General features: G+C 41.7%; 5 protein-coding genes and 4 non-coding genes across 11 annotated transcripts in view; 2 read left to right on the top strand and 7 right to left on the bottom strand.

The window, feature by feature from the left end:
• Positions 1-15,318: 15,318 nt before the first annotated feature.
• trnaa-ugc (transfer RNA alanine (anticodon UGC)) lies at positions 15,319-15,390 on the bottom strand. Its single transcript has one exon. It is a non-coding gene; the product is annotated as a tRNA-Ala (tRNA).
• Positions 15,391-17,474: 2,084 nt separating this feature from the next.
• trnaa-ugc (transfer RNA alanine (anticodon UGC)) lies at positions 17,475-17,546 on the bottom strand. Its single transcript has one exon. It is a non-coding gene; the product is annotated as a tRNA-Ala (tRNA).
• Positions 17,547-17,715: 169 nt separating this feature from the next.
• On the bottom strand, positions 17,716-17,787 carry trnaa-ugc (transfer RNA alanine (anticodon UGC)). Its single transcript has one exon. It is a non-coding gene; the product is annotated as a tRNA-Ala (tRNA).
• Positions 17,788-18,605: 818 nt separating this feature from the next.
• trnaa-cgc (transfer RNA alanine (anticodon CGC)) lies at positions 18,606-18,677 on the bottom strand. Its single transcript has one exon. It is a non-coding gene; the product is annotated as a tRNA-Ala (tRNA).
• A 5,271-nt stretch (positions 18,678-23,948) lies between these two features.
• sema4f (sema domain, immunoglobulin domain (Ig), transmembrane domain (TM) and short cytoplasmic domain, (semaphorin) 4F) lies at positions 23,949-91,959 on the top strand. Its single transcript, XM_084711873.1, has 15 exons — positions 23,949-24,696; positions 79,333-79,481; positions 80,181-80,240; positions 85,408-85,506; positions 86,291-86,402; positions 86,799-86,918; positions 87,097-87,251; positions 87,350-87,531; positions 88,120-88,261; positions 88,375-88,588; positions 88,721-88,830; positions 88,928-89,073; positions 89,394-89,449; positions 89,564-89,754; positions 90,253-91,959. The coding sequence occupies exons 1-15, from the start codon at positions 24,600-24,602 to the stop codon at positions 90,958-90,960; spliced, it is 2,541 nt and encodes an 846-aa protein (XP_084567999.1). The 5' UTR covers positions 23,949-24,599; the 3' UTR covers positions 90,961-91,959.
• A 479-nt stretch (positions 91,960-92,438) lies between these two features.
• LOC146305471 (carbohydrate sulfotransferase 12-like) lies at positions 92,439-95,047 on the bottom strand. Its single transcript, XM_084711874.1, has 5 exons — positions 94,932-95,047; positions 94,153-94,322; positions 93,736-93,879; positions 93,281-93,579; positions 92,439-92,885 (listed from the first exon to the last, which is right to left on the bottom strand). The coding sequence occupies exons 1-5, from the start codon at positions 95,032-95,034 to the stop codon at positions 92,645-92,647; spliced, it is 957 nt and encodes a 318-aa protein (XP_084568000.1). The 5' UTR covers positions 95,035-95,047; the 3' UTR covers positions 92,439-92,644.
• A 14,636-nt stretch (positions 95,048-109,683) lies between these two features.
• Positions 109,684-116,338, bottom strand: LOC146305470 (carbohydrate sulfotransferase 12-like). The gene is made up of 5 exons (XM_084712979.1): positions 115,516-116,338; positions 114,156-114,322; positions 113,401-113,544; positions 112,936-113,234; positions 109,684-110,235 (listed from the first exon to the last, which is right to left on the bottom strand). The coding sequence occupies exons 1-5, from the start codon at positions 115,613-115,615 to the stop codon at positions 109,995-109,997; spliced, it is 951 nt and encodes a 316-aa protein (XP_084569105.1). The 5' UTR covers positions 115,616-116,338; the 3' UTR covers positions 109,684-109,994.
• Positions 116,339-116,581: 243 nt separating this feature from the next.
• On the top strand, positions 116,582-121,625 carry LOC146305469 (calcium-binding protein 2-like). Of its 2 annotated transcripts, XM_084711754.1 has the most exons (8): positions 116,582-118,380; positions 118,528-118,587; positions 118,724-118,850; positions 119,622-119,652; positions 120,500-120,643; positions 120,803-120,912; positions 121,159-121,306; positions 121,403-121,625. In XM_084711754.1, exons 2-8 carry the CDS (start codon positions 118,529-118,531, stop codon positions 121,429-121,431), a joined length of 648 nt encoding a protein of 215 aa, XP_084567880.1. In that variant the 5' UTR covers positions 116,582-118,380; position 118,528; the 3' UTR covers positions 121,432-121,625. The 2 variants fall into 2 exon arrangements, with proteins under 2 accessions (XP_084567880.1, XP_084567879.1); XM_084711753.1 differs by having other exon boundaries at positions 116,582-118,587.
• Positions 121,626-124,786: 3,161 nt separating this feature from the next.
• tdrd7b (tudor domain containing 7 b) overlaps positions 124,787-134,249 on the bottom strand; it is a 22,952-nt gene continuing 13,489 nt past the window's right edge. For both annotated transcript variants that reach the window (XM_084711750.1, XM_084711752.1), the window contains exons 5-20: positions 132,899-132,981; positions 131,901-132,109; positions 131,052-131,402; positions 130,664-130,968; positions 130,377-130,569; positions 130,041-130,152; positions 129,660-129,862; positions 129,451-129,585; positions 128,108-128,191; positions 127,676-127,810; positions 127,434-127,544; positions 127,071-127,219; positions 126,741-126,973; positions 126,469-126,652; positions 126,093-126,253; positions 124,787-125,788 (exon numbers count right to left, since the gene is read on the bottom strand). In XM_084711750.1, the coding sequence (XP_084567876.1) occupies positions 125,568-125,788; positions 126,093-126,253; positions 126,469-126,652; positions 126,741-126,973; positions 127,071-127,219; positions 127,434-127,544; positions 127,676-127,810; positions 128,108-128,191; positions 129,451-129,585; positions 129,660-129,862; positions 130,041-130,152; positions 130,377-130,569; positions 130,664-130,968; positions 131,052-131,402; positions 131,901-132,109; positions 132,899-132,981 (2,869 nt within the window). In that variant the 3' untranslated portion in view covers positions 124,787-125,567. The remainder of the gene's footprint in view (positions 125,789-126,092; positions 126,254-126,468; positions 126,653-126,740; positions 126,974-127,070; positions 127,220-127,433; positions 127,545-127,675; positions 127,811-128,107; positions 128,192-129,450; positions 129,586-129,659; positions 129,863-130,040; positions 130,153-130,376; positions 130,570-130,663; positions 130,969-131,051; positions 131,403-131,900; positions 132,110-132,898; positions 132,982-134,249) is intronic.

The raw sequence follows: 134,249 nt of genomic DNA, 5'->3' as shown, positions 1-134,249 counted from the left end.
GGTAATTTTGAAGGCAATTTGTGTTAAAAAAAATAAAAAATAAAAAAGAGAATGTCTTTAAGGTGTTTCACTGCATGTAATTTACAATAATGGAAACTTTACAGCTTCTGCACCACTGGCTCCATTAAACTCATATGTAAAGCAAGTAATACATCAGCAGTGTGTACAGTGTGTAATGCAGGCCAACAGTGACGTGAGAGAGAGGAAATAATACTGTCTGTAAGCGAGGGTATAGAAATGGTCAAGGACCATCCCTAATAATAGCAATAATTCTGATTAAAAAAAGAAACTGAGCATCATCACTGTTGTCTGTTGGTGACAAATCACCTGTGGTAATTATAGACACAAAACGATGCCTTTTCAAGTTTTGAAAGATTTGTCCTCCCCCTTATTATGCCTCACCTTGGTTTGGTTCACTGCTTACCTATAGCTCTAATTTTTAAAATATGAATTAAATGACTAGCGACAAATCTTACGAGTTATTCAGACCTTCAGGGGAAAGACAGAAATATACACAAAGCTATTACTTTGTAATTTATTCCCATACATGCTATACTCTCAGTCAGCACTCCTCTGGCAGCAGCACAGCGTCTCTCAGTCTCCTCTCACTCCGTGCATCTCATCCAGGGTTGGACTTTCACGAGTAGATTAACAAGTCTGTACTTTTACTCATACTTAAGTAATCTACTTAGTTACTTTTAAACCCATAGTTGAGTACTGACTACAATTTGAATTAATGTCCAAACCTTTCGTCTGTGTTTAGTAACCAAAAAGGTTCTCTGATCACAAACGGGCCAATGAAAACCAGGATATACAACTGAAAAATGAAATAAAATGCTGTGGCAGCACACATTTACAGTAAGGATGTTAATGTTCAATCATTAATTGATTAATTGTCATTAAGAATTTAACCAATTAAAAAATACTCATGGATATTTATATTATAGTTTGACAGTTTTATTTAGCAGAACCATTTGTTGAATAAGAAAAATTAAACTTGGACTAAAAATTGGGAAAAAAGAAAAAGTTTTTGAGACGAATACTTTGTACTTTTACTGAAGTATATTCCTATCACCAGTGCTTTCACTTGTAATTGAGTAATTTTTGAGCAATGTAACAGTACTTGTACTTGAGTACAGATCTTCAGTACACTTTCCACCACTGGAAATATCCACCCTTGTCTATATAAGCTGAAGCCACAATGTTGCCATGAGCATGTTTTACACTTGGAGAGCCAACTAGAGCAGGAGTACCCAAACTGAGGGCTGGAACATGCATGCATTAAGTCTATGTAGGACCAGTATTATTATTAATTATTAAGATAAGTGAAAATATGCAAATACTACTGGTCCATTTTTGGTGAAATATCCACGAGTAGTCCTACATCTCACTGTTGACCTCCGGCAACACCAAAGATATTTGGGAGACAGTTAAAAATGTTACAGGTGCCAAAAGCAGGAGCACCCCCATCATGTGTGAGGCCACATTACCAGATGAGCTAAACACATTTTATACTCTCTTTGATCTCCTCAACAAAGAGTCAGCTGTAAAGTCTACTGCGCCTCCAGAGGACCTGCCACTGTCAGTATCCACAGCGGATGTGAGAAGAATCCCGCTGAGAGTGAATGTGAGTGAAGCTGCTGGGCTTGATAAGATCCCAGGCTGCGTGCTAAAAACATGTGCCAACCAGCTAATAGATGACATTACTGACATCTTAAACTTATCACTGTAACAGGCGAGCGTTTCCCAAAGCCATCATCGTCCCTAAACTGAAAATGTCTGCAGTGTCTGGTCTAAATGACCACCGCTCTGTGACACTCATGGACACTCATGTGGCAGAGGATGCCATCTCTACTGCCTTCCACTCTGTCCTTGCTCACCACGAGGAAAACAACGCCTACATCAGAATGCTGCTCGTTGATTTCAGCTCAACTCAATCTTCCTCATGAAACTGACGGGTGAACTGAACACTCTGGGCTTCAGTACCACACTCTGCAACTGAATATTGGACTACAGTCAGTTAGGATTGGCAAACCCACCTCCTCTACTCTAGTGCTCAACACTGGAGTTCCCCAGGGCTGTGCGCTCAGCCCCCTCCTGTTCAAGCTGTACACGCGTGACTGCAGCCCGCAACAGCTGGGAAGTGTGCAGATGACACTACAATCATCCGCCGGATTTAAAACAACGATGACAGCCTACTGCTCGACGTCAGCAAAACCAAGGAGCTGGAGAAAGGAGGCAAAGATGCACACGGCAGGTGAACAGCTTTCAGTTCCAGAGAACCTGTCATGGACATCTCACACCTCCACCTTCGTAAAGAAGACTCAGAAACAGCTGTATTTCTTAAGGAAACTTAAAAGAGGGCAAAAGTCCTGTGCCACACTTTTGTTAAAGTCTACAGAGGAGCAATAGAAAGCATCCTGACTGCAAACATCACAAACTGGCGTGTGGACGGCCGAGGACAGGAAGGATCTGCCCTGAATGTCATTGGTACCCATCTAATGAACATCAGTAATATCAGGGAGGTGAGGTTCCTGTGCAGAACCCAGAGGACACTAAAAGTCAACACCCACACCAGCCAAAGTCTGCCCACCTTGCTGCCATCTGGCAAGAGATACAGAAGTGTCCGCTGCTGTACCATTAAACTGAAGAGCAGCTTCTTCCTTCAGGCTGTGAGAAATTCATCCTCAGCACTTCTCCATGTAAAACAGTTTATTCAAAACTATTCCAGTCTCTTCAGCAAATCTAATTAATCTCCAGTAAATCTCTTGTATCTTTTATCTTTCAGCACAGAGGACATATCCTTTGCTGGACGGGCTGCTTTACGTAAACTTTGGGTCATAAACTAGGAGTATACCCGCCACTGAGTTTTACCAGTTCAGTTTAAACATATTATCAAACGAAACAATATGAGAACTTTGGTTGAAGCGCTCAAGCCTTTGATTTCCTCCTCCATATTTTAACGCCATTTCCAGTTTCTCAGACTCACTCCGTTTTGCCCTGCTTGTCTGTTTTTCATTTTTTATCTCTGGATTATAAATGAGATGTTCTAGTGGAAAACAGACAAAATATGGATCAGACAGAATAATACACGGTGGGATATGTACTTACAAAGTCATGGGTTTTAATCCGTCTTGTCATCTCTCGCCTATACTGTTCTGTACACAGTTTCATAGAGCTCAAAAGCCTCTAATAAAATTTCAAACCCACTTTTCTTCAAAGTATTACAAAACTTTTAACTTTTGCTTTGAAAACTCATGCAATTATATCAAATTCTGATAGAGGTTTAATTTTTAGTGGCTCTGGATGTTTTCTAAGACTTGGAGTGGAGACACTTTTAGGGCTTTCGGGACAAATTTGAGGTGTCACAAGATAATTCACAAGTAAGGAGGGAGGATTTTTACTTTTTTTTTTTTGTCTGTGAAATGAAGTGAAATGGTTGAAGTGCTTACTGACAGATCAATGAAACTAATCAAAGCTGATCATCATTGCTCTGAAAGTGGGTGTTGCAAAAGTCATGGTGGGGAATTCTCACGCTGTGACATTTTATTTTGATCTTTCAAGTGATGACTCTTTTCCACTCATTAATGCCAGGAACTTCCACTGCTGACAGTATGTCCATAGTCACACACTAATATTTCGGCGGGCCGCCTTTAGCTTTGATTATGGCACATGTTCACCATGGCATCATTTCAATAAGCCTAAAAGTGTATTATCTATCTATTATTGTCTTTTCAACACCAATTGAGTAGCGGCCACTTCTTTGTTTCATGAATTCCATCACATGGCATCAACATAACACCTTCAAACAAATGCTTATTCAGTCATACACAGCTGTTTCCTCCAGACTGCTGTGGGAAACATTTGAAATAGAACTTTATTAAAAAAAAAAAAAATCAGTAGGTTTGCAACTTGATTCCTTGAAAAATGATCAAATGTATTGGGGGGGAATTAGGTTTCTGTCATATGAAACCCTTTCTAAACCAATTGGACCATGAAAATGCTGACGGTTTTGACTGAATGAAGAAAAGGCTTTTCTGAATCATGCATAAGCCTCTCTTGCTGCTGCTTCAGTCCCGAAAGTGAACTAGATCACACAAGATAAGAACCCATTATCTCATAATTATCGACGCTGCTCCCAGAAACTCAAGGATTATAGGAAAGGTCGCTCAAGTCTTACCGGATTTAAGAGGCGAGCGCAAGTTTGGATGTGGACCGGCGCACTCTGCCGACCCATCGTGAAGCTGGTCGAGGCTGAAATGGACTGTAACCATTTTTTTGCATGTGACCTTAAAATTAGATACAGCAACCATCCGTGTGTTGGCAGAACTGATTCAGAGGTTTGATATGTTAATATAAAAGTATTACAAGGAGTTTTTAACTGGTTATGAATCTGCCTCTGTATGACCTACATGAGCAAATGAGAACATCAGCCAGAAGACTGGCTATTTCTATACAGTTCATTTTAATGCCTGCCACTGGCTTGGCATGCAAACTGGAAGAGTCCGTGTTTACATATCCCAAGGCAAAGTTATGTCAGCCGATTAAAAAGAAGCAGGGTGAGGTTTTTTAATTAGATCGTTTTATTTTTGATGTTATATTTTGCGGAAATACTACTGCTTTTGTCCACAGGGGCCTCCAAAATCAACATGATAAGAAAGTTCCTTGTAGTTGCTTTAAGTAATACAAGGTCACTGGATTTGTAATAAAAGGCAAATATGCTGTATGATATGATATATAATTATCCATAGAATAAAACCTTCCTTTAATGAGCCACCTCAAGGCTTCCTCCAATTACAGCAGCTGTAAAGAAAACAACTCATAGTCTCTTGTAACTACTCTAATCAGCATCTTCAGTCACGTTGCTTAGCTGGTAATTATGTTGTTGCTGCTCAGTCTGAACAAGGAGCAGACATTCATTCAGTCTCACATATTAAGCTGTAACCTAGTAATAATTAGGTGAAAAAAACTACACTTGGGAAAATGTCAAGTTGATTTCCATTTCAAGCATCCCCCTCATTATTTTTGCACTTTTTCATTAGTATTTTTTTTTTTCTCATTAGGATTCTTACATGCAAACGGTAAAGAAACAACTTTGTTACATGGGCTAGGGAGGATTTTCAGTTTTGTTTTTTTCATATAACACAAATATAATACATGATATATGTAAAATAATGTCCCCATATGCTCCCATCAAGTCTATTAACCTTTGAAGTCTATGATTAACAGCTTAAATTTGCCCCTATTTGTCTAAGTAAACGTATGGAGGCAGATTATCTGCAGAGAATACAGATAGACCCTTCAGGGCACTAGTGAGGGAACCATATTCAATTATCCTGCCTATTAAAACTTGTCAGGAGTGTGTGTGTGTGTGTGTGTGTGTGCGTGTGTGTGTGTGTTAGCTGAAACAGGACAGCCTTATGCAAATATAATTACACCAATTAAACCACAGAGGGGCCTCAGAGGGGGGGGTAGAAAAACTGGCAGCAGTTGGTGAGTGTGCCAGTGGGTGAGGTGGTTGTAGAGCTGGTTCTCCAGCGCGTGTGTGTGTGTGTGCGTGTGGATGTGCACATGTGTGGGTGTTGACATTCTGGGAACACTGTTCTTCACACCCTCTCCTCTTCCACCCCCACCATCAGCACCACCACCGTCACCCCATCCCCCAAAGTCTGCCTCCCTGTCTGCCTGTCTTCAGGGAGCTGAAGGAGCTCAAAGGGGAAGCTTGGGAGAGATGGAGGAGAGATGGAGGGAGGAAGATGGGAGCTGGGATACAGGAGAACGTGCAGATGAAAAGGAGGCTGAGTGAGTGAACCCACGAGCAAGTCAGCTGACACTTCACATGTAGTTAAAAGAATCAAAAAGATGACTAATATGAATTTAAGGTCTTAAGTACCAAAACAGCAGCGCTAGAGTTTGTGCCAGGTAAGAATAAATTATCCTTGACTCTTATAACCCATTAAATCTGTGCTGCAGGTGCTGACAAGTTACAGAGAGATTTTAGAGCTTTGTGACAAATGAAAAACTGCTTTTACCTCAGATTAATATTTTCATGGCACGACGGATATCGACCCTGTTGATGTTTCCCTTGACTCTGCTTAGGGTGCCCTTTTGAAGAGGACATCTGAGGTCTGAGATCTAACTTGAGGTGTTCACAGGTTGGAGGAAGATTATGCAGTGAAGAAAAATAAAAATAGCGAGTGCCGTACTGGGTCAAAAAAAGTGGTGTATTAATATAAAAGTAAAAGGATCGAGAGTGAGTTCAACAGTGGGAGCAGTGGTTGCGTAATAAATGAAAAAAAAAACAACATCCAGCGTACTAATAATGGCATTTTTTAAAATTCACCACGTGTTCCCATTGCACTTTAGACCCTGATGATGACACTGAGCCCCTGAGTCCATGCTAACCAACAGCAGTCTTCAGAAAGTCTGCACACAGAGGAACCCAGGAGACTGGGGTTCTTATCTCGTGTAAAACCAAAACGCAACTTTTAAGGTACATCACTTTCTGTGCGTCACGTTAGCTAGTAACGAGCCTTGATAGCGCCGTCCTGGGCAGGGAGCTCATTCACCTCCTGTTGGACAGTTTAAACGCTAGCGAGGGTTCTGCTGAGATCAGGTCAAGCTAGGTGAAGTGCAAAAAGATTGAAGAGATGAGACTGTGCAGGGGGTTTTATAGTCCCAAGGGACGCTGGGACTTTCCCTGCCTGCAACAGTCTCATCAGCCTTGACGGGTTTTGAAAAAGTTTCTTCACGATGGTCCCATGAGGACGCAATCTTCATACTTACATGCTGGACCGAGTGCACCATCCTGTATGCACTGTATTGTACTTCACACCATCACTCTGTTATCATTAATGCTAAATGCTGCTTGTGTGAAAGCACCTACAATATGACTCCATTCCTGAATGTTTTCGTGACGACTTTTGCCCTCAGGACAAAGTTCCTATGTGAGACCAAGAGAGTGAATGTCTGGCTAGACTGATGAAATATTTCTTGACATCTACTGGTGATTTTCTTGCACGTTTCCCCCCCTCTCCTCCTGAACAGATCGGTATTCACTAGTTTTTGCCCAAAGGGGTAACACCAGGAACCATGTCTGTCAAGATAAATTCACCCTTGAGAAACTACCTGTTCATACGAGGAAAAAAAACCCACCAGAATTGTTTCTGACATTGTCTAAAAAAATCATTTCTAGTCTTGTTCTCATGAGAGATGAGCTGTCATCACAATGCAGCAGAGGCGATTGTATCACAAACATCAGCGGCTACTGGAAGTTGCTGTCAAGCTCTCATCTCTGTTTGTTTCCAGAATACAGTGACAACATCACACACTCGACTGCACTTTATAGAGCTGACAGCATCGAAAGCAACTAAATAAATGCAGGCTGCACCGAAACCAAGAAAATTAAATGCTTTTGTGATCACTGTGAGAGCAGCTAACTGAGACACAACAGGCAGGAGGACTTCTTTTAAAGGCTTGTACCTCATTTGTGAAGGCAGTAAGTTATTTGAGAGCAAAAACTGCTGCCAGATGTCAGTATGATATGTTTACGTAGGTAGTTGAATACAGTCTCGGGTTCTGTGTCAATGCATGATGGTTTTAGGGAAAAGTCAAGTGTGTGTTCAACTCTTCACGTGCTACAGAATTGTGCTCATGTATATCAGACACATGATTATATGCCGGTATGTGTAATGTAATTTACATACGCACAGAGGGGGCAACTCACAGCTAAATTTTAAGGTGAACATCCTTATTTGCATTGTAAATTGATGGCATAAACCCTTTTAAATTCATTAATAATAGAGACACAATGATTTTTGAGAGACACATCAGATTATTTTCGCTTCCTCTCATGCAGATTTGGTAGGCGGAGAGGTGTTAGCCAGAGTGAGACTTGGGCTCCGAATCCCTCTCCTCATGACGGATGAACCCTTTTTTCTTAAAAGAGACTCACAGTTCGATAATATACCCTCCAATCTCATACAGTATTTAAAGAACGTATGATTTATGTGCGCTATCCACTTTGCCACGTCTATTTTAAGCTCTGAGACAAACTTTAGGTCCTCTCCTCTCCTCTCCTCTCCTGCTAATCAGTCAGCAGATGTTTGGGAGGCACAAACGCCACTCTCTTCCTCCTCCCTCCTGTCCTCCTGTCACTCCTTCTCTCCCTTTTTAATTACCTCTGAATTTCTTCTTTCTGTGCCCGGTCGCAAAAGCTTAGAATGAAGGAGCTGTTGTCATGTGAGCAGACGCCCAGCTGGATTCCACAAACCTGCTCTCCCTGCTGATGAAATTATTAATCCATATTCATGTGCTGATTATTGAACCATATCTTTTATTAATAGATGTGATGTTACTGTGTTCTCAGCCTAACGTTGCATTTTTCATCCATCCAGCCGAGGACCGATTTGCCCTCTTCTCTGTGTTTCTGCTCCTCGTTCCAACCCCCCGCTCCTTCTACCTCTTCCTTCCCCCAGTCTCAAACCCCCGTCTCTTCACCGCCTTCATTTCATCATGGCCGCTCTCTTCTCTGTTTGCTTAAGGAGAGGTCTCGCAGGGACAAAAGAGAGGAGCGGGAATGACAGACAAAAAGATGATATAACCTAAGAACACAATGAAACGGCGATGAATGATTACATAAAACCCATGTTTCGTATTACTGTATACACATTGATCACTCCAGAGTGTATCTGCTGAATGAAAAATTAAAGTTGGAGGACATCTGGGGTCAGCTAACCCTGATCAAGGCTATTACAGCCCAGAATTCATGCGGATTTTCATTTTTGTTGCAAGAGCATCATTCATTCCCTTAGCAGAAAGTGCAAGGATTTTGGATGAATGATTTTATGTAAAGCACCCTTGAGCATTGTGCATCCTAGTAGTATTGTGTGAGGGCATGAACGAACTGACAATAGAATTAGAGTTTTGCTCTACTGGAGACAAGAAGTGGAGATGCAGAGGATTTAACCCAGGACTTTATGAGCTACAACCCCAATGCTTCTGAATTAACTTTGATCAAATTAAACAGTTCAGTGGTATCAAAGTCATGCACTTTCTGAGCAGCTGGAATCGATTGTTTTGGTTCTTTCAAATGTATTCAGTGTGGAGGAAGCACAAGGTTTTTTTTTTTAGTGAAAGATGTTTAAAAAGCATCCTTCGAGATCATGTATCTCATTGAGCAACCTGACATTTCAGAAATGACATTACTTTCCAAGCAGGAGGATTTGTTCTTTGCACCACACCTTGAGATGAGATGTGGAGATGCTGGTGATTGAAACTAGAACTTCACACATGCAAAGCATGCACCAGTTAAAAGTATAATATTAAAGAATTGCTCTATATTTTCCTCCTCCTCCTTCTTGGTTTTAGGTACTGCAGTAATAATGAACTTAACTTGCAAAGCAGCTGGTTTTGCGCAGCAACACCCTGTCTAGGTTTTCTGAATACATCTATGTGCTTACTTGCCATTATAGCCATCTTCATTGCCTTTGACTGTGCATTGCTATGCGACACATAAAAATATTGCTCCATAGTGCTACTAGTGGCCAAAAACTGCACAGGGTACCTTTAAATTTCTGGAAGTGTCCATGTGTCTTATCAGAAATAATTCTATTACTCTACTGTGCATTACAACCTTCAGTCTTTTCATGTTTAAATTAGTACATACAGAAGATAATAAAAGCCTATTCTTCAGTGAAATATACTGCAAAATCTTAATTTAACAGATCCGTGCAGAATATATTGCATATCTACTCCAGTTGGATCCCAACATAAAAACTTTTAAATCACTTTCAATGATTTTTTTATGTCACAGTAAATACGATGAGGAACAATCCCACTCAAACAGCATAAAAGAGCCGTCTGACGCTCCATGTATTTGGTCTCTAGTGCACTTATGTCCTGTGTTAATCACTTAATGATATTCATGTTTATGTTAAACAAGAGAAACTCATTTATTTTTTCCCGCAAACCGTCTGTGGGTATAAATAATTTGTACAGTACTGGACAGCTTTCTAACATTTAGTCTTTAAAATGTGAGAGTGAGTATTATTAGAGCTGCACACAGCCACACATACACACAGCGAATCATTTAATCAGTGATCTATAGAGCGGTATAATCTGTGTAATCAACCACTGAATCAGCTGAATGAAATAATCAGGTTCTTCCATATAATCAAACTGTAATCTCGTATCCTTTCAACACTGGCTGCTGTGTAATTATTCCAATGTGATCTTGCGCAGTCTGGCTGGGATGTAATTTTTTGCTGTAAATGAGTGTGAAAGGCTGAAAATGCAGTCGTCTTTTTTCCCCTCACTATAGTGCTGATTTAAAACTGACAGTGTATTTGAAAGGAAAGGTTTGAGCTTACTGACTATTTTTTAAGCAGATAAGTTTAATGGAAAAAGTCAAGTCGGCTCCAAAAGGGAATCGGGTGGAACTCAGTTTAGAAATTTAAGTTATCAAATTTAGAGTAAGAGAGCAAAATAGGCAGTGAGCAGTCCCACGCCACATTGTCTGTGTGTACCTGTGCGTGACGGCGACCTTGGTGACCACACAGGCAGTGTTTCTGTGGCTGCGCCGCTCTTGCTGGCCCTGTTTTTCTACGCTGAGTTTGGAGAATGGGAGGGAGAGAAAGGAGAAAAGAGAGGAAAAAGTCCTGCTTTGCACCCAATTTTTTCATGTCTGTGAGATACTCTACAGACATAAACACTGAAACTGTAGTGAAAGGTGTCATGTTGCTGCTGTGATGTCGAAACAACTGTCAACAGATCATTTTTACTGTATATTTTTACCGACAACTGTGTGCATCACACGGAAAAATAGTTGAAATGACTGCCAGTGGATGCTCTAACTGCTCTAACAGCTCTAAAATAAAAATCAGCACTTCTGGCGATGCAGGCACCAGTTTGGCCCAGCCATGTCTGCTTGGCTCCACTGGGCACGGCCGTGTCACGTTCTGGCTGTGTTGTATCCCGCTACGATGCAGCAGCTGCACCTGATCGCGGCCATTCTAGACAATGCTTGTGATTCCACCGAAAGCGCCACAGTGCGTCCCAGAAGTGGCTCTCTGCTCTGCTCCGCGGAGAATACGCTCCGAGTCTGTTTTTGACAGACGCTGCCTCAAGTTGCACGGAGCAGACTGAGCAGGCAGGAAGTCGGACACAGACACAGCATAAGAGAGTCAATTTTCAAAATGCACGCTCCAGATCATAAAAACAAACAAAAAAAGGAATCACTTTAATTATGTAGCCTTCTTACTCATAGGAGAGGCACATAAATCAATGAAAAATTACCAAATCAACAAAATGTGGCTGGCAAAATGCTTTCAGCATAATGCAATTCAAGCGGTGTGAGGCTCTGTGTTAGGCTTTATTAAAATCTAGCCAATGACAGGAGACTTGGACCAATCATATGTTGCTAAGATTGTTGATTGTTGAGCCTCATTCCCAGCATGTCAGTATTTCATGAACCTGCAAATGAGACTCAACAATCAGCTATTTTTCCCCAGAGTCAGTTACTGCACTGTTAAGCACTTTCCTTTCAAGTAAATGCGAATGTCAGCATGCAAACATGCTCAAAGTAACAAAACTAGCACGTTCATGGCTGTGACGTTTAGCATTTTTACCCATTTAGCATGCTAACACTATCTAATGAGCACGAAACATAAGATGCAGCCTGCCCAAAAACTTAGGTGTATCTTTAGGATGAATATTGTACTGTGGGTCTAAATAAAATGTTTTCAGCTCTGGGGAGAATATGAACACTTTGGAGAAAACTGGTCACGGTATCAGACTCAGTGCTAAAGCTGGACTCCGCGCAGCTTTACAGCTCTGACTCCAGTACAGTACAGCCAAAGCTTTCTTCTCCCTCAAACAATAAATGCTTTCACACTGAAAGACCTTGAACATTTTCAGCAGAGCAACTCTTGCCTCTGAAATGGGAATATTCCACATCTGCTCAGGCCCACATTGCAGCACAGTGATAAAGCAAACAGAGGCAACCCCAGCCAGAGTCAAAAGCTCGTGTGTACTGTAAAGGGTTTAAATCTCTCTGCTATCAGCCACCCACAGCAGTTTATCTCCCAGCACTGGGGGACTGTACTGACAGCATGTTTCTGCAGTATAAAAAAAATCTACCATGAAATCTACCATAGTGGTGTAACGTGAATGTCTTCCTCCCTGAAATGTACATTTATTCTTAGTGTAAAACATGCAGACTGTCTAACCTCCGCTAATGATGCCCAGTGCATCTACCCGCCTCACCCCTTTTCAATTACTAAGACCCCTTTTTCTCCAGCTGGATGATGGGGGTCAAAACATGTTGTCAGGAGGAGCTTAGCACACAGCGGACCTGTCTTATCCTTCCAGAGGTCAGATGCTATTGTTAAGAAACAACAACCCCAATCGCCTATAAGTAAACAGCTTGACACCTAAGACCCTCCACTTATCCAGATAATAACACACAGACATACACACATTTTATAATGATTATTACTATACAGTTTTACATGGGTGGATGAATGGAAGATCAGTGATTGTTTTTCAAAGAATGAAAAGAAGACACGTAGACTGGAGGAGCTGTGGGATCAAACCACCGACCTGAAAAAACGAAAATGAAACTAAGACTCTACAGCCATGCTCTGTGACGCTGCACAAAGCTTCTGCAGCTCAATGCTAATATCAGTATCAGCGGTATGATGTTTACCATTTGAACCATCTAATTTCACACTATTTGCTAATTAGAGCTAAACACAGAGTACAGCTGAGGCTGATGGGAATGTCCTTGTGTGGTGCCCCTTTGGCACAGGCCCATCGCTGCTTGCAGCGTTCTCGAGAACCGCTCATCCGAATGACTTCACACTCCACACTGCGCTCCCCTGGGTCCTCAACGTCACACCTGTCAAGTGTGAAGTTGATCGGATGAACGGTTCTCGAGATATGTGAGGGACAGTCATACATACAGACAGAGATCCCTTCCTTTACAGTTAGATGCTGCTGCTGCTGCTGCTACAGCGCCACCTACTGGCCAAGTGGCACCAAATTTGTTATGGTCACTCAAACATCATTTATACATGTCTACCAAAAACATGGTTGCAATAGCACAAAGTTTTCAGGAGATTTTACATTGTTTGTAGTATAAGCACTAACCATATTTGAGCTAACTTTGAGGGCCAGCTATGGCTGAACTACATGGAATAACAAAATTCTGAAAAGCTAACTTTTTCCGGCTTGGTCCGAAGTGGGAATGGCTTATATGGATTGATTCATCTGGACCCACAAAATCCAGGCAAAAAAATGTTTCTGAGATTTAAGGCTCAAAAGCTGCAGGAATATAAAGTTCATGCCTGATGAAACTGCAACAAACTCTTTGGATTAAAGTTCCTACCAAAAATGGACAACTTAAAATGTGGACCAGTCTGGTAAAAAAAAAAAAAAAAAAGTCAGCTGATTACTAAGTTATCACAAGTCATCCTGATGGGGATACGACTGACAATATTAGATACGCTGCAAATTTTACCTGCCATATTTCACCATCCGACCAATGTTTGCTGAGATGTAAGCTAGCTTTAGCCTCAGTCTGTTAGCATTAAAGTTATGTTGGCTAACTTAACAAAGTCACTTACACAGGGTTCTTGTTTTAAAACATGTCAGATAGAAACAGTAACTAAAGAGGGCGGGGCTTAGCGAAGGGTCAGTTGCCTACCCCACCTTTAATCTGGTTTTGTTTCCACTAATTCAGGTGGAGTGCTGACTAACTTTTCTCTCCTCAGGACTTCATAGAACAAACCAATCTGGTTTACTAATTTTTCTGGGTCTTGGACTGCACATAAAGAACTTCTGGATTAGATGAACCATTATGTAGCTGTAAACCTCAACTTCAGCATAGTGTAAGCTGATGTTTAAATTTCTCTGCACCCCCACATTTACAATCCTGTTTTTCAGATTGCTACGCTGCAGATCACAGAGTTTTCCTTTTTTTTTTTCTTTTTTTTTTTAACACTAGTCATGTATTAATGTCACAGCGAGCCGAGGAGCTCTCACTTTGTACTGAGCACTTGTTTCTTCAATTAGATCTCAGCGGGGTGGAGGGGTACAATGTCATACTTGCCCCGGGCTCTCTCCTACTCTCTCCGCTTCTCCACGCAGCAAGAGTGGGTTAACAGGATTAAGGGGACATTTGCATTGGGTTGGGTGGAACGCCGAGTACGTTGGCAACGTCTCCATCATGGTATGTAGACAGATAACGTTCAGAGAGCTCAACGTGTAGCGTATTTAGGTCAGATTTGAGAAATGCATACATTAAGTCGCACACAAATACACCCAGAGGATTTTACCGACTTGACACCAGTAGGAAGAGCGTCTTTAAGGATAGATAGATAGATAGATAGATAGATAGATAGATAGATAGATAGATAGATAGATTCTGAGAGAAAAAGACTGAGGCTGTTAAAAGAGGACCAAGGAGGCGTGTTAGGGGGTGTGCATCTTGATGCTGCATGTTGATCTAAGACACCAAGTCTGGATCATAAGGGAGTTGATGTTGGCATAATCTACTTAATCTGATTGAGGGCAGCATCGTCTTCACAGGCTCAATAATTGATAGCACCATCTGCTGTGGAATCAATCTACCAGAATGTCACATATGGAATTAGGTTAGAGGAACGCTGGGTAATTACATTTTACCTTTCTTTGCCATAAGGAGACTGATACCGGATAATTGTATTTAACACTTTTCTTTAATTACAGTCACAGCAGGAAGAATGTGCATGTAGTTCTTGGGGTTTTGTGGGTGTGTCTGCTGCAAGTCCGCCCTCCCGAAAAATAGTGATTCATCTGGAAACACTCCCTCAGTCAAATACACTCATATGAAACCCAGCGCATCAGCATGCGTTAAACTGGTTCTCTTTTGTCAGACGTACCTCCACAGCCCCGTCAGATCAACTCATCCACCACCTCAACTGAACTGATTTTAAACTCAACTATTATTTCACTATTCATGATACGGAGATGGATATGTTAGAGGGAGTTTTCAGTCTTCAGGTTGGTTTGAATCTGTGCTGCTAACGTTAGCATTCGGAGTGAGAGAAGCTGGACGTTTTAACAATTTTTTCATCACTTTTTTCCTCATCCATTTAGCCAACTGTACAGCAGTTTTACATCACTTTTAGCTGGCAATTTTAATCACAGGCTGGACCTAAATGTTACTTTTATTTCAACTGTTTGCTCGTTACTTTTAGCTAATTGTTTTGACAGTTTAATGTAGATTGTGGTAAACTCAGATGTGTGCAACATGGGAGTTCATCCTGAGGTAAGAAGTGGAGATGCTGGGGATTGAACCCAGGACCTCATACATGCAAAGCATGCGCTCTACCACTGAGCTACATCCCCTCTATTGAGTGCTTTTTTTATGATAAATTATATGTTATTTATATGACGTCACCATTTTGAAGCCTGAAATTAATTGTAAGAAACTGTATACTGAGGTAAGAAATCAAATTAGAAGTAAGGTCATTTTCTCATATGCTTACATACAATCTGACTTCTTTTTGCAACCTGTGGAGTTTCCCCCTGCTGGTCATTAGAGGGAATGCAAGTTTAGGTATTTTAACAACAATTAAAGATTTCTCTGCATGTGAACATTTTTGGAAACGTCTGGGATGACGTAAACACACAACTCAACAAGATATATATGTCTAGTGTTTAATGTGGTAATGTTACCAAACAATAAAATTATAATTTCTATTTTTATAAAAATGACTTGAGATTCTCCCCAGCTTCTACACACCCTGTGGCAATTGCTCAATTACCCCCTGGGGTATGAGAAAACTGGTTGGGAATCATTAGCATTAGATGATTAGATTTAACTGTTTTCCATTGAAGTGACCAGTCATTGTAGAATAGCAGTGTGTGTCTTACGCAGCACTTCTCATTTGCTCTTTGAGGGATGAGACTAATGATTATATTTCAGCTCACTATAAAGAATTGCTACACCACAGACGTACTGTCGAGGCTAATTATAGCTGAAATGATCCCTTTAATTAGACAGGGCTGTTTATTAGGATATGGTGTGTGTGTGAGAGTTCTGTGCGCATAGTGTGTGTGTTTGCTGTCTAGGTTGTGCTTGTGTATGTGTGTGTGACATGTAAATAATTGATTGGTTAGCATTGTTTGAACATCTTTAATTCACATCACAGGGGTGGATAGCACACACGGTTCTCCCCCATGGCTGCACGAAAGAAACGCCTGCAAACATGTGCTAATGTTTGGCAGATTAACACACTTTCATTAACACAGAAAACATGCACAATGCGCTGTATGCGATAATACAATACGGCTTTGTTTCCTCTGCCAAGCGCTGTGTTGCAACACCTCAGCAGGTGCAGCTGGAGCAGGAGAAGCCTCTCAACATGTATCTGTGTTTCATGGACGCGTCAGTCATGTCGCGTTCATGTCACGTCGGGAAAAAAAAACAAAAGAGCGGGTTGACAGATTAATGCAGCTTGGGAAAGCTGGGAGCATTTTATGAGGGATTTTTTTTGGTCGCTCCTAATTATGTTACATCCAATATGACATACATGTGACATACCTGTAATACAGCCAGGAGGGATTCATGGGACATGAAGGCCAAATGAAGTGAACAACCTCTTTGCTTCTGACATCAGTCTTCTCTGTGCAAAGTGAAAAAAAAATTGAATATGATGTCATATTCGTACTTGTCTTACTACAAAACCGATACCCTGGGGAATATCACTGCTATATGCACTATAGTAGCTCCATTCTTGACATTTGTTTTTCAGCTTCATTCATTTCATCTTGCCCCTGTGCTCTGTGCGCACAAGGAAAGGATCTGCAGGAACAAGTGAGATGAGCGGGACTGAAGGAGATGGATATGGATGATGAGCAAAGTTTAAGATAAAATGGAAAATACTCTGTGTGTATTATTAACACCATGTTTTCAGCCTGACTCTTCACTGTAGATCCTTAGCTTGGAGTCACGTTCACATGCACAAGTTTGAAAAGTTAGTTTAAGTTAGTTTGTTCAGTAGACTGGAACTCTTAAGTTAAGTTCACCCCTTAAACCTAGCCAAGTTGTTTTGTGTCGAAACCTAACCAAACCTTATGCATTAACAAAAAACTACTGTGTGCACATGTTCATAATAGCACTGTGTGTGTGTGATCAGCTGGAGGACAACTAAGTGTGTTGAAGGTTATTACAGCCAATATCCCTGTGAATTCAACATTGTGGTCTTTGTATTGTATTACTCACCTTGAAGGCAGTGCAGGGCTTTATTACCTTCAACTGAGTGATATTTACTGATCCAACACAAGATGTTTGAAAGTTTTTTATGTTTACTAAGTTATGTGTAACAGCAGAGGTTGTCCTGTACATTTTTTGCTGGCATGCTTCCTTTGTTAATGTACATTTCACATATAAAACCCCTTGAATTGAACTACAGTGTGTTGATAAGAAGTGGAGATGCTGGGGATTGAACCCAGGACCTCATACATGCAAAGCATGCGCTCTACCACTGAGCTACATCCCCTCTTCCCCTTCTTTATCTGTACTGTAATTCAGTCTTTTCCTTTGCAGTTGAAATCTCACCATAAAGATTGAAGATTTATTGCAAAAGGAGCACCTCAACTTGGGACATTGCAAGGAGGGCTGTGAACATGGAAAGCCAATCCTAGAAGGATGAGATCTTCTATAAGAAGTGGAGAAGCTGGGGATTGAACCCAGGACCTCATACATGCAAAGCATGCGCTCTACCACTGAGCTACATCCCCTCTGATTAAAGCATTTTTGCTGAGGTTTAGATGAGCTAATGATCTATTACATCATACAGTATTATGTTGTATTTTTCAGCTTGCTCAGAAAATGCAGGAACGCAAGAATCAGATGTTTATTTCCCATTTAAACTGGAAGATAATGTTTTTTTTACAGTCACTCCCTGACTTTAACCAGTTGTGTATTGTTTTAACCATGACAACAAACATCCACAAACCTTTAAAAAAAGAGTAATTTAAGACCAGATGAAGCAGCATTTTAAAAGATTCTAGTCTGAAGAGATCTCAGCTTCCAAATAGTGAGGTATTACGAGTTAAACAGGATAGACCGGCGGGAAATAATGTTGGGAGGAATTTGATTTGAATGCTGAAAAGAGGACATGTCATAACTCAGTGTACTGTGTTTTTGCAAGATAAATAATTTCATCTTAACTTTAATCAAAAACATGATGTTTCTGTAAACCTAACCAAGTGATTTTGTGCCTAAATCTAAAAACAGTGACTCTTGACTTTCATTACAGGCTACACAGTCATGATACCCCTGTATATAAAGAATGAAAACATCATTTGGAGAGTAACTATGCCCATCGAAGGCCATTACTGCCAGGAGATGCTGATCTCAGTGTTGTATTCTTGGCGAGAGGAGCTCCTCCTCTGACCTATTTCTTATTCATTCACCTTGGAGGCAATGCAAGGCAGCAACTGATTTTTTTGGCAAAATCCTTGAGTATCCTGAACATCTTGCCTGGTGTAGTATTTAGTGACCCAGAGGAGTACCAACCCTTAGAAGTACAGGCAGCTCCTCTGTAGATAAGAAGTGGAGATGCTGGGGATTGAACCCAGGACCTCATACATGCGAAGCATGCGCTCTACCACTGAGCTACATCCCCTCTCGTTAGACACTTAATACTCTATTGTAACTGAATTTTCTCGGCAGGGATAGATGAAACTAATATGCTAGATTGAGTGATTCATCTGCTTATCATCCACCTTCACATTTATTTTCATAACCCTCTAGTGACAGGTTAAAGGGATAATTCAGATTTTTTGAACGGGGTGGTATGAGGTAGTTCGCTCTCTCCTCAGCCACCAGACAGTTACTGGGGTGAGGTAGCACCCTGACTATGGATGTCTCATGCAAGCCCACTTCAAAAAATTCAAACTATCCCGTTAATTTTTTGTGTATGTTGAGGAACCTGGACAAAAACACCCACGCTCACGGATCATTCGGGTGGAAAGAAACTAATAAAATGCTTTAACTTGAGCGTCGCTCCAAATCTCCAGGCTTACCTGGGCTCAGTACAGCAGTTCAGACCCGCTGCCTGAATCCCCTCCATCTCCACCCTCAATAAAACAGCGGAATCCATTGTTGGAGGATTAGTGGAAAAGGTTTTGGGCTGTTTGTTCCATTTCCTCCTCAGCAGAGGTGAGAGATGGGGGGTAAATCAGTTGGCAACCAGCCAAGCTGCGATACAAAAACCAAGTAGCGAACATCACACAGGGCGGGGATTGACCCCGCGCTCGCCTTGTAATCTGTTTTAGTCAGACGTTCTGCGTGAAACGCTCACTTTCTGCGCAGGATTTCTGCTCCGCGATTTTAGATCGACAGCCTGATTGATGCATGCAGATAGAGGGAGGGGGAAAATATGAGCAGATGTGGCAGGAGAGGTGGTAAGTGTGATGGGAGACAGGGACACTGGGGGCTGGAGGGGTCTGAGGGTGAGAGAGCAGAAAATCAGGGTTCACTATATAGCTCGGGTTTAATTAGGGAAATGAAAGCTGTTAGCTAAATGAGTGTTTCTGTGAGTGCATGTGGCCCCTTTGCTCCTCGGGGCAGACATGCCGAGCCCTTTGTGATCCCCCCCCCCCCCACACACACACACACATTACACAGGCTCTTGATTTCATTTGATTTATTTATTTTGAACAACATGTTCAGTTACAAAAACCCACAACTGAACCTCTATGTTCGTTGTCTAATCAACAATACTCCATAATCTAATACCTTACAGAGAAATTTGCTCTTTCAATAATAATTGATGATTTACAACCATAAGTCTTGTTCTCCAGAACAGAAAATATTTGTATCATCTGCAAATAAATCAAATGTCAATATTTGTTATTACCTTACATGTGTCATTAATATGAAGAACAAACAACTGCGGGTCAAATACTGACCCCTGTGGGACTCCTAGCATGTAGATTTCTATTGACCTATCTGCAGAAATTGTTGGTGGTTTCAGGCAGTTCAACACAACCTCTCTGATACTGTATCTGTATCTGCTCCCACTGCATATTTTTTTTATTGTCCTTAAAAGTATTTTTTTCTTCAATTAATGCCATTATGTTTATCTGTTTGTTTGCTGATTAAGTGGGAGAACAGAATTAAAATCCGTGACTGCAGGCATGACTCACACAGATCAGTCACACATTTACGAGATGCGATTCCAGGACAGACTTCACAACAAACAATAATTTCACCTTTTTGAGGCACTGTTGGGTGTCAAGGTCAGTGTTGTGCATGTGTGTACATGTGTGTGCGTGTGTGTGCGTGTGTGTGTGCCTGGCCTACAGCTGATCGCTGAGTCTGAGCCATATAATTACATTTGCTGGAGGTGGTGGCTCGTCTGTCTCTCCCCATCTCTTTCCTCTGTCTGATTTTCTTTTCTGTCATCCTCTTCACCCATGACAATCCCTGCAGCTCAACCAGTAGTCCCCGGCCGTTAGTCACACACATACACGCTTATGCAGACACACATGTACAAAACCTTCGGCCTAACCCAGTGTCGCGGTCTTGGCTGACACACATGCATGCGCGTGCTCAAAATTTGTTAAAAAAAAAACAAAGAAAAAAATATGCACGCACATGCTTGTAAACGTGCACACACATACTGTACAATCAAGATGACGCATTTACAGAGTTGTGACAATGTACACTGACACACACACACACCCACATTAACCAAAGGAGTGCAGGGTCACGGATTGCAGCTTCCTTACATCAGGGTCTGAATATTAATGTGAGGGGACAGATAAGCAGCCGTGGCAATCCCTTTAAGGCCATACTCCTCCGTGGTTGGTGCTTGTGGTTAATTTATGCCGATCTGTGTGCCCAGTTTATGCAAATTTGGTGTTTCAATTTGAACCAGTGTGTGTGGAGGGGTTTGAAAGGCTTCGATCAATCTGACTGTGTCCACGAATCCTGCTTTGTCTTCTGATTATCTGGAAGAAATCTTCTTCTGGGCCTGTATTACAGAGGTGTCCTAATGTGCAGCTGATCCTATCTGAACTATTTGGTATCCATGGTAATTAAGATTAGGACCTGATTAAGTTAAAAAGCCAGGACAGATGAACAGTCACTCAGCCAATAATTTAAGTGCAAAATATTTGCCGCTATGGGGTCACTGTCACATTAAAACGAAAACAAAAGACGTAGTTTGATGACATTGTGAAGTGGCGTGGGAGTTTTCTTCACTGTAGCCGATGAAAATCCATCTGACATGAAATGATGTTCATGGATGAGGTAATATGAAACTTTACAATTAGCCATGTGCCAATTTCCTTCCTCACTTGCTAACGTATCCTGTGTTTTTGGGAGTTAATACAAGTACCAACTAGCTAGTAACGGCTAGTTGGTACTGTTAGCAAACAGTAGCTAAAAGGTAGTGGTAGCTAACTTGTTCTGACCATATGGCTGCTATTTTTTTTTGTATTTTAAACAAGGGATGGCAGATATGGTGAATATTGTGTTTGCTATTTTAACCCACTTCCTTTCTTTTATCTCCCAATTTAGCGTTGTTTCTCTACAGATGTTTGCAAAACCTCTAACTGTCTTGAAGTAAAATGCCCATTGTTGTTTTTGCTTCATTTGTTGTATGTTTCCATATGTTTCTATATAAAAGCAAAAGGTTACAAAGTTTTTTAGCTCGACAAGATGCAAAAAGTCGTGTTGTTTGTTAGGTCACGGACACTTAAGTTGATAAGCGCTGTTGGATTGTGTATTTAGAATTTTCTAACCTGAGAAGAGATAAGATGATGTAAGATAAGACAGGATTCCTAAAGTTAGATAGGATTTGCTTCTGTAATACCAAGAATCCTATCTTCTGATCTTAATTTAAGACTGAAGATAAGAAGTTTATGAAATGAGGCCACTGGTTCAAATCCTTATTTGGTGTCTGTGTTTTTCAGTGCATTATGTTCTTTTTAATTACTTGCTTCACCTGTCCAGAAGGGGGCGACAGTTGAGTTCAGCTCAAACAAGTTTGTTATCTACCAAAAGCAGTCATACTTTGTGAGTGTCCTTATTTGCTTTATGCCAGATGCATGGTGGTCAGTCTAAACAGTAACTGACCCAGACGTGGATCTGGACCTCCACAGTGACAGTGATGAATTTACTCGCCACCTAAAAGTCATAGGGTGAAGGCACGGGAGGGGGCTTTTCTAAAGAGCCCACATCTCCAACGGCTGCTACAACTGCCACCGATGAAGACATTCATTGTGATTGTGAGCGACGTTTGGTGCTTCAAAAGTCAGTGGCCGCGTAAAGATGAGACACGCACAGTGTGAGCTTAATCAGGCTCGATTAGAGACGGCGCCGCTCGCTTCTTTGCTCCATTTGGCTTTTCTTTATCGACGCTCCCTCACCTCTGACCCCTGTCCTCCTCCTCCTTCCCGCTCCTCGTCTACCAAATCCCTTAATCCGGGCTCCTCTGTGACCCCTCCCTTTTGTTGAGGAGCCGGGGTACATGTCTGCACCCCCGCCCCGTGAAATCAGCCGGTCAGCGCAGCCGGCCGTCCCCGCTCTCCTCCTTAGAGAATGAGAGAGGGGGCGGAAAGGAGAGTGCTTTCCATATTGCATATATTAATATTAAAATTACAACACAGGCTTGAAACATTTCCAAACTGAAGCAGCTGATTGTGTGTCGCCACCACCTTAAATCACTCTGATTATTTATATATTTCTGAAGCACTGCAAGAAGTACACGTCAGGACAAATTAACAACACATGGCAGAAAATAACCTCTGTGGATTATTAGTGTGGTTAAGGCCTGCAGACCATTGACCTCACATCTACTGTTTAATCATCTTTACTTTAGACGCTCCGCCCCCCACCCCCCATGATGTCATATGACTGACAGGTGGATTAAGTAAAGCAGACCACAGAAGCAGAGTTTAAAAGGAGCAGAGGGAACTTCCCTGGTCAAATGTACTTTCTTTAAATGGAGATTTTGAATGAGTAACGGATGAATAATGTTGCTGAAAACCCTGAAAAAGATTTTAAAATTTCATAATCTAGACTCTGGAAACACACATGGAATAATGGGCTCCGATCAAGGCCAGACAGATTTATTAGATGGCTGATATATTGGCCCAATATTATCAGTTATTATCGGTATCACCATATATGTTGTCTGAAATTAATGAATGTTGTCTGAAATGTTTTTTACAAAAAATAATGGAGATTTATTTTTTTTATTTGTTTGTTTGTTTTATTGGCAGCATTCTAAGACCCCAAAATCCGGTATCAGTCAGACCCTAGTGTCAATATTTAATCAATATTTACATTATTAAAGGGATAAATCGAGCAGCTCATATTATATAGTGCAGCTGATCAGAGTCTGGCTGATACCAGTTAGATTGGATAACCGATAAACAGACCACCAAGAGTTAAAAAAAAAAAATAATTATTTGCCAATAATAAATATTTTTAGACATAAGTGTAATGTAAACCAAACAGTTTTAATTTATTTTAACTCTATTAGTCCATATTAAGTCCATTTTTAATTAATTAACATGTATATGTTTCTTATGCCAACAGATGACTATTAAATTATTAATTATCTATGAGTTTCAAAAGAAAACATAATGAATGTTACAATAGCCCCTGGTCTCCCCTACTCCCTGACCCCACTGTCTGTCACTTCCACTCATGAAATTATTCATTAGTTCAAAAGAACTTAACAAACACAGTTTCCTCGAAATTTGATATTAATCTCTGTTTCTCAGGAAAAAAGTATGGCTGCACCTGCTGTGACGTCATCAGTTACCTGTTGTATCCTTTTCCGGAGGGCGGGGCGCGAGGCGTTTGGCTTCTACACTCAGCCTGCGCTCGAGCTACACGGCAGCACATCCTCGAGCAGCTCACTGCACCCGAGCCGACGCTCGAGCTCCAGCCACGCAGCGCGCGCTCGGGATTTTGTTTCCTTCGCTGAGCTGAACGAGATTTTTGTTGTTTTTTTTATTTATTTTCCTACGTTAATTGAACCTGAAGACGAGCGGAGGTTTGGTTTATTTTTATTTGCAGCAGCGGGACGGACTGACCGAGGCGACACCGGCACGGGGTGACCAGAGAGAGGCTGCAGCCGGTTACAACCCAGGACACCGGGCGTTTTTCCTGCACCAGAGGACGGCACTTTGGATTACTTTGACACACAGTTTGTGACTGGAATACACCACAAATACTACTACAGTATTTATACGTCTCCTCCTTCTCCAGCATGTCGCTTTCCTGTAGTGGATAATACAATCGTTACATTTACGCTGAGCGGATGCACTTCTGTGCGCTTTGTGCAGATTAGAGCTGCTGGAAAACCACTAACCTGTAGCAGAATTAACAGAATTAAATATTTAAGGAAGCTTTTATTTAATTCATAAACTTATCGATTATTGCTTTGGACCGCCTTTTTGAACTCAGAAGCCTGTGAAATCAGGACCAGGATGCATCGCAGCTGAGTCCGGGACTTTGGTGTTGAAATCAGATCGGACGGACCTCCACCTCCCACCGGGACCCAAGGCAGGACAGGAGCCGAGTCATGATGCGTCCTGGCCGGGCGATGTTGATCCCGTTCCCGGTGCTGTGCCTGCTCTGTTGCGCAGCCTCCAGAGCAGCGACCCTGGGCGGACTTGGAGGTGAGTACAACCAGGGTGGAGGAAAACAAACTCATGAGGGTAATATAAAGATGATAAAAGCGTGTTTTCCCTTTTCGTTGGGACTTTCTCCACTTTTATAGGCTATATTATGAATTTGTCATTAATATCTATTTACATAAAGGGCGGTTTACAGCATCCTGGCTGATGAAAATGATGATGACAGCTATCAAAACAATAACATGCATGAGGCTGGAGCAACATCTGCAACTTCAGCATAGTTTGCATTGTTACTTCATGTCTTTTGATCACATGGATTGGACAAAGAGCATCTTCAAAATGATGTGTGTGGCTGGAAAACACAATTTAACCCACAATTAAACGCGCATTTATGTCTGTGCGGCTGTTTTACGCACCGGGGGCGCGGTGCCAAAGCGCTGCCTTCTGCCTTCATTGTGGCTTTGATAAATGGTGATGCTGGCGAAGCAAGCAGGTGCCAGACTTGTTCTGCTCAACGCCAACAACAAGTGCACAGACAGGCTGGGCAGAGAAACGCCGGAGCTGCTGGTTTCATCCAGACACGTAGCAGCTCTCAAACTTAAAGGGACAGTTCAGTCAAATGCGCGCCTCCCGCTGGGGCAGGATTGACGCATGTGGGGGAATTCGTCTTTTCGTTTGCCCTGATCCAGAGGAGGCACAGGTCAGGATCAGTGGCTCTGTAAGCAGGCGGTGATTCAGCATCATTGCTCAGGGAGAAAACAGCAAAGCGGATGAAAAGTTTCAGACTGTTGATCTCCAAATGAGCCCTTAGTTTTCTTGAGAAGTGGATGTGTGCATCACTTACACAACCATACACAAAAAGGTTAAAGGGATAGTGCTGATTATTTGATGTAGCGTTGTATGAGGTATTTATTGATAGTCAGTGTATTACCATGAAGCAGAGACAAGTAACAACATGGGAACCTTGGGAGATTTTCAGCACTTTGCTTTGCCATCAGACAGCCATTTCTGACAGGAAAATGCTGTTACACAAGCCAAATATCTCTCTCTCCTCACCAGCCAAACTCCATGAGCAAAATATGTGATTTTATCTCACAGAAGACAGGAACTGTTAGTCTATCAATGCCTAGATTTATCGGTTTTGTTTGTGTTATTATGTGACTGTGGTGCTTTAAAAGGACAGTTTGATTTCATCAAAGTCACACAATACCACAAACAAATCGATGCAGCGGTAGACCAGCAGCTCCCCTTTTCTGCAATGTAACATTACAGATTTCACCTATGGAGTTTGGTTGGCTTACAGAGTAATATTTGATGGCAGTTTCCCATCTGAAAAGGCTGTCTGATGGCAAGATAAGGTGGAGAAAATATTCTTAACACAGCATACTTTTAAAATGATATTGAGGTTTTAAGATTATAAGGCTAAAATCTATTTTGCAACTTACTGTGCCCACAGCAGCACATTTCTTAGCTTCTGTGCTGGTGGTCCTCAATAGATGCTGACCGTCATCGACTGCAGAAAATACACTGACCATCGATACGTACCTCATACAACCCCGCTTCAAATAACCTGAACTATCCATAAGTGGGAAAAGCGGCGAAAGTGAAGCAGACACAGATTGGGATGACTGGCTATAAGAGTGAATAGAAGACAAGCCCGGCTCCCATAACAAGCTCTCCCTTTGTGCCGGGATGGTCAGGGTCAGCGGCACACGCTCGCCAGCTTTCCTGTTTTCCGAGAACTGACTGACAGTTAAAATGGAAAACATAAAATGAGAGGAGACATCCATCACAACAAAATAATAAGAAGCTTATGGGCCAATAGTCGTACAGAGCTACTTTGTGATCCTTTGGAAATTGACTGCAGTCTGTCTGCATGAGTGTCTTTGTATCTATTCATTTGTCCATATTTTGGATTCATTTTCTTTGTTTGCATGGTAATAACTCCATCTGTGGTATATTTCTCAATTTGACCCTGTTGTTCTTTGTATTCTATTGTTTTGTTTCCTCCTGCATTTGTGTTTTCTTCTTCCATTCCCTTTTCATTATGTTTTGTGTTTCTTGCTTTGCTCTCTGTCCTCTCACCCTCTGTCTACCATGTGATGGTGTTTACACCCAGATGCAGACAGGGGAATAAGATTTACAGGTTGCGTCACTGTGTGTCCATTGACCATTAGCCTGTACTCCAGTACAGTCACCTGACTGTATTAACGGGCTTTGCTCCACCGCTGCAGTCTGCGGCAGATTTTTTTTGTGCTTTAACCCTTTTGTGTTTGCAGTCCGTGATCGACCTGCGTTTAAATTCTTTCTTCAGACAGCGGCGGCTCGCTATTGATTCAGGCTCGTTTGCTGAATGAATGCAGTGTCTGTAAGTTAGCTCCCTGGCCCTGTGTGTCATTACGCAACAGTGGCCTGTGGCACGCTGGCCTCATGACAAATACAGTCGGAGTGAGTGCCAACAAATAGCAGTGAGAGAGGGAGACAGAGAGGGATGCATCAATGAATACATCAATATTTTGTTTATCGCTGCGTGATTGTCTTTCTGTTTGAATGTTTTGCTGCAGTTAAATCAGTTGCACGAAAGAGTTGCCTGCTAAGTACAAACATGCATGACTCTTATCTGGATTAAATTCACAACATTTCATTCTAGTAGAGTTAAAAGTAGTTGTCATCCTCACCAGGGTGTGTGTGTGCATGCTTCAGTGTTTGCATGTGTTATGATAACTGAAGAGAGACTCTTATGTAAGACAGAGGAGTTGTTATGAGCAACTGGTCAGGTGATGTGTGTGTTTGTCTGTGTGTGTTTAGCTCTGCTTGCATCATGAGCACTAATATCCAAGTGACACCCTGCAGAGCTGAGTGTTGACAGCAGGGCGCTGCCTTCAGATGCAGCTCTGCTAAAAAGCACATGAAAAGCGAGTGATGTAGATCCTGTTTGACCTGTGTGTTCACAAGAGGATGAATCCCGATGAGTTTGGTGATACTCTGTCGCTACGGCCAGTGCCACCAACAGGCGAAATCTTGTTCAGCGCTTCAGTTTATGGGAAGGGTAACTCCAGTCTCAGCTGGATTTTAAAGTTACTGAGGATAAAACCTACCTCCAGCACCATCCTCAGGGCTAAACTTTAATACAGAGCTGAAGGGATAGTTTGGATAATCTGAAGTGGGGATGAATGAAGTGCTTATCCACAGTAAGTGTCGCTCTCTCCAAGCAACCAAACTCCATCAATGAAATCAGCAATTTTACTTCTGAGAACATGGAAGTTGCTGGTCTACCGCTGCCTGTGTCTTTTAGTTTGTTTGCATTATTGTGCGACTTCGGTGTTTTAAAAGGTTAGTTCGGTTGCACCAAAATCACTCAACTGCACAAACAAACAAACAGATTGAGACAGCGATAGACCAGCAACTCCTGTGCTCTGTGAGGTAAAATTGCATATTTTGCCCATGGAGTTTGGTTGGTTCGAAGAGAGAGATGTTTGCCTTATAAAACAACGCTTTCCTGTCAGAAATGTCTGTGTGACGGCAAAGCAAAGTGGTGAAAATATTCTAGACATGGCGTAGACTGATTTTTTAGGTGGACCTTTTGTTGCCGACCCTGTCCATGGCAGTACATTGCTTATCCTCCATGGTGGCACTCCTCTCTGCTCCTGATCTATCCCTTTAGGAATTTGTCTCCTCCTTTCCATTCATCAATAAATTGCTTTCTGGTGTGTAATAATGAATACACAGTTAGTTTGCTTCAAGATACCTTATTTTTAATGTCATTTTGGCCCACATTATTCCTCTGTTTTGCATCACGAAGATACAGTTTCTCACTGCCTCATTGCTGTTGTGATAGATTTGTGACTGCTGTGCTTGTAACATGTAATATTAAATGGCAGCGTGGCTAATTAGGCTGAAGTGGAATCGTTCCAACTCTCTGGTTAAACGTTTCGGGGAAAGTCGTAAAACCGCTCGGCTGAAATTACACACTGCATAATGAAGTTGCCACCAGAGTGTGGGATTGTCATTTAAAGAAATGACAAACAAGCCTGTTTGGTTCATCATAATTTTGTTTTTACAAAAAACATAGCATGTGGCTCAGCAATGGCAAAACATATTCATAAAATTCACACTTGAATCTAGATATTTTAGCAAAGAAACCCTTGATGTTTAATTAAAATATACAAGGGCTCTGATAAAATGGCTTTAACGTTCATAGAAATTGAAGTTGTGATGATTAAATGGCACAAATTCTAAACAAAACCCCACTTGGCTTTACATTAAATTTCTGTATGTCTGCTGTGACTGGATCGGGGGGGGGGGGCTCCACTGCCAGATCCAGTCGGTTTCACTGGTCTAGCAGCCTTTTTAATGCCCCTCACATGAAACTCATTAGGGTGTCGGCACACAAGGGAGGGCCCGGCTCCCAGCGGTGCAGCGACCGCATGGATCAGGGTCCATTTACAGTGAGGGAGACAGGAGCTGTGTCTAATTTGATTAAGGCCGGTCGGTTGGAAACTATGCAGGTATATAAGCATTATGTTGCCCATTAAGGCCACCCAGTGTCCATCGACCGCACCACCTGCTTGGCTGGCAGATCACTTCGCCTGCCTGCTCACCAAAACTATACTTTCTCTTTGTTTGTAGTCAACAGCAGCTTAACAGAATCCCTATTCAAACATTTCTCACCCCAGTAGCTTCCAGTGATAGAAGATTTATTACTCTATTGTAGGTTTTTGTTTTTGTGCCAACATTTTCGCTTGGCTTGCGGTGAACTGTGTGCGTGTGTGTGGGTGGATGGATGGGACTCCCTCATAACAAAGACTAATCAAAGCAGGCTGGAAAATATAGTAAGCGCCTTGATTTCACTCATGCTCCTGTGTGTGTGTGGTGGGTGGTGGGTGGGGCTGCAGGCTCTGTGGTCTAGTCTGGTCTGGTCTCGTCCGTGCTTCTCATGAATTTTGCTCGCCAGGTAGGACTGTGGCTTCACACTAAATGACACTAGCAGGGAAACAAAGACGCACCCAAATCTGATGAGAGCTGATGAGTGTGAAAAGTGCAACCGCTGCCAACGGTTTTTGGCCGTCAAACTTAAATGAATCCCACAGCCCTGCTGAATTTTCTTGGTTGCTGGTATACAGTTTAGGGATGCACTGATTGTCAAATTCTGGGCCTATACTAATACAAGCACTTAAAATAACAATTTGACCGATAGCCGATGCTGACACCAATATTTTTGTGCTTGTTTACTTTGTTTTTCATTATTTATTTGATTATTTATTTCGTTATCTGTGACTACAGTGTGTACGGCGTCATACCAAAGTAAAAATTGATGCAACACAACAGATAAATATTGTTTACTTCTATTGGTGAATGCCATCTTGTTTGCAAGTTGCACTCAATTTGCAAATACGGATGTTTAACCGATAAATAGTGCACCCTGACTTTTGGTTTTGGGGCGTAACAGAAAAATCCTCTATCACTGAAGGGCTTTGTGCATGTAATATTCATCTGATAGCCCCAGCAGCATCACCAGTCTTTCAGAAAGCTAGGACAGGCAAAATTCAAAATTCAGAAAAGATTTCAGATGAAGCGTTGATCAAGATTTCCTTCAGCAGCTTGTTCAGCTCAGATGGTGAGCCTGAAGTATCTCATCTTACGATCAGTGTCGTCAGCAGCGTGTCGGCCTCAACAGTAGCTACATTGATTATTTCATAAAAATGAATAAATGTTTCATGATGTCACTGCAGAAGGTCTTCGAGTTGCCCATTTCCACCATAACTCAGGCGATGATTTAGTGTTAATGAAGTGATTATGTGTAACAAGGCAACTTGTGTTTTATGTTTATTTTAAATTTCATGCAGTCGTGTTCCTGAAACTCACCGATTTTACATGATACACGTGACACGTGATGTTGTCTTTGGGCATTAAAGACGCTCTATGTGGTGATATGGGGCTTTCATGTTGTCGTCAGGAAATCTGGTCAAAGATGTCCATTGTTTGGAGGGATCAGGCTCATGATGTGCAAAATTCTCATCACTGCATATTTTCATATCACAGAAATGCCTTGGGATTAGGCCAGGAAGAGCGTAACCACCACACAGTCTGAATGGAGCTTTGCCTGTGAGAATACATGTGGACTGCAGTAGATTATGTGTTTGGGTTGAGGCTGCATTGTTGTCTCCCACCGGGGAATATGAAGTGGTTTTCCAAAGACAAGAGAACAGTCCTTCCTTTTTCTCATCCCTGCATCCCATTCTTGCTCTGTTTCTTCACCAGTCTTTTGTAGCCCTCATCCCTCTTGTTCTTCTAAGTGTGGTTGATGGGGCCTTGTGGTGTTGAGTGGTACCATGGGAATAGAGAGAGGCATCAGAAATGCTCTTACCGCCTTTTTCAGTTTTGTCTGATGAGCTATAGCTCTTTACTGGCCGTAGCTTGAGTGCTAACGGAAAGCTGCAGCATTTTAAAACCCGCCTTCCTATCTATATGTCTCAAGTATGTCTCTATATGTCTCAAGTGGTTTAAAACTTTCCACCATAAGCATCTTGTTAGCATCTGACTCAACACTTAGCAACTCTTTCTGTTGTGTCTACATCTTTATTTTTATTTTTCTGTCTCCTGTTGTGTCTTTTTTTCTTATTTCACAGTTTCTTCTTCTCTGTTATTTTTCAGACTTTCAATTTTCCAGGGAAAAAAGCTAATGCTACAGCTAAATATTTTCTCTGACACCAAGCTCAAAGAAAAACAGACTATGCTAAAGCAAAACCTAGAAAATGATTCAGCTAATGCTAAACCTAGAGCTGAACTTTTTCTTTTATGCTAAGCTCAGAGAAAAATAGACTAAGGTAATCCTAAAGCTAAACCTTTTCTCTGATGCTAAGCTCAAAGAACAGACTAAGCTAATGCTAAACCTAAAATCTTTCAGAGGAAAAGAGACTAACCTAATGTTAAAGCTAAACCTAAGACTAAGCTAATGCTAAAGATAAACTTTTTTCTGATGCAAAGCTCAGAGTAAAAGAGACTAAACTATTGCAAAGCTACATTTTCTTCTCTGATGCTAACTCAGAGAAAATGACTGAGCTAATGCTCAAACTAAAGCTGAACTTTTTCTTTAATGCTAAGCTCAGAGAAAAAAAAGACTAAGCTAATGCTAAAGCGAGAATGTTTCTCTGACACTAACCTCAGAGAAGAGGAGACTAAGCTAATGCTAAGGCTAATGCTAAGGCTTACTTAAGAGTGAAATATTTAGCTAAGAATTATGAAAGAAAGAAAAGGAGGAAGTGAATGTGAACTAAGGATGAAAGGAGTAAATTCTCAGCTGTCATCAGCCTACAGAAAATATTCTCTCACTCCTTACGTTCGTCAGCAAAGTTCATTAGCTTCTCATGTGCTGTTGCTCATAATGCACCCTTTATTAAGCCCAGACATCGTCTCTCGCTCTGAGAATTACATTAGCGGTGTACACGTACATGGTTGTCCATTGCACTCTCCCACGTTGTTTGTGAATGCTCGGCCCACACAGGCGCTCCTGTGACTGGTGCTTGTCAGCGTAAAGGTCAAACCGAGTCAGATGTCAAAGGCCACACACACTCACACACACTGAGTCGACGCAAGCAGATTCCCTTTGTCGCATTCCCAGGAGGATTTCATGATTGGGATTCTTGGTGGCCCAGTCCTAATTCTGCATCTCTTGCTTGGGTGCGTCCGTCCCCACCTAGTCTGACCGCTGGGAACAGTTTAAACACGAGGCGCTTGGAGGTCAGCGACATGGTAGGCTGCCTGTAGGCGGTTTGGTGGAATCCTTCTTCCTCCTTAAATCACTCATTCCTACTTCCTGCCTTGTTCTCACTCCCTCGTTCATAAAAATGTTTTGAAATGTGCTGTGTCATAATGTGACGTACAGCTTCTTTAAAGGATCCTTCTAGGATTAGTTCTTGAAGTGCGTGTGAACGCACCCTGGTGTGTCTAGTATTCAATAAGTGTTACCTATGGAGGGCTTTACAGGAAATGATTGCGGTGCACAGCTCAGGCATATATCATCAACTCATTGGGATTCACTCCTGCTTTCTGCCCTCATCTCCTTCCCCTCTAGCCCTCTGTTGCGTGAAAATCCCATCTGATAGAAAAGCAAGTTGAAACCAATTATAATGCAGAGAGAACAGTTTTCAGCATTTAGATACAGGCGGCACTCTCAAGCCGGAGAGTTTTACTTTATTCAACCTCCTGTCCTTTTTAATTTTAAGTTAAAGTGAAGCCTTTTCAATGTTTTAATCAAACCTGGACGATCCCAGAGGCATTATGAATTAAAAAACTTCAAAACTTCTTGTGATGAGGTGTGGAATTAATTCTGGAACTTTTTTCCGCCCGAGAGGCCGCTCGATATAGCCGACTCTTGTCTAGGACCATCGTCAATCATGTCAATCAGTATTGATTTTGTTATTCACCAACTCAAGGTGAAGTAAAGGAGAACGAGAAGGGACAGAAACAAGGCACTGACCAAAGACGTGTAACAGGTGGACGCCACCTTGCCCTCCTCAGCACATTTCTGAGATATGTCAACATCGCTGCCATATTGGTCAGGTCAAGACTGGGCTGTCAACAAATACATGTAAACATGCGACAACAGTGTGAACAGTGAATTTCAATGACATTCAATGGTCATTGATCAACATGGAGTAGGAAATTACTCCATGTGTCTGTGTATTACAGGCCAGTCTTGACTGGACCAAAATGGCGGCGATGTTGACACATGATCCAAAGGCAAATGCCACGTCTACAAAAACTGTCATAGTATAAAGAACACACCGACACATCAACAAAATCAGCAGAACAGTGACGATATCGCGAAACATAATATTGCGGAATCCAAGAATACCTCTGGTAGAGCTGGTTATTGTAAATTTTCTGTACTGATACTTAGCTGTGATAACAGTTCCTGAACAATACTTTTCTCGACAGCAAATCCAAAAATTTGACAAAAAGAAGCTGTTCGAAGACCTAATGGTTAAAAAAAAAAGCTCAAAACATGTATAACCTTTGACAGCCAATCATCAGCCAGCATTAGTAGAACTTAGTACAAACGTGTTGTGTCCTTAATGGCTACTTTGACATTGAATGAAAAAGCATTTTTTGATACTGGATAGTATTAAATTGACGTGTCTATGGCACTGACTACTTAATTTCGATGCTGGGATTTAACGACCCAAGAGAGGAGGGCTGAAAAGACTGAAAAGTGGGAGAAGAAAGGGTGAAATTAAAAGGGAAAATTAGAAAAATTAAAAGTGCTCCGATAAGAGCCAGAAACTAATAGTCATTGATGAAATGAGACGGAGAGAAAGAGAACGTAATTGATCCATCTCATCCGGGACAAAGCCAACCAGACAGACAGGGGGTGATGGGCGTGACAGGTTGAAGACGAGGTCAGGGGTCACACAGGGTCACCTTGTTCACGTTGACAGCATCCACTTAACCTTAACACACACACACACACACACACACACACACACACACACACACACACACAGACTGCAGTCACAAAGAGAAGATCCTCAGAGAGTCGGTGCCTGTTTACCCAGACTGATTGGAAGTCTGGAATCAACAAAAGTCATCAATTGATTAACCTGCTGATCTGTCTGTGTGTCTGTCTGCTGCATGTCTGTGTGTAGGGATGTGTGTGTGCGTCTTCAGGTCAAGAAGTGCGTCCTTTAATGGAAAAACTGGAATGAAAGCACACACTCCTTCTATACATGCGCGCCTCTCTTTATGTCTGTTTCACCCCTGAGATCGAAGGTGATTTGTTGATATTTAAGGCCAATGTTTCGAGTGTGTGTGCCTTTCTTTGCACAGGACCTGTGTCAGCACTAAGGCAAAGCGAGGAGTGTGGGAGGGGAAGGAAGGAAACACACACACACACACACACACACACACACACATAGACACACAGCTGCTCTCTTTTCCCCTCTCTCCTCTCGTGAGCAGAATACTTCCTTTGGCTCTTTCCTCCCAGGCGCAGACACAAACAAGCACACGCTTCATCTCCCCACGCTTGTTTTTGGTCATTGATCTCCAGCAGCCACAATCGAGTAGAAAAGCTAACACCGTGTTGTTGTCAGAGGAGGTCGTTTAAGAGCTGGACACCTCGCTCTGTGGTGAGACTCCTCGCACCAGCTCAGCGCCGGCAGTAGCGAGCAGTCAGCTTATTCCAGATTTGTGCCTGTTGGCATTTTTTTTACTCTCAGTGACAGTTGGAAGCTGGAAGAAGCCACCGTGTGCAGACTGCTGAGTTTGAGTGTCTGGTAAATTCCAGTTTTACTGCTTTTTTTTTTTTTTTTACAGCAGTAACATTTCTGCCTTCATGCAAAGTCACACAAAGTATTTCAACAGTGAAGATATACAGTGATGTGACGGGGGGTAAAGCCTTGCAGAATATTACTGATACACAAAAGTATAGACGAATCTTGCTGTGACCGCGACAGACACCATGTGGAAACTGCAAGAACTGTGATTGGTCAGCCTGGCCTGCTTGTGTGGGCTGCTTTCTCCTACAAGTGCCTAAAGCCGATGAAGACTGTCGATGGTGAATACAACATGAAGGAAGTTGAAGAAAGGCTCGCTAATCCACTGCCTTTCAGTAACAACAAACAACTCGCAAAGCCACCTCGACTTTGCAAACATGGTGATTATATGGCAGTCATCTCAAAACAGAGGTTACCTGATTGTTGTCACTTTATATCACAGAGTAAATGAAGGAATGTAAATAAAACCACTGTGTGGAGTATAATTAAATCAGGATCAAGCTTGATCTTGTATGATGCATCCATCTGGTGTTGTTGTGGTGTCAAGTATGAGCCAGGCTTAACTCTGTCACATTTAGGCGCATTAAACTGTTTTGCACCACCTCGTGGTGGTCTGAATTTAAGTCCGGATTACCAGCTAGGCAGAATGGGCAATTACCCACGAGGATCTCCTGAGATCCAAAAAGCTGCAGGCTTTGTTTGTACTTGTTTGGGAATATGCACCTTGAAACCACAACTGATGCGATAAAGACCTCAAGGTCGGAGCTGGGGTCCCTGTCTTCAAAAGGATCCTGGTGTCAAAAGACCCTTATTTCAAATTTGTACTTAAATGTTCCATATTCCTAAATGAATTTGTGTTGAATCAAATTAAGACCCCAACTTATATATCGGCTGATCAATATTATTGGCCAGATATTGGCATATCACAGCTATATTGGTCCGTATTGTTGATGTGCACCTGCAGTGATGCCTCAGAAGTGTTGAAGGGTAAAAATGTCTGGCCTTTATGCCAGTTTGGAGCTGCAAGAATTAATCAACTGATAAATTAATCAGCTGCTATTTTAATAATTGGTTTGAGTATTTTTTTAAGAAAAATCAAAGTCAAAATTTGCTGATTCGAGCCTCTTAAATGTGATTATTTTCTGGTTTCTTTAGTCCTTTATGACATTCAGGAGGTCATCTCGTGCTTTGCAAAACACTGTTTGACCTTTTTCACTATTTTCTAACATTTTATAGACCATGCAACTAATCGATTAATGGAGAAAGTAATAGATTAGTCGACAGTGAAAATAATTGTTAGATGCAGCCCTACACAGAACTACTAAAACATGCATCTTAGCCTATTTCTATAGCTCTGCGCCTCTTCCTCTAAATTTTGCTGGTGACTCTGTAAGCTTGCTATAGATGCCAAATCCAAAAAAACGGTTAGTTAAATGTTCTCTGAAGTGAGTGAAGTGCAAGCTAGTACATGTAGGTTTGTTTATACTTTCGATTACAATGACATTTAAAAGAAGTAGCTTCTTCCGCTTCTCATATCTTTGTGGATGTCTCATTAGCGAGATGATGACATAGTAAATACATGGGACACGGAGATAATGACACACACACTCAGCTGCTCTTAAATTTCACCTCTCATCAGGACCGAACCGTCAGGCTGAACTGGTTTACAGTTGTAAACACGGCACACTTCAGTCCAACCAGTTTGTAGAGAAAATAGTCACACAGATGGTATCTAGTCAATTTACACTTCAATGAAGCTGGGAAAGTTCAGACACACACACACACACACACACACACACACACACACAGGGTGTTTGGTGTGTCATGCACAGCAAGTCAGCACTCCTGCTATGATCAAGGTAACACACCTGGTCATAAAGCACAGTGACTCCTGTCTAGATCACACACACACACTCACACACACACACACACACACACACACACACACACACACACACACACGCACACACACACACACACTAGTAGTCTTCAAAGAATCGCTGAGTAATGGATCTTCTAAATAAAAAGGAAAAACTGATAAGACTGTCTGAGGCTACTGTGTGTGTGTGTGTGTGTGTGTGTGTGTGTGTGTGTGTGTGTGTGTGTGTGTGTGTGTGCATAATGAACCAAGATATCTGTTTCCTCTCTGTATATTGTGCCCGCTCTCTCTTTTTGGCAGCCCAGTAAATCAAACCACCTCTCTGCACTGCTTCTCCCTCAGTCTTTGTGTGTGTGTGTGTGTGTGTGTGTGTGTGTGTGTTTTTTGGCAGTCTTGGTTTGGCACACAACCATGAGGCCCATTTCTTCCGCGCACACACACACACACACACACTCACAGACACACACAGAAACACACACAAAAGACAGCTTGACAGTAAGGGCTACCCTGCTGTTCCTGCTTTGTGTTTATTGATTGTTAGTGTCTTCCGCCGCTGCAGAGAGTTTCTTTGGTAATAATTCACGTGTGTGTGTTTGTGTGTGTGCTTTGATCAGTTTTAAAAGCAATCATTGACTGTGTTGTGTTCCCTCTCTGTGTCGTCTCCCTGACTTGTTGATCTCCAGCTCTGCTCTCTTCTTGTGTTTTTTTTTATCATCCTCTGTCTGCATATTGACCTTCTGGCTCAGTCTTTTTTCAATTTGATGTGTGTGTGTGTGTGTGTGTGTGTGTGTGTGTGTGTGTGTGTGTGTGTGTGTGTGTGTGTGTGTGTTTGTGTGCTGTTAAGGAAAGTAGAGCAACACTGAGAACCTTAATGGCAGGAAACAGGCAGGGGCAAAACACAAAGGAAAAACTACCAGCAGTCCCCCTCACACACACACACAAACACATGTATGTAGACGTTAATGCACACGCACACACACACACACACACACACACACACACACACACACACACACTGCCTGTTCTTTTTTAAACCTTACTCTTATCTTTTGCTGGTTCACAAAACTCAATTTTTTAGAAATGCGCTTTTACCTACATATGCTGCTGCTTTTGGAGTTAATGTCTTTATGTATATAAGTGTGTATGTTTGTGTGTGTGTGTGTGTGTGTGTGTGGACAAACCTCTCATTAAATTTCCCCGTCCGTCTCTCTCTCTGCAGTCCCCTCTGTCTTTTCTTTACCGCCCCCCCGCTCTCCCTCCTCTGCTCCTCTTTATTGTGGTTTCTTTTAATTGGAGTCTGAGGTGGTAATTACAGGGAGGGAGGGAGTCTGGGAGAGGAGGAGGAAGGAGGAAGGAGGCAGGAGGAGGGGGGGGGGGGTGGAAAGGAAGACGGAGGGAAGACAAGGGAGAAACAGCAGGTCTGTGACAACAAAGCTGCAGATGAGAGTGAGACACCTTTTCAAGAGGAGCAGTTGTTGAGATTTGACCGAATGATGATTTCTTAAATCATCCTTCTGTGCTTCTACTGTACTGATACTCTTCACGCTGCTTCTTGCACCACCTACAGTCCATAAGTGGAGGGGATCAGTGGTAGGGTCAGGTACTGAACTGACTGACTGAATCTCATCGGTACAGATTCACCTTAAATCACTTGGTGCATCTTGGCGAGAGAGAACTTTTGTGAAACGTGAAAGTTGTTGGAGACAACTGGGCTTTTTCTCAGTCTCACTTGGCGTTGGCTTAGCATTTTTACACACATTAGCGACACTCAGCCTCTGGCTGCCAACCAAATTCCTTGCCGTCTTGCTACTTAGCGCGCTAAAACCAAGATTTCTCAGAATGTTTGAAACCTTAGTAGGAAACGAGTATTAATAGTTATGGGGAAATATTCTGGTTGCCACGACACCACATTGTTAAATGCCTTGGGGACACACTGACAGCCTGGAGGGTGTAAGGCGGTGTCTCCCCCATACCACTGTCCTGTCCTGTCGTTAATTCTTTGCATTCAAATATTTTTGTTCAGAGACTTTTATTTTTAAAATTTAATATATGTTTCTCTCCGCTTCCTGTCTTTCTCTGCTACGTTTCTGCCTCAGTTGTGGTACAGAAGTCACAGATGATGTGCCGTCAGCTTCATGTAGCACAATAACCGGGTTTCATGATCTTGATCTGTCATGTCAATATTAAGTGTATTTATTGTACCGCTGTGATCTCTGTAAAGACGTCTTTCATTAAATGTAACGGTACATTCATCAGGATCGATGCAGAGTTCAAAATTCCAGTATGACTGATGCAAAAGTAAAAATATCTGCCTTTATTTTGAAATTCCCGCAGTATGTCTGTGTCACAAATGTCCAGAAGACTGATATGATATCGTCTGACATTGATCACAGACTTCTGAATTGAAATCATGTCTTGGCTTTGCGATATCAGCAAATATCGTAGTATCAGATCGTAATGAAACTTGTGATTTACACGTCTAATAATTAGCCTGACTGTACTGTATTACTGTGCACACACAGTTGTGCAGCAGCTGTTCAGTGTTCACACAGTCACACAGAATGCTGATCTCATTTTACAGTTCAGCACAGTCGGACATGTAGCAGACAAATGAGCTGAGTTTATACTTTTTTATTCCAGGAGGTGTGTGGCTTAACAAAGCGCACTTTTTGCTCATTTTGTATGTGTTGTCTGGATAGTTTGCTTATTCAAATGGTCTCCTTCCAAAGCCGCCATGTTCGAGGGGCCCTATTTCACTGCTGCATACTCTTTGTCTGTGAATTATGATGTATTTTGAATGTTTTACATTGTTTGGTTTGTTTAATCTGCATGTCTTCTGCCTGAATTCGAGGCCATCTGGACTGTTGAAACTGGCTGACGCTCGGATTCACACACACAGAAAAAACACACAGTAGGTTCATCTCCCTGAGGACTGTGTGCTTTCGAAAATAAAGCACTAGAACCCCCCCCTTTTTTTTTTTACTTTATTTCAGTGTGATTCTCATATTTTGCCCCATTGTTTGTCCAACTTGATCTTTCTCTAAGCACACAGCGGCTGCAGCATCTCCCTGAATCCTCTCATTTTTCTGTTTGTCCGTATTTCTTTTTGTTGCATTCATGAGAAACTTATATTGTGTGTGTGTGTGTTTGTTTGTTGTTGTTGTGTGTGTGTGTGTGTGCAAAGGTAGAAATGCTGAAGGCCTCAGCATTTTGCTTTCCTGGAGGGAGTAACCTGTGTTAAATGAGATACAGTAGCTGCCCCTCCCCTCCTCCTGTCAGATACACACACACACACACACACACACACACACACACATACATACCCAACATTGTTGAGAGCCAGCCGTGCTGTAAGGATACATTAATGCTGATCCACATTATCATAATTGAGGTGTCTGCTGAGCCTGTATGTGTGTTTTGAGCGTGTGTGTGTGAGTGTGTGTGCGTCCAGGGGGAATACAGAAAGAGAGAGAGAGGGTCTTTAGAGCCAGACAGACACCATACTTTTATCTTTTAGCTCAACATTACAATGGAAGACAGGCTGCCTAAAATGTGTGGTCCTTTGTGTGTGTGTGTGTGTGTGTGTGTGTGTGTGTGTGTGTGTGTGTGTGTGTGTGTGTGTGAGTAACATCACTACGGCAGGAAAAAACCTCCTAAAAGCATTATCACACTGATCTAGAGAGCAAGTCGACATTACAAAGCACTACACAGGCACTTCATACAGAGACGGTGGCATCACAGTAAGAACACATTAACTCAGCCTTTGTTTGAATGGAGCAGAGTGCAGACACACAATCACTAGAAAGACACAGCTCAGGTTGGGTTAAAATAAATGGAATACATGGAAAAATACAGTACACTGTAAAAAAATATACAAAAATTTAATGACAGTAAACCTCTCTCAATAAAATAATGTGAATATATCAGTTTTATTCATTTAAAGTTATAGTGTTTATTTACAGAGTACTTCAAAATTTATACACATGACTTGAAATGATGAGTTGAATGAATGTAACGTTCGGAGTAAAGAGTTAAAACTCTCCCTTCTTTTTTATAGTGTGAAGAAAATGTGCGGTTTCTTGTTTTCACAACAATAATGAAGCTAAGTATTGAATTCGGTCGCTAACACCCGTACACTTAAAATTTATTGATTCTCTGTTTTTGTGCCGTTGCTGGAACAAAGTAGCTCCGACGGGAGCAGCTCGACCAAATAAGGTCTTTGAGTGAAATGAAGAACTGACTTTTCAAGCTGAGAAAATGTAAAAGGAAGTGTTTTTTTTGTAAAGTTCATCAGTGTGACTGAAGAGTTCTTGGTTCAACTTAATATCTTAAAGCTGATTGAACAGGTTTTTTCAGGTACAGCTGAATTAGAAATATTTATTTGTTTGTCAACTCTTTTCAGATTTAGCCACATTTTTTAAAGCTAAGACAACTAGTTGATTTTTTACAGTGCACAGAAAAAGAAATTTAACCTATCTAAATTTTTAATACAGTGTATCTACTGTGACGTGTGAAGTCAGACACAGTATGACCTAATCCCATGATAAGACAGCAGGTCACTGATCCTATTATGATTTAAAGTTGCAGTGTTCAGATGTGACATCATATTGAACCGCAGAGCGTCCAGTCAGATGGCATCATGACATCACGGCAGCCAGCGTCTATAAGCGATCTCATCAGCTTAAGTGCTTTTATGTAACGGCCCCCCCTCGTCCACATGGGCAGGAATGATAATGAGATCCCGGCGAGTCCAGATCAGATTAATATCGTGCCGCCTGATATTTTGCAAAGGCACCCAGCAAGTTTGTGCAAATGCATGTGGAAATGTCTAGGATAGATTCAATCACATTTACTGAAATGAATAAAACATTTCAGTGTAAGTAAAGAATAATCTGCTTCTTGCCTGCACATGACAAAATATCTGCCCTTTGCTTGTGGTGTCTAACTGTACATGTACTGTATGTCATTCTTCTTGTTTGCTTTTTACTAAAATAACCTGTTTCCATTACATCACCGTTGAAATGCTTCCTCAATCGGCCTGTGCAGAGGAATCACTCAGCTGGAGCTTCATGCACGCTCGAGTGAACGCCTGCGTCCATTTAAAAGTAGTTCATGATGACCACTGAACTAACAGGTATTGGATGCACAGCAATCTGTTAATGGGATTGTTTGTGTTTGTGTGTGTGTGGGTGTGTGTGGGTGTGTGCCATTGTGCAGAGTCTGGCTGTTGTGCTAACAGGCAGTTGAAAGAAAGGACTTAGTGCATTAAAGACACTAAGAGGTGACGTGGACTTATCCCACCCAAACATATGGCTTAGGTCAAACTGTGCATGAGTGTATGTGTGTGTGTGCTTAAGAGGAACGAGGGAATAAGCTTGTAGTTTGGACCCTAATGTGAATTAACTTAGATAATGAGTTTGTCAAAGGCTTGTGTGTGTGTGTGTGTAGCTTGATGATATTATACACTTGGTAGGCGGCTACTTTAAGAGCCACTGACAGGCCGTAAATGTCCTGCTTATGAGTGCGTCCATGTGTGTCCTATCCTTACAAAAGCGCACGCACACACACACTTCCGTGCTGCCAGGATCTGCCGTGTGTTTATGAGCAGAGGCTGTGTGTGTGTGTGTGTGTGAGAAAGAAAAGGAAGTGGGTCTTAGTCAGGTGCCCTAGTTACACAGAAAACACACATCAGTAGGCAGACTCGTTCAGTTGTGACGAGGCTGGTTGTGTTGTTTGCCTCAAGTTTTAGGTGTTGATGAATGATTAACAGCTTATTCATGGAGTCCAGGGAGCTGCTGTGTACCTACTGTACCTGTGCAAATAATCTCCCCAGCACATATTAATGAGCTACACCGTGTACTGTACTGCGCTCTACTGTATAACAGGATTTTCAGCTGCAAAACATCCCCGTACTTGACACAGATTTTGTGGTTCAACAGGAAAAGTGACTTAAAGGGAAAGCTTGGATTGGATTTAATGTGGGGTTGTTTGAGGTACTTCTTGATAGTGTCACAGAAGCTGAGTGGGCAGAGTCAGTGACAAAATGAATTTCAGCCACTTTTAAAAAAGTCCACGTAAAAAAAACTCAATATCAGTTTAAGTGTAAGCTCTATTAAGAATATTTCCACTCCAAACCAACCAAACTCCATATGTAAAATCTGTAATTTTAGCTTGCAGAACACAGGAGCTGCTGCTCCACCACTGCCTCGATCTATTAGTTTCTCTTTTGCTACTGTGATCTGAGCCGTCCTTTCAAAACACCTAAGTAACACAAGAACACAAACAAACTAATAGCCTGTTTTCTGTGACGTAAATTGACTGATTTTTCCCATGGACTTTGGTTGGTTTGGAGAGAGTGATATTTGGTTTAAATAACGGTGGTTGCTGTCTGATGGCAAAGTAAAACAGTAAAAATATTCTAAATATAACATACGCTTGAACTGATAATGATTTTCTTAGGTGGATCTTTTTCAGGCAGTTCATTGGCTGTTATGACCACTGTAGATAATACACTGGCTATGGATAAGCACCTCATGCAACCCCACGTTAAATAATGTAAACTATCCCTTTAATGAGTGATTTCAGTCAATGGATGTCCTTACATGTGAACAAAATGAAGTACGTATAAAATAAAAGCAGCTTTACTGACAGATATTATGGAAAAACTATATATTTCACAGTCCAGTAAGTTGTTTTATGTTCTCATAACGGTTAAAGAGTTTAATCCAGAACTTATAAATAGATATTTTCTGCTCTTAAACTCTTGAAAATCTTTATGGGGTAATGAGTGAAACTGTTAAAACTGTTATCATCCGTTCTCCCACAGTCAGCAAGCCAATACCAAGCAACAGCACCCTGGGAAAAAAAATTGCATGCATGTTTTCTAGGGCTGGGTATCGTTAAAAAAAAAAAAACAATACCAGTACCATTTAAGTGATACCTATGAAGAACGCTTGCAGTGATTGGCTGCAAGCAAAACCTTATAAATAGTCATTTTTCAGGATCTTGGTACCAAAATGAATTCAATCCAGGTATTGCTGGTACTGGCTTATTTCATTTACTGAGTTTTCAGTACTGAGTGCTTATACCCACTCGTGTTTTTGTGTGCTTTCTAGTATATCAGTGTCTGTGGTGTTGAGTACAGTGCGCTGTCAGCTGACTCCAATCCTGCACAACACTAAAAAAAACTCACAACATTCTGCCGGCGGTGGTGATGACAGTTGAAGGTGAAGAGCGGGGCGTACAAAGTGCTGCACTTTGCATGCCCTGCTGCTACCCATTAAGTTTTAAAGGCACAGTTCCATTAATAACCTCTATAAATGTCATTTACAGCACTATTTATAGTAGAAAGTGAACTGAAGGTTAAACATGAATGGAATTAACAAATTAGCAGTTCAGCTGGTTTTTGTTAGACACTGATGAGGTGAATATTTCTAAATGTAAAGTGTTGTTTGTTACAGTTGTGTGTGAGCAACAGCTGAGGTTATTTTTCATGCTGGGACTGTGAGGTTAATGTGAAGTTCAGCGCTCTGCACTTTCGGTTCTTCACTGCGAAGTCTTGTTTACTGGTTCTGTTAAACATCATTCGTTTGTTTTAGCCAGTGTGACTGCTTTGCATCCTGAGTGGGTACCGAGTTTGCATGTCGTCATTGTTAAAGGGCAAATTCGCCACTTTTTATGGGGGATGTCCTGTCAGCGTTGATGGAAAATTAAGTCAGTTGAAGCAATAAATTCCTCAATGTGAGCTTTATTGACTGAGAAACCTCTAAGCTTCTAAGTTCTAATGCTCCAAAATCTGCTGTTCTTCCTGTTTCCAGTGATGTCATAGTGATGTAGCTGGTATTTAAGAAAGAAGAACTGCAGGTTATTTCAGCTTGAAAGTCTCGTCCTCTGGGTAGTTTTGGCCAACAAGTCCATGGCAACAGGGGCGGAGGCATCAAAAGCTTGCACACAATGCATCCTGGTACATGTAGGCACTGATTTCACAGTTTTGCACGCAGGAGAACTCAACTCAGTTTTATTTGCAAAACACCTTTTATACACACATGCAACCCAAAGTGCTTCACGAAGCAAAATGAAAACAACACAGGTAAGAAACAAATAAACACAATAAATAAATAAATGAGTGAAAACAAATCTATGAATAAAAGTCAGTAAAAACTAAAGTTTCTAGCATTACTGCAAATTAAAAAAAAATCATCATTGATTGGGCATCCACATGAAAAGTAGTGAATTTTCCCTTTAATTGCTTTAAAATTTAAAGCTTCAATTTAGTTGCTCTTAAAGAACAAAGCTGTGAGTTTGTTGCAGATAAAGGGAATGAAAATTATGAAAATAACTGCTCCTAACACAACCCCACACTGCAAAAAAAACCCAATATTTTCACCAGGATGGAAAGTCCTGTTTAATGATGCAAAGAACTATAACTTCCTGCGCAACAGCTTGGTTTGAACAGTTAATCTGCACCGAATGTGCCACTATAACAACTCAACCATGTGGATTAAACAAAAATACAGTATTAATATTTTAGTTTCAGCTGTAAGAGATTGCAAACAAGTAGAAAGCAGTGTAGACGAGACATGTTTGGTTAGGAGAATATAGAACAGACAGAGAGAGAGAGTTAATGGACTAGTCAATTATTCACTCCTAACCTTTTTAACCGTCTGTTATTTCAGCGGATCACTTTAGACAAGCTTGAATTGCGTGTTTAAGTGTGCATTTGTGTGTGTGTGCCTTGACAAGAGCCATGCATGCTGTATGATGAGTATTTACATGCTGCTGGCTTCTGATATATGAAGGGTCCTTATGAAGGATGCATGAATGAGCTATAAGCCCACACTATGGACTTCACTTTGACCTTTACGAGGTGTGATGTTTTAAACATACACACACATTCTAGTCCACGCTCGCGTGTCTTTTCACAGTGTTTTTGTGCGTTTGCTTATCTGTGTGTGTGTGTGTGTGTGTGTGTGTGTGTGTGTTAGCTGACGGCTTGTCAACAGGCCAGCCCAACCATTGTGAAGCAGTCACTGCTGTTCTATTGGCCTCGCAGCTATCAACCACTGATAAAGATGTCAAATAACAAACACTGTTAATGTTATGAAAATAACTCGGGAGGCCAGAGAGGAAACCGTCGGCGACATTTTATTTTTGACAGACTGGACTGAAAATGCATTCTAAGAAGCTTCATCATACAGTAGTAGCAAACAGACTGGTATATTTATGTGTGCGTATGTGGGGTTGTAGTTGGTACTCATCAATACACAGGCCCCCAGTTTGAGGACGCAGTGGGGGTACAAACACAGAGGCCAAGCAATGTACTCCTCTGGACAGAATCAGCATCAAAAGGTATTTTGGCGACTTAAAAAAGTCCCACATAAAAAACAACAACATCAGTTTAAGTGTACGTCATATTTAGAATACTTTCACCACTTTACTTTGCTGTCAGACAGTCTTTTCTGGCCGGAAACTGTCGTTAAACAAAACAAATGTCACTCTCTCCAAACCAACCAAACTCCATAGATGAAATCATTGATTTTACCTCACAGAACGCTTGAGTTGCTGTTCTTTTGCTGCCTTGATCTGTTAGTTTGTTTGTGTTATTGCGTGACTTCAGTGAATCCAAACTATCATTTAAAGCACTGAAGTCACCCAAATTGCAACAGATCAAGGCAGTGGCAGATTATTGACTCCCATGTTCTGAGAGGTAAAATGACTGATTTCTCCTATGGAGTTTGGTTGGTTTAGAGAGAGTGATATTTGGCTTATATAACAGCAGTTTCCTGATGGAAAAAGCTCTCTGATGGCAGAATCAAGCAGTGAAAATATTGTAATTATAGTGTGCCAACCTCCATCCATAAGCACCTCACACAACCACACTTCAAATATTTAGAACTATCCCTTTAAAGGGTCAAGATACAGTTTAAATGCTTACATATATCATATAATAGCTCTTTCAAGTCACATAGATGCATGTACAAAAGCTGATCAGCAGGTTGAGGTGCAGCTAAAAGCCATCATGCAGACAGAGCTTTCCTTGTTAGGTCAAACACACACACACACACACACACACACACACACACACACACACACACATAGATCTTAGTTTGCCAGGAATGAGCTCAGGGTCATTAATCTTGCTTTGCTTGGAGCAAACTGGCCAAAATCACCCTCTCATACACACACACACACACACACACACACACACACTGAGAGTTCACGTGCATACACACTCTTATGCCACATACTCACACACACACACACAAACATGCACACAAGCTGGCAGGCAAAAGAAATACACTGTCTAAAGCTTTCCTTTTGTTTTTGAAGAGTCTTTTAAAATGCCTCCATCTTGTTTTTTTCACTTGTAAATGAACGCCGTCTCTCCTCTCTGTGAAGCTCCGCCCTTCAGGTGTGTTCCCACATACAGGTGCAACCACATGTATGTGTGTTTGTGTGTGTGTTGCCATGCATAAATAAATAGACCTAGACAGGGTGGTGCAGCTCCACTGGTATTCCACTGGTTTTGTTTTGGGTCACTCACCATTTGAACGCGAGTATTTGCTCGTCTGTTATGCAAGTGTGTTCTTCACAAACGCACAAAAACAAATCCGACCTGCTAGATGATGATTGTTTGGGTGGTGAACAGGGATTTTACACTGTGGGGCCACCGCAGTGAACAAGAGGATTTGATGTGGCCTTTTAGTGATTATGAAGGCAGGGGGTACAGAAGATTAAAGTAGATGTTTCCCTCTTATTCGTACTGCTGAACAGAAGCTGTTCTTTTAACCACGAGCCCTTGATTTGTTTTTTTTTTTTAAACTTATTAAGGCTTTTCATCAGAGCGTGACTGACGCCGGCATGGCTGATATAATTAGCTGATTCTAGCTTGTCACAGATATGTTTTATTTGCATATATATAGACCATCTTTCTCAAGAATCACTTACTGCACCTTTAAGCAAATAAAACAGGATTCAATTACAAATAAAACTTAATACATTCAAAATACAGAAGTATAGGTACTTTAATGTTGCAGTTGATAAAGGTGGAGCTAATTTTTACTGCGTTCTATACTGTTTTTAGGTAGTTTAAGTAACAATGTACAGTGAGCGGGACATTAATTTGCAATAATGACCTGCTCGTTGTACATTATATCACAGGGTGATTCAACCAGCAGATAAGAAGAAGAGGAGATAAAAATAGTCTGTTTTAAGCTGTTTTCAGTGATGCAAATTTGGGGTCAGAGTGGGACAGAAAATTAGGAACAGAAAAAGAGGAGCTAAGAGAGGACATGTCCTCATCACCGGGAGAAAATGAAAAGATGAGAAAGAAGGGCAGGAAGTCAAGACAAGCTGTCATGTCCTGTAGACCGATGGCAGCCTGAGAGGAGGAGAGATGAAAAGAGGAGTTTTTTTCTCCCCTCCTCTATCTGTCTCTCCCTCCCTCCCTCGCTCTCTCGCTGTGTGACCCGCTCTGTCTCTCCCTTTGGGTTTAATCAAGCAGACACTTGGTTCGACCCGTTCCGGGGGGGTGGATTTATCATCAGCGGGCATTAATCTCTGTGACAGGGGCTTATTAGATGAGAGCGACCACCCCTGCTGGCTCACACAGTGGACGGAGCCGGCGCTGACACACGGAGGTGGCTGAGGGGAAAGTCACACCGGAGGGAGGGCGGGGATTTAACTTTAAGAAACTACCTATTTCCTCTGAGGAAGACGGAAGTGACGGGGATTTGTTTTTATTTAGTTTGACAGCAGAGAACTGCTGCCTTTGTTTGGAAGGTCAACATCAATTATGTGCAGAGGAAGCTGGTGCTGTCCATGTCAATATCCATATACACTGCACTGCTCCGTGTGTGAGAACGCTCTCAGAACAGTGGGTTCCTGGAGGGTTCTACCTGAGGGGCTGAGAACCATTTGCTTCTGAAGAACTCTTCTGGAAGAAAAGGTTTATCAAGGGTTCTTTGTAGGACTAACATTTCCTTTAAGAACCTTTTTCACCCAAAGAACCCATTGGAAGAAAGTTCTCTGTGGAACCCCCTCAGTGTGCTCTAGATAAAACCCTAGGAATATAAAAGGCGTCCTGGTAAACCCCTCTGGTTAGGTTCTTGATAAAAACCCTTGGAATATAAAAATGTTCCCAGGAGAGACCTCTGAACAGGTTCTACATAAAACCCTAGGTAGAACCCCCAGAGAAGGATCTGAGTGGAATAAGAGAGAGAAGGGTTCCAAGAGAGTTCCTCCTGAAGGACTGAGGTTCCACCCAGAATGGTTCTAAAGCTTTATTTATCAGAGCTTTATTTATAAGAGTATACAAAGGTCCTCTGTAGAACCTCTCATAGGGTGCTATGGGTGCAACCTTTCGTAGATGGTTCTAGGGATAACCCTCTGTAGAACTCTGGTTTCAAGTGGAGCCTTTATAAAAGGTTCCACCAGGAACCAAAAAGGGAGCTCCCATGAGGACAAGCTGAGAAACTCCATTATGATTCTAGTTAGCATCTTTGTTTCTAAGAGCGTACACGTCCTTTTAAAGCATTGTAAGGTACACATTTAGTGTGTGTGTGTGTGTGTGTGTGTGTGTGTGTGTGTGTGTGTGTGTATGTGTGTGTGTGTGAGAGAGAGAGAGTGTGTGTCCTCACACATGAATGACTGATCTTTAGTCTGATTACGTAATGACACAGCAGCTCTGCAGAGTTTTTGTTCCAGCACAGTGTCTCCTCGGGCTGAGCGAGGATGTAATGAGACTCATCCTTTCAATACTTTATAAAGTCCTGCCGGCTGCGGCGTCTTCACCCAGCTGCACTTTACTCAGCTCCTCTCGCTCAGCTGGAGTTACGGGTCGTGGCGTCGCTGCAGAAAGGAAGCTGAAGGGAGCGTAAATCTTTCTGTGTTGAGATGCTGAACTATGCTGACTCACGCTTCTGCGCGCCAGCTAAGCAGCGCGCACGTCGGGCCAATCAGGAGATGGAACTGAGCGATCCTGGGCACCATGGCGATAGCATGCAAAACAGGTTAATGAGCAGCACAACATGCTGGTCAAGGAGCAGCATCCTGCTTGTGCTTCAACAAATTAGGGACATTTGCCCCTCATTTTGTCCTCTGCAGTTTAATTTACACTCTGTCTTCTCTTACACCAGCTGCCATATTTCACCCAGTTGATAAAAAATGCTGATGTGCTCATCTGGTTGTCTTCTCTTGCCACAGTGTGCAGACAGCAATAAGATTTACAAGCAGAAGGGAGTGCTGTGTGGACTGTTTTTTGCCCGTAAATGAAAAAAAATTATTAAATGTTTTCTTTATTTAAAACAGGAGGTTTGCAGTATTTTTTTTTCCCTCCCTGAGTTGTGCCTGCAGGGTTCTTCTCAGGCTGTGTACGCCTCCGACATGTCCCAAATCTATACTGCATACTAATTCTAAGCAGAGTTTGAGTATCTAGTGTGCTTACTCTGGCAAAGCGACCAAAGAAAGGACACTTGAAACAGTAAGCATACTTAAACAACCCTTATTTTTTTAGTGTGCGGATGAGGATTCTCCCATAGTTCAATGTAGAAAGTGCTGCAATGATTAAATGTTTATTAATTAACTATTAAATTAATCGCCAGTGATTTTGATCATTAAGCAATCAGGTATCAGTTTCTCAAATGTGGATATTTTCTGATTTCTTCAGTCCTGGATTTCTTCACATTCAGACTCTTATTTTGAAATTTTATTTTTCAGTGCACAGGTCACTGACGATGAGCTGTCAGCTTCATTTAGCACAACAAGTCGATTCTCTCTGTGTTTCACTGTATTTATTGTACCGCTGCAACAGTCCTTAAATGCTTTTTGTTGATTTTTAGTTAATAAAGTCACAGATACACAGTAAAGAGCTAAAATCCAGCCCTGCAGTGGTCATTCGCCCCCTGATCTCGAAGCTGTAATTTTGCGAGGGTGATTCACTCAAAAAGGAGGTCAAATCCAGCCACAGAGTGTGTGTCGGTGAGTGGTCAGTTAGGAGGAAACACATGGAGGATGTTGCCACTGTAAAAGCTGCATTCCAGGAAAAGACTCTGGAGGCTAATGCAATTAGCTACCTTACTCCACAGCGCGGCCGCATCGCCGCAGCCGTAAACCGTCCGCCTCCGTCCTGCTCTCGCTCCGCTCCTTATCTTGTTTCTGGGCGCTGCAACAATCTGGCAGCTCGTGGCTGATGACTGACCTCTTCCGAGCTGACCCAATTTTTACTGTTTCACAACACACAGACTCACATTCGTGCAAACACACACATGCAGTCGTAGAGCAGGTCCTGCAGGTGCGTGAGATTGGCAGGAACGAGTGAGGGGGCGGATAGTACCTGGGGACACGGGTTCTCCATAACAGCCTAAAGGCAAGTGTACCGTATGTATGTATGAGAGTGTTTCTCCTTATCCTAGGGAAAGCCTTTTGTTAAGTATTCTCTTTGTCTTTATCTATACCATACTTTGGATTCTTTTAAATATTCTGGTCTTTTTTTATTGTTCATTTTGGCTGCTAGAACAGGCTTAAAATTATTTAAAAGAAAAACAAAATCTGGATGAAAAGCTGATTAAAAATACAATTTGCAACAACCAATTTGTAGTTTAACTTCCTCCTTTTTTTACTTATTTATAGGGCCTCTGGTGCACAATCAGCAGCTCATTTGTGTTTTCTCCCCATTTTTCTCTTTTCTTCTTATTATTACTGGAAGAGTTTGAGAGCTGTGCTCATCCCTAGAGGACCTAATTTAATCTGCTGAACTATAGTGGTCAGCATCTTCTGCAGCAGGAAACATAACAACAACAACGACTTGTGAATATCTGTGAAATCAGAAACCACCGATTCTCAGTAAACGTCCTTTACTCAGTAAATGTCTGAGTGCGTGACCCCGCACACGTCAGTTCTCCTGCGCTGTACAGACGGTTCTCAGAAGAGTCGGATCAAGTGAGCGAGAGAGAAGCACAAAAGAGCAGCCAAACTTGTTTTTCTCTGTTAACCTGAGAAGATCAGTTTACTGGAAGTCTGCGGGTTGTTTCCAGTGAATTTGTTGGCAATGGTGTCTATTAAAAAAAAATGTGAATTTCTTCATCTGTGCCAATTTTTTATCTCTCCATCTCTTTCACACAAAGTCGCTCTTTGCTGTGATGTCTTTGCATCTTACTTTAATGTCCCTGTCAATCACACAGTGCAGTCAGTATCACTCTTAGAAATAAAGGCACTAGCTAGAACCATGTAGGGTTCTTCGGCTTGTCACAAAAGGAGAACACCTTTTTGGTGCCTGGTAGAACCTTTTACAAAGTTTCCAAACGGAACCCTTTGGACCTGTACAATCCAGTATGCCACGCCCATGTTGGCTGTGGAAATGCTCTGAACGGTTCAAAATAAGGTGCTTGAAATGGAACGGGGCTGGTTCCATGTTGGTGGAAAAGGCCTGTTTGAGGATTGTACTGAGAACCCAACACAAAGGGTTATGAGTAGAACCATCTATGATAGGCTCCACCCAGAAATCACTATGAGAGGTTCTACAGAGAGCGTGTAATGGTTCCCCCCTGAACTTTCTCTTGTGGTTCTCTCATAACCTTTCAAAGGGTGCCCATGTATATTCTTAGGGTTTTATCAAGAACCCTCCCAGGGGTTCCTACTGAGAACCCTTTTATATTCACATGGTTTTATCTAGAACCCACCCAGGGGATTCTACCAAGACCCTCTTTATATTCCAAACCCATCCAGCTGGTTCTACAGAGAACCCTTTTTATATTCCAAGAGTTACAACTCCCATGCTTTCAACAAAAACTGTTTCTTCCAAAAGGATTCTTCAGATGGAAAGGGTTCTTAATGGAACCCTTAGTGGAGAACCTCAGCCGATGAGGAAGAATCCTTATTTCTAACAGTGTGCAGCAAAGCCATTTTCCTTGCTTTTGGTTCAGTATTTTTTTATTCTGGGACACTTTAACACGAAACGTGGGTTAACAAAAACCCTCACGCTTCTGCTTTCTGAAATGTCTCTGTCGCCACCAGACCACTGGTACTTCAGATTTAGCTGTACTTCCTGTTGCATGCGACTAATTCAAAGCTTAACTCTCGAATGACTCTCGCTGACAACATGAACAGCAGAGCAGAGTTCATAAAGCATCGAACACAAACACACATTTACATACACACAGGTTTTGCATAAACCCATGTGAGAGCCTTTCCTGCACTGCCCCAAACACTGTGTGTGTCTCCATTGTATTGGAGATGGGGTCAGGAAGGAAAACCCCGCCTCCTTATTTCCCCTTGTCGCCCAGAGTGACGATGACGTCACAGAGGAGCCCGGAGATGCAGGGCATCGTGGGAAATGACCTTTGGACCTCAGCGCATGAGGATGCGCGCAGGCGCACACGCAAACACATTCACGAACTGTGTGTGCGTGTGTGTGTGTGTGTGTACTGTAGGTGTGCATGAGTGTGACCCGAGAGGTTTAGGAAAAGAGAGGGAGATATATGAAATCAGGTTAGGGGGTTGGACTCGGGGGAGAGCGGGGATCTTGTCTCCAGACACTGGAATATTCTACCCATGTCAGCAATTTGTCACTGTGTGTGCACTTGTGTGTATGCATGTGTGTGTGTGTGTTTGAGAGAGAATAAGAAGGGGTGAGGCCCGGGGATAGATAAATGGATTGAAGCAACCCCTCTGACATGATTAACGACTAGACATGCTGTGTCCAAGTGTGTATTCTTGCTTGTGTGCATGTGTGTGTGTGTACATGTCAGGATTCTATTAACATTAATCGAATCCTATGGAAATAAACTCTGCTGCTGTGCACAGTAAGTGACATCTACTGTGAATGCACTGTAAAGGAGCCTTCTAAGCCTGGATTATACTCCCAAATGGAGGTGCACATGGAGAGTTGTGGCCGGTATGGGTGTATAGTAGTTCTGACCATGCAGTCACAACAAATTGGGGGTATTTTGACATCCACACAGAGCCACCGCTTACACCCTCTGATAACGAAGTTTACATCATGCAGACTCTTGCTTTAGTGTATGGCTATATACGTGATAAATACATACTGAGCGAGCAAATATTTGCATGAAAAGAAGCTTGCACTGTCTCCAAAATTTGCAACCTCTATTGACCGTCGTATAGCAAGGTATTAACACAGCATTACAAAGACCGTTTTACAGTGTACATATTGTGTTTGGTAGAAACAGCTCATATATACCACTAATATTGACATTAGTTTCATTGTGATGTTTTATTATTAATTGTATTTTCAATTATTCTCTGATCAGGAAATTCCTCTTTTTAACCATAATTTGCTTTGTGCAACCATGTCAGCTGGCTAACCTACTAAATAACTGCGCAGTACTTAGTTAGGTATTACTGAAATATACTGATCAATTAGCTGTATTACGATCTGAAGTGTACAGACGTTTACAATGGGTCGTTTTGTAACTTCACAAGCAAGAGACTCTGACATACTCTACATCTCAGACACCGCTGCTAAAAGTGCAGATGGGGAGGCTAAGGCAGCTAATTTTGGTCATGCTACAACCGCTGCAGACGTAGCAGCTACTGGTAAAGGCAAGCGAGAGAAAACCCCAAAATATTCAGTGTCATACATGTAGTAATAGTCACATCCTCCAGAATTCTTATTAATTGTAGACTTCTAATGCAAATTGCAGGAATTTTATAGTTTGACTGATGCCAGCTTAACATGATGGAAATAGTGTGGAATTAATTATCCAATGAAACTAGTATATAATTAAAAAAGATAAACTGAGAGCAGCAGAGGCTAAGGAAGCGAGGAGTATTTGTGGGGAATGCACTCTTTAATATACAATATTATGAAATGACTCATGTCATCAAAGAGCCAAGTATGCAGAGGAAGATATGAGCATGTAGCTATCAGGCTGTGTACAGGGTCTGAGTGTGGGGGAGGGAAATAGCTCATGGGTAATGCAGTCTTGAGGGATACAGCATGACTGCTCCAGGGGTGAAACCCACCATCCATCTACAAACGCATGATAGTGTAGGTATGTGTGTGTGCAGCATATGTGTATCTGCATCTTCCTCACTTCCCCTCAACAAACGATATTTTCTAAATGTCAAACCTACATTATCTCCTCCCTGCAGGCGAATAGGATTTATTTAGTTGAATGTATGTGTGTTTATGTGTCTGAGAAAGTGAAAGCAGGCGTGTCCTAAAGGGCGTCAGAGACAAACAGCTAAGTGTCGGTGGTATTTTCCAGCTCTCACTGTCAGATTCTTGTCTTGAACTTGCAAACATTTATCCGACATTAGAAGCGGCGCGTACGGAGCACGCGCAGAGAGCACGCAGGCAGTAAATGAAGAACCCCTTACTCTCCTCATCCCACATGTGGGAGTGGAGAGTATTGATTTCTGGTCAGGCATTAATCACATGATGGAGACAGAGAGGGAGCCAGAGATAATGTGTATTTATTGATTCATGGAATTACTGGGCCTCATGGCTTGAGTGATATCTTTGCATTTTGAACATGTGTGACTTGGAGTTTTAGTACTTTGTTTACTGAGCCTTTACTTTGGTTTCAGTCACAGAAACAGTCCAAAATCTGAAAATATTCAAAGCGTAGCAGTGTAGCCAGTATGTGGGGATGCTTTTTGGGCCAGTGGGAAATCTGCCGCTGCAACACCGCGAGTGGCCACTGGGCAAAATTGGCAGCAATGCCCTGTCTAGTTCAGGTTATACGTCTATGGAATCGAGCCACAAAAAAAATTCCCGTAATGCAGCCAAAAACATCACCTCCTATACAGTAAGAAGATTTATGTCATCAGCAATTGGATGAAAACAACATTTATTCCGATAATCATTAAAATGCTGAATATCAGACCCGTGGACACGTTTAGGCACAAGCTCAAGCAGAGAAAATAACCTTGATGATGTCATCAGGGTTATTTTCTGGGGATGTGACTTGACAGGGCTCCTCCAGAGACTCGGAGCACATTACACAACTGTTTTCACAAGCTGAGTAGTTCTCTGTGATTTCACAGAAGCAGTCAAAAGAGGCAATGAAATGAGAAACGTAAAGCAACAACATCTAACCTAAGCTCGAGGTACACAAGCAGCATTGATTCTTCTGCTGCAGCCGTATTGTCCCCTTCCTCTTCACCATCTCAGGTGGCTTTAGGAATCCTGGTTTCGTCTTCCAGGCTGGAGGCAATTTCGAGTTGACATCTAATCAAGATGAGTGACAGGTGTTTCGAGCAGGAAGCTGACAGGGTGGAACCCACAGTACGGTTTCACTTTGCAGAGCCAAACGCTGCATATTGAAGCTCAGGACTGCACCTCCATGTTAGAGGCTGTTTTCCCCCACTGGGAAATGTAAAGTTTCTTGTTATCTGTGAGTGTGACAAGCTGGTGTGACAAACAATTTCTAAGAATCGCTCTTTAAATTAATTAAAAAGAGGACTTTAACCAACAGTGACTCACAGAGACGGCCGCTCGCTCAGCTGGCTGAACTTTGTCTCACCCCTCATCCTGCCTCACTTTAAATGTTTCACATAAACAATCCGCCTCCCCCTTTGTCTCCCTTTCTCCCCCTCTGTGCTAAAATGCCTTTAACATTAGAGCCTTGAGTTCAGGAGAACACCGTGCTTCATGTTTAATGTTTCAGCAGAACTTAATGGCGTGTGCATGCAGAGTGTGTGTTTGAGATTTCTGCGGTGTGTGTCACTGACAGTGCAGTGAATCAGCAGAGGAGCCTCAGCCATGTGGAAATAAAACACATCATTTATTTAGCATGAACCGTCCCTGTGTTTGTGCATGTGTGTGTGTGTGTGTGTGTGTGTGTGTGTCTGAGGTATGAGGCACTACAAGTTCTCATCACTCTACTTAAAATGTCTATAATGTGTTTTTTGTGACGTGTGTGTGTGCGTGTGTGTTATATAAGAATAAGTTTCTTTCTCACCTGTCTAAGGTTACCTTCTTTAGAAGATAACGTCTCAACGAGCCAGCCTTTCCAGTCACACACACAGAGATGTGTGATTTGTGACAGCACGATATCTAATGTGAGGAATCATTTTCATGCATGCACACGCAAACACAAAGGCTGTCTTATCAGCGCTGGCTGACACAAATGTGTGACTTAGGACAGCATGACATCTGATAAGGAGTGTGCTCATGTGCGTGCACACTTGGACAGACACGCGTGTACACACTCGTTGAGATTCTGATACAGTTTGCCTGTTCAGTCACATTTTATTAACATTTTTCTAAATTTGCAATGAAATGAGACAGTGTTTTTAGAAGCATGTCTATTTTGCAACCTGATCATGTTCTGATTTATCTAAGCTACAAGGTTCATTTATTAATCATTGCACAATAAAATGCAAGCTGTCGTCTCTTTATGCTGCTCATGAAACAAAAATAATACATAAATGAATGGAAAAAATAGTAAGTCATGAAAATAAGCTATTTTTTATGTGTGGAGGATAAACAGCCTGAGGGAAGAAGCTGCTCTGCAGTCTGGTGGTACGGCACTGGACACTTCTGTATCTCTTGCCAGACGGCAGCAGGATGAACAGGCTGTGGCTGGGGGTTTTCAAAGTCCGACTCTCTGGCAGGAAGCCCTGAAGGCTAACGTCTCAGAATACTCGACACTCCTACACACTGATTGTTGAGCTTGTTTTTTAACTACAGCTCCCAAAAAACAGTGGGCTGTAAATAGGTGCAATAAATTTCTAACAATAATGTGGGCTAATATTTGTTTTTTTTGCCTGTATTTGTTTAAATTTTGGCAAATTGGCACAATTAAAATCATGCTTGATTACCTATAAGGAGTTCTTTTTCGCAATGTCTCCATGGATTTACAGACAACTATCACTGGATTGCTTTCATATAGAAGAAACTGATGATTCACAGGCAGTTCCTGGAGTTATAATGAGCTTTTTCTGCTATTTCAAAGAGGGTTTATGGATGTTTATTAATTGCAGCAAGTGGGCGCTAAGCACCTTAATTGCCTCCATGAGCTGTGTGTCACAGTCACTGCTGCTGCTCCAACTGCTGACTGTGTTGTTGAGCCGGCCAAATCAGGACAACAATTAACTAACTACCTTATGGTTGTTTTTAGAACATCGGCACGCAACTGTCTCCTTCGCCTCATGTGTCCTGTGTCTTTGCCTTAGTTTGAAAACCTCTGGTTTATATCATTGGATGCCAGAAAATAGTGAAGAATGACCGGTACATTGTCTGCTTGAAGCTGTCAGGGCTCGTATGCTGAGAGTGGACACGTGAAAAAAAACTTTAGAAATTAACAAAATTTGCATATTTTAATGAGGTCAAAAGAATAGATGCCTTTTAAAGAATGTTAATGTGGAAACTGTACTTTTTTGAGGCAAACAAACATACAACACACACTTTATCATTCCAAGTAGACTGTTGTTCAATTATTCAAGTAATTGATGATTTAATTTCCTGTGTTTCCTGTCGACTAATCGTTTGATTTGTTAAATGTTTGAGCTCAAACTTTTGATAAACGCCAAATGATCCATCTCTAAAGATGAACATCACCTGTGCAGTCTGTCATGTCACAGCACTGATGCAGACAATGAATAAATAAAGCCTTCTGTATGTGTATAGACACATTTCGTCCCTTGTGACTGTGCAGTGATCTATTGTTTGTGACACATAACCACACACACACACACACACACCCTAGATCTCTTTTAACAAATGTTTTATTCATGCGTGACTGTGTGTGTAAGAGGTGTGGCTCTTAGGTCATTCAACTCAACAACAGACCCAAGACAGACAGACAATGATTTGGGGTCAGAGATTCATATCTCACACACACACACACACACACACACACACACACACACACACACACACACACACACACACACACACACACACACACACAGATTCAGGAAATAAATGTTGTCCTCTTTGACATGAAAGGACGTTTTGTTTTTGCTTTTCTTTCTCGCTTCTTTTCTGTCTTGGTTATCTCAAATCTCCAACATGCCTCCTGGCTGATGAGTTTTTATTAATTTATATTTTTGCTTTAGCTGAGCGATTACTCGTCTATGTTTAATAGCCTATGGGCTCATGAAAATCCACCAAAAATTAATTTTCAAAAGGGCACGGATGTCCGGCCAAATTAAAGGCTGTTTTTCATTAATTTCCTGGAAAGCTGACATTTAGGAAATGCCATGTTTTCATTCAACAATACACTGTAAAAATTTGTTTTAATTTCAAAAGTTTGTGTCTGGGCTGCCTTAAAATTTTAAGTTGACTGAATTTGAAAAGACACTTAAATCCTGATCCTGGAGTGGAGTGAGTGTTTGTCAAGTTGCTCAGATAAATAAGACTTAAAAAGACTGATGGCTGCACCAGATATACACGCGATGCTCCGTCTGCTCTTTCAGTTTGCTCTCTTGATCCTGAGAGTTGCCTGCAGGACAGATAAAGCTATCAGTTCTGCAGACACACAGAGGACCTCAGCACCCATTTCACGAGAGCAGAGCACTTAACCCATCGACCTTTACTGCTATATATCACCTACGACACACACACTCTGAACCGCTGCAGCCCTCCTTGTAAAAGAGGGCTCAGAAAATGGCCCCGGTTTCAGTGCAAGGCTATATCTGTCCACCTCGCACTTTCAGTCTTTCTCTCTCTCTCTGTGTGTCTCTCAGGTCAGTGAGTTCAAGTCTTATTGCAAGAAGAGAGAGAAGGATCGCTCTCGAAGCAAGAAAATCGATCAAGTCTTTATTGATTTCAAGCAGGTTTCCATCTTGATCAATATCGACATGCAGGATCTCAGAAAACCCCATTTATAATTCATTTGTGTACCATGTACTGTACATAAAAAACTACACAAAGCTTTATCTTCTACACTGGTAGAAAATAAGGGTTCTTCCTGAAGGACTGAGGTTCCACACAGAACCATTTGCTTCTGAAGAACTGATTTTTTTGAAGAAAGGGTTTGTCAAGTGTTCTTTTTAAGACTAAGGGTTCCATTAAGAACCCTTCTCATCCAAGAAATAATCAAACTCTTTCATCAGTAACTTGTCAGGAGTTCTTTGTACCTGCACACCCTTGGTGACATTTTATAGGTGTCTGTAGAATCTGATGGTCATAGGTATAACCTTTTATGTCGTATTCTAGGTAGAACCCTCTAAGTTCTAGTTAGCGCCTTTATTTGTAAGAGTGTCTGATAAAAAGCAGATTTGGATGATCATATAGATACAGCGAGTAATTTATAGTGCTTTTCATACAGGAAAAGTCATTGTACACCTGTTTTCAGTAGGAGAAGTGAGTTCAAACTCAGGGATGGTACAATTTTAATAATGCAGCGAGACTTAAAAATGATTGGAACGTCCCATTTTAGCTTGAATAATACAAGAGCTGAGCAAGAACAATTCAAGTCCAGCACCACCTGCAAGTCTTTCATTGTTATGCATATTTAAAAACACATGCTGTGTCACAGCTGTGGACTGTCAGCACTAAATTCTTCAACGACGTCGAGTTTAGCGGTTAAATCTGCAGAGTGCTTCATTTGTCTCTGATGCTTAGGCTTCTTAACATCATCCTGACAGCTGGTTAGTTGGTGTTAGCTGCCTGCATGCTGCAGAAACAATGGACAATCCAATGGTTTTACTTCCCGTAACCAGACAGGATCAGTTTGACATCGACAGATGAATTCACAGAAGTGAATTTAGTCTGGAAACTAAGTTCATGTTGCCTCTGGATACAGTTGTTGATGTGGCAGTGGTCGGTCTACTTCCAAGCAACAATAGCAGCAGTCTTTCTCGTATTACGGCTAAACGGTGCATCAAAATATTATAAAGATTAAGTTTAAAACTGTAACTACCCTGACAGTATTAATGTATTATTAATGTATTACTGCCTGAATTTTACTGTATGTTATCAGTTGCCCACATTAGTACCAAAAAGAGACATTTTGGCACAAGCACAAGACTTTTCAGTCAGAGGTGCAGATGGTTTTTTCGTGTTTGCTCTTCACTACCTGGACTTCATCTCTCCATCTCCTCCATTTCCTGCCTGTCGCTCCGTCCTTCCTCTCACTCTCTACAGTACCTTTATTTATTCAGATTCCCCAGTGCCTCCTCCTCCTCCTCTCTTTCCCTCTCCCTTTCCCTTCCTCCCCCCTGTGGAGTTCCTCTTGTGTGATTCAGTGCGATGCTAAACAGCCTCTAAAACTGCACACACACTCAGAGAGAGCGAGGTAGTGAACTGCTAACAACTGCAATTTGAAGAAACGTCAAAACAAACTGTGATCCAGCTGACCTTGATAAAGCAGCCAAGTATGGAAGGAAAGACGCCAAAAAAGGGAGGAAAGAGAGGGAAAAAGAGGAAGTGCTGGATTTTGTATTTCTGCAAGGAAGCACCTAGTTCTTAGTCTCAGACTTTCGGCATCTGTTTTGGAAACCCTCCATGTTTTTATCATATTGTTTGGCGAGACTGGTTTCTGTGCAGCTGCAAGGTCATCATCCCGCCTCTACCACCACCACTACGCACACACACATGCACACACACGCACAATGACACTGATTCCAGAGTGTTATCAGTTGCTGTGGCGCTAAAAGTGTGTGAAAGGATCAGGCTGCATGCAGAGAGAGGTCACAGGTCAAAGAGGGTGTCATGTTTGTGTCAGTGTCTGGTGAGAACTCCTCGAGTGGAACCTCGAGTATAAATACACCGACAGCCACATGGCGAGGTGTGTGTTTGGATGATTTTTTGCCCCGACATGCACTGGTGAGTCTGTAGCTCGGACTCTACAGTGCAGGATGAGGCAGTTATTTTGGTAACGTGAGACTGAGAGACATACGGACGGACACAGAGAGCATATAGAGTCACTTGTGTCTCGGTAACAATGTGTCCATTATTCTTTTCACTGAGTGAAACTGAGAAGAGGGAACACTCTTAGAGAATACGGGTTCCAAAAGGGTTCTTCCTGGAGGGCTGAGTGACGTTCTACCCAGAACAATTTGCATCTTTAGAATGACTTTTTTTTTGAAAAAAAGGTTTGTCAAAGAGCTCTGTAAGACTAACGGTTCCATTAAGAACCAGAGAACCAGTTTTTCAAGGAGTGCTGAAACTCAAGGGTTCCTTGTAACATAATACAGAAAGGTTCTTGATTGAGCCCCCTGGGTGGGTTCTCGATAAAACCCTTGGAATATACAAGAATTCTTGGTAGAACCCCTGGTGGGTTCTTGTCAGCACCCTTAGAAGGTGGAAAGGTTCTGGATAGATCCTCTAGACAGTGTTCTGGGTGGAACCATTGCACCATAGAACAGTGCTGTGTGGAGTGTCTCATACGGGGTCTGGGTGAAACCTTTCGCAGACGGTTCTAGGTAAACCCTTTATGTTGGGTTATAGATAGAACTCTGTTCAAAAAGTGTTCTCCTATGGGGACAAGCCAAAGAATTCTTTACGGTTCTAGTTAGCACCTTTATTTCTAAGAGTGTAGCGCTGAACTAGGATGAAGAGCAAGGCGCAGAGAGCATCTATCCCCATTCGGGATGAGGGATTATGGGACACAGAGTTCTACCAGAACCTCCTGGATCAAGAAACGGGAGACAAAGATTTACTTTTAAAAGACTTTTTAGGGTTTTTCAATTTGCCTTCCATTCAAACATTAACACTGACTTGGGCACTTGTTCAGATGGCAGCGATGAAGGCTGTAAGCATTTTGGCAGACACACACACACACACACACACACAGACACAGACACACACACACAGACGCACACATCCCTCAGGGTTAGTCAATGGTCAGTGGTTAAATGCTGGCTGCTTTGATCTCTGGTCTCTGTCACTGGCCAAACTCATTTCAACACACTGGCCACTTTGTTCACTTGTCAAGAATAGACGCAGCCCCAGACATCAGGAACACAAAGGCTGTATAGGAGGAAAGATGGAGGCTTTTAAAGCATCCTGACTTCTTACTGTTCAGTATCCAATTCAAAGAACTATGAATTAGATGATTCTGCACCTCATGATTTACGTCCAGTGGCAACGTTCAGTACTAATGCAGGAAGCGGTGCGAGCAGTGGTGAGGAGTAAAAGTCTGTTCACACATGCAGACCCAGTGGAAGCAGACTCGCTCTCCGTCATTTACACTGGATAGTTATTTCCTTCCAGTAGTAGTTTATTTCACAGGTTTCTGTGCCTTATCATAAGAGGCTTGGAGTTTTATCTTGTCAAAGTTTGTTTTAACTTAAAGTTACTATCCAGGCTGCCATAAGATTTGAAGTTGAGTGAACTGGAAAAAACAAGTTGAAGCAAACAGACTTTTTCAGTAAAATAAACCTTGAAGTGAAGTCAGCTAATCTTCCCGTTATGTTTCTGTAGAAACTTAATTTAATGAGTTGATTGAACTCTGTGCTTTACATCAATACCTCTCATCATTTCAAACCAGACTTCAAGTGAAAATAAGTTTATAAGTTCTGAAGTGTTCTGAAATAAATACTAGAACAAATAAAACTTGTATATTTATGTTAAGTTAATGAGAGAGGACTGATTCCACAGAATTTTTGTGTGATTTTTTTCTGCGAGACGACATCAAACTTTATCCAGGGGTTATCAGCGTCCTTGTATGGTAATAGAGCTGGGTTTCTGAGATGATGGAAACATGATGCGTGCTGTCGAAGCAGACGTTGTGAGAACGTTTAGCTGCGTGATGAGGGGGTTAGGCTGTGGTATCTCGGATGTGGGGTCACCTGGTATGCGAGTGTGTTTCTGTGGTCGTCCTGGTGGCCTCTGCAGCTGTCTGTGTGGATGGAAAATATTTTTTTTTTAACCAGATGGGAGGTAGACCTCTATGGTTTCTGCTAAAGCCAGTGAGACATGTGCAGGACTGCTGTGTGCCCCTGCATGATTCTTTTTAAATTTAATTCGCTCTGTCTAGTCCTTTTATTCCCCGTCCCTGTATGTTTAAGTGCTAGACCCACTAACGGCTTTTGCCATTAGTCATTGGTGATGTGGACACGACTCTTCCCACTTGCTCTTGACACAGCCACACCCCACTCCTTTCTTCTTGTGTCCGCTGCTTTGCTTCTGTGGGAGACACAATCAAGGCACTATTAATGACTTGACCTCTGACCTCTGATTGGTGCCTCGGGGCACAGACGGTGTCATCAGGAGGAGGACAGATATGGAGAGGGGTGGGTGGATGAGGCACAGAGTTGAATGTAGGAAGACAGCTAACTTAAGAACTGACTCTATATGCTTTTCCAAGAAAAGGAGGGATTTGACCGAAGTCAAGGTCAACTGTTATTGGAGCACAGAACAAAAAGGGGCGGGACTTAGACAGGGTCAATTGAATTACAGTGTCACAGAAAATTAAAAAGAAAAGAAAAGGAGATAATGACAAATGGTGTTTGCCAGAAGCTCCTCTCCTCTCCTCTCCTCTCCTCTCCTCTCCTCTCCTCTCCTCTCCCCTCCTCTCCTCTCCTCTCCTCTCCTCTCCTCTCCTCTCAGCCATCCAGGCCAGCAGGCTGCTAATTGACCTATCTATTATTGATTAGCCCAGTCTCCCTTCCCTATTAGCCTCTATTAGTATCTGGTCCACAAATGGACAAGCTGCTAGCTTGTTGCTGTTCTCTGAGTATCCATTCACTTCCTCTTTTCTCAGTCTCCTCTTTCCTCAATTTATGTGCTCATATATCTATGTGTATGTAAACTTTATGAAAGCAGGCTGATTTGCCTGAGAGTTGAGGTGAAATTGTGAGAATCATCTGTGTGTGTGTGTGTGTGTGTGTGTGTGTGTGTGGGTGATGGACTGGAAGGGAGTACAGATACACAGGAAGCCTTTATAATGGACAGCTGTGTAGGTGTATCAACAGAGCCATTATCAGCAACAGGACAGGAAATTGTCTTTGTTAATTATTAAACCTTTGTGGCCTGTCATGGGATTTTTTTCTCTTGTGACACACACACACACACACGCAGACACACTGCCCGTCTTAGTCATTATTTGACTTACTGTGTCAGTCCAACACTCTTCACCTATATCATCAAAATGACCCTGACTAGTCACCTACTGCGTCACTGTGGGTTTTGTGATGCTTTGTGGTGTAGTTTCTGTTGAAAACCTTTGTTCTTCCTGTGGTGGAACATAGAATGAAGTCAACAACAACAAAAACCACAGCAACCGTTTTGAACACGGTAAAAATGATACATAATCAGAGAAGACTCCAAGAAGAAGCTGCAGTTCAAGGCCTCTCCTCAGCTCAGCTAACTTTGGGGTTAATGCCGTCACTTTTTCAGCTGTCTGAGGATAACAGACAGGACTTTTCTTGATCTTGTGAAGCTGCAGCGTTTATTAAGTGACAGTAACCTGTACTGTACATTTACTGCCACGCTGACAACTTACTGCTAACCTTACAGATGTTACACATTCCCCTACTTCTTAAAGGAGCTAACAAATTTAAATGTATGTGACAAAATCTAAGCTGTCTTCAGCCTCAGTTTGAGGTTTGCAACTTGCTTTTTCTTCACAGGGTTACCTGTAAAGTAACTTAAGAAGTTCTGTCAAACTTTTTACAGTTCAGATACAAAGAAACGTGCAAAATTAGTGGTTAAAGTCCAGAAGAAAGAGCATTTATAGAGTATAGCTTTCATATCAGCGAGACATAATGTTGGGAGGAATTTGATTTAAATGTTGAAAAGTGAGCATTTCAAACTAATGAAGCTTACCTCTGTGCTGCTAAAAGTTGAAGATTGATTGATGAGTGGATGATGTTATTGGTTGAAACTGGTTGATTTCTGTATGTAGGAATATAAAGAAATTGTGTTTTTTGGGGATTGTTTGGCATATATTGTTAAATAGAAGCACAATTTTGACTCAGGATGTGATCTAAAAGGAACTAAACCGTGTGTGTGTGTGTGTTAGTGTGTGTGCGTATGGGTTTAGGTCCTATTGATCCTCCAGCCTCGAGCAGCAGGCAAACTCTGACCTTTGGCATGCGACCCCCAGAGGTCATCGGTGACTTGCATGTGACACTGACCAGCTGTTGCTTCACCACTTGCATGTGGTATCAGTCCTTTGTGTGTGTGTGAGTGTGTGTGAGTGTGTGTGTGTGAGTGTGCCACCACATGCAGATGTTCGCTGGAACTGTGTGGTTTGTGCTGTTTTAATGAGAAATGTGTGGGGTCTGTGTGTGGTTGTGTGTGCAGCGGATAAAGACGTGTAGTTAAATTTTAAGGCAAAAAGAAGTGTTGCATGGATTTTCCAATTACAGCAGAAATATATAGTGTGGTGTATATTGTGTGGCAGCCTGCATGCTCATGTGAAGCTGCAACAAACCAGCTGTATCAGTGTGTGTTTGAATCTATTAGTGAGCACAAACTGAAACCCACAATTTAAAACTGCCACCCCACCGAATGCATCAGGTGAAAAACATCTGTGTGTGCGTGGGTGCATGTCTGTTTGTGTGTGTGTGTTCCCCTGTGGTGTTGGCTCAAGTGGGTTAATCTCACGCCATTTGGTTTTTGCCCAGATACCTCTCTGTCATGCTGTGTCTGCCCGTTTAACTCTCTTCCTCCTTTCCCTCTCCGGCTCGCTCTCCTGTTGTTTACAGCGTGCCCGAGAGAAAACATCTGCAGCAACGATATTACACAAGTGAGCACATAACACAAGCTGTGTGGTCATTCACTCAGAAAGGCTCTAAATTCTCTGGAGAAGTGAGTTGGGTGTAGTTTATCACAAAGAGCGATGTTAATTCTTATGCACATCTTTTGAAGCTTTCAGCACTTTGAACACAACCTCAGAGATTAATCCCTGTAGAGAGATTCTCTTTTGTATTTATCCCTCCTGAGGGAGGTCAAAGGTCAGCTACAGAATAGCAGCCCTAGAGCTGATTGTAGAACAGAGTCTCGCACTTCAGCACGGTGGATGCTGTCATCACTAGAGCACAGGAATCATGCAGAAATAGATTCATGGCAACTAATACAAAGAATTGTAGGTGGGAGGGAAACTATGGTACTTCTCTCTGGCTCAGAAGTGTTGGGTGCCAAGCTCAGTCTACTAGCATGAGATCAATTCCATTTATGAGTGTCATGTTCTCTACTAACATGACTCATTGTGCCACTGTTAAGTGGCAAGTAGTTTCAATTTTCTGTTGGCAGATATTTTTACAGTTACTTCTGTATTGTTTTGGATTTGTGGAAGACGTTTTAGTTAAGTGAGAGTCAGACCCCTTCAAAGGAACGCAACAGCCACGTTTCCACCGCAGGAACTTTCCCCAGGGACCAGGAACCTCTGGAAGAACTCAGCGCATTTCCTCCACAGGGACCAGAGCCTAAAGCTCCGGGGAAATTATTTTACCCCCTCAAGGTGGTAGAACTTTTGGAGGTTCATGCGAAATTGATTGCAGGTCCGTGAATTGAATTGAATCAATATCGTAACTTGGTGGACTTGTTGTGATATCAGCAAATATCGTACTGTTGTCCAAATAATTGATATAATATCGTATCATGATGAAACTTTTGATTTACATCTCTACATCCCCCAGCCACTGCTTTGAAAATCTGCCTCTGGAAACCAGTTTGAGTTCTGTTCCTTGTGCTACGACACATCAACGTTTACTTACTTAAGAAAGCAAACGACAAATGGACGGACAAAAAAGTTCAGAACTTAAAAAACAAACAGACAAATAATGATGCCTGTCAGTGGCTTTGTATGGCCTCATCGTTGTTGTATAATTATGCACTGACTTTTCTTGCTTCACTGGATTAATTTGCCTAATTTTCACAAGTCTTTAAACTGGGGTGGAAATGCAGACAACAATGGACTGAAAGAACTTTTTAGTTCCTTGCAAAGTAGTTCCTGGGACTCAAAGTTTTAGGTACTTTTAATGGAAACAGCTAGAAGTCAAGGATTTTCCCCCCTTTTTGTGAAATATTGGATCTATTTACTTTTTAGAGCCTTGAACAATTATTCAATGAAAACTTTTGAAGTTCGGAGGGTAAATATGTCTTCGTTATAACTTCTAACAACTGTGAAATGTGATGGAATATAAAGCGTGCTAAAAAAATGGAAATCCTCAAGCACAGCACAAGTACCTCAAACTTTAACTTTAAGTACAAAAGACAAAGGAAGAGAACAACAGCCCAAGTGTAACAGATGTTATGGCTGCTCCATCTGTGTTTGGCTTTAAAGAAACACAGATTGTCTCACTGTTTAGTCTGAATCCACCGGCCAGAACCTAAACAGAGCCAGACAGGTGAGCATTGTGTTCCTTTGTGTCAAACATTTCACTGTATTATACAGGAACAAAGGTGTCCTGCCAGATTTGCTGGTAGATTTGGCACATTATAAACACATTCAAATATTTATGGGGATATACTAGACGTTTTTCCTTCAACACTAATGCACCAGATTTCAGAGATCAATACTGTGGATATACTGAATATATATAAGACTTTTTAAAGGCCTGCTGTTCCTCCTTCATATTAAAGATTCATGATGACGTAGGATAATATGCTGAGATATTTATATTATGCAACGCGATGGCTTTATTATATCTCAGTACAGTTTTACTTACAGTAAGATAAAAATAACAGGATTGTGTTGATTCAGTGACTCATTCATACAGAAACTCTCCCTCACATACACCCTGGGCTTTATGTACACACATGAAGTGAACGCTGCAGGCACCGGTTCCTAAACCAACACACACACTCTCACTCTCACACACACACACCGCTCCCACACTCGCACATGCTAATCCTGCAGGGCATGGGCGAATTTAGGGCAAGCCTGATTAGTAGTGCTACTGCTTATCACCCAGAGCCAGGGAGAGAGCTGGGAGGTGGGAGGGAAGTTGGGGGAGTGGAAGGAGAGGTTGTGGGAGGTTGGGAAGTGGGAGCAGAGGGCGAGAGATTTGGAGGTACAGCAATGCGGTTCCACACAAAGGAATTTTTTTTTTCCAATGCCTATTATTATTACCATTTTATTCATCTAAAATCGTCCAAATATAAACATGTGCCCCGGAAGAAACGGAATAATAAACAGACACAGAAGAAGAAGAGTGGCGGAGTGTTAAGTGATGACATGGACAATCAGCCACCGCAACCTTGGACCTCCTCCTCCTCCTCCTCTTCTTCTTCTTCCTTCCTACAACCTTCATTTCTACCTCTCCCATATCCTTGTGTCACTTTCTGACGCCTTATTTCCTTCCTTCCTCCTACATCTCCTCCAATCTTCCCTGTCTCTCCTCTCCCAACCTGTTTTCTTTACACTTGGTAATCCTCCACTTCCCTCAGGACTTTTGCACAGCGTGTATGTGAGTGTGTGTGTTTGTGTGTGTGTTTGTGTGTGTGTATTGCTGCTCCAAGTGAAGTGGAACCTCAAAGGAGAGGCCAGCAATGTGATTCGGGGTCATTTGGTGTTTTTGATGTCTTCACTTCACTGAGTTGAGCGCAGGAAGGCCACATATGCACTACAAAGTGGGTACCACTGCCTTATAAGGCACTTTTAGGGTTTATGAGTCGTAACTAAACGCTTAACAAAACATTTATTAATATAAATAACTACTAAGAACTACTTTGGGGTTGCCAGGTTGTGAAAAAATCCTTTTGTCTTGTTGAAAACCGTTCCAAAGGACCAGAATTTCAGTTTATTAACATTTACAACAGCATACACAACAAATTATTGTAAGAATTCTTTATTATCGACATCTTAAAGGCGCAGTAAGCGATTCTCAAGAAAGAAGGTTGATTGCTGTCGTGCTCTGAGGTCAGAAAATACTTTCATTCTTGGAATGAAGCTATTTTTCCTCTCAGATCACTTGAATCACATCATGCTTAAATGTTATTTCAGAACTTTTGCCCAAAGGTGCCAAAAATAAACTGTCCACCCCGGCTTTAACTTCTATAACTACAGACTTAACGGCTTAACAGGAAGTGACCCTTTACTGAAGAAGCATTTTGTTACTAAACAGAAAGGATGAGCGGCTGCCAAGGAGCCCTGCAAACCTATTCTTGTTCTTACTAAAGTTCCCATTAAATCAAAAAGGATTTTTAAGTGTCAGTATTACATATGTGATGCATCATAGCAGGGCCGGGGGGTGCTGTTGGCTTCTGTAAATGCCAATCAGTGTCCATGATAAATCCCTCCCTAGCTGGAAATTGGAGGAAACATGTAAGCAATAAGCACACAGCTAGATGTTTCATGGGAACTTTAATGATTTCTGCATCTGCAAAGCAAACAATTACACAAGTTATGAACACTTGATGAAGGGTATTAGAAAGTCTTACCCTAAGGTGTATCATATTCTATCATAGCTTTTGTTGCCGCTGTCAATATGTTTGTACATTAACTAAAACTTTTCCAAGCATCTCTACACATCCCTGAAGAACCATAAAATGTTTGCTGTTGACTTACTTAAATTAAAAGCCACCTTCAGTGTCACTAAACACAACTCTTGCGTCTCTTTTCCCTGCTAATGTTTCTCAGTATACTGCTTTTTTTTTTTTTTTTTTTCTTAGTAAGAAATCAGCTCAGTCACGCACGCACCGACACTTTACTCTGATAGGACGAACTGGTTTTTCATTTAGACGTTCATTTCGGGGGTGAAATTGGTTTTAGATTTTATTAAAGTGGCCATGAAAGGTTTTACAAACTATTATATTGGACTTGATGAAATGTGCAGACGCACTGGCACACAGGCAAGCCTTTACTGTGGCTGTAATGAATCTAACTCGAAGGACAAAATAAGCTGTTCGACGGACCTCGGTACAAGGCTCTGTTATGTGTTTGTGTACTCAGAGTGACCTTGTTCTTCTTTATGGCAAGTTTGTTTTGCGCGCTGTCTTATATTGGTTATATTACACTATAGAGTTTATAATTTAGCTGTGACGGTGCCTCATCTAATGTATTTCAAGTTTTCATCTTATGGTGTAATTCTGCTCTTAGTGAGACATGATTGCTCTCTCAGAAACTTGTACACAACCTTAAAGAAAGATTGGCCGCTGCAAATTCTGTTTGCGGTTTGTCTCTTTGGATATGATTGCAAGTAAACGAACCAAATCACAGCTGCAAACACTTCAGTGAGATTAACTTTTCAACGTCGAGTGCGTCCATACATAGAGAAGTGTCACGCAGATGTTCTGCTTTAGCGTCAGTAGCGTTCAGCTGCATTGGTATGTGGAGAGCGACGCTAACGGGAGCTAAATGATTACCGGCCTCTCTGTAGATCTAACGAGCACACGGCTTTGATGCTTTCAGGCCTTTGTGAGGCCCGTTCATCGACTGAAAGGGGCTGAAATTGACTGTGACCACTACAAGAGGATGCTTGTCTTTCTCTTTTCACTTCACTTTCTCTTGATCTCTGTCATGCACACACGTATGATAAATGAGACTGTGATGTCCTCGCAAACTAAGGTGAAAGAAGAACAGGAAGTCTAGAGGACAACAGACGTGGCCAAAAATATTTATCTGTATGTTTCAGATCACGTTTTGAAAAAGCCTCGCTGTCGTACTTTAACGCGCTCTAGAAACAGCTCTTGAGACAGGATATGCCTGAATAGCTGACTTCTGTCATCAATCAAAGCAAAGACAATGAGCCACTTAAGAACAATAAGAAGGGGTTAACCAAACAGTACACACACACACACACACACACACACACACAGAAACAATCTGAGCACTATTTACATTGTCTGGACGCTGGAACAGACATTATATTTTTGGTTTTTTTCCCTCTGGTAAATCATATTCAAATTAAGCTACTGTTTATAATAAACTTTGCCATGTCTGTGTGCAGCAGACAGAAACATTCAGTGGAAGTCATTTTCATTTTCTGAACATGCAACATAACAATACTGGGCTTTTATTTTAGGTGATAATGCCTATGATATACTTGCTTGTACTGTAGCTGTGCTATGATGGCTGCCTTCTTGCTGCATCCTCAAACCCCAACTTTTTTTTTTTTTTTCATGTAGGCCTACACTCATTTGGCTCATTTTCAAAGCCTCTTTGGAATGAAAAGAATGGTGACCACATTAGTGATAAATCCTGGCAGCAGAGCTTCTAACATCCACTGTCGCCAAATTAGGTTGGATGTGTTTAACTAACACGGGTATTTTTGGCCTGAAGTTCAGACATTATTGGTCATCGTCTGTCCATCTTTGGTTTTAGAGGGATTACACTACCGTTTACCGTAACCCGACGCCAGATAGTTTGTTAAAGAGTACCGTCTGGGAAGTCGTCCTTACAGACTGTTTGGAAAAGGGCAGGCGCTTTCAGAAACCACTCGGCAGGTGATTGGATGAACTATCTTTCTAATCGTGTATAACACTGGCTAACTTCCGTGGACTCTTCTCGCTGTCCTCACACCTAAAACCACACCTGTGGCTGCCAGGAGGAATAGGGCGGGGCATAAGTGCGTGCGATGTGCAACTGAGGTATGGTGAGATGGTGATGCTTCACAGCCGAGCAGAAACTTAGCAGTAAGCTGTTGTTCTGGCAGTGAATGTACAGTTCAGGTTTCAGCGTGCCCGTTAAAAAACGCTGTATCTTCTCAAGACCAAGAAAATTCTCGTCCGTTGTTTCCCCACTGCTGGAAAAGTGATGGCGATTGGGTAAGATGAGCAGGAAAGGCTCATGTTAAGCTAATGCTAATGCTAGCATTGTGCCTTTCCTTTCAGAAGCTTTGTAATTCGACCTTTAACTGCAGTGTGTTTTTGGAGACAAAATAAAATAAATCCATGGTGATAAATCCAAGCTAGCTACAGTATTTATCAGTTTTTCCATCTTGAGTTGCTGATGCCTTTGGTTGCGTCTCTCGACCAATCGGAGGCTGACTTGCCGACCAGTCGGAGGCTGTGTGCCTGATTTGTGTGTGACGGCGCTTATCCATAGATGCATTAATTGATCGGTGTGCTGATCTGAACATGAGACTGACCTTTCAAAATGAAATTTGCAGCAGTGACGTTAATGAGCTCAGCCCTGCGGTAGGCATCACATGACCCTGGTATTGCGGTAATGCCGTTCTCATCACAGCTCTACTGTCAGCTCGAGTAATGTTATCTTCACTTCAACCTTATTCTCCTCTGCTCTGCTGTGTGTGTGTGTGTGTGTGTGTGGAGGGGATTAGAGAGCAGAGGAGAGGATAGAAACTTGTGCAACAGTAAATGACAAGCAGAATGAGGTAAAGAGTCTCACACAGTTGAAATGAAACGAGTGCACACAAATCAGGTAAATAACATAAATAAAATATTACGTTTCTTTCAGGAGGTGAGGGCACCCCAAGGCAATGGTAGGGGAAACACTGGGTTAAAAATAAGAACACTGTTCACCTGAAATACTGTAACACCCTTGGCAACATCGGCCCCGACCGTAATTATTTTTTATCATTTATTTTCTATTTTAAAACCCACAGTAGGCTTTGCACCCGTGCATAAATGACAGGGGGATTGTCTCACTTTGGATGATGCCACTCGTCTGCTATCACTCATCGTAATGCAGGCAGAAGTGTTCGGGGAGCCCGCTAATGGCTTTGCTCTTCTAATGGGACGCTCCGTCAAAAAGCCGGTGTATTCTTTAAACCTGTGGAGTACATCTGTGTGACTGCTGCTGAACAATTCAGAGGAAACCGCAGCTGGAAAATGGCATTGAGCTGAGTGGATGATAGCGCTATAAATGTGTGTTTCTGCAGAGTGTGGGACTGTGTTGATCGTGCAGCTGTGTCCTGTCTCACCGTAGGGGCTCAGAGTGTGTGTGCGCGCGTGTGTGTTAAGAGAGTGTGGGGGCAGGAGTGTGTGTGTGTGTGTATGTGTGTGTGTGTGTGTGTGTGTGTGTGTGTGTGCCTCTCTGCATCTCTTCTCTCCATCCCGTCAGTTTTGATTGACAGATGAAGGCGGGAGGTGTATAATTTATCACTTCCTGGTTGGTCCAATCCCACAATGCCCTGCAGCCAGAGACCAGGTTTGGTCCCCCAGAGCAAAAGCCAGTTTATTAAACCCTTAATGGACACAACACACACACACACACATACACACACACACACACACACACACACACACACACACACACACACACACACACACACACACACACACACACACACAGACTCTGTTGGTCTCTCTCCCTGGCTGCCTCTCAGTCATGTTTAATGTATAATGAATGAATGATTCATGGCAGGGGAGAGGATTTTGTATTTTAGGACTACTTATTCATTTTTCATTTATACTCACACCAGTCGCTTTTTAAAATATACCCTGGGTGTGATTTTTTTTTTTTCATCAGCGTGTATAAGGTCGCCAGGTTTTCCAGACATGTCATCCAGATAATTCTTAATGTGAAGTTCCTCATTTTCTGGTAAATCCTGTATTTTGTCTATTGTCCCAGTTACACCCCCGTTATGTCACAGCATTTATAAAGCACTTTAATAACCGCTGCTCTATTTTTGATTTTTATTTATCCAGGGATTACACTGTGTGGGATGCTTGTTCTTTTAAACAGCAACACCTGGCTTCCGATTCATACGTAAAGCTGCACAATATGTTATCTCTCTTATAATGAGACTAAAGAGAATTACCACCCAAACCTGCAGTTCCCTTCACTTTATGGAGCTTTTTGCAGGATTTTGAGATCGCAAAAAAAAAAGTCTTAAAAAGCAGAAAATTCAATAATCTGAATTTCATGTCTGAAATATGATTTTGACAGGTCTTAAAAGTGTAATTACGAAGTTAACGTTACTTTAATGAAGTTGGATCTAATTTCAGTCTTGCTTTTAAATGTGCTTTTGGGAAAAAAATTGTATTGATCGCGCTGAAACACATAAAATGAAACCAAAACTAGCTAGTGGAGCATTTACGGCAAGTGTACGTCACATATTTTGTATAAGTAGAATATTTTCACCACTTTACCTTGCTGTTTGACGGTCTTTTCCGACAGCAGACAGCTGTTACATGAGCCTCATGCTGCTCTCTCCACAGTCCCCAGACTCCATTGGCAAAATCAATAACTTTGCCTCACACAAAACCAGAGTTACTGGTCTACTGCTGCCTCTATCTGTCAGTTAGTTTGTGCTATTGTGTGATTTTGAAAGTTTAGATTCAATGAAGTCACACAATAACACAAACTAACCAGCACATGGAGGCAGCAGTAGACCAGTGACTCCTGTATTCTGCTGGGTATAAATTACTGATTTTGCCTATGGAGTTTGGTTGGTTTGGAGAGAGCTACACAAACTACCTGAACTATCCCTTTTAGTCGTAAATGCAGGACAGAAAAAGCACTTTAGATCAGATTTAGCCTCGGCTTTGTCTCTATTTGATAACGTTCCCATCGCACATCTCCACATACACGCGTCGCACATGAAGGGGCACAGTATGTGCACGCCACAAAGACACACAGGCGGGAGGTGATATTTGATACGTGGTGAGCTGCAGGCTCCCGCTGTCAAAGAGGAGGCATTTACCCAACCTGGCGAGCATCCTCTCTGCCCGTGTGACACATGTCAAATCAAATCTATTCATAAAGTGCTTCTGACACACGGCTCTGTATGTCATCATGCAGATAAAAGACAAACCGCAAGTTATATGTCTTTCTGACACCTTTTTAATTTTTTTGAAGTGTGTGCCTGGATGCATAGGGTTAGAGGTGTGTGTGTGTGACTGTGTGCGGGGAGGGCAGATGGTGTCGCTCTAGGAATCATCTCTCTACATTAGGGTGTACAGCAGGTGGTGGCCCCACGTGCGTGTGTCTATATGTGTGTGTCCTACATAGCCGGCGAGGACCAGCGTACAAGGACATCTCTGCAGACCTTGCCTTTGGCCTGTGTCACTAACACTCACGTCTACTTTGCTGTCTCTGTGTGTATTTATATATACACTATACACTGTTATAACAAAAACGAGAAAATGCTAAACTTTCAAGTAAGGCTGTGACAGTTTTTCTTAACTCGGTGACAAAGCAGCATATTCCCATTGGATGGAGGTTTACTGCAACCGCCTTAATTATATGTTCTACTGGATTTTATTCAAGCATACTGTCATTAGCGTAGCGTAGCTTTTATTTTAAAGGAATAGTGCATAAGTGTGAGTGAAGGAGACTTAAACTTAGCAGTAAGTCGTCAGTCTGGCAGTAAATATACAGTGCATGTTAGAGTGTGTCAGTTAATAGACGCTGCAGCTTCCTAAGACCAAGAAAAGTCTAATCTGTTGTTTCCCAACTGCTGAAAGAGTTGCGAGTTATTTTTTTGCACTCCCTAATATTGATGTTGGCATCAGCCCCAAAAATCCACTATTGGTCGGGCTGTATGTCTTTTGTGTGGCTGCAGGGTGATGAAAGGATGAATGGATGACAGAGCAGATGAAGAGAAGCGACAAAAGGGACACGAGCATGAAAAGCAGAAGACTCTGGAGGTCTCTAATGTTTTTGTTGTCTCACTTTTTATCTCCTTCAGCTTTCAGTTGAGTTCAGCTCTGATTGACAGATTGAGGAGGGAAGTGTTTATTTTATTAGCTCAGGGTTTAAAAGTGGAAGAAAAACTTTTCTTTTAATCGAGGGAAAACACAAAGAAGCTTCACAGACACATTATATCAGCGGCTTTATTGCACTTGAGGAGCAGTTAAATAAATATGTGTGTGTTGTCTGATCTCCCTCATCACACTGGCTGATTTTCAGGAAGTGCCATCCCTCTGCGAGCCAATCGCAGCGTGGCTTGCTATTTGACCGCCTGGAGGCTTTCAGCCGAACAGATGGCTCCTTAGTGAATGAGAAATGACATTCATGTGAAATGTTACGGGAAACAGACTCAGAGCGACTGGATGAGGGAGTCTGGATGGAGGCAGGGGCAGAGAAAATGTCTGTGATTCGGTTACGGGCAGATGTCAGCATGTTGGGGTCTTTTTTTTTTTTTTTCACAGAACAACATAGACAGGCTCTAAGTGGAAAACCATGTCAACGCAGAGAGCCATTTATCAGAATATCCTGACATGCTACTTTAAGACCCAGCCACCATAACAGGAGCAGAGGATGAAGGTGCTGCTGGTTTAAATCTTTAAATCAACAGCTGCCAAATTGATAATCATGTTTCCTCAAAGGAATTTCCAAAATACATAGCGCTCTTTCATTGCGCTTTCAAGCTCTAATTGCAGTTGATGTACTTATGTTAAACGTCTGCTCCTTTCTGTTTTGCTTTTGAATTCACTCCGCCTCTGTTATAATGTGTTACACCGTCACCTCCTCACCTCCACCTGCAGAATAATGCAGGGTGTGTGCGTGAGTGAGTGCTTTTGTTCTTTCCTTTCTTCTCCCGTTCTCTGATTTTCCCTTATTATCAACTGAGTTAGAAAAGCCCATTACAGAGAGGAATGCTGTTTGTTCTCCTATCTACCATTTATGGGCCTATTATTCTATTTGAAGCCTGCACACTAAGTAGAGGAGAGTGTGTTTGTGCGTGTGTTTATAGAGGATGATATGGCTACTTAAGAGGCAAAAGCTGAAACATCTTAAGCAAAATTATGTAACCCTTGAAATAAAAAAAAAAATGCAGTGCTCTTACAAAAGAAAATCAGAGTTCATTAGCAACAAAACATAACATATCAAGTTAAATTCATTGATTTCTGGAGACCATGTTGCACTGATTCACCACCGGCTTGTTTGCTAAGAGTTAGCATGTATCCAGCAGATGCATAGGAGCCTGAAAGTCCTGTTGGAGTTGAATTATTCACCTTGTTATGCCCATATTAGGGATGCTGAAATGGATACTCAGTAAAAATATGCGATCGGGATTAATGCTTTATAGTCGCCAAACGCAAAAACCAACCGAAACTTTTCAGCTGAGTTGGTGTCTTGAAAGCTAACAAACATAAAAGAGCACTTCAACCCCAGAATCATTTGTATATAAAATGACTCACCTTGAATTCCTGAAAACTTTTTGTCCTAATGTCTTCACACAAGACACTGGTTCACCTGAAAGGCTCTGCTACACTAAATGGAACAGGGCCTTAATAAGTATCATTGGTTCAACTTTTTTCTAAAGTTTGCAGATGATGACTAACACAGTATCTTATATGAAGCTGTTGTGAGTGTGCATATGCTTGTGTTTGCACAAACATGGGCGTAGGCTGTTATTGTCATTAATCATGTTTCATTAGCTGTTTGATTGTGAAAGTACACTGAATAATGTCTAATGAGTAATATGTAATATATTCTGTTGCTCTTGCTGGTTTGTTTGCGGTTAAATTAACATCACAGGCTTTATTCGTCAGCATTAGTCTTTAATCTATCCCCTGATGAGTTAATCTGTGCCACAATGAGTTTCTTCCTTTGTGGCGCGTTCCTTTGATTGGTCGTGTAGTACGACTCGGAAACCAATCGCTGGTTCCACCTTTGGAAATGAGACTGTCGCTATGAATCTTCTGTTCTTTTTGAGTTTTTTTTTCATTAAGGTCAACAAAGGGCAGCATTGTGGGACTTCACACACACACACACACACACACACACACACACACACACACACACACACACACACACACACACACACACACACACACATTTTCTCACCAGCACTCCAAAACAGTCAGTACACAGCTGTGCTCTTTCCTCGCAGCAGCTGGGACACGAACACACACACTAATATGCTTTGTCCTGTACTGGATGATAAAGGAGGAGAGAGAGAGTGACTGAGAGAACAAAAAATAAATGGAACACAATTGGAAAGCTTCTGGGATTTGATTTTATATTACAGTTTTGAGATTAAGGAGACAAATCTAGCTGAGATTATTACGCGCGTGTGAAAGATTTATGCCTTATTTATTATATATAACGATTATGCATAATTTAGTTTATTGTACTTTTCCCCAGCAGTGGATTTGACTGAATTAAAATATGTGGGGAACATAAGAATAGAGGCAAATAGAGGAAGAATAATGGAGATGGAAAACAAGACAAACAGAGTGGAGTTGATGTTTGTTTTGTATTATGGATGGGGGGAAAATCAAGATAGTGTAGTATCACAATATTTTTCATAGCAACATTGCGTTGGATTTTAATTATCATGCCCTTCAGCCTGAAATAAGAGCTTAAAGTAGACGTTTGTTTATTGGAACATAAAATAGCTAATTCAGATAACTAACATATGACTAAAACTGACTGGCATTTTAGTCAAAAGATTGTGTCTAAAAGTAAACCAACACTGGGAATAAAAAAGTTAAAAAGAGTGATGAGGACTGAGAGGGATTAAAGGAGTTAATCTGTGGCTCTGATTGTGTGAGAGGACAGGGTGAAACCAGGGTTACTCTCATCTCTCTTCCCTCCTGTTCTCATCCCTCATCTCTTTATCTCTTCAATCTGTTTCTTGAGAACGTGGCGTGTGATTCACCTCATCCTGTCCATCATTTATTCTGCATTAACGCGGGTGAAGGAGGCACTTTGGTGCATTTATCTCTGGATCATGCAGCACAGTTTCCTGTAAACCTCGGCTGCTTCCAGCGCTCCGAGTGCATCTTTTAGAATCGCTGTGGGTTGATTGACAGCGGCGTTAACTTCTCCTGGATCTTTCTTCCCTTTCTGTCCACAGGCCAAAAGATTCTTGGTCCAAAGGACTTCAAGGGCGTGGCCAACTTCAGCACCTTCCTACTGGACCAATCATCAGGCATGCTGTTCCTGGGGGCCAGGGACGCCATACTGGCTGTGGACACCAAAAACCTCAACCAAGAACCACAAAAGGTACAAAGTGTGTGCGTGTGTTTACATCTTCTTTTTGTGAGAGCTATCTGTAGACTGAAAATGAAGCCAGCAGGTGATTAGCTTAATTAATGAGCTTTGTAGGCGCAGGTTGGCAGTTTTCTTTTAAGATTTGGACAAAGTACAAGCGGAGGCTCGCTGTTTCCCCTGCTTTCTCTTCCAGTCTGTGCTAAGCTAAGCTAACTGGCTGTGACATCCTACTTAACATACAAACACAAGAGAGGTATAGATTTTCTTGCCTAACCCTGTTAGAAAGCAAAAAAAAGCCCATTTCCCCCAAAACTCCAAGGATTACATTTGTCTTTCCACTCAGTTTCTCTCTGTCACGAGGATCAAAAAATGAATTATGAGCTCATTGCTGTAAAAACTTGGCCAGGGCCGTTTGTGATGATCTGTATCTCTCTTTGTAACCATAAATTATGGACATAATTGACTCAAGGACTGGATTCAAAATGCCAAGTGATGTTGGCAGAGCCACTTTCAGCGTTTAGAGTTTGCAGAGGTGAGGACTCTCTGGGTGATTAATAGTGAATGAATTTTACGGTTTGAGCTACTCGACTAATAAACTGGAGAAAAAACAGGAACTTTGGCCAAAAGCTGCGATGAAGATTGACTTACTAATCAGCTACTGATGTGCAAGTGATGATGACTTATCCAATTCTTTCTTTTTACTTCTTCCAGATCGTTTGGGACGTGCCGGAGGAGAAGAGGAGGTCTTGTGTGGCAAAGGGAAAGACAGAGGTGAGAGCTGTTTGTCAGTGTGTGTTTTCCCTCCTTCGACTGAAGTCATTTGACTGTAAGAAAATTACCACCAACACACATTAAAGGGTTAACGGTATCTCTGTCTTCCAGTAATACTGTTACTTAATACTGATGTTGTCTGGAAACAGAGTCCTGCATGTGCCAAAAAGTCCAGGCTTAGCCTAATCCTACTCCATGGTGTTCAAGCCCTAACCTGACCCCAGCCCGACAACGTCTGCAAATTTTCAGCCTGAGTCTGCTCCATCTCGACAATTTTTTACGTACTTTGAGCTCCCTCTGAGGGGCGATCACGCCAAAATGGGCTGCTGGGACGGCGCGTCTGGCGTGCGCTCCGCTCGGATGCGCGCTGTATCTGATACAAGCGAAGCAACACGATCCAGCAGCAACTAAGCAAATAAAGATTCTTGGCATTCCTTTATTTGCACTGTACGTGACCAATCGGCTCGTTGTTTTTTAGTGTTAATCGAAGCAAAACTCTTCCGAAGTGCAGCAGAAGCAGTAGAAACGTTTAAGAAAGTCGCCACGTCAAGTCATACAAAATTCTGATGACCTGCCCAGTTTCCACGTTTAAATCCATTAAAAGACAGCAGTCATGAAAAGCTGAGTTTTATTTTCGTCTGTTACAGCCTCCTTGCACCTTATAACTCTTACTGACTTACTGTATTCAACACAAATTGAGCCAAGAGAAACACTTTGTCTGTAAACAGGTACTGAAGTCTACATTCATCAGACATGGAAAACAAACCCAAACAATCATCAGGCATTTTAAGAAAAAGCCTGTGTCTAAAATTATGATATAATGGACAATAGTCAGTCTCCCAAACCACACAGATATCGCACTTTCCACTGCCAAAGGCGAGACAGACCTCTGTGCTCCAGTCTGCCCCTAATGGACTCTGTGTTTCCTGTCTCCTCTGTCAGGAATACAAACACTGAAATTATGTTTCTGCAGAACAGATTGTCAGTAACATATTTTGTATAATTTATGTAAATGCACTGAAAGTAATTATTTAAGTCTCACAAATGTCCTGTTGAATCCAATTTTAGTTCTTCTACTGTGAATCTTTGAGATTTAGGTATTGAATATTAAACCTGCAGTGGAGAATCTTTGTCTCCCCCCTCTGGCAGTGAGAGTAATTACACACACAGACACACACATTCTTATTTTGTACAGTATGCCTCTGCCCTGCCCCTGATTGCTGAGGCCTGCTCCGTGGCTACAGTCGCTCAGTCCCTCAGCTCTGACAAACCAATCACTGCTAAAACAGCGCTGTGACGCCGCCTCAGCACCAGATTTGAAACTCTTGTGTACTGTGAAATACGGGGAGATTTGATCGTCAGCGTGTTTGGCAAGAGCTTGAATGTATTTATGCATGTTTTTGCTAAGAACGTCGAAAGCTAAACCTAAATAGATTTGATGAGGAGCCGGAGTGAGTCGGATGCAATAAAAAGCCATCAAATTCCAACCGTAGTGTATTAATATTCCCATCTTATTTTAAGCAGAATTTATTGGACTCAAGCGGCCTCAGACTTTTGAAGTGTGTGATGGAGGCTATTTTTTGTGCTGCAGCATGGACATGTATGTGTGTGTGTTAGTCACAACCCGCTGTTAGGCATCGGATGGGAAGTTCTGGGATTTATGCCAAGACCTCATCAGGGGTATGCATGGGTGTGTGTGTGTGTGTGTGTGTGTGTGTGTGTGTGTGTGTGTGTGTGTGTGTGTGTGTGTGTGTGTGTGTGTGTGTGTGTGTAGACAAAACGAGTAAGAGTAAGACAGGGTGTATGTGAAGTCACAGATGTCCGGTAACTGTCTGTGGAAACTGATTAAATAGAGCGTACTGTACACTCAAGCTGTACATCTCATTACGCGTCCACTACAACAGGACATCAACCAGACCGCTTACAGTAAACCAACCGCACGCTGGCTGGAGCTGCATTTGTTGAGTAACGTCTCGCTGAACCGTTGGTTTTGACAGTTTACCAGGCAGTACCAGCTTCAGCGTGGTAACATAGCATCTGCGATCACTCTAATGACCTGATAACGCTCAAAAAATGTCTGAAAAATGCCATTAATCCAGCAAATTGAGGTCAAATCAAAAGATAAACAAAGCTAACGGAAGGTCAGTGTATTAAAAGAGGGGAAGTACAATTAGTTTTGACCCAGTTTTTCTGCTTTCCACTGTAACGAGAGAGAGAGAGAGAGAGAGGTGAAAGACTAATAAAAGCAGGAAAGAGAAGGGTTGTGTTTTCATTCTGAGAAAACATTGATTACAAGATTATATGTGAGTCAGAGGGATTACAATAAGAAGAAAGAGAGAAGGGACGGATGCAGGAAGAGGAAGAGTCATAGATGGGAGCGAGCAAGACGGGATGAGGTGTATTGTTAAACCGAGAGAGAGAGAAGTGGATTAAGACTGGAGAGACAAGACCACAGACTCAACAAGAAAGTACCTTGAAGTTGACCCAGAGAGCTGCGTCTGTGTGTGTGTGTGTGTGTGTGTGTGTGTGTGTGTGTGTGTGTGTGTGTGTGTGTGTGTGTGTGTGTGTGTGTGTGTCACAGGGGCAAATCTGGGCAAGTTAGCGAGATTGCACACTGCTCTGCTGCTGCTATCAGCAGGACGTTACTAAACACAGGAAATCAGGGACGTGTAATAGATAAAATGATATTTCACCGGAGTTTGACGTCAGGATTGCAGTAATCATAAGGCAGAAGAAAACATCGTCAGCTTATTGTGAGACTAAAAACGCAGGTACACACTCTTCTACTGAGCTCAGGTCTGTCAAGTCCAACAGGAAATCTATTATTACTCAAATTGCAAAATAAAAAAAAAAGCAACATAGTTGTTTGATGGACAATTAAAAGGTAGTTAGTTAGTTAGTTAGTTAGGTAGTTTTATGGTAATATGACTTGATGTGATAATAGATGGTTCAGTGTTCAGTAACAAGCCTCCTGGTGGGAAAAAAGAGAATGTACTGTTTTGCAGAAGAAAGAGTGAATTAAGTGCAGAATATAAGGAGGGCATGAAGTTGAGCATGTGGTAAAGAGAATAGCATTCTGCCATTCCCACACACACACACACACACACACACACACACACACACACACACACACACACACACACACACACACACACACTTGTAATTCTCTGTAATTATTGTAAAATTGCTCTTAGTAAGTAAGTGTCAGTTAGCATGAAAGCTTTTAAGTGTTTTGGTGGCAGGACATTTAATTTCCACAGTGAGCTCTAAAAATCACAGAAGCTTTTAACATAAGGAAGCATAATGATAATAATTATCTCCAACATGCTCACATAGAATAGAATAAACTAGAAAAGAACTGGAAAGAGCCATTCGATTCACCCATTGTGATTGTGAATGAAGCTCATTAGCATGAATGAGGTTAATTTGGACCAATGGAATAGCTAATCCCGCGCTGATCCCATTGTTACCAGGCTGAGCTCTCCTTCTCTCTCTCTCTGGCTCTCTGTCCGTCTCACGTGGAGCCGTACCAGTGTGAGGGCGGGTGGGTGGTGCGGTGGCGGGGGCTGATTTGGGCGACATGATCTGGGCATCAGAGAGGATCAGGTCCCTGGGGCGAAGGTGACTCAGGCCTGGAGCTAATCCAGGATGGCACGCAAAGACACACACACACACACACAAGTAGATAAAAAAAAAATTGCCTGCCTGGCTGCGTCATGCTTTCATGGTCACTGGGGAGGGACAATAAGAGGTGTTTTTCCATAACAGCTGTGGTCTGACTATGCATGCTTAAAGACGGGAGGGAGTAAAAAAGAGAGAGGGGAGCTCGACAAATACATCATCTGCGTTGTGTATTTATGAGACGCACTGAGAAGCACATAAGTGTGCTCGTTGTGTTTTATTCATGCCTGAATATCTGGGGTCTTAAGTTGCAGCTTTTTTTTTTGCAGTTTAGTCTGGGTTAGTATGGATGATCTCTCTTCAGGTAGCAGTGGGGGTCTCAAGTGTCCGTCCCACCAGAGGGGGTCTCCAATTTCCAGTCAGAATCATTGATACTCCAAGCTGTTCTCAGAAACCACTCCGACCTTTCTGTTCAAGCTCAGTGTGGTTGATACAGCAGCGCTTCTGTGCAGAGACTCCAGACTGTTGAGCACCTGAAGTCACATATCAAGCAGGGATGGGAAAGAATTTCACTGACTGAGTGTTGTTAAAAGAAAAGGGGACGTGACATGTCCGTGCTTCAACTTTTTTTGGAACATGTTGCAGGCATCAAATTCCACGCAGGTCGAAAAGGATTTGCAAATCATTGCATTATGTTTTTACTTACATTTTACACAATGTCCCAACTTTTTAGGATCAACACGGAAAGGTCCAGATGATTAGGGTGGACAATACCAAACTTTTTCAATTTGATATGATACGATACATGATGACACATTGTAGGATTCAGTCTGTATTTTACTGTGAGAAAAAGCTGTGTGGTACTTTACTGCCACATCTTCTTCTGCATCTTGCTCTATTTTTATCTGCAGGTGAAAAGATGCACCACATTTCCACATTTCCATTGTGTTTCCTTTCTGCCATTTTCTCACACATTTGATGCAGAAGTGTGAGTCTGTCTGTGGCCACTATGTGTCATAGGTTTACAGTCATGTGACCCGAGTGAGCTAAATAAAAATGTCTGGGTTGTTTACTGGCACAAACAAGCACTGAAACCTTTGGCAGTGATGCAGCCACCCATATGATTATCAATATATATTTTTAAGTAATCAATACTATATGAGTAGCAGTTTTGATCTGCCACTCCCTGTATAACGTTACTTTTTTCCCTGAAATATATGCAGTAATATATATGAAGATCTATAATTATCTTCAGACATATTCAATATTTATGCTGTAACATAGTGTATGTTTTTGACTGAATATGAATTTAAATAAGTAATGTTGGTTATTTATTTATGCGTTGTATATTGTCTGAAACTGAACTTTCTGTTTCACATATGTAAAATGTTTCATGATGCCGTAGCTGAGCCAAATCCTCAGTAACTTAATGCAAAATGTGATAAATTGAAACATAAAGTAAAGAATAAACATTTGAACAGTTGAGCCTGAATGTAAAGACTCGTTTGGTTTGTCTTGATTTCTGAACCTTTGTCTCTCCCTGCAGGTCGACTGCAACAACTACATCCGTCTGCTGGAGTTTCTGGACGGTGAACGCATTTACGTGTGTGGCACCTACGCCTTCGACCCCCAGTGTGCCTTCCTGGTTAGTTTGTGTGTGTGTGTGTGTGTGTGTGTGTGTGTGAGAGAGAGAGAGAGAGAGGCCTTCCTCCTGTTAGTGTGTGTCTGCATGCTTGAATTCATATTTGAGTCAGACACACACACACTCATATGGCTGCAGCACACTAGAATTCCAACCTGGTGTGTGTGTGTGTGTGTGTGTGTGTGTGTGTGTGTGTGTGTGTGTGTGTGTGTGTGTGTGTGTGCAATTGTGTGTGTTTGCACCTGCAGTATGTGCATTAAGAGCTGCGAATGAATCTCTATGACAGGTTTATACAATCATTCACACCCAAGTCCTTCACCAAAGGGACAGGCAGAAGGACACACACACACACACACACACACACACACACACACACTCTCTCTCTCTTCCACTTCAGTGAATTTACTCACATGTAAACTTTGTTGTCTTTTTCAGACTCCACTCGCACACTTTCCCTCAGTAATTTTCAGAAAAATGTTTGGTGTCAGTCAACCAACAAAAGCTTTCAGTCGTGTTGTTGTGAGTGACATTTTTCAGGAGGCACTTTGAGCGCTAAAGTCACTAAAGCTTTTAGCATAAAAGAGAATAATTAGAGTCAATTATAGTGACATTTTAAGCAGACAACCTGTAGAGATCAAATTGAAAGCAACATTTTTTTTCACTCTAATTAATTTAGGGGATAATAAAACACTTGACAGCTGTTAGAAAAGAATAATCTACATAATTACCATTATTAATACGCACTTCGGTGTCGCCCTTGTGGGTCTCTGTTCCTGTCATCCCCCAGGAGCTCTCCTCTTTCACCCTGGAGAAGGCCGAGGACGGAGGGGTGAAGATGGAGACGGGGAAGGGCAAGTGTCCCTTCGAGCCCAGTCAGCACTACACAGCTGTTATGGCAGGTGGGACAGAAATGCTTAATGTTTGACCGATTTATTGATCCATCTGCTTATGTGTGTGTTGTCTGGTCGATCAGGATATAGGCTGAATCTAAGGTGTTATTCTCAGGTTCGTTTTGTGTTTCACTGTGAATTATGTGAAATTATTGTGAAATACAGAGCAGCTGAAAGTTTTATTACGCCTTGACAGCACTCAAATGCATACATTTATTTATTTTGATTTGGTTAAGCAAGTAACTATTTTCAGTTTTACATTGATAAATAATAATTGTAAATCTGGATTTTGTCAGATTTTTAAACCTAGCACCTTTTTAAACCTCTGCCTAGCACTAATCTTAGGTTAAATTGATCTTTTTTGGTGTAACCCAGTCTTACAGTAGCTGTCTGTCTTTTGTGTAGGCGGTACCCTGTACACAGCAGCCACCAGTAACTTCCTGGGAACGCTGTTCGACATCTCCCGGGCAACGGGCCCCGAGCAGGGGCGCATCCGAACTGAACGATCCATCAACTGGCTGAGTGGTGAGACACACATACACATTCACGCTTGAAAAAAAACCCCATCTTCACGAATTTGGACATGCACAGACACTCCAACACAAAAACACTTGTATTTGATATTACATTGATCATACTTTACCACAGGGTAAAGTCTAATTGAGTGTGTGTGTGTGTGTGTGTGTGTCTGTGTGTTTCCCAGATCCAGAGTTTGTGAGCTCAGCCTTCATAGAGCAATCTGCAGACAACAACCCGACAGGAGACGATGACAAAATCTACTTCTTCTTCACTGAGGTGGCCAAAGAGTACGACCTCTACACCAAAGTCAAAGTGCCCAGGGTAGCACGAGTCTGCAAGGTAACCCAACCTCTCGATTGGATGATCGATTGATTGACTAATTGATCGCCTTGTATGGATTCACCACTGGGCATATTTGTCTCCCTCCATCTGTTCAGTCTGACGTGGGAGGGATGAAGACTCTGCAGCGACGTTGGACCACCTTCCTCAAGGCTGAGCTGGTGTGTGAAGACAAACCCAGCGGTCAGCGCTACAACATCCTCACCGATGTTTTCACCACGCAGCACACGCCAGGCGACCCCAGCAGCACACACTTCTACGGACTGTTCACCTCCCAATGGTAAGCTAAAGATCAAGCATGGGTGAAAGGAAAACCAATCTTCTTCCTCTCAAAACATATTGAAGCACAAGCTTTCCTATAGTCAAACGATAGTATGGAATTGATTGTATGTATTAAAGTGAAACTTGAAAGATAATTTGGCATTTTTTTTGCAGAGTTTTAGATCAGGAAGTTGATACTGCTCTCATATCTGTCTGTTCAATATGAAGCTGCAGCTAAGTGGTGCTTCCCTTAGCCTAGCTTGGCACAAACTCTCTTCATCTTTTTTGTATAATCCATACAAAATTTTATCACGATTACAAGACAAACCCAGGCTTGCCGTCTACAGTCTTCATGCTAAGCTAAGCTAACTGTCTTCTGGCTGTAGCCTTATATTTACCCTACAGTAAGAACGTGGTATCGATCTTCTCAGCTAACTTTTCGGTGTTAACCACAGACTTTATGTCAGGTAAATAACAAAAACCCATTCAAAAACCTGCTGACTTTGAGATGAGGGGATGCTAATAAACTAATTAATTGCCAGGTTTTACTCATCCCCGCACCTCTCTATATGGCTTCTAACCCCCTGTTTTTTTTCTTTTTTCTCAGGGAGCGTGAAGAGTTATCGGCAGTGTGTGTTTTCAGTCTGTCTGACATCAACAAAGTGTTGGATGGTCCCTTTAAAGAGCTGAAGAAGACCTGTGAGAACTGGATCAACCCTGAGCCCGTCCCCACGCCAAGGCCCGGCCAGGTACTACACTGTACAACCACATAACATCTGCATATGTACTATCAGCACCTCTACTCTGTGAAATGCCATTAAGTCACACATTTCTTTTTTCTGCTTCCTTCCACTGTTTATAGTGTTTGAACAACGCCCTGAAGGCTGAGGGGTTCGAGTCCTCCCTGAAGCTTCCCGACAAGGTGTTGACATTTGTGAGGGACCACCCCCTGATGGAGAACAGTGTCACTGCAGCCCCCCTGCTGGTCCGAAAGGGACTCACATACACCAAGCTGGCTGTGACGCAGATGGGCAGCGGGGATGAAGGGAGAGCGGCAGTGCTGCACCTTGGAACGGGTGAGGAGAGGCGGAGGCAGAAAATATGAAGGACAGAAAATGTCACAGAGAGATTTAATGCAGATGAAAGCTGTACAAGTGAGGAACTTTTTGATAAAAGGTGATATTTATTGTTCACCGTGTGTGTTGCAGACCGTGGGGAGCTCCACCGGGTGGCAGTAGTGGGTCAGAATGCCACCTTACTGCAGGAGATTCCTCTGTTCACCTCACACGAGCCTGTCAACAACATATTACTGCACCAGGTGAACCACAAAGACATGCATATATTAATCTGAAGTGCCCAGAAATATCTGTTACACTCGCTCGGTGTTTCTATAATGGTTCCCTGTGTGTTTCCAGGGCCGGGCTCTGGTGGGCAGCCCGCAGTCTCTGGCTCGCGTCCAGGCTGAAGGCTGCGCTCTGTATCCCAGCTGTGAGGTGTGTGCCAGAGCCAGAGGACTGGGCTGTGTGTGGAAGGCAGAGGCCTGCGGGCCCACAACGGAGGAGTGAGTACTACAGGAATATCACAATGAACTGGAAGGCTTCCAGAAATGAAAAGCAGGGCAGACAGCAGCAGTGTTGGGTTAGAAAATTGTGTAGTTGTGTGTAAAAACTGACCCATTTTACTTTATAGAATGTTCACCTGGCATTTCGTCTCAAAAATTTAAAAAGACATGCAACCAATAACGACTAATGCAAACTGTTCTTAGTCCGAATTTATCTGTGCACCCTCAGCTAGCTTCATGCTCCACCTTCAAGTGTAGAAAGGACTAGGTCTTACATTATGTAATGTGGGAGTGTGACTCCATTTTTTGTGTGTGCTCAGGCCCGGTCCAGGTGATATCGTAGATGAGGCCTTGAAAAAGTGCGATACACAAGAGGGTAAGTGCATCTCATTCGTTTTTTAGAATTCACAGACTGTAAATGTCAAATTCTTCCATTGTAATATGATTGCAAACAACTCTCCTCTGTCTCGCTGCTCGTTGTCCCCTCCAGGGCGTTGTAGCCCGTCCATGAGGGAGCTGCGAGTTTCCGAGGGTCTGCGCCTCCTGTTGCCATGCGTCCAGCTGTCTCCCAGGCCCTGTAGCTGGGAGCACCCTCCCCACAGACACACCAGGCAGCACCACTCTGACCTGGAGGTGACAGTCACAGAGGACAACCTGGGAAAATACATCTGCACATGCCAGGTACACATGCAAAACATGTCGAAATGTATCACAGGAGCTGCTCTGTTTTCCTGCAGCTAACATCAGCTAAAACCGCTGATATGGAAATCTTAGACACTACAAAGAATTTTACCACTAACTTTTTAATCTTTTTTATTTTATTTATGAAATATACTGTTATTTTTGTTAACTGTCAGCCACATAAGTGTAGGGCTAAGAGCATAATCAGCGTCATTGATTACAGAGATGCACTGATTTGCATAATGTGCATCAGCGTGTCGCAAAAGTTGGACCTGGTCAAAGTCATGGATTCTCCCAGACTACTATGCACAAACACTTGTGCTTCATTCTTCTACTCTCTCCCACCCTTCCTGTCATGTTTTCTGTTCTTTACATTTAAAGCAATAAAAGCCCCCTGGAATATTGGATGATTCCTTAATTTTCACTTCAAAATAGAACAAGGTGAACTCAAACAGATCAAACAACTGTCTTCTTCTCTGTCATGTCACTCGACTCTAGGAGGCGGGACCAGGTATCAGAGACCCCACCCCCTGCCGCAGAGCAGCCTATCACCTGACACTCAAAGGCCCCAGCACTGAAGGAACAGTAGCAACGGCAGGAAGTCGTCACGTCCTGGCCATCTACATCCTTTTCTTCTGCGGGGGCTTAGCGCTCGGCATGTTTCTCCTCTACTTCTTGAGCCGTCGGCGCAGCATCGGCCGCCAGGGTCACCACCTGCCAGATAATTCGCTGTCATCAGAGAAGGGGCGGGACTTGCTGGGCTCCTCGGCCACACCGCAGTCCCCCAGCAGCGCCAGCCTGCTGTCCGAGGGGTTCAGACTCACAGAAAAACGTAACGGGACGGCCACCACGACCACGTCTCTCAGCAACCACGGTAACGGTGGTCACCACAGCTACAGCAGCAACCTGGTCCACAGCAACCCCAGCAACGGCCACGGGAATTCCCTGTACGCCAACTGCAACACAAGTAGCAGCGGGCTGAAGTTCGCCCCGGAAATTTTAGCTGCAGACATGCTGGACGGAAGGACGGGGGAGAGGGAGAGGGGGAGGCCCGAGGGGGTAGAGAGGGAGTCAGGGGAGGGGGATGAGGTGGATGAGGGGCTGGGGGACGGGGACGGGATAAAGGGACTAGAGGAGGATTTGGCCAGCTTTCCCATGTTTAAATCACCAGCACCGCTGGCTAAATGTGAAGAAAGTTCGATATGAAAAGGTGATATAAATCTACTATCGATTGCACCATTTTGCATCCCCCAGATAAACTGAACAATGCTGGGAGGGATGCCAAATGGCTCCTGCCAAATGCCTTTGAATGGGAGCTGTGGCATGAAGGGAGACTACAGAGATATATGAGAAATATATAAATTTATATCTAAGCATGTGAGAGAAACGTGTGGAAAGACAGACAACATGTTCCAGCGTTGTGAGTCACTCAGGATGAGAAGAACCACAGCTAAATAAATGATCAGATGTAAATATAAACTGTAAATATAAGCAGTCTGAAGTCGACTGTGGACGCGGCGCTGAGCGTGATTTCACGCAATTTAAATGTTACAAAGAATCAAAGATGAAATGTCTACGTGTGTAGACATGGAAAAGCCATATTGTCTCTCTCCTTAACTTCTGTTGTTGTTTGCTGTCTGTCGTTCTCCTCTCCTGATGGCACTGCAAAAAAAAAGTGCACTTTGAATCTCTCAGCACCTCTCTGTCTCTCTGCTTCTGTTTCTCTCTCTGACACTCAAATCCCAGACCTTGACGGGTCCAAAGGCACCAAAGGACTGACTGCTGAGCAACAGGCTGCCCGGTCAGACTGCACCGGTCCCAGGCTTCAAAGCAGAGAGATGTCACTGTCAGAGACTAAAGAACCATAAAGGCGCTGCAGAGCCCTCCAACGGGCCGCAGCGAGCGTGACGGGGCTGTCCCCGCCCACGCTGAGGTCACGAGGACGATGGGGTTGAAGGTCCCCTATCAGATTTGTGTCAGACGTACGTGACCTACAGCTGATCACATCTGTCACCGATCACATTCACTGTTACTGAGACAGAAAACAAATGATTTTCAAGAGGATTTGTTTCAGCCGCACAGAATGGACCTCGCCAGACACAAATCCACCATCACCTTGTTTTGTGAGTGTGGATTCCAACATAAAAGTGTATTGTTTTGTCATGTTGTTTTGTAATAAAGCCTAAAAAAACTTCTGCAAAAGTACACGCTGCCACAGAAATTGTTCCATCATCATTCAAGTTTATTAAAAGAGTAGGTTGAGATTTTGGTGAATATACTCCTGTATGGTAAATGAGAAGCTACAGTCAGCAGCAGGTTAGTTTAGCTTAGCTAACTGTGAGCTACCTGTAATTTTATCCTTGAGCTGCTATAATGAGTGGCATCAATAAAGTTTATTGTACTTTATCTTATCTTATCTCAAAGAGTAGGAACAGACCAAAACAGCTCACCTGACTCTGTCAAAAGAGAACAAAATCCACATACCAAAACCTCTAAAGTTCACACTGATCCGATACCACATAATTTATTAACTCTGGAACGAGACCCTGCTACTTCCCAGCTTTGTCTTGTATGCCATCCGCCCCACCCCCCATTCCTTTTTTCCTGCCCCAGCATTGTACAAAATTTTACACAACATAATATCAGTTCAGCCATGACTGAAAGTGCCTTGAGTTTTTTTTGAGAACTGGAAGAAAAGTTTGGGAAGTACGGACCCACACATTGTCAAACATGCAAATGTTGAAAACCACCTTGAAATAAATATTGTGTCAGTTTCATTTTAACCAATGCTTTTAGCCAACATATGTTAGCGGTGTAGAGTAGAAAGAGATTAACAAAATAAATTAGATAACACACTTGTCAACAAAGTTGTCCAAGTCATGACTTCATCTCAACCATCGAAGAAATCGTCCGGGCTTTGGTAGCCAAAAAGCCTGAAGTCCCACTCATAGAGTTTGTACAACTTCCTCTTGTCCTCTAGGGGCACTGTGCTGTACCAGTCCAACTCAAAATTAGAGGTAGTCACGTTTTCGTCGGAATGAGGGAACTTAATCTTGCCGTCCAGCTGTAAGATCTTCAGCAGCTTTTCAGCGTCCTCTAGAAGCGTCTCGTGATGGCCAATAAAGTCATACCTGAGAAGTAAAACACACCAGTGTCAAACTACAGGTGAAATCACACGACAGCAGGTCTTGCCTGTTCTTCCTCTTTATAGCTAATTAAAGGACCAGGAGTCACGGGATAAAACACTTCGGGTAAACTAAACCACGGCAAACGTATGACAAACTTCAACTTTCTTGACTTGTAAAATTGTGTCTTAAATTGACCAAAAACATATGCGTAATATGTGACACAGTTCAAACAGTATCAAGAATAATTTGTCTCTCGCCATCATACTATTTCTGAAGTTAGGTCCCATGGGGCACACTGGAAAGGGCGTCACTTAGACGCTTTACAGCGGCACCTGAATTCCCAGAAACAACACAAACATGAGCCTTAAAGCCACAGCTGGTGGTAAACATGGCCTTACTGTATGAGACAGGGGTGGCACAGGCGGGTCACCTGCCTCCAGTGGGGTTCAAAGGGCTGCCTCTCTTTCTCCACCAGGTACCGAATAAAGTTGGCAAAAGAGGGGCGCACGCCGGACGTAAACGCCTCATCCACTGTCTTCGGCGGCTCAGTCTGGTTTCCATACAGGCGTAGAATGTCCCGGGCAAAGGTGTCATAGAAGTGCTTGTTGTGCTTCATGAACTTGTCTCGATAAGCCGAGACGAGACGGGCAAGTGGGTTCCGGACGAACAGGAACGTGGTGTAGTGTTTCAGCTTTGTCTGCAGTCAACAGATAAACATGCATCAAGCCTCTCCGTCTGTTCTGTTTGAATCAACTTCTAATGGGACTAACTGAGTCCCAGGCCTTCACATCTCCAGATAAAGGTGAGTACACTTTCTATTTGTACCACTCCTGGTGTCGTTGCCTGGACTGACCTTTATCTCTGCTCTTGGGAGGGTGTCTAGGTGAATGAGCTGGTTCTGGAAGTGGACCTGTCTACCAGGTATGGACATGGGATCATCATATGGTTCACTCTGGTTCATGACAAACAAAACCCTTTTCCAGTTGGTACACGCCACCTGTAGACGAGAACAAGAGTTAATCCCAGGCCACGCTGCCTCCTTAAGAAATGTAAACACTAGGGGTGTGTATACATATCTCGATATATGTTCATCGATACGATATATCTTAAAACTTTTAAATGGCCAACGATTCGGTTCGATACGATTCAGCTCTGTCACGATATGATGCAATACAAGACAATGCAATTTAACAGTTTAACAGAACTGTGTTTATCCCGCGCTCCACACCGTGTACTGTAAGTGCGTCGCGTGTGTTTAGGTCTACATCACCTTGGGAACGGTACAGTAAATGATGTGGTGCTTGTCATCCACGATGAAGTTATTCAAGTCAATGTCCGACATGTCCTCAAATCTGTGTTTCCCCCCCGCATGTGCCTCTTTGTCAGCATCACACATGTCTCTCAGCAGCTTCCGTCTCAGCTCCTGATCGATCCCCTCTACTGCAAAAAGAGGAATAACAACATGTGTTGTAACTGTTAGGGGTGTAAATTACAAGTCGTCATCGTCATCACAAAGTCTGCCACAATTAGATTTCGATTAAATCAATTTAGAGCCCTCAGTTGATATCAGACGTGTCCATAATACACATTCACTTACATTTATGTCAACTCACATAAAGCAACTAAACTGTCCAGAAAATTGTCCAGACATTCATGAAAAGGACATGGGAATTTCAAAATAAAGGTTTTTTTGATTTTGCATCAATCATATTAGATCATTGAACTTTGGATCAATATATTTATCCAGCTCAGTGATTCATTACACCCCTACTAACAGCTGCTGGCTCTTCTTTTGAGGGAATGACAAAGGCCAAATATTGTCTGAAGAAATGAGAGTTGGATAGAATTATAATCAGGGCGAGGTCACAGATCTACTTTCTATGGCTCCACCTAGTCTTCTTTTTCCAAATCCCCAAACCATCTCATGTGCAGTTGACCGCAAAATGCAAACATCAGTCAAACAAATCACATCTGTTCCTAACCACAAGCAGGATACGAAACAGGAACTGATACTGAAACACAAATAGAACATATGCACACACACTTTACCTTTTACTTCTTGTGTCACGTTATATTCATAAATGGACAACATCACTGGAACCAGGGATCCCACGAATCCAACGAACAGCACGAACTGTAGGCACGAAGCCATCTGTCAGCCCTTGTCAGTCAACAAGAAACAACAAAAGCAAATTGAAAGACACTTGAGTGGCTCAGGGTAAAAGAAAATATCCCTTATTCATTTTCTTGTGATTGAATGCGATTCTGAAAGTCAATCAAAGCTGAAGTCACATGCATTTGTTTCAGCATCCTTCAAATTAAGTAATGATAACTGAATAAATCAAACAAAATCTATTTGCAGAGAAACAACTAGCATCAAATATCACACACAATAAATCAATGCTCGCGTCACTCACCTTGCTGAAAAGTTCACGGACGGACGATCTGTGAAAGAAAACCACAGATTAGTACCTCAGACCACAGAAACACATGCAGATATTGTTTGATTAGTTCTTTACAAGTGTGCTGTGACGACTGTTACGCAGTCAGTATTGACTCTGCATCATCCTCGTCCAGGCTGGATAATTCAGCCACACCTGTTTATTGTGTGTTCAATCAAAGTCACAGCCCTCCCAGTCATTTAATTAGTTCTTTTAGTTTCAAACAAAGTCTTATATGAAAAGCAGGGGTGGAAGCAGATTACAAATTGATTACAAATACTCAGCTTACTGTAATTAAGTAGATTTTTTGGGGTATTTGTATCTTTATGTGGAGATTCTGAAGTCTGAACTTTTACTTGTACTTAAGTATTCATAACACCATGTAATATACTTACTTTTTAAAACATATAACAATATCCTGACCTTTATCTGCATTTTTGTGCCCAGTCAGGTGATCTGAGCACAAACGAGCCAATAAAAACCAGGGCAGGTTTGGATTAAGGGTGTTAGTGATTAATCTTGAGAATTTATCCAATTAGAAAAGTATTCATGGATATTTAATCAATAATCGTGGCAGTGATTGCACCTCATCTGACTTGAATAAGGAAATAAAAACTTAAAATAAGAAAAAAATCAAAAGATTGAAAATGAGGAAAAAAAGAAGCCCTTTTATCTTACAAATTATTAATGATTTTTAGCATTTCAGTTTTCCACCACTGATGAAAAGTGATTTTTAAAAGTAAGATCGTGAAAGTTGGTGGGAAGCCCAGATGTCGTATTTGCTTCGTTCCTGGTTGCGAGTCATAAGAACGTAGAGAATCTGACAAATCGTTATGATTTCATCACTGATTGTTCAGCAACTGAATAGACAATAGACGGTGAAAATGAGGGACATCAGGCCTTATTTCAAACTAAAATAACATATTTGATAACCCATAAGCTACTGTTACACTGCAGCTAATGTTAGCATTCAGCCACCTCCTAGCTAACGTTACTGTTTGATAGTATGACATAATACGATAGGAGCTGTCTTTCTGTCTCAAGTATGGAATGGTTTTTAACTTTAATGTTTATTATTAATCTGCATTTATGTTGCTAATCTGGTTTCTGGTCTGTTTTGCTTAACAATGGTGCCTTGTAAGCCTGTTTGGGCTGGGCACATTGCTTGTGCATGACACAACACTAAAAATATATTTATCTTTTTTTGTTAAAAAAAAAAAAAAGAAAGAAAGAGAAAGAAAGAAAGAAAGCTCTGGTGTAATCCAAGTCTCCTAAAGCCCCAACATGCCAAGCTGACTTGAAAGTCAGTTTTTAGCCTGAATCTCTCACCATAGATCCTTCAGCTTGCAGCCGTGTTCACATGCACGCTGTCTGAACTGTGTGTGTGTGTGTGTGTGTGTGTGTGTGTGTGTGTGTGTGTGTGTGTGTGTGTGTGGTGTGACACTGTGCACGCACAAGTGAACAGCATGTTGGCGCTTTAGGAGACTCTGAATTACACCAGACAAGCAGTATGGAAGCCTTTTTTTTTTCTTCTCTTTTGAAAACTGGTCACATTCACTTCTGCAGATTCTGCAACGCTGTTTTCCTTTGAAACTCCAACAATGTAATGACTGAACTTTCACTTTTACTGTCTGAGTTATTATCAGTTTTAGATTTTGAGGGTTTGAAAAGGATGAGTTGTGAATTATTAAATATTAAAGCAGACTAAAACATTTCATATATTTTATATATATTTCATGTATATAAATCCTTAAATAGGACATTTTTTACCAAGAAAATCGAGTTAGTGTTGGTATAAACAATAAAAATACAAGTTTGTTTTTAGGGCCACAAAGGACCACAAAGAAAGAGGTTTCAGACAACAATCGTTCCAATATATTGAATTTATTTGCGTTTGCCACACATGTAGAATTTCATGTACAATAGTACAACAGATCAGCCGGGGGCATTATTAGTATTATGGATTTTGTTATTGTGAGAACAAAATCAGTGTTATGCTCATAATTTGAAACAATAACAACAGCAAGCAATGCAAAGTATTAAAGTTGAGTAACCTCAACCACACACTGCGATTCAAAAGAAACCCACAAACGGCATCAGTGCGGACAAACAGGGTGGGAGGCTGCAACATATGAAGAAGGACACCACACCAGATGATAACAATTAACCCACAAGCTTCATTTTAATAATGCAAATGCAAACATAAACTAAGGGGAAAGAAACCCTGGCAAAAATGAACAAAAGGAGGGAAAACGTGCAGTGGGTCGACGCTCCCAGCGTCTTCCCCCTAAACTACTTGAAAACAGAACCTAAACCTGAAGCAAACAAAAGAGATGAGCAACTGAACTACTGGTAATCTCCAGCCCAAACTAACACCATAAACTAAAACAACAAAACCCCAGTACCTAAATGTGCATGGAAGAAAATCCTGCATCGGGAGAAAAAGAGAAAGAAAAAAAATCTCACCACCACCCGTGCTGCTGTCCGTCCATGGACCTCCTGTCTCTGCACTCCCTGTCCCGCTCATCTTCTCCTCCTCTCTCTACCTGAGTGCGCAGCAGGCAGAGGGAGGAGAGAGGAGACAGAGAGAGAGAGAGAGAGAGAGAGGACAGGGCCACACCTAACACCCAGCAACCAACAAAAATACAGCTGAAGGCTCTATCTGACATGAAAGTTAGAGTTCAGCTTGGTGCTCCTCTAAGGACTGGATTAATTTGCGTAATTTCGCCTGCTCCTGTTCCCAGTCTTCTATTTCATCCACATTATTCTTCTGGATTTTTAAGCCAGACTTGAATTTCTCAAAGAAGCCCTGGACATTCAGCAGAAATCCCTCCACTGGTTGACATTTTTATACCCATGTTATCTGTGTTATTATCAGTTTTAGATTTTGAGGGTTTCAAAAGGGTGAGTTGTGAATTATTAAATATTAAAGCAGACTAAAACATTTCATATATTTAATATATATTTCTTATATATAGATCCTTAAAGAGGACATTTTAACCAAGAAAATCGAGTTAATGTTGGAATAAACAATAATACAAGTTTCTTTTTTGTTTGTTTTTTTACTCTCCATAGGACACGATTTGTCCCAGTCCTTGAGAATGAGTGTTGTATTAGAAGTCTGGGCTTCATATTTAAGAACCACAAAGAAAGAGGTGTCACACAACAAAAGTTCCAGTATATTGAATTTATTTGCGTTTGCCACATGCAGAATTTCATGTACAGTAGTTCAATTACATCATTATATATGTGTGTATATATATATAGATATATATCTATATATAGTAGTTGCCCTGCACATTAAGACATTTGTAATTGTATTCAGTAAGAGCTGCAGATATATGAAAACATTTCACTTTCCTGTCAGTCTAACATACGCTTTTATGTCAAACAATTAAAATTAATTCTTGATTTCAAAGCAAATTAAGCTGCAAAATAAGAAAGAAAAACATATCAGATGCAATATCAGAGATGAAGGTTCTAACTAATGTGGAACTTAAAGTTCAGCTTGCTGTTCCTCAAGGCATCTGACTAATTTGTCCATTTCCCCCAGTTTCTGATCCAGGTCCTCTATGTCTGCATCTAACTTCTCCTTCTGGCTGTCTAACCCAGCCTTGGTTTTCTCAATGAAGCCCTTAACCTTCAGTATATTTTCCTCCATTGGTGGCGAGTCAGGTGATATTTCCTCGGTTCTCCTCATCAGTGCTGCCAGTGGGCCCATGATGTTTATGTACTCATCCAAGAGCTCTAAAGAAGGAGCCACTTTTGACTGGTACTCTTCCTGAAGGGGAAAAATATATCACCAACTCAGTTTTTTATGTTACTGCATTTTTGTATGTTGTTTCCACTGCAGTCATTCAACATGGAAACTGATTGACAGACTAACCTTCAACCTCTTCAGTATTTGTTGATGTTTATGCAGGTTTGCCTTGATGATTTCCTGCAAAATTCAAGATGACAATAAGCATGCAGCTACATTTGGTACAAATGTGAGCTCAGCAGACTGGTTCTGTTTCCAGGCTAAGGTAAAGCAACAGCATATTTACCAGCTGGTCCTTGTCGGTCAGTGAACTTGCGAGGCAAACCAGACACAGCAGAGTGGAGATGAAAAACAGGCCTTTGGTGCTTCTGACACCAGCAGGTCCTCTGCTTCTGGACAAAGATGCTGCTGCTGCGGCCATCATTGTTCTAAATCAACTGATAGAGCATCAAGAATCAATGAAGAGTTGAGAAGGAAATACTCAACTTAATAAATAGTAATATTTTAAGCTCAGCAGTTATAAAAGCGTTTCTTACCTGCTGGGTGAGTAGATGAAGAGCTGCTTCACAGGTGATGGAGCAAAAAATGATGTGGTGACACGCCACACAACGCTTTATATACTCCTGGTGTCACCTCGCCCAAGGGGTACAACGGTTTATGTGTGTGTGTGTGTTTGTCACTGTGTGTTTCTTGACATGCTCCTGCATGTACCCACAGATGCTGCTTTGCATCCTCTCCTTTGCAGTTGCACCACATCCGTCCATTTCTTAAGTTTCATATTCACAGAAGAAGTGTTTCACTTCACAGGATTTACCAACATCATTTAGTGTTGAGACACACGACACTAAACAGCACTACCATCGAGCCTTAGGCCTCACACTACACATTACACTGTTTTTAAACTTTTCACTAATTAATTATGTCTTTCTAAAAAGCCATACACTAAAATAGCATCAGAATGTGCACCCAAAAACAGACCAACTGGATTTTATAGCTTTTGTTTATCCTTTGCGGTGACGAATCATAGTATCAGCGCTCCATTAATGATGGATTTCATGCACATGCTTAGTTCAGAGTTAATGTACTCACAGCTGATTGAACTAATTCTGATCAGCTGTTCTGGAACCGAAAACTCATCTAACCCTAACCCAACCCTAACCCGCACCTCGCCAAATAAATAAAAGACTTTGGAAGAAATTCTGCAAAGTTTAAGACTGATATCTGCAGTACAGTTTTTCATAAAACATTTAAAATGTGTGAGATGATGATGCTATGCACTAATTTTGCTTGCTGAATGAAGTCGGCTAAAATGTCTGTAAAATGCTTATTTCAATAGATTTTTGAGCCCAACTCTCTTTTCTTTTTTAGACAAACTTGAATCTTTGAATTTTAGAACCCCCCCCCCCCCCCCCACAAAAAAAAAAAAATATATATATATATATATATATTTCAAATTTTGAGTAAATTGGGAAATAATGACAAATCTGCTCACTGTGACTAATTTTTGTGTTTCTTTTTTTTTTTAAAGAAAAAAAAATCTACATTCTCTGATTTCAGCTTCTTAAATGTGAATATTTTCTGGTTTCTTTACTCCTCTCTGACAGCAAACTGAATATCTCTGAGTTGTGGACAAAAGAAGACACTTTGACTTTGATCAACATTTTCTGACATTTTATCGGCCAAACAACTAATTGATTAGTGGAAAAATCTGATGTAGTGAAGAACATAACTTACAAGTGCGCAAAATCAACTTTGTTACAGTAGTAAGAGTAAATGTAACTAGTTACTTCCACCCATGAGCGCTGACAGCTGGACATTGATCAGTTAAAATTATCGTCTAAAAAGCCTACAAAAGGACAGAAACAAGGTGTAATTAAAGGTTATCACACACCTTTACACAACGATACAAAACATTGCACAGTATTTCACAACTGTCAGTGTTTGCTCAGAATCTGTTGATGAGCAAACCTGCTCTCTTTCACTTCATGAGAAAAGAAAATCATAAGTGAACTCTGCAGACCGAGCTAATCCCGAAAATCAGCCTGTTGTAGTGTGATTAATACGAAGGACTGTATGACGAGGAGGTTGGGGTGTTGGAGGGAGCAGCAGTTTGGTTTGGCATGAACATAACCAGCAGATTGACAAGTGTCTGTGTTGAAACCTGCAGGGACATTACTTGGCACAGAGCTGTGAATGGACCAGTTCACCAAGGGTGTCTTCACTGCTCTTTCTTTCTTTCTTTCTTTCTTTCTTTCTTTCTTTCTTTCTTTCTTTCTTTCTTTCTTTCTTTCTTTCTTTTGTTCACTTCATGAAAAATCCTGTTCTTTGTCTTCGGTTTCATGATCCAGTAAACAAAGTAAGTAGTAGTAGTAATCTCAAGGTTAGAGAGAGGTTGGAAACAGGTTTGGAGATTAAATGGAAATGAGTCTATAATGTCTGATCTCAGTTCTTAATTTTGAGTGTTTGATTCATAAAATCCAGAGCTGGTCCCGGCCTCCATGGGGCCCTAAGCAAAACTCTGCCAAGGGCCCCTCCTAACTGACCAGAGAGCCATGTTCCACACAGTCACACCTGCTACCAAACTGCTGATTTTCACACAAAACCCACCTTGTTGATGCCAGAGGTCAGAGGAGAATGGTCAGACTGGTTCGAGATGATAGAAGCGCAAAAGTGACCCAAATAACCACTCGTTACATCAACGGTACGCGGAAGAACATCTCCGAATGCACAACACGTCGAACCTTAAAGCAGATGAGCTGCAGCGGCAGAAGAGACTTAAATGTATGAGTGAATCAACTACAAGCTTATATATGTAAAACTTATTTTGTCCCACTGTAGTGTTATTTATTTGGTGAATACCATCAAGTACACAATGAGCTAAGTGTCTTGACTGAAGACACTAAAACATGATGGTCCTGAAATAAGGTGGAGAGACAGCCAATCAGGAGAGAGAGTGTGCGTGAGAGAGAGGTTGCACGCAGCAGCATGCACGCTGTTTCTATGTGCCTGTGATGCTTTATGACGTCCTCCCATGTAAAAACAAACGTGAGCCCCCACCCACATGTGAGGGTGGAGTCTGCAGCTCCACCTGCAACCAGGTAAAAGTTAAAAAAAACAAAACAAAGAAACAACCCGCACTAGAGAGGGACAGATGTGCCATACTGATATAAAAACATTTTATGATCATGAATTATGATATAATTGTACACTTATCTGGTGTGTGATTTTTTTACTCAATGTATTTAATTACTTCATGATGATTAATTCATCCTCCTCCTTTTCTTTGTATTAATACTAAAGAAATAAATAGATGCACATAAATAACAACCTTTTCCTAAAAGCCTGCTGGTTCTGTGGTGTTGGAATTTTGAATCTGAAGCCTTCGGTGCGCCGTAAAAGCTTCAGTTGATGCGAAGCTTCTGGCCTTAATTCATGAAGGTGTGTGTGTGTGTGTGTGTGAGAGAGAGAGAGAGAGAGAGAGGGGCAGAAAAAAGCTGTTTGTGTCGCTCTGCTGATGTCGTGATTTTGTTTCTTTTTTTTTCTCTGATTGATAAATTCATTCTTTGATTTTTGAAACAGTTGCCTCATATTCTTGTTATTTAGACTCCATTAAATGTTATTTACAGTATTAACTGTCTGTAATAGTAACAGTGATTTTCAGTGTCTTCCATGTATGGTATGTTTGAGAAGCTGTGTGCTTTTCAGATGCTTTTTGAATCATGATGAGGAAGATTAACGTCCTTTGACTGTCTTAAATAACTTGAGCAGTGGTGGGAAGAGTACTGAAAATCTGCACTCAAGTACAAGCACTGTAACATTAGTAAAATATTCCAAATAAAAGTACTGGTGTAAGAAATATACTTAAGTAAAAATAGAAAGTATTCAAATAGTATTAGTTACTTTTAACTGTTGATGTCACAGTCAACTTTACAAACTAGGGTTGCAGATTTTGTGCATTTTCCTTCACCAATTTTTGGTTCTGTCAGACAAAACATTAAACTGAATTAAATATCTATGAACTCATTTTAATTGGTTAAATTCATAACAGCACTAAATAGATTAGTGATTAATCATTAAAATCCTGACTGGTGCGTCGTTTTGTTTAGTTTTCATACATTTCATACGTTTATTTTCATCTACCCTAAATGCGTCACCAATGATCTAAATTTAGATAAGCTGCTGTAATAATGCAGCATTACCTGATCTGAACCTGGCAGCACAGGTAAATACATTCTTTGTTTAAAGCTATATGAAAGCTGACTTTCAAGCCCAGCCTTTATTTTATTATTCCCAGAACATATTAACAAGTAGGAAAGTAGACACCTTATAGATTTCATTATGGTTTCTGTTTTTTCTTTGTTTTCACTGGCCTGTCTGTGATCAGATCACCTTATCGGCTACTAAAATGCAGGTGAAAGGTCTGGATATCAATTTAAATTGTAGTCAGTACTCAACTATGATTTTAAAAGTAACTAAGTGGATTACCTCTCTTGCTTTGACTTGAAAATCCATTCATAAAAGTACAAAAAAAAAAAACAAAAAAAGAAAAATACTTAATTACAGCAATTTCAGTTTTTGTAATTAGTTACTTCCACCCCTGAATATGTGTGAACGTCTGAGGAAAACTTAAAAAAACTGGCAATTCTTGAATTAATTGTACATACATATATATAAACACACAAGTCATATGAAAGCGAAGCCCTTCAGCGTCCCAGTGTTTTTCCCAAATTTCCCACATTTGTCCATTTCATGAAAAAGCCACTTGTTTGACATATTTGAATTCCTAACTTTACAGGTCAGAAATAGAAAAAAGTAAATATCCAGCCCCTTGGTGCTCTACTTTGTTTTTTTTTTGTTGTTGTTTGTTTGTTTTTTTAAATCTGACCCTCTTAAAAAAAAAAAAAGTAATTGAAGTGGCTGAAAGCATCATGTAGTGAGTTTTTGATCTTACCTGCGTTGCGACTGGAGGGACAGCTGCTGTGTGAACGGTGGCATAAAATGATAAAATGATAAGCTACATGTGTTTTTAATACTCCTGGTGTCACCACACCCAAAGCACAACTCACTTCTGTCTTTGTGTGTGCATGTGCGGGTGTTCATAGTTGTCTAAGACAGTGACAGCCTGCTAGACTCTTTATTGTTGTGCATCATTCTGCCAATTCTTCCTCATTGAATTATTTACTAAAAATAGTGAGGTAGTTTCACCTCACTGGAATTTACCAACAGCATTAAGTGTAGGTTTGCAGCTACTGCCGTGACAAAAGGTCTCAGAGAACAGGTCAGTGTGGTCTGGACTTAAAACCACAACACCTTCCTGGAAAAAAATCAAAAATATTCCAAACCAAGCCAGCATCTAAGAAAGTATCACTGGAGAAGAAACAAGTTCTGCAATATGAAGTTTATTGATCTCTGATTTAACGAAAATCAACAAGTTTGAGCCAATCCTGGGATTAGACTGAAGAACAACGATCAATGCACCTTGTTATATACTTTCTGGGGGCTCTAGAGTCTCCCCCTCCTTTAGACATTTTGGTTCAGATGTTACATGAATTTTCAGACAACTATCCCCTGTCAGTTGATTTCTGGGTTGGCCATATGATAGTGAACATGCTTGTGGCTAAATCCGAGATGAAATGCCCATAATACCCCTAAGGAAAATACCAGGGTGAAACCACGCCACTGCATGATGAATGCCCCGATGGAAAATATGCCACTACACTACTGTGAGACAAACCAGAACAAATCGGTATGTACTGCAAACAATGCAACACCACAAAATAAAAAAAATCACTGTATTCTTCTGATTACGGAAACTGAAACAGGTCGTACAGGAAAAACATGCTTTGATTTCAGCACCTCTGCATTTTTAATTACCTCGGTTAACCGAGCCTAGCCTCGAGTTATATAACTTCCACAAACGTGTCATCACTGAGCTGCTGTACTAACATAGCATTACCTGATTTGAACCTGGCAGCACAGATAAATAGTCTTTATTTGATTTACAAGCCCGGCCTTTATTTTCTTATTCCCAGAATATACAAGCAATATTTAAGTAGACACACATACATAGATTGTATAGAACAAAAACATAACAAACATCTGTTTTTTGTCACTTTGCATTTTTTCCTTTTCCCAATGGTTGTAATAGTTGCACATTAATACATTTGTCACATACAATACATAACATCACTGTCTCAGCAGTGAGTCCTTCCCAATAACAAAGAGGAGCTTCACAGACAGAATATCAGAGATGACTGACATGGAAGTTACAGTTCAGCTTGTTGCTCCTCAAGGATTTTGATTAAGTTCTTTGTGTTTATCAGTTCCTTTTCATGCTTCTCTATTTCTTCAGCTAACTCCTCATTCTGCCCGTCTATGTAAGTCTTGGTTTTCTCCATGAAGCCCTTGAAGTTCTCCATGATGAAGTCACGAGGTAGATCTTTTGTGCTTTTCTTCATCAGCGCTCTCAGAGGTTCTATGATGCTCATGTAGTAATTCGTGATTTCTGAAATGGTGGCCAGTTGTGCCTAATGGGGATGCATCATGTTATTACGCTGCCACACTTGTGAATGAGTTACTGAAGTTACTGCAGTGCAATTTTTGTGAGCATGGGAGCAACATTGAAACTGACTGACTGACTCACCTTCTCATAGTCCAGTTCTTGCTGAAACTTCTGAACCATTTTCTTGAGTTTTTCCTGCAGATCCAGGGTGAGAATCAACATTTGGTGACATGAAAGACTGATTGTCTACTTAAGAACATTTAAACTGTAAATTTGCTTGTGATGACTCACAAGGGCTGTGTACTTGTAAATAAATTATGCATATGACACTGTCATAACCATGTTATTACACCTGTGATGAACATGAGGAACATTAGACATTAGCCAGGACAACATAATCTGTCAGTGTCTTTTTCACGACACGCGTTACAGTGCAGCTTTCAACAGAGATGAGAAGGAAGCGATGTGTCACTCGTAGGTTCTTCCATCATCAGAACTGGAGAAAAATGATGTGTTTCATTCAGAATGTTATTCAAAGACCCAGCCCTGCCACACGCACCTTGGCAGATCATAGTGCCTGTTTCAGTCCGTCTGCGTCTCCAGCCTTACTAGCAAGTTTGCTCTTTACCAGCTTAATTTTTTCTAGTTCTGTTTTCCCTCTGCCTGCACAACTGACCCTTTGCTAAGCCCCACCTCCAAACAGCAACCGTCCAATCATACCTTAGCAACCTTAAATAGAGCTGCCAAGCTTTCCATTTCTCTACATGTTGACGTGGTGTGCAGGAAGCTCTGAGAAGAGCGATACTCTGCGTTTCATGAGTCTGGACGGTGACGTCTTTTCTGTAGTGTCTCAAAAACATGAAACACATGAGCACAGCGGATTAAACTCTGTCTTCAGCTGCTCTAACATGAACTGCGAACGTTAGCATGTCCAGCTAACTAATTTTACATAACGCTTTCACAGGGTTCTTGTTTTAAAATGTGTCAGATGGAAACATTAAAATGCAAAATCGAGTTAGCATTAGCTTACAGCAGCCAGCTGCACTTAAGAGATCTGCTTATTAGTTATTATTTTAGCCAACAAAATCCACTGTAGTCAGCTAGAAATGAGAATCTGCTCATGTTTACATCTCTACACATTCAAAGACCTCGTGTTTCAAGTAGTGTTCCTGATTTCATCCTGATATGTGGTTATGACAGTCTAATGACACTCCTACAAATAAAATGTTACCACATTGTTTTCTGCAGCTAAAGAAAGATGAGCAAGAACATATTTACCAGTTTGTTTTTGTCGGTCAGTGAACTTGCGAGACAGACCAGACACAACAGAGTGAAGATGAAGAACAGGCCTTTGGTGCTTCTGACACCAGCCACTCCTCTGCTTCTGGACAAAGATGCTGCTGCTGCGGTCGTCATTGTTCTAAATCAACTGATAGAGCATCAAGAATCAATGAAGAGTTGAAAAGCAAATGCAGAAGCTGCGATTTTTAAATAGTATGAGATGAGTTTCTGCTCTTACCTGCTGAGTGAATGGATGGAGAGCTGCTCTACAGGTGGTGAAGTTAACACAGCACTGAATGCTTTATACACTCCTGAAGTCACCTCCCCCTCAGCACAACTCACCTGTAGGTGTATCTACATCTACCTGCCGCTTCAGTTTTAGTTTTACTTTTATTTACAGGAACTGTAAGTCACTTTACAGTAAAAGACAACCATGAGTTGCTGTAGATACAGAACACAAACTCCTCGACAACAAACCAGACAAACCTGTTCAGTTATGTGGTGCAAACATTAATGCAACACAGACTACAGTTGAGCAACACGTTATGTTTTGATGGGTAAATCCTGGGGGTCATTTCGTTGTCTATTCAGTAGTAGAACTGCTCACCTTGTTTTTCCTCTGTGTTCTTCTGTTTGTCCTCAGAGTGTTTCTGTACCTGGTGATCTCATCAGACTGCCCGTTCTTTATCAGCGACTGAATCCTAAAAACGATAGTCTGGAACTGGAATTTCCCGTAAGAACAACTGAAAGAATCTGTGGCACCATCACATGATTTATGATAAGAGTCCTGGTGTTTTAGTTCCCTTTAATTCCATCTTAAAACCACTTCCACTTTTTATTTCATGCCAAGGAGGCACCATTATAGGAAATTATAACCTGAGAGATGAGGGCGCTCTCCTTCAATTGAAATATATTTGTTAGAACACAGCATGGAAATGCAGTCAACAACAAAAAGAACAGTTATTGTCATTTTCTGATGTAAGTGTATTAAAATCACCAAATAAAATTAGATTGAAGCCAACGGTAAGGAATTCTCCAACTCTGTTAAACAACTGAGATTTATTTCTGTCTCCAGAGGCAGTATATACATTAATTATGTGATAATTTTCACCCTGATAAAAACAATCCAACATTAAAAGCCTACCATGAATTATTTCTCTTTTTCTAATTTTAATAACATCTTGAGATTTAATTTTGTCTGCTGTTGCCATTACCGAGTTTTTTTTTGTTTTTTTTTTTATGGATCTTTTACATCAATCCTGGCTGAGAGCGGGTACTGTGATTGGTTTCGTCTTGTGCAGAACACAGCGTGTGGCCAAACGCATTTTAGAAAAGAAAAAACCAGCATCAGCTGACTTCAAAGTTATGCTTAGACTAAAAGTAACAAGTAACGACAACCTTCCTAGAAACGTAGTGGAGACAAAAGTACAATATTTGTCTTTGAAATGTAGTGGAGTGAAAGTCATAAGTTTCCAAAAAGACAAATACTTAAGTAAAGTACTGAAGTAAATGTACTTCTTTACTCTCCACCACTGGATGTAGGTTTTATAAAGTTTTCAGTGTATTTTAAATGTGAATTGACCACAACCATGAGAAATACTACATCCTTGGGCATACAGTCACAAATGTGCCCAAACAATAGGTTGATCTGTCAGTATATCAATATTATATCGACACTGTGATATTTGACTGGATAGTGTTGACATGTTCAGCATCTTCAATCAGCTGTGCCACAGCGAGTCTGTGACAGGTGCTTCCAGTTTGCAGATGGTGGCTAAATCTGTCCACACAAAGGTGATCCTTTCAGCAGATATTTAGTAACAGCTGGATTGAGCTAACAAAGCAGTTTTGTGTGTTTGTGTGGTTTTTATTCAGTTTGGGAAATTCCACAATAAGTTTCTAGACTTTTTTCACCGTGACGGCACGAGGGGTGGCCTGCAGCATGTGAATGTACCATTTCTCAATCCTACTTTTATTACTAATACATTATCTTGCAGTTTCTTACATTCATACATTTAGATTTTTTCTCCAGAGAGTAAATGGCCATAGAAATCATAAACCAAGAGACTGACGCCACACAAAAATAATATCAAGAATCAAGAAACCAGAACTGTCTTAGTGAAATCTGTTTCGGCCTCCTCATTAACCCTGACATAAATGATTTTATCTAGTCTAAACCCCATGTCTCACATTATCTCGTGGTCTGAACAGAATGAGTTTATTTCAGATTTATTGGAGGCTTCATAATGGTATTTTCCCCTCTGTAGTTTCATTTATAGACACTCACAAATCAACCAATCGTCAGTGAATACAGTGATTTTCACGCTGGCAGCTCCCTCACATGGCGTGTACATGTTCAAAACCTCTGTTAACAAAGGATGTGTTTACTGAGAAGGCTTGGACTTTACAATGTAAACAGAAAACGTTTTTAGGGAGTGGAATGCAATATGACAAGTACGGTATGGTATCTGAGGGTTGGCTAAGAACAACATGTTTTTATACTGCGGTTGACAATAGATGACATCTCGTTACACCGGTGCAGTCTGGCAGTGGTTTGATCTAGAAAATTAATAATAAGGTTGTGTGTAGGTTGCGTGAGAATAAACTGACATATAATCACTGCTGTTGTTGTAACGTAAGCCACACTACAAACCAAGTTATTTATACCAGGAGGAGGGTGGAGGTTCAAAACTATAAGCAACTTTCTCTGATGGCAATAAATTGGACTTGGTATTGTGGATTATTTCACACAAAGCAGAGCCAGGATAAAATGCATTGCGACTATTTTATGATTAATTTAGGCTTATAAGATCAGTCTCCCATACATTTGATGCTTTTAGCTAACAGATTTTGGTGGTCTACAGCAGCGTTTCTCAACGTGGTGGTTGGAACCCTTAAGGGGGACTATGTGACAATTTCTGGGGGTCCCCAGATAGTTTTGGAGAATAAAACAATAACATCTTGTGGCAAGAATAATGAAAGCAGAGTCAGGAGGCAACTTTTTACATGTCTTCGACAGTAATTCAGAGGATGGGGTTGCAAACACCAACCAGATTGTTCTGGAGGGGCTTGCGACTCAAAAAGACTAAGAACCACTGGTGTAAAATTGTCCAAGTCATGACTTCATCTCAACCGTCAAGCAACTCGCTCGGCTTTCTGTAGCCAAAAAGCATGAAGTCCCATTTATACAGCTGGTACAGCTTCCTCCTGTCCTCTAGGGGCACCGTTCTGTACCAGTCCAACTCAGAATCAGGGGACGTCATGTTTTCATTGGAAGGAGGGAACTTAATGTCACCCTGCAGCTTTAAGATCTTCAGCAGCTGCTCAGCGTCCTCTTGAAGAGTCTCTTGATGGCCAATAAAATCATACCTGAGAAATAAAACACACCGGTGTCAATTTACAGGTGAAAATAAGCATTACTTTGTATTAACATTGAATTAATTAAAATGATATCCCAATAATCGGCCCTTCTTTTCCTTTTTTCACTCTGCGCTCCAATGACAGTTGAGCAAACTTGGTATATTGGTGTATATAGATATGCTACATGCTGGGCTTATTTATGTTGAAAAGAAAACAAAAATTCAAAGATGGTTGAAAGATGTTGCTGGGGGACCTGTAAAAGTGACATATATTCACATCTTAAATTAGCTAATGTTACCAAAACTCAAGCTAACTGGCTAGTTAATCTATATCAATCAGTAGCTAGCTAGTTAACTAAACATTAGCCAACTTACAATGTGACTTTATATGTCGCGTTTGCAGGAAAAATCGACTGAGGTAGTAGTAGAAGTTTTCTCAAGGGGTCCATTTTAAACATCAAAATCAGTTTACTCAACTTGAGGTGTGTCTTTCAAGGTCTAGTTGCATTATGGGAAGTCTAAATTTGAGGAGCTGGAACCATTCTGTGGATTAAAAGGATATTTCTGCCTCTACTGCATCAATTTTGATCATGCTTTTTTAAAAGCTTCTCACTTAACTTTATGAAAAAGGAAATCTAAATCACTGGAGTTTCCTTTATTTTTAATTTAGTCAAGTCAAGCATCAAATTCTTAAAAATCAGACATTAAGTCAACTTTAGTGATAAATAATTCGAGGACCCGGCAAACCAGGTTGTAGCCATGATTTTAGAAATAAGGTCAAGAAACAAATTCTGTAAAAATGCTAAATGCTGCTGTAGCCCTGTACAAAATTCATATAGGGTATAGAGCATAAAAAATCAGTAAAAAAAAAAAAAAAAAAAAAATTAAATATAATGTTGATGATGTTTTTAAAATTTTGACATTAAGAAGAAAAGTTCATGATAACTACAGTTCATAATGATAAAAGAAACAGTTAAAATATGTGCTGTATAAAATTATAAATATCATATGTGTGGCTTACAAGAATAGACTATTTACAGTTAAAAGATAAATAAATATTAAGGTTTTTAAGTTCATTTAAGTTCATAAAGTAACTGAGATTGGAGAGGAAAAAAGAAAGCAGTGTTTATGTGTAAAACCTTACCTGTTACCTGTCATGTGTCAATCATTTCATTACCTGTTTTGCCTTTGGTTGAGGTCAAGCTCACAAGCCAATCAGAGTGTTTATTGTCTGAGGGGGCGGGACTAGTGGCGCAGGGTAGTGTGGTGTGTACTGAGCACGCGCTAGGAGAGAGCGACAGACGCTATCGACCCTGAGAGCTAAGAAGAAGCGTCGTTTATTGAGGAGGTCGACTACTCGTGGGTCCTGGATATAAACTTCTGTGTAACCTGTCAGAGGTGAATATGATATGTATGTGGATATGTTGTGCTATATCTAAACTGTTATAGTGTGAAGAGACGGGATGTGTAACGGATTTAGCGACCTGCTAAATAGCGAGAGCATACTGTGCTAATGTGCCCGTGTATCGTAGCTGTAGCATTCAGATGTTTACAAAGCTAAGACGAGCTAATGCTAAGTCGAACAGAGATAGCGTTTGATGTTGTGGCTCATTTTATGATAATATGCTTAAAGGAGGCGGACGTTGGAGAAGGAGAGAGGTCGAGACGGGTTTCCAACAGATGGCCCCTGCTGTGTGCGTGTGTGCTTGTACCGCGCCATGTGTGTTTTACCTTCTTTGTGACTCGCCGCTGTGCATCATCGCCACGTGTGTGACAGAACCGTGACTGCCATTGCCATCTTACTCTTACCCCATGGATTTCGTGAGTACTAACAGAACAAACCAAAGTGCACGTGTTTTTATTTTAAGCTCAGTTGAGTGAAGTGGCCATTGTTGTTTTGGGCCTCACCTCCACAGGCCTGCAACGGGTTAAACTTATGGTGTATTTCAAATGAGTGTGTGGGCCCACAGGTATAATACAGAGTTTGAGTTTACTGTGCATTAAAATACTGTATTTTTGGATAACTGAAATAAGTGCAAAGGTTTCAAGTTAAGGGTTTTCATTGAAAAGAAAAAAGAGAGTTTTGTGTGAAACGGAGAAATTAAAGTGTACCTGTTGTTAACTGAAGTATCTAACAGAAAAAGGGTTAACTTGTTATTTTGAGTTGAGAGCAAGGTGAAACAAAACAAGAGCCTGTGAATTTTATTTTGAAAACCTTTTTTTTATTGTTTATTTTCATAGTTCTGTTGCAAAACTTGGATTTTTTTTTTGTTATTTCAGTCAAAATATTTTATTTGAATTTCTTATTTAACTTCTGTGAATAAACACCTGGGGACAGGATATTTTTCATTTAAAACACAGTTGTGGTGGTCATCATTTTCATTTAAGTACATTATTAGAGTTACATGAAAAAAAGTTGTATTTCCCTGCAACGAGCCCAGGCCCAGTCTCATCGTACTGCCCACTCTAGCTTTATTTCCACCTACATGGGACCTGGGTTAAACTGCTAAAATAGTAAATCCCCATTTTTAATCTATTTTTGTTGATTAAAGATGTTAAATGTGGGGGGGGAGTATGGGCTGTTTGTATGTGTAATTTGTCTATATTTATAGAACAGTAATTTCTCCTCAGGTTCACAAACAAACCAAATTCACAGGAACAACACAAACATGAGCCTTAAAGCCACAGCTGGTGGTAAACGTGGCCTTACTGTATGAGACAGGGGTGGCACAGGCGGGTCATCTGCCTCCAGTGGGGTTCAAAGGGCTGCATCTCTTTCTCCACCAGGTACCGAATGAAGTCGTAAAAAGAGGGTCGCACGCCGGATGCAAACGCCTCATCCGCTGTCTTCGGTGGATCAGACTGATTTCCATACAGCTGCAGAATCATCCGGGCATAGTTCTGATAGAAGTGCTCATTGTGCTTCATGAACTTGTCTCGATAGGCAGAGATGAGGCGGACAAAAGGGTCCCGGACGAACAGGAACTTGGTGTAGTTCTTCAGCTTCTCCTGCAATCAACAGATAAATATACATCAACCCTCCATCACACACACATCCTGTTCTGAGTGAATCACCTACTGACTGAGTCTCACGCCTACATGTCGGTTAATTTTTAACTACTCCAGATACACAAGTACCTTTAGTGACACTTCTGGTGTCATTGTCTGAACTGACCTTTATCTCTGTTCTTGGAAAGCCGTCCAGGTGAGTGAGCTGGTTCGAGACGTGGACCAGTTGATCAGGTATGGACATGGGGTCAACATATGGCTTCGTCTGGTTCAGGACAAACATAACCCTTTTCCAGTTGGTACACGCCACCTGTAGATGAGAACAAGACTAAAGGTCCAAAACAGGGATACTCAACTTGTGGCAAGTGGGCCAAAATAGATCGATTTACACTGTTTTTCACAAGAAATTGGGTCCAGACCCTCTGTAACTTCCGCCTATAGTTGCACTTGAGCAGCAAGTAGCAACACCTATAGTAGTAACCATGTCTAAAAACTAATCCTAACCCTCTTTCCTCATTACACAGATTTTAAGATGTGACTGTACGTCGCTTTTACAAGTTCCCCAGCAACATTTTCACCATCATCAAAATTGTGACCCTGCTCCATATATGTGTACAGGAAACAGGAAACCAGAAAGCAAGTCAAAGCCAGAGGGGGCAGGACAGATGGAAATGTCAACAGTTTGATAATTTTTAATCTGAGAATGGCTCTGTGTAAATAATAAGTAAGCTTTTGGAGGAACAGTGTAGATGACTCATAATATGTTCTCTAAAACAGCAAGATTCCAACATGATGGATTCACGTATAAAGGCTTTAATTACTGTGGGGTTATAAGACTTAATAAACTATATTCTTTAACAGCAAAAGGCAGTTCTGTATGTCCACATTGTGTACTGAAAGTGTTCTGTGTTTTTCTGTCACCTTGGGAATGTAACAGTAAATGATTTCATGATTGTCATCCACAATGAAGTAACTCAGCTCTTCGTCAGTCATGTCTTCCAAACGGTGCTGCCCCTCAGAAAATTTTTCTTTGTCAGCATCACACATTTCTCGCAGCAGCTGCAGTCTCAGCTGCTGATCGATCCTCTCTGCTATGAAAAGATGAACAATATGTTGTAACTGTTAGAAGTGCATCACAATATGATATTTCATAGATTCTTTGGACAAGACACGATATCTGCTGATATCATAAAGTCTGTTTGAAACTTTTGTGATTAAAAAGTAGATTTATTTTCACTCCTGTTTCTCAGCCCTCTGCAGCAGCAATCCACGAAGAAATCACAGACCCACAGACCAGCCAGACGAGACCTCTTTTGGGATTAAAAAACAGATTTATCTCCACGTTTGCTTGTGTGCAGCAGCGATCACGGAGGAGCTGTGCTGTTTTGCAGTAAGATAATTTGTCTGTCCATGTTGACCGCTGACCGGAGGAGAAATGTATTTGAAAGTGACGTTGTGAGAGTAAAGAGAGGAGGGATGTAAAGGAAAGACTTCTCTGGCGAGTACTGACACGCAAATACACAAGGGGCGCCACTGGCATTTTTGACACACCAAGTCACCGTGTCACGCTGATTTGCATTTCCATTGCCACTTTTATCGCGCCAAGTCTTGCCTGAGATGGACCGACTGGAGCGGGGCCAAAGTGAGCTCAGCTCTGCTCCAAGCGGGCTCCTGTCACGTCTCACCGACTGCAGCCAAACTGTGACGAGCATCCTTTCCTCCCCCTTGAAGTGTGTGTTGCGATACTGAGCTCAAGTAAACACAAGAGAGCAGAAATACTTTTTTAAAAGTCTTTATATGTGCAGATGTCAGCACTGTTTGTACTCTCAGGTATTTGCTTTATTACACACAGTGGATGCCTGTTGGTCCGTGCTCGCTCAAGATTGCCTCACTAAACTGTTGCGTGCGTGCATGAAATACGTGCTGCTCATCTGGTAGGAGAGGAGAAGATGAAACGTAGCTCAGATGAGACTCAACAATCAACTGTTTTTAGGCTTTCTACCTATTGCGGCTTAATATAGCGGATTTAAAAAATAGGTGAATTTCCTTTGAGGAGATGACAGGCGGTGGTGAGAGCCAAGAGTCAAATATTTGTCTTTTTGAAGATTAATCGGGTGAGGTCACAAACTAAACTAAAAATACACTACCTAATTCTCAAAGCATTTCACATCCAGTGGAGCACAGAATACAAACAAATCATTATTTCAACAAATCAAATCCCTTCCTAACCAGGAGGAGGATATACAGCAGGAACAGAAATTCACACAGACACAAACTGTACCTCTCGTTTCTTGTGGCAAATCCCATCGATAAATGGAAAACATGATGAGACACAGGGATCCAAATCCGAGGAGCCTCAGCCACTCTCTGCATGCTGCCATTAAACCTGGAGTTACACTGTGTGTCAGTGAACCAGAAACAATTTTAAAAAAGCACACTGAATGTAGAGAATTTAAGGTGGAAAGCCATTATCCCTTCGTTTCCCTTATTACACGTATCAGTCACAAAAGATTTACATTCAAGCTCTACCAAAAGTGGACTTTAAACATTTTAGACTCTGTAAAAAAATGTTTTGTACCAGTTTGAATAACACTGTGACTGAGTACGATTCCAAAATCCACAATTAAATCAAAGATGAAGTCACATTCATTTGTTTCAATGGAAATGTCAAAAAAAGTTAGGAAGTAGTAAACTTGTGCCAACCTGTAGTCTTGTGTTGAAATAATTTACTTTTCTCCTTGAGAAAAAAATTGCATTTCAGAAATGGTTGAGAACTCTCATTTAAGTGAAGGTGAACAATAGTTGATGATGTCGAATTTGAAAATTTGTGTTTTCTCAGCTTTTTTGGTTTTAGAGTGTACTGACACTGTGTCAGTGAAATAAACAAAATCCATCGCTAGAGGAACAATGAGCATCACTTAAATATAACACATAATAAATAGTCACTCACCTTGCTGCACAGTTCTCTGATAGATGATCTGACTCTGAGAGAAAACCACTGATCAGTACCTCAGATTACAGGAACATATTGAAAAAGGCCTGCCTGTGGCTGCAGAAGCTTTTAACTGAAATATTAACCCTTTTATCTCCGAAATGTTTCGTAGGAATGGGGGAGCTGCAAAGGTTTGCACTCAACGGTGTGCTTGGTTCCTCTGATTGAAGGTCCGTACTACTTTATTTCCTGAATCAGTAAAAATGTAAATTGATCCAAGCACAGTTAACCCTTTGCTGCCACTACTGACCTTAAATTCACACAAATTAATGGAGGCTGTCAGTCAACAGAATGCAGTACTAAAATCTGTTCAATTTAAGTTATTCTGTGCAGTTTAAAATAGCTGTGGCTTTACTTTGATTGTTCTGCTGTTGCAGTGTTAGGTTTCTCCTCACAGATTTCACATCTGATGTAAGTGTTTAAAGGGATGGTTCACCCTAAAGTCAAAAATACATAGCTTTTGAGATACTGGCTGCAGAGATGTTGTTAATAAATGATTAAGTTTTGCAGGTGTAGAGATGCGTAAAAAAGTTTTGGGCATGGAGATGTGTACGCGCACAAAGCTTTTGTAGTTGGAGAAATGTTTTGTTTGTTTATAATTAAAATTTGTGCGGAAATATTATCAGTTATAGTGAGGCCACACAAAGTCTGAGGAACAGACGTTCAAATTTCATATCAGTTCATGTGAAGTTAAGAAGTTTTAAAAGGTACGATTTACGAGTATGACCTTTTGACCCTGTCGTTATGCCTGTTCCTGATTGGTTGCACATTGCCAGCTGATAAGCAAAGCAGCAGGCAGAAGGTTGCAGCGCATTTCGTTACTTGTTTGCATATTCAGTTTTCTGCTGTCTTTGCTTGTAAGATACCAGGGATGCTTGTGGCCCTACGTCTGTACAGTAACTACAGTCAAGTTCACAGGCAACTGACACTCCTTGTGTTATATGCAGTCTGAAGAAACACTGTATTTCACTATCTACAGTATATGGAGCAAAGTGGGATGGTTAAAGACTTGAAGTGATTGACACTTTTCACTTTTTGTATGACATTTTACAGACATTGCAGCCCTAGATTAAACATGACAATGACATTTAGTCTTTGTTATTATTTGATAATAATAAATAAGACAATTTGTAGAGGGGGAAGTAAAATTTGATTGTAAGCAACCAGTCAAACACAGTTTAATAAACAAAAAATGAGCAATAATAGCTACACTGGAAAGAAGTCCTCTTCATTCTGGTGACAGATTTATTCAGGAAACGTCTCTGAGTTGTATTAAGAAAATTAGCTTCATGACTATGAAATTTCCGGAATAAAATAAAAAGATAACAATAATGCACAAATTGCCATCCTTCCACTCAAAATAAGGGATGCTATTTTTCTCTCCAATGCTAATCACATGCTTTGATTTGCACAATAATTCTCAAAGTCTTTCCAGAATGTAAAACAATATGGACCAGGACAGATGAGTTATAGTTTCCTCTTCAGTCTTGCAGAAAGTAGATTTGTTATCAACATCTCAAAGCCAGAAAGTATATGTGTGTTGGATATGTTGTATGTAATATTTTAAGATGTATTTCTTTAATTTTATTTGTGATACAGAAGGGAAGAAGCCGTGCCTTGCTCTCAACAGTAATTCTGCTTCTAGGGTTGTGATACATTTCTGTATGCATGCATTGATATGAAATTATGTTAATATATTTTTCATTTTGCTATTGGGTTCTGTAGTCCTCACAATTATCTCAACACTGAAGCGGTAACCAGCCAACAAAACACTTCCTCCCCGCAGGACCAGGGGCAACTTTCAAGGACCAGCGTGAAAACTTTATTAAAAACTTAGAGGCTCATTGCAGTTGCAAGAACCGACAAATAAAGACACGTAAAGCACCAGAAAAACCGACCTCTTGAAGGTCTCACGTCAGTCACACTGCCGCTCCACGTTTTGCTGTCTAATCTTTGGCAGCACGTTCAGCCAGGTAATTACCTGTTAAGCCTCTCTGAGGGAAGGAGGTCAAGAGGAGGAAAAACAGAACGGACGGGACACCGTGCAGCCATTCACAACACGGGTGGAGCTCTAACTGGAGGAGGACGAGACCGGCTGCGCTGCTCGACCTCTCGTCGTTTTTCTTTTCTCACCATTTAGGACAGGAAGTTAAGGTAAGTGAGATGTTGGAAATCAATGAAACCAAAGAAAGTACTTTTGATAACAAGTGTTCGATTCTCTTGCAACCTTTCCTTTTGCATCCAAGAAAGATTTTTCTCTCATTGCATCTTCAGCAAGTCCAAACTGCTCTTTATCCACAGCATGTCCAAGGCAGAAGAGAGGACACAGTCTACAACTTCTGTCGAATCGGCCGCATCAAGGTAGGTTTAGATCCATATATTCGCACATTCTGTAGCTGACCTACCAAAAAATGTTTCTTCATGAGTGATGGAGAAAATGTTTCACTTGCCCTTTTGCTATTTATTGTTTGCTATTTTTTTTTTTCCCATATTGCAGCAAAGATGGTGCCTCCCCAGCAGGTTCAGTCTCTGAAACACCCAAGAAATCGTCAAAGAAGTCCAAGAAAAACACTGAGAGCATGAACAAAGTCTACAACTCTGTGCTCGACAGTGTTTTTGGAGCGGTGAGTACGGCAGTTGACAGCCACGTTTTGCAAATTAGAAGCTGAACTGGATGTGTGCGTCCTTTTGTGGCTGCGACGACCTCTGCAGCGGCTCCGTGACCTTTAATCACTCAGTTCTAACTTTCAACACCAAGCCTCCAGTTCCTGCCTGAATTAAAGACGCAGCTGAACATGAAGCTTTTCCTCGCAGACAGTTTAAAGCACATTCATCTTTTAATATTGGGCAGAGAGGGGTTTGGACATTCCTTGAAAATCTATAATTTGCATGCTTAAGATCCAAAGGCACAGGTCTCCACGACACAGTGGAAGCTCGTTCCTAATTAAAGACGCCGTACTGTGCGTCAGACGTTCAAACGCCGGAGTCAGAAGTGAGGTGGCGGTTGGGCGGCGTGCTCACAGTTTTGTTCCTGATCTTTCTCGAGCTGCTATCACTAAGCCTGGTGTGTCTGTAGTATTAGTGTCTCATTAGTTGAGGCTTACTGCCACACCTCGTTAGGGTTATCCAGATGAAGAGCACTGCCAAACACTCGTCTGAATCAACTAGAAAATATTCATCTTTTCCATCGTGGATATGAATTGTTCTCTTGCACAATAGAAACTTGTTAACGTCCACTTTTGACATTAACATGCATCATTTTAAATCTTTGACATTTATTTCATTAAAAGTTGGTGTTAAGATACAATTGCAGTATTTCACAGTGTTTATCTTAATTGTAAAGAAAAAAAAACACAGACACATTTCAACATGTGTTTTCTTACTGTTTTCTGCAGGACAGAGAGTTAGCTCAGGCTGAGCTGGACGGTAAGTGTCACCGCCACAGCTCATTGTAATGTCATTACCACTGCGAACATGTTATCAGCTGCACACTGAGTAACATCAGAAAGTCCTAAAACCCTCCATCTTTATTTCAGTACTGAAAAATTACACCAAACAAGGATTATCATGGATGTCAACAGTGGTGGAATGTAACTAACAACATTTACTCAAGTATTGTACTTTGCTAGAGTTAAGGCTTTAATTGAGCAAACATTTCAGAGATAAAGATTGTACTATTAACTTGGCTGCATTTATTTGTATTAGTTACTTGTTACTTGGCTTGGATTTTATAAAATTATATATTAGGTAAGCAGCAGTATATAAAGTAATTAGCTGCCATCTTTACCAGCTGCAGATGCAACATTTATAATCCAGGAATATATGATCCTGAAAAAAAGCCATTCTGCATGATGAGCGATGTTACTTTTGGTACTTTAAGGATATTTTAATGTTAATATTTTAAGGAAAAAGTATGAATGCATACACTTCTAATAAAGCATGTTTACACTGTAGTATTGCTGCTTTTACTCAAGTAGAATATCTGAATACTTCTTCCACCATTCCATATTAGTGTTTGTTAATATAAACAAAACTTATTTTGGTATTTTTCCACTTTACTCAGTCACATGAACAAGTGTCTAAATGTAAAAGTTTGCAAATTTTGGCTAATTTGCCAATCCTACCAGCTCCTTTATTAGATACCTCTTTAGTTATATTTTAGAATATCAATTTTAGAACTGTGATGTTGCAGTAATAGCATCATCCTCAACCTTCGTTCCTGATGAACCACGTCAGGAATAGCCATCTTTGTGACCCCTGACCTTTCTTACAGAGCTGCAGGAGGCCTTCAAAGAGTTTGACTACGACCAAGATGGATACCTGAACTACAAAGATGTGGCTGAATGCATGAGGACCATGGGATACATGCCCACGGAAATGGAGCTGCTGGAGATAGTGCAACAAATCAAGATGAGAAGTGAGCTTTAAAATATAAAATACAAGCACACAGGGGCTAGAAAACATTCATTATACATTGAATTTAAAAGCTCACAAATATTACATGCATGCTCTGATCTGAACATCCCATTAAGCCTCTTTTCCATTTCCTGGGCCCTGACGTCGCTCCTCTCCGCAGTGGGCGGTTTGATGGATTTTGATGACTTTGTTGAGCTGATGGGACCCAGGATGATGGGAGAGACTGCTCACATGCTGGGACTCAAAGAGCTCCAGTCGGCCTTCGTACAGGTCAGTCGAGTGATAACAAAACAATCCACGCAGTTACGAAGTCACAGCAAGAGGAAAGAGAGGGTTAAAAAGGACAGATTAAATTTTATTAACGTGAGCTGATGAGACCTGTAAAGAACTGAAGTCTGGTTGTGTGCATGGCAGTGAGAAACAAAAGGAAATTATTTTTCCAACTATAACTTAAAAGTAAAACCACCTTTTCCTCCTGCTTTCAAGCCATTTTCATCTCTATCTCTGTTTTTAAAGTTTGACCTCGACGGCGATGGAAAGATCAACCAGGACGAGATGAAGGAGGCGGTCAAGACGCTGCTGGGGGAGAAGCTGAAGAAAGGAGAGCTGGAGGAGATCTTAAAGGAGCTGGACATCAACGCAGACGGAAACATCGACTTCGAGGGTATGTGTACATTGTATTATTCGCGCGCGTACATCGCTGGCACCACGCCGCGCTGACTCCGCCCCATCTGTTTTGTCTCCTCTCTCTCGTCTTCAGAGTTTGTGATGATGCTCTCCATTCGCTAGCGGCTGAAACGACTGACAGCAAGGACAGGACCCGCCAACTCTTCTGAATGGTTCCACACACACTTAATACAACCATCGAATCTTGACGATTTGGTCATGTTTGTAATGTAGGTATAGATTTCTACAACATAACGTGTGCCTCACTCTGTAACGACTGTCTGAATGATGAATTGTTAACGGAAACACAATGACTCCTGTATCAAATATGGCGCGCGCTGTCAAGAGAGATTATTTTGGTAGATACATGAACTTTTTGCAGAGATATAACATGTAAATACAACTGAAATTGTTTGCTATTTTAATAAATAAATAAATATGTATTTTCTAAACGTGCCTTTCAATTAAACCAGGGGTTTTCAATGTTATTTGACCCCAAAGACTTTCAACATTTAAGCCAAAACAACCTAATATTGCTGTTTTATAACTTCAGACTATGCAAAATACATAAAGTCTAAAAAAAAAAAGCATTTAGTAGTTTCTGTCAAACCAAACCACACACATTAAGGACATTCTATGTGATATACTTCTGATAACTAATGTAATAATTAATGTAGAGCTGCAACAATTAGTCAATTAACTGTTCAGCAGTTGACTGTTAAATTAATCTCCAACTGTTTTGAAAATCAGTTTATCTTTGTGAGTCAAAATTTTCTGATTTCAGCTTCTAAACAGTGAATATTTTCTGGTTTCTTCACTTCCCTCTGTCAGTAAGCTGAAGTTCTTTGGGCTCTGACATTTCAGAATGTCTCGTTTCACCTTTTTCTGACATTTTCTGGACCAAATAGGACATTTATTAAAGGGATAGTTCACCCAAAAACGAAAATTCAGTCCACAAAACACTTTGACAGTGAAACAGCAAGAAAACTGGTCACCGTTCACTTCCACTGTTTGAGAGATTCTGCAGCGCCGTTTTCCTGTGAAACTCCAGCAGTGTTTTGTGTACTAAAAAAAACTAAACCTAACCACCGACTGGAATGAGTATGAATAGATAATGACTGGATTTTCATTTTTGTGTGAACTATCCCTTTAACCAAGACAACGACTGACTGCAGCCCCAGACTGATGTGTCTGATGAGGCTCCACTGAAACTGTCTGGTGCCCCCTGGTGGCTTTAAAACCCCTGAACCGAACAACACAACACTGTTTTAATACACAATAGGTCATTGAATGGGCTGATCACATTTAATCCTCTCAAACAGACTTTATTCCAAAAAACAAGTCATGTATTACCTCCAGGTCAATGTCAAACAAAATGGAAATGATAATGTCATTATCATCTAGAGAATATAAGTTAAATATAAATTAAGTTTGTTGTCAATTGTTAACAACAATGCAGCTTTGAGCTTTGTCAGGTCTACTGTCTTCAGAGTCAGAGAAGCATTTGCACATCCAAAACCACGGTGCAGGTGTGTCCAAAAAAAAAGTCACATTTCAGAATAAAATCCCACATCAGGCCAACATTTGATGGTGGCACTGGAACTAACCAAGCAGAGCTTATTGTCTCCTATTTTAAAAAAAAAAATCTAAAAGCTTAACACTACTGGTAACTTAATCTGCTTATTATTATAACATCAAACTATATGTGCACACAATTCAGAGAGATCTGCAACATGCAGCACATGTACTCCGCTGAAATGAAAGTCTCGTTGTCAGACAAGAAACAGAAAACAAGGAGAGACGCTCGGCTCCTAGTAAGCGTGAAGGTCACACTGGAATCAGTGTTTCACAGGAGGAGAAGAGATGGAGGAGGCCCTGCAGTCATAGGAGTCAGGAAGATTTCACCTGTCAGAGGAGACGTCGATGTTTCTTTTCATGCACAAAGCGGATTGGATAAAGCCACATTGATCTTGCTCACGGTTGGTCGACCCATAACTTTGCAGGCCTGGGTGATAAAATGTGTAAAATGTTCAGTAGTTTCTATTAAATACCAACCGCTGTGAAAGCATGTAACAGATACACTCTGGCTCATGAGCAGCCTATCACATGCTTCCATAATGGAGCGTGTGACATGATTGACATGCAAACAGCCAATCATTTAACAGGTGTGCTGTTCAGTTACACCACTGACATGTGACACACGAACACGAACAGCATGACGTGAGGAAATCGGTGCGGATGTAGAAAAGTACAGGTCAGCCGTATTTACTGTGTGTCACGGTGAGATCATTCATGTATCTTAAAATATTCGTGTAATCTTATTTTTTGTGTTTTTTAATTATCACCTGTGTGCCTCGATAAATAAAGCCCTTAACTACAAAATAAAGCGGCTCTTTTCAAAATAAAGTAGTTAAATTCAACCCTTCTTCTCCCGGTCTTTATTAAAAATAAATCTTATCAATAATTATTGATATAGAGCGAAAAGAAAGATTTTATCATGATTGAATTTTCAGCTATATCGCCCAGTCTACTCATGTTTCAGTTCAGTTAATTCTTTTGATTCAATTGAAAACTCAAGCATATGCGATTTTATGTCTTCATTAAAAACTGAGGAAAAAATATAATTTGGCAATTCTGGAGTTATGCTTCGGGCGTGTCTGTCATGTGTGAGCGCTTTGCTGCCTGTTCACCACCCAGCCCATACTTACAGATTTATATGTGTAGGTGGATATGAGCGTATGTACATTAGCAGTTCTGCAGCAGACTTGGTGCAACAAATGACAGATTTCTCTTTTGTTTTGTATTAAAATATTCATATATTTATTTTATTTTCTTTTTTTTTAAAGTTAATAACATTTATTAATGTTTTTTCTTTCTTTTTCTTTTCTTTTTTTTTTCTTTTGTGTTTGGACAATTTTCTTGCCATTTAAATCTTTGCACCAAATCCCAGGTTGTCCTTTTCTGAAGGGGTCTGTGGACTGGGGCGTAATCAGGGGGATTAAGGGGGTTCTGGGTTTGGAAGAATTATTGTAAAAACTGAAAATGCCTTGTGCGCTATATTTCTTTTCACGTGCTGCTGCATTTTTTTTTCATAAAGTGTTAAAAAATATATATATCAAAACTGAAAGTCAAAATAAAAGCTCTCTACATTTGCTGTTCTCAACTAGTGGCAAACTGGTTTTGGTCGTTCACAAAGCTACTTACTTTTATACCGAAATGTGCTCAAGAATAAATTAAATTAAATACATTATTCGATGAACGGTTACATTTGAATATCACCGCACCAATCACAACACATCATCTTGTGTTTTGCCACTGTGAGCGAGCTGATGCTGCCGTGGATGACACAAAACGAAGCGGTTTTTGAACCAAAAAAAAAGACAACCCTGTGTTAGTAAAAGCTTCAAAGTATGTGCCAGAAAATGTGCCACAGGATATATTTAATTTGGATTCATAAAAGCATCTTTTTTAGTGGGGAAGGCTGAGAACCCGTCTCCCGTGACTCACCGACTTCGTCTATTTCTTCTCCTCTTGGGGGGAATGTTTTGCTCTAACTTCTGTAAACTATACGACGATCAGAGATACCATCCAAAAAAGCAGGTTTTGTAAACATATAAGTCTTCCAAGCGTGTGAGAGCTTACTGGGTTAATTTGAACGTCTTATGCACTTTGCATGGTGCTCACATTAGCAGGGTTGAGGGTATTCAGGCGTCCCCCCGCCCCCCCCGGATGACACACACTAAAACTGGATGCACTCACGGTACTGTAGGGTAAGATGCTGCACTGGATTAAAGCCCATACCGAATGCATGTTGTGTCATTTCCACAGCTTTGTGAGACTACAGATAGATTCAGCAGTGTATTACTGCGTGCTGAATGTATGTTTTGAGTATTTGTGGCGAGTTTGGACCGACGTCATGCACAGGTGTACTGTCCACACTGCAGTCACTCAAAATCACATCACAACATCCTTCGATGTACAGCCCAAAACACAACAAGCGAGTGGCTACAACACCTACACCTCCCGTCTTTCTGTCAACGCCAGTCTCTACATGCTATCAAACCTCTCGGTTTCCCTTCTTCTTCTTCTTCTTCTTCTTCTTCTTCACTTTTTCTTTTCTTTCCTCTTTCCTTCCAGCTAAATGGTAGATAGATAAAGATGGATAAGCTTCTATTTTTTCTATCCACGACTCACAGTGTCTTCACTGAGCAACAGGACGACTGCTCGGTTAGTAAGACTCGTCAACAGTCTTCCGTGGTCTACAGCTCGTTGGTCAGCTCGTCTGCGAATTCGGCCATGATGTCATGCACCCAGATGTCCCTTTCTTCCTGTGAGGTGTCGACCAGGAAGACCGTCAGCTTCCTGTCCCAGGGGTTCGCGGCTTCCTGCACGGCCTCCAGCTGGGCCACGAGCGGTTTCTTCTCCACGTGGTTCCTGAAAACGATGGAGGCTTCCTCTGACCACTGCCTCGGCTTCAGCCCTGGGAGGAACACGTGCAAAGGTTAAGCTCACTTTGTTGATAATACAATGTCTGCATTTAATGCTGGTGAGGACTTTGCTTCCTGATGGTCGGAACCATTCAGATGAATTCATAATGTGCTTCACTTTGTGTTTCAGTGAGCAAATTAAAAGAACTCACCCCCTGTGACTTCATGCTCTAAATTAATAGAGGGCTACACATCACCTGAGTAACCGCTACCTGATGCTAACTATTGCTAACCGCTGCTAACTGCTGTAACTTCATTTGACTGATTTTTATTCATCAGGCGGTCCGCTCTACTCACCGGCCAGCTGAGCAGTGATTCCCTGGAACGGCAGCTGTCTGAACTCTTTGATCAGAGGTCTGAGCTGGGTGCAGCTGATCAGCTCGTGTTTACCGTAGTCCAGCTCGTACACAGACACCAGGCCGTTGGTCAGAACTCCCTTCACCAACACACGATGCCAGCTGAGAGAAGAGAGAGAGGAGGAAGACGTGAAAGTCACAGTGGATACTGTTATTGTAGGCCAAGCGCATTATTGAATGTCCACTACAGGCGGAAACAAAGCAGGAAGCATCACAAATACTCAGCAGAAATCTGCTCTGTTTATTTTATCGCTTTGAGCTACAGCTGTCAATGTTTTCATGAAAACAAAACGGAATTAAATCGTCGCTTAACTCACTTGTTCTCCACTTTAGCGGCGTATATCTGATTCTTCTCTACGTTGAGTGGCTTCTGCTCAGTTTTATTGTAGTAGAGAATCATCTCTCCCATCAGCACCACCAGTTTGTACATATCTCTCCAGGGCTGCAGCACAAAGTGGCCAGGATGGCACGCCACCGACACGTAGACGTCCAAGTTGTTTCCTGAGGAGTAAAACAACAGTGAGCGCACGATTTTCCAGGCTGCGCTAAAACACGGTTGATTCTCTTTAATTACTAAGATCTTCATTACCTGCTGGGGGCAGCTCTAGTAACGGCGGCAGCTGGAGAGGGGATGAGGGGGACGACGGCGTCTCTGGTGGGCTGGTGGGGCTCGTGTTGCCTCCACTGCCTCCTTTGGGTCCTGACAGAGCCCTCCTGAGGTGAGGCTTGGCTGGGACAGAAGTTGATGTTGGACTTCCATTAGTGGAGTTACTGGTGCTAGAAGTCTTGGAGGACAAAGTGGGCGTGGAGATCTTGGCAGGGCTGTGGGATTAAATGAACAGACAAGACATTAAGCATAAAAAGTCGGACGTAACTTTTAGCTGGACAGTAAGGAGGTGATTATCGGGGCAGCGGGGACCTGTGGCTCGTCAGGAAAACATCCGGGCGCTGTTTGAACAGGTCGGACTGGGCCATCTGATGGTTCAGGCTGCGGGTCGGGTCGTGGAAGTTCTTGTCGGTGAAAAGGTGGACGTAGACGCAGCGCTTGGTGTCATCTACCTTGGCAACCTTGGGGAGGGGATGTCAAGGTGAGTGTGGAGGTAATTGGAGAAGAAAAACAGAAAATGCAACAAAGAGGAAGAGAAAAAATACTAGTAGTAGTCAGTAGACCAAAAAAACAACTGGTTAGTGGAAAAACTAAGGCCAGATTGATCATCATCATTGCCATCATCTCATGAAGGTCATATGTTTAGATGTTAAAAAAGGACGGGCAGCGGTTTACCTTCATGCTGCAGTCTGTGGTGTTGAGCACTTTCTCTCGAAGCCACTGGACAGCATCCGGAGTCCAGGATCCAACGCTGACAGCCAGGTCTGCTAGACAGCACTTCACAGCCTAAACACGGGACGCTGGTTGTCATTTTCTCAGATATGACTGTGTGAGGAAGCTCCCCTCACTACAACGGTATGTACAAGAAAAGATCCTACGAACACATCATCGTGCGCAACACGGACACAGAAGCTGACCTGTGGCGGGATGGCCATGAGGTCACGGAGGAACGGCGGCGGGATCTCTCTGAGTTCAAACACCTCTACAGAAGCCTGCACCCCCACATCGATGAACAGGATGTCCAGCACTCTGCTGCCGTGAAGGTTGGTGATCTAAAGATGGAAACAAGGACAGAGAAACCTCTTATTCTTTAGATAGATGACTACAGCTGTGAAAAAATAAATGCAGCTTTTCTGGGGCGTATGGAGGTATTTATGATGGTTGATAGACGCTCTTTCAGTTTCTCACTGCCGTACCTGTTTGCTCTGTTTGATCTTTGCTCTCATGGTAACTACACCTGGCTCTATTGTGCAATTGTGATTTTATTCCTTCTGCCAGGCCAACATGAATCATCTGTGGATTTGATTAATAATTCACAGTCTTTGCTGCAGGGAAGCGTGCCATCTCACCTCGACGCGGGACCATTTGCCTTTGTAGCGAGCCAGACATCCTTTCCCGCAGAAGGGTCTGGATACCAGGAACTCCGATGTAACCTGGAATAGAAAACACGATTCGCAGAGAAGCTGTTAACATCACGCCGTTGTTAAATCTGGTGATGTGTAACGGCTGCTTTATGACTGCAGTAAAACGATACTGTTAAAGCTCACACAAACATTTCACAGGTCCACCCAGTCTGCTGCAAAGACGAGATTAAAACTTTAGATCTGTGGTTACTTGAAATGGAAACAGGTTGTTGATGTTTACAGAAATCATTACAACAGTTGATTTATGGCACTAAAGTTACTGACACCAGCAGAGGGAGTTACTTTAACAGATAAACAATACATTGTGCTGGTCTCAACTAAACTTTATTAAATTGTGAAAGTTTTACTCTGAACTTCCTTCTGACCAGAAAACCAGACCATCTGGTCTATTACAGGTTATAGAATCTTTCGTATGAGGTGTGACGAAAATGAAGCATAAAAATAATATAACTCATCCATAGTGACTGATTCAAGCTTGCACTGAGTCTTTGGCCTTAATAAAAATACACCACCAGACTGTGTTTAGTTAAACACTGATGCAAAGTGTCACTGAGCTGCAACTATGAGCTTTGAAGGACAACAGTGGCACACCTAGAAAAAGCACCGGCTCCACTGCGCTGCTAACCGATTAAGTGGCTCGGCAATGTCTTAACTCCAGATTATCAGTCTAATCTCAATCTGTCCACGACTCCGACTGAGCGAAGCAACGCGGCACAAATGCATTCACAAAAGTCCTACTCTACTCTGTTTACTCCCTGTGTGAATATGGTGCCCAGCTAAACATGCTGGACTGAACACATACACCTAACAGACATTTGCACAAGGCACAGGATAGGTATACGTTTTTCTCTTATAATTTCCAGTCGGGATTATGCAACATATTCTTGTATACCCTATAGCATGTATCTTCCATTTAGAAAAGTAATTAATTATTAATAAATACATATGCAGACATATTCTAACACAAATGTTGCACCTGCTAAATTATCTTATTATCTTACCATCACAATTTAGCTCATAACTACAGGTAATCAGGCTGAAACTGAAATAAAAATACAGGAAAGACAAAATGTATTTTAAAAATTGCCTCTCAGTGGTCTGATATTTATGTATTTTTGATTTTTTTTTTACTTTATTGATGCGGTGATTTGTAGATATTTTTGGTCAACAAGCTATATGAGGCATTTGTATCAAAAATGAGACAAAAACTCAATGTTTTACGGGCTTCAAAAAGGTGCTGAGACATGAAATGCAGCATGTGTGTTAACCTGTGAGTGGAAGTACGTCTCTATATTCTCCAGTATCTCATTCAGCTTGGCGAGGCCTCTGGAGGGCAGCTGGCAGTAGATGGTCCCGTCTGAGCAGACGCTGCTGACCGTCACGTTCATGTAAGCGCTGTTCACCTGAGGACAGACAGTGAGGGGGGTTAAGTGCGCTGTACACAAACGCACGCTGACATGCGCAAACTCTCCCGTACCTGTAGTGGGCTGGCTAGTGTCTTGTCTTGCAGGGCTTTCATGCAGGCAGCGTTGATGTTGACGTCATCATCCTGCGACGTGTCGTACAGGACGACGAGAGGGGTCTGCCCCCTCTGCAGGATCTCAGCCAGCAGGATCTTTCCACTTGCCATGGTTTCAAATTTCTTCAGCACGGCAGGCTCCTGACAGAACGGCTGCAGGCCTGGATACAAATAAACACACGCATATATAGTATGTCAGGCATTAATTTTAATTAGAGAGCAGGGAGGAAGGACAAAGAGAGAAACCCTTTCTTCTCCTGTTCCTTACTATTCAAACAGGACGGGATTACAGGACTTTTTTTTGAGTCCTGATGATGTATTGACTCAGTTCAGACTCACCTGCCAGTTTGCACTTGGTCGCCTGGAAAGGCAGTTGGAAAAACTTCTCGTGCAGCTCAAACACTTTGGTTTTGCTGATCACCTCAGAGAAGCCATGATCCACATAGTACACCTAAAGAGCCAGAGGCAAAGACGAAGTTAACTAATGTGACGGCAAAGTTAAGTGGTGAAAATATTCTAAATATAACCGCCATCTACTGTAGCTGACTGTCCCTTCTGATCTGTCCTTTTAACCAAATCATCCTCCTCTGGAAAGGTTTCTACACTTGTTTTTATTTGCTTGTCTTGGATCCATCACTTGGCCTTCCATGATGGGCGTCCGTGGACTTCTCTCACCTTGACCTTGTCGGCCATGACCTCGCAGACTTGCGCCCTCAGAATCTCCTCCTCCTCCTCGGCCCTGACTGCGACGAGCTGGCCGGAGGCTGGAGACGACAGAGGAGATGGACTGCTTTGGTCCAGGCCGTAAAACTCCCTCATTTCATCCTCCATGGCCTCCTGGGCCTGGGAGTAACCCTCACCAATGTACCTGAGAGAGGAGGAGGGTAGGAGGAAACAACGTGGTGAGAGATTTGCGAACTGTTGAGTCTTACAGCACACTCACACGTACACTCCTCTCCTACCTGAGTATCACTCCGTTGGTGTTGGTGGCCTCCACCACCAGCACAGAGGGGTACTCCTCTTTGGGGATCTGCAGCGAAGGCACCGCGTGGTTACTGAGCCTCCTCCCCAGCTCCTGCCTCACCCTCAGCTCCTCCTCACTGACCGAGGAGTTCCTCCTGTTACAGTTCTCGTCCTCTCCTCCTCCTCCAGTGCTGCTCCGTCTGTACAGGATGGCCCTCTTGGGGTTGTCAGGCATCGGGAAGTCGATGGTGCAGAAGTCGGAGAGGAGGTGGAGGTTCTCCAGGACATGTCCAGGCAGTTTGATCTTTTAAATACACAAAATAAAATATAAACACAGTATATAAATGCTAAATATTTAATATTATAGCGTTTCAAAGGGTCACTGACTTTGTAGGTGTCTTGGAAGAGTTTGGGGAGCGCGTGCGCCCACAGGCCGTTCGAGTACTTCAGCAGCAGCTCCTCCAGTTTCTGCTTCAGGTCGGGGCTGAGGGAGGCGGGGGAGGAGGGGGGGCTCGGGGACGAGGAGGACGACGGCGGAGACTGAGGAGAACGGGAACCGGAGCGAGTCAGACGGGCGCCGGGGGGTCTCTGCTGGGCGGGGGAACGCGAGGGTTTTTCCGTGGGGGTGTTTGAAGTCAGCGCAGAGGCAGAGGTGGAGTTCGGGGAGGATGTGGCGGTCTGTTCCTTGGCGGGGTAGAGGAGCAGCTCTGATGGGCTGCTGCTGCAGGTTTTCTCTACCTAGAAGAATGAAGGCGAATAAAGAGTCTTTGGGGTTTGGACTGTTAGTCTGCATAAATGAAGCAACTTGACTTTGACATGTAGATGATAAACTACTGTGATACTTCTGATTACTTGTATGTTTGTGTTTCTAGGTGCCTGCACACTGGATGTAAAATAAATTAAGTATATTCAAATATTTTTCTTGGCTTTTGAAATGCACATAAAATAATGTCACTCTTATTTGCAGAGATAACCGATCAATTTGATCATAGCCCTATACTTCAGTCTGTCTAGGATGGGATTCCAAGTCAAAGCAGTCCAATAAAATGGCTGCCAAACCCTCTAAAATCCCCGGTATTTGTATCCCCTGCTTGAGCATTAGTGGTAAGTTTCTCAAGCTTTAAATGCGCCATCACATCTCCAACCCAGAACATGTGTGTAGGAGGGGTAGCTGATCTGCAATCAAATTAATTTAGCGTAAATAAGAGTCGAAGAAGAAAAAAAGATTTTATATACAGTGCAGATGTGCGTCCAGGTCTCCAGGTCTTTGATGGCCTCGGTGGGCAGGTCATGTTTGTACAGCTCTCTGTAGATCTGAGGCAGCTTCGACACCCAGAAGCCGTTACTGTACTTCTCCAGGATCTCCCTGATGCGACCCTGGACCTGCTGAGGGTTGTAGGGCTTCCCTTTCCCCGAGCCAGGGCTGTCGTTCAGATTCAAGGGTGCTGGAGTGTTTGGTGGAAAAAAAAACACAAAGAGGAAAAGAGAGATTACGCGCACACACAGCCGGGCAATTTCACCGCCTCTACGGCTTTGAACTTCTCATCGCTGGAACTTGTGGACTGTATGGCATTTTTTTCTCCACAACTAAGACGCTTCATAACAGTACAATTAATATTTTCTAAACACATTAATATTATTGCCTCCCTGGTCAGTGATGCCTCTTTACATGAAGGAAGCACAGGCTCTTTAACCAGTCAGTGCTCTTTTAACAGACTCTTCTGTCTGTAGGGAGCTGAAATAAACATGTCTGACAGGACTGGAGCCGGTGTCCCTCAAAGCTATGCAGTTTATTACATTCCAGCGCTCTTCCCTCAGGCCATACGGACCATAGCCCTTCTTCAAACAGGCAGCATGGCAACAAACAGATATTTAGTCGAAGCAAAGACTTGTAGGAGAAGAGGTGAAGAGGAGAGGGAGGCTAACACAGACATCACTTCAAAGCTTTTAAAGCACAGCTCATGTTGGCAGGAACTTCAGGGGACCGACTGATGATGAGGCCGCCGTTCACTTCCTTCGCACATCACAAAACAACGATGTGCATAAGAGACGGACAGATGTGATTTGATACTTCAGCACAAGAGTCTGAAATGTAAACGTCTTAGAGCAGCTGGCTGGCGTTTGAGTTGTGGGGAAGCGGTACAGGTCTTGGTGACATCTTTGTTCATTTAGAGGACAAAAAAAACTACACAAATATATTTTTAGCGTCATAGGGAGCAGCCTGCCCTACTTACAACCAGTCTGCTGGGAGTTTCTGGAAAGGTGAGCATGCACCTCCTTCTGAAACCGTGACGGGAGGGTCATCCTCTTGTCTGACCTGGACACAAGAGAACAGAATAAGGAGGAGGATTATTTTTCTGAAAATTTAGAAGAACATCCTCTATGCATGATCTCTGTGCGCAGTTTGAAAACAAATCACAAAATCCTGACTTCAGTTTTAAGGCTTGATTAGGTCTGGTTCTGTGCTGCATGTCTAATCTCTCATTAGGCTGAGCACATTTTATCTATCTAGAAAACAGGCCTCATCAAGTCTAACAAGATAACCTGCTTAAATTCAGTGAAAAACAAAGTCTTTTTTTATTTGTCCGCAGTACCACAGCTCATTAATCATACTGTATCGTTCCCCGTTGGTCTAGAACAATGGGTCATGAGATACAGCACACTGGATACTGCATTGCACTGTGTGTAGCATATCAGATGTTTCTCATCAGTCCTAATCAGCGACAAACTGAGAAAGCACGCAAAGATCTCGAGCCCGTTTGAAACGTACATCACTTTCTTCACACATAGCTGAACTGATTTTCTGTAATCTTATCTTGTGGATCGATCTCAGTGATACAGTAACAGCTTTGTTTCACATTTCTCTTGATTCAGGCCGTCTGTCCTCTTTTTGTTTCTCTCTTCAGTCACAGCTCCTGGCTCACCCTGGCACACAGCTAATAATGGAAGCAATCAATAAAGAGAGCATTTACTTTGTGATTTTAAATGGCGGTGAGAGGGTTTAAAAGACTTTACTACCCATTCATAGATCTGTGCACTGCACTGACCTAAATATTTTCTTTTCTTTATAATGTAGACCAGCAACTCCAGAGTTCTGTGAGGTTAAATTACTGATTTTGTCGGTGTAGTTTGGTCGGTTTGGAGAGAGCGATATTTACTTGTATAACGGCAGCTGAATTTTTAGGTGTGCCTTTTTTTACGTAAATACAACTCCACCTCAAACACCTGAACTATCCCTTAAAGGCCAATTCCACTAAGAGACGTTCAGGAAGAAGAAGTCTGTAAAGTGCTAAATGTTGTGTTTATTATTTTCTCATGAAACACAACTAAGTTATGAACACGTGGTGCAGAGGCAAAGACCAGTGTAGACCCAGCAAGGATATCGTCATCCATCGTGATGTTTCACTGTGGACATTAGGGATGAGTGTGATCAGTCGGCTACATGATTAAATGTTGCCACCCTGGCTAGTTAGCTAGGGTGGCTAGATTCATTCATGCAGAATGCCAGTTAATTGTTGCCGCTGAGGGGTTATGCAGCTGCCCACCACTGGTCAGAGCTGCGGCCCCATCAGATGGCTGTAAGCG

This window comes from Lutjanus erythropterus, chromosome 23 (genome assembly GCF_056507025.1).
Source record: "Lutjanus erythropterus isolate fLutEry1 chromosome 23, fLutEry1.hap2, whole genome shotgun sequence".
Lineage (NCBI taxonomy): Eukaryota > Metazoa > Chordata > Actinopteri > Lutjaniformes > Lutjanidae > Lutjanus > Lutjanus erythropterus.
This window is presented reverse-complemented; position numbering and strand designations above follow the sequence as displayed.

Bases quoted from the DNA above. Each gene is read 5' to 3' on its own strand.
- LOC146305469 (XM_084711753.1), top strand. From the start codon at position 118,403: ATGAAACCAAAGAAAGTACTTTTGATAACAAGTGTTCGATTCTCTTGC. The intron at 119,653-120,499 runs GTAAGTGTCACC...CCTTTCTTACAG, and splicing joins AGCTCAGGCTGAGCTGGACG to AGCTGCAGGAGGCCTTCAAA. The intron at 120,913-121,158 runs GTCAGTCGAGTG...CTGTTTTTAAAG, and splicing joins TCCAGTCGGCCTTCGTACAG to TTTGACCTCGACGGCGATGG.
- sema4f (XM_084711873.1), top strand. From the start codon at position 24,600: ATGATGCGTCCTGGCCGGGCGATGTTGATCCCGTTCCCGGTGCTGTGC. The intron at 85,507-86,290 runs GTTAGTTTGTGT...GTCATCCCCCAG, and splicing joins ACCCCCAGTGTGCCTTCCTG to GAGCTCTCCTCTTTCACCCT. The intron at 88,831-88,927 runs GTGAACCACAAA...GTGTGTTTCCAG, and splicing joins ACAACATATTACTGCACCAG to GGCCGGGCTCTGGTGGGCAG.
- LOC146305470 (XM_084712979.1), bottom strand. From the start codon at position 115,615: ATGGCAGCATGCAGAGAGTGGCTGAGGCTCCTCGGATTTGGATCCCTG. The intron at 114,323-115,515 runs GTACAGTTTGTG...TTTTCATAGCAG, and splicing joins TTTGCCACAAGAAACGAGAG to AGAGGATCGATCAGCAGCTG. The intron at 113,235-113,400 runs GTCAGTTCAGAC...TGTTGATTGCAG, and splicing joins TTCCAAGAACAGAGATAAAG to GAGAAGCTGAAGAACTACAC.
- LOC146305471 (XM_084711874.1), bottom strand. From the start codon at position 95,034: ATGGCTTCGTGCCTACAGTTCGTGCTGTTCGTTGGATTCGTGGGATCC. The intron at 93,880-94,152 runs GTGATGTAGACC...TCTCGTCTACAG, and splicing joins TTTACTGTACCGTTCCCAAG to GTGGCGTGTACCAACTGGAA. The intron at 92,886-93,280 runs GTAAGGCCATGT...TTTACTTCTCAG, and splicing joins TGCCACCCCTGTCTCATACA to GTATGACTTTATTGGCCATC.